Here is a 143,577-nt window from a genome sequence, read left to right as displayed (position 1 = left end):
TTTCAGCAGCATCACCATATTCTTCATGAACAGTATCAGCAACAACCGCAGATGAATTCTGGCTTAACACGGTACCGTTCTGCGCCGAGTTCGTATTTCAGAAGACTGACGGATAGGGAATTCTGCGATCAGTTCTTCAATCGCCCATCCAGTCCCGAAACCGAAAGGATTTTTGCACGGTTTATGACAAGCGGGACCGCTGGAGGCGGAGGCGGCAGCCCAGAAGTTTCGTCTCAGAACCTGGCCGAGTCTCCGAAGAACGCTCAGGCTGGAGAAGTGTTTATAGCCACTGAAGCAAATCAACAAACACCTTATATGCGTAACGAAACAAAAGCTATCCATCAATTGCCAAGCAATGTCAACGGCAATTACCCACCTGCTTCGTCAACACCGAGTTTCTATCAGAGTTCAATGAAACCCCCACTTCCAAATCAGGGTATGATTTCAGGAACAGAAGGATCTGGTTCAATGGGGATTGATCTAAAGCCACGGATTAGAACAGATGGTGGAAGAACCTCGAATCTCATTCGGCAAAGTAGCTCGCCTGCTGGACTATTCGACCACATAAAGATCAATGATGGTGGTATGTAATCTTTCACCTAAGTAAATTTGAAGTTTGCTTCTCTATTCTCAACACGATCTATATTGTTTTTCTATGATCTGTTTATAATACTAGAGTTTAGCTTCCAATATTATCCCCACACGGTGCTGAAAATTCTTAGAAACTGGCAGGCTATGCAGCATTGAGAGGCATGGGAAAATTTGGAACTGGTAATAGTGTTAATGAAGAAGCTTCTTTGCCATCTCCAAGCAGGTTGAAGAGGAGCTTACCATCACACTCATCAGGGTTGATGAGTCCCATGGCTGGAATTGAGAAAAAATGTATCAGAGAAAAAACCAATCAAGACACTAAAGGCTTTGCCGAAAGCAAAACCAACGATTATGGTAGTACAAACTTCCCGGTTGGTTCTTGGGAAGAATCTGCTGTCATGTCTGATAACGATGAGGATGTGAAGTCATACTCAAATTTCAACATTCCGGACACTCAGGTATTAGCTATTTAGAGTCCATTGTGGTTGTTCTACTTGATATCTGATTCTAGTTTGTCTAATCTTTGTTGTTTTGGTGGAAAAATCAGAAGGTGGATCCAGTAAATCGCCCTCCCATGCTTGCTCATCATCTTAGTTTGCCAAATACTTCAGCAGAAATGAATGCTATTGAAAAGATCTTGCAGTTTTCAGATTCTGTCCCTTGTAAACTTCGAGCCAAGCGTGGCTGTGCTACACATCCCAGAAGCATTGCGGAGAGAGTAAGCCAGCATATATTGAACAATTAGTCATATTATCTCTCAAACCATCTACTAGATCTAGATGACCCTGGTTTTTTTCAGTCAAGTTTAGTTAAAAATATTTCATGCATTAAGTTAAAACTTAACATCTTTTAGGAATGTTCATGTTCTTGAGCGTCTCAGAATGAGATATATCCGGAGGATTCTAAACGAAGTCTTTCCCTGTATTGATAACTTTCAGGTCAGACGAACTAAAATCAGTGAACGAATGAGGAAGCTTCAAGAGCTAGTGCCCAACATGGACAAGGTAATTTTCTTTTCACTTTACTCATATAAAAATTGGTAAAGGTTGAGTTATTAAAACACCTTTCTCTTTCCCCCCACAGCAAACCAACACATCAGACATGTTAGATCTGGCAGTTGAGTACATAAAAGGCCTTCAGAAACAGGTTCAGGTAATAATAAATTCAGGACTGATTCACAAATTGGTATGATAAAGTTTCCACCACCATTTTTTTCCTTATCTTCTGTTGATTTTTGGCCAGACGCTTTCAGATAATCGTGCGAAATGTAAGTGCTCACATAGTCAGCTTCAATAATGAAAAAGGACTTGGCGTGGAAATTCTTACGTACAGAGGGATACCAATTTGAAAATTTAGGATAGAACACGAATTTCTCTGAGGATATAACTACTTATTGTGTACTAATTAAGAAGAAATAGTGGGCCAACGTGATTTTCTTTGAAGAAAGTTTGCAGAAGGAGGGACTGCATAGGACAACCAGATAGTGTGGTACAGCGATTGGAAACGGACACAAAGGACTGCTGAAAGCTGGTCGTGCATGTGAGCTTAAAGACCTTCTGGTACTTGCCACCACTGTAAATTAAATAACAATGCATGATTAGCATACATATCTTCTATTGCATGTTGTCACTCAAGAGAGAAAAAGAGAAGGAAAAAGAAAATAAGAGATTGACTTGGCCCTGGATCTGGGTAGTGGGATTAAGAAGGGAAGTGGCCATCAATGGCTGACCCAAGGAGTGGCTTAGGAAGAAGTGGGGAATAAACTGCCTGATTTGTATTAGAAAAGTTACCCATTTGGTGCTACATTCCATTATTGTTGTTGTTGCTGCTATGTGCATTATTTATCTTTGTTTCTTTGTTTTCTCTAATTATGCTCTCACTATACTCTGTTGGTTCAGAAAGGGAATCGGAATTGTGGAATATATCAGTATCAAAATGCTATCGGTTCCACATCCTCTGTTTCCCTTTCAGATGAGTGCTTTATAATAAGATTAGTGGGTTTCAGTCTAGTATTTCTTTTATAGAATATTGCCTGCATTATAAGAGCCAGAATATACTTTTTACTTTATGAAAAGGGGGATATTGTGGCCAACTTAGTGGGTGTGATCAGTGATCACAGCTACAACTTTTTCTTTTTTGGAGGGTCCCAAACGTTTTCCCATTAGACACGTCTGGTAAATATGTCCATTTAAGATTTTGTTTGTAAAGTTAGGTGGATTGGCTAGCTTCCTGGCTGGGGTTTGGTGCATTATTGAGGTTAACTTAAGGGGAAAGTTTGAGAAGAAGAAGAAGAATAGATGGTAAGGAGCTAGAGCAGCTTGGTGGTGCTTTTAGGCCAAGAGAGGAAGACCAAACATGTAATAACTTGAGTACGTAAATGCCTAAGCCCATCACTAACCGATATTGTCTTTTTTTGGGCTTTTCTTTTTGGATTTTTCCTCAAGGTTTTAAAACACATCTGCTAGGGAAAGGTTTCCACACCCTTATAAAAAAATGTTTCGTTTTCCTTCCCAACTGATGTGGGATCTCACAATCCACCTCCCTTCGAGTCCTAGCATCCTCACTAGCACACTATCTGGTGTCCACCTCCCTTCTGGGCTCAGCCTCCTCGCTGACACATCACTCGGTGTTTGACTCTAATACCATTTGTAACAGTCCAAGTCCACCACTAACAGATATTTTCTTCTTTAGACTTTCCCTTTTGAGCATCCCCTCAAGACTTTAAAACGTGTCTATTAAGAAGAGATTTTCACACCTTTATAGAGAATGCTTCGATCTCTTCCCCAACCGATGTGGGATCTCATAAACTAAGTTTTCATGATCCAACATAGAGTGACAACTCGATCAAATTAGAATAACTTAAATATAGTGCAAGTAGTCAGTCATTGATCTTTCTAACAGTGGCCGAATCTTCCCATTATTGAGCTACGGATTCAAATCTATCCATCATATTTGTAGGGAAACAGTGTGAAACATTTTTATTAACTTTTGAAAAGGAAATGTATGCCTTATAGGGAGAGTCGACAATGCCATAGTATTAAATCAGAGCCTTTAGAACAGTCGAGAAAGAGTCTTTTGAGGTTTTATTGATTACATAATTGGGGGGAGAGAGAGAGAGAAGAGAGAGTTGGTGTGAGCCATAAAGGAACTCAACGCTCCCATGGAGCCTTTGCGGTCAATTCTTCATTAAAGATATATATATATATATATATTTGGTATTGTTTCCCTGTTGATTATATCCCTGTTGATTATATCCCTGTTGATTATATCCCTGGATTCATGCTGGATTGGTTGCCAATGCAATTAAGTTTCTAGAGACAGATTGATTGATACCTTTTGATGTGAGTTCTGAAGGCAACTTTGTTTACATAAATATATATTTGGATTTGAAGGGTTTGGAATGTAGTTATGGTTAAAAAGTTTCTGTAAATGTCAGTTTATGACTGTAGAAGTAGAACATTCCTTTAGCAATTCATATTTATGACTTACCCTTTTCAGTTTTCATTGAAGGAAGCACACTTTGAGTTACCTACACTTTCTTTATTAGAAGTGAATTTAATTGCTAAATCTATTTGGTTAAGTTACATTTAAAAGTGATTCTACTAAGCTTGTTGATCACTTTTGGAAAATCAACATTCGAAGTATTCCTTAAAGGATTGAGTTTGTATTATTTTTTGTTACCTAACATTGAATATTACTTAGTTGTAAATCCTAAGTTGTCTTAAGATTTTTAAGAGTGGGCCAAATGCTAGACTTGGAACCCTAGAATTTATATGCAAGATAAGCCTTCGAGAGTGTCAATCAATTGAGCCGTTACGTTTAAAATAATGTGGTTGGATCTAATGGCCGGTGAATTATTGATCAAAGAGCAAGTTTTTGAAAGAGAGTCTTATTGATCTAGTGGTCGATGAATCATTGATCAAAAAGTGTGTAACGACTCTAGTTTTTTATTAACCTAAAGTCTCTACCACATGTATGACGTAATACCTTGTGTGGAAATATTCATTTAAAATGTTTTCATAAAACAATGTCATGGACTTACGTGTCTAAGAAAAATGTCTTAAAATAATACAACGAGAAAAAAAAAGTTAAAATAGGCATAAATAAAAACAAGACAACAAGGTCATATGTTATCCTAAGGTCTACAAAATTATATGCGACTGTCTTATGCATGTGTCATGGTTTTTAAATTTGTGATGTCGTTGCAAGGATGCTTTGCCTTTACCTAGAATGTACAAGTAACATGTGGCTTGAATATTTTAAGAAATAGCAAGTGACCCTACTATATTAGGGTTAGGAAATGCAAGACATGCAACATAAATAGGACCTATCGTTTTAAAGTCGTATTCCTTTAGGTGACTATTCTAACTGGGTCATTGGATGTGTATTTACTATTCTACGCACAGTTCATGTGCGAATATGAACGAACCCACCAGTTGGTCCATACACCTTCTGGACCCCGTTCAAGTCGAGCTAGCATTCTCCGGTGCTGTTGTCGGACACTCGAAATGAGTAATGACCGTCAAAGCATCATGTTAAACATAATGATCGTTTTTCTTTTTCATAATGTATGCGTTCGTACTCATCACAAGGAGGTAATATCCCGATGCATGTGACATACAATAATGTATGAAGTCCCAACATTTTCCCCATTAATTAACCGGTGTAAAACAACCCCTTCCTATTTTCCCTCATATCATATCATTTTATATCATAGCTTTCAAAGTATCATATCGTGTCATATCATAAAACATATCATGTCACATGTATCATATCTCAAAGCATATCATATCATTGACATAGCATATTATAAACACATCCGCATAACAGACATATGACATGTGCAAAGCCATTGGGCACGTGTTATCAAAAGCTTCTAACATATAACATATTCTCAAAAGTTTCTATATCATTGTTGACTTTTTATAAACATTTCAAAACTATATTTGAAACAAAAATGGCACAGAATGATAGATGAAAATTATAAATCAAACGTTCGTCATACTATAACATCCCAAACTCATCACTAGTAGATATTGTACTCTCTAGACTTTAAGAGAACCCAAGACTTTGTAGATAAATGTTTTGTTTTGTTCTCATCTCCTGCAGAAGAGAAGCCCAAGACTTTGTAGATAAATGTTTTGTTTTGTTCTCATCTCCTACAAATGTAGATGCAAGATCTCACACATACGATTTCAGATCGAGTCCCAACTTTTATAAAAAGCTTATAATGAATCAAAAGTTTTGAATCATTTACGAGATCGTTTCAAAATCGAGATCTTTGAGACAACTTCAGGGATTAAATGAGTAATTTAGCATCCCAGCTATTATGAACACTTAACACTCGTGCGGTTTAGCAAAATGCCGAGTGGCGGGAAAATGGCTCACAAAGTCCCAAATCCCAACCGATCACAATTCACAGACCACGCTCGCCGGAAGTGCAAGCCTACTGACGGCCAGAGAGAAGCCATTTTCGGTACCCGTCGTCACTGTTATCGGTCAAAGCAATCTAAATCTGTGAACTCTAAAGAAGGTGGAGAAAAAGTCCGGTGCAAAAGAACAAGATACTTGGCTAACTCAAATTGAAGCTCCATTTCATCAGAGACAATACCTAAGTATCCACGAACATTAGCAAAACCCATGCCATGTAATTTGTTGCATTTGTGGCTCTTCTTTTGTCTAAGTCCTAACGATTAGATGAACACAACTCTCCACAATAAACTCTCATAGCTTTACTTTGAGCAATAAACTCTCATAACTTTACTTTGAGCTTCTCCAATAAACTGCTCCTGCAAACTTCTCCACCTCATGCCAATAGAAATAGTATTCTTTGATCAAAATCCATGATCATTCTCTAGACTAATGGATGTGAGACTTTCATCCAACGATTCATCCTTGATCATGATTTCACAAAAGATCCAATCATGTTAGAAGCCAAGATGGACAAAACAACTTCTCAGCAACTATTTGAAGCCAAATGTGAGCTATCTATTAAGCTTGATGGAGATGTTAAAGTACATCAAATCTTCAAAGCTCAAAAGAAGCCATCACTGTCGAGTAAACAGAAAATGCCTCGAGAACTTGGATGAGTTAGTGATGGTTCATAGATTTGCTTCGTATGCTCTTCCAAAGCCCAATGTATATAGATCTATTTCTTGTTTTAAACACTGAATCCTCATATGTTGTCTAGATTAAGCAGAGAATACTGTGTCAAGTTTAGAGTTAGAATTGTATCTCATAATAGCACCAAATATATGGTCAAAGACCCATTTATCTATCTCTCATATATCACCTCTTTCGATATATGAATGAAAATCGTTCAAAAATGCAAACACACAGGCAATTTAAGCATTCAATCTTTAAGAGAATGAAAAAAAAGTGTTCAGAAAGAGATCAAATCATAGTATAAACCTATGTAGATCTCTATTCAAAAAATAGTATAGACTAATCCTTGTTCCATTTCAACCAGTTATGGAGGATGCATAAACATGGAGATACCAATAATTAGCCAAGAGGATGGAACCTTACATTTAATCCATTTGCAGCTGAATTGCTATAACCAATTATCCATTTCACAGAAGCTTCAGCCAATTCTACAACTACCAGCCATTATGTAGGGATGAAATTGCATGAATTTCAGCTTAGATTCAGCTTTAATTTCCTCTTAAGAATAAGAACCCTAATTCTCTTCTGCTATACGGAACGCAAAGTTCAGTGTTAGTAGACAACAGATCAGAAACAGATATCTGGAACACAAATCCAATTTGCTTGAATTCCGTTCCAAATTTTCACAAATTACATGAATCCTATCAGAGAATCACCAAATCCTAAATTAAGCCCTCTCGCCTCTAATTCTCCTAGCAAGTTGAATATCCTTAGGCATAATAGTAACTCTCTTCGCATGAATAGCGCAAAGATTTGTATCCTCAAACAACCCTACCAGGTACGCCTCGGCGGCTTCCTGAAGAGCCGCAACGGCGCTGCTCTGAAACCGAAGATCGGTTTTGAAATCCTGAGCGATCTCCCTCACTAGCCTCTGAAACGGAAGCTTCCTGATCAGAAGCTCCGTGCTCTTTTGGTACTTCCTGATCTCCCTCAGCGCCACCGTTCCTGGCCTGAATCTGTGCGGCTTCTTCACTCCTCCGGTCGCCGGAGCCGACTTCCTCGCCGCCTTAGTCGCCAACTGCTTCCTAGGCGCCTTTCCTCCCGTCGATTTCCTTGCTGTTTGCTTTGTTCTCGCCATCTTCTTCCAAGGAATTCGATCTTCTTGATAACTTTCCTGATTAACAGAGATTCACGATTGAATTTCTCAATGAACCTTGAGAGATTTCAGTATAGAAGAAGTCTGAATGATGAAAGGCGAGGAGTTTTGGTGTATTTATAGGAGGGGTTTTTGAAGAGGCGGGAAAGTTTTTGGTAAGTGTTTTGGTTTGGAGTCAATCTGGACCGTTGAATTTGACTGCTTATGAACGGCTGTGGTTTTGTGTCACGCGGATCGCGATCTGCGTGATATTTGTGAACCAACGGATTTCAGATGTCACATCATGTTCATAATTAGTAATTTTTTATTATTTTAAATTATAAATTAAAGTTTTTATTTGGAACTTACCATTTAAAATATTTTTTTTCCTTTTCAATTTATACCTTATAAGTCTTTTATTTATTTAAAATATATTGTTTTAGGATTATTAGATATAAATTTTAATTTTATATTTATTAGTTCAATTAATTTTTAGAAATTTTTCGTAAATAGGCGACAAAATTAAAAAATTTTATTGAACATAGATCCATTAAATATAAAGTTTAAGGACCAATTAAACATTTTCAAAATTTACGATCAATCCCCTTTGTTGAATATAGGATTTGGAGAACTTTAAAGTCGCATTTATGGTCGATCCTTTGTTGTAACAGTAGACACATGTACTATCTGAAAAAGAAAAGAGTCGTATGAATAAATATAAAAATATTAGATACGTACCTCAACTTGCAAAGCTGCAATTACTTAGAAATAACGTAAGAATAATATGTTAATTTCTCTTTACAGTCATACCTAATCCACAATAATTGGAGGCTTTGAACGCGAGCTACAACGACTCAGCTCGAGATGCAACAACAACTACCTTGAATACTGATTAACCACAGAGATGAAACTGAGAAGGCAACCGTTTACAGGCACATGGTTCAGACATACGACAGATGAACAAAGAGATGTGACAGAACAACTACGAATAGACAAAGTCAATAGCGATCAAACGATCGATCAACGAGGGAGAGGCCGGGCTTTGAGTTAATCTAGCTAGGACAATGAATTTAAACTCACTTTGTTAGCGTTTTTGGGTCATTGATAGCCATCTGCATCCCAAAAATTATGAACAGTCACAACTAATTGAGGCCAAAACGGTATCAATTGCATCAAGAACAAGGGCTTTCAAAAGCACATTGATCAATACATTATCTACACTGACACTGTTACAAACCTGTCCTAGGTATCAAAGGCACCATCTTATGTGGGTATAATATCATATGATTAGAGGCTAACAATGAAGAACAAAATGGCATTTTAATTTAATATCAGGAAGCACTTGAATTTTCATCACAATTGTTCCACCAAAAGCTAACACTAAAGCTAGTGGTTAAGGATCGACCATAGTGCCACCATTTTGGTGGGATATAAAGCATCTCCCCTTCCTCTAGAATGCAGTCCACAAATTCCAAGTCCACCACCTTTCCAAACTCTTTCTCGTCGATGTTGTCGAGATCGACCTTCAAAGTAAGACTTATACTGTGAGCACGAATCGATCTGTTCGTCGTTGTAAAAGCTAAAAACATAAACGTTTGTCTTATCAGATTGGTTTACCTGGCTGGAATTGCAAAGCATAGTTTCAGTGTTATACGGGTAAAGTTCTTCGGATAACGACGCATCGTATAGCCTAATGTACTTTTTGCCTAAAACCTGTGCATGAAGAGATGGGAGATTAGCTTAGTATCAAAAGTATTCGACTAACCACAGTTTCTTGGTTGAAAAATGGTCTAAAAGTGTAACAGTCTCACCGCTAGCAGATATTGTCCTCTTTGGGCTTTTTCTTTCGGACTACCCTCAAGATTTTAAAACGCGTATGTTAGGGAGAAGTTTCCACACTATTATAAACAATGTTTTGTTCTCTTCTCCAATCGATGTAGGATCTCACAATCCACCTCCTTTGGGGGCCCAGCGTCCTCGCTGACACACCGCCCAGAGTCTGGCTTTGATACCATTTGTAACAACCCAAGCCCACCGCTAGCAAATTTTGTCCTTTTGGACTTTCCCTTTCGGACTCCCCCTCAAAGTTTTAAAATGCGTATGCTAGAGAGAGTTTCCACACCCTTATAAGGATTGTTTCGTTCTCCTCTCCAACTGACATGAGATCTCATAATCCACCTCCCTTGTGGACCCAGCGTCCTCGCTGGCACATAGCCCGGTGTTTTGTATTGATACCATTTGTAACAACCCAAGCCCACCACTAGCCGATATTGTCCTTTTTAGGCTTTCCCTCTCAGACTCCCCCTTCTAGTTTTAAAACGCGTATGCTAGGGAGAGGTTTCCATACTCTTATAAGGAATGTTTCGTTCTCCTCTCCAACCGATGTAGGATCTCACAATTCACCCTCCTTGGGAGCCCAGCGTCCTCGCTGACACATCGCCTGGTGTCTGGTTTTGACACCATTTGTAACAGCGCGAGTCCATAGCTAGCAGATATTGCCATTTTTGGGCTTTCCCTACTGAGCTTCTCCTCAAAATTTTAAAACGCGTCTGCTAGAGAGAGGTTTCCACACTCTTACAAGGAATATTTCATTCTCCTCTCCAACCGACATTCACAATTCACCCCCCTTGGAAGCCCAACGTTCTCGCTGGCACACCGCACAGTGTCTGGCTCTAATACCATTTGTAACAGTCCAAGCTCACTGTTAGCAGATATTATTCTCTTTGGGCTTTCCCATTCAAGCTTCCCCTCAAGGTAAAACGCGTCTGGTAGGGAGAGGTTTCTACACCCTTATAAGAAACGTTTCATTCTTCTCTCCAACCGATATGGAATCTCACAAAAAGTACAAACCTGAGCTACCATGTTGTGATGAGGATCACGGTGTAAAGGCGTAACTATCCCAGCTGGTCCAAACCAAGCATTAAGAGACCTTAGCTCCCCACCACCGACAGAACAATAATCAGGAACACAAATGTCGTCCCGAAGCTCATTTATCTGTCTTTGAAGAAAGGAAAGTACTGAATAACACGCACAAACATGCATGGATACATATACAGAGTATAAAATGGTACATGCCTGGTCAAATAATGGATGGTGAGCAAGGTATGTGATATGATGAGAAGGATCATTGGACTGAATCCTGTCAAGAAATTGGGAAAATGTAATGAACTGTTGTTTCCATTGTGGGCGTAAATAGTTGTTCCCAACCTGAAAAGCATCAAAGCTTTACAAGTCTTCAGTTCAGAGGTGGAAAATCTATTGAGTTCCAATATCAAGTCAGCAGGAGACAGCAGGAGTTAAGCTACAATACAAACAAACAATGACAAACATAGATGAACAACAAGAAAGAACTTCTATATGTGTGATTCTAGTAACAACCAACTTCAGTGGAATTGTCTCAAAAAAACCTTAATCCACAATTTTGGATACAAATCAAATGATAGGCTTCCTCTCAAGGTTTTAAAACGCGTTTGATAGAGAGGTTTCCACACCCTTATGAGATCTCATAATCCACTTTCTTGGGAGCTCAGCATCCTCGCTGGCACACCGCCCGGTGTTTGGATCTGATACCATTTGAAACAGCTCAAGTCCACCGCTAGCAGATATTGTCCTCTTTGGGTTTTTCCTTTCGGGATTCCCCTCGAAGTTTTAAAAAGCGTATGGTAGAGTGAGAGGTTTCCACACCCTTATAAGCAATGTTTCGTTCTCCTCTCCGACTTATGTGGGATCTCACAATCCACCCCCTTGGGGGCCCAGTGTCCTCACTGACACAGCGCGCCTGGTGTTTGGCTCTAATACCATTTGTAACGGCCCAAGTTCACTGCTAGTAGATATTGCCCTATTTGGGCTTTCCCTTGCAGGTTTCTCCTTAAAGTTCTAAAACATGTTTGGTAGGGAGAGGTTTCCACACCCTTATAAGGAATGCATCGTTCTCCTCTCCAACCAATGTGGGATCTCACAATCCACCCCCTTAGGGCTCAACTTCCTCGCTAGCACACCGTCCGATGTCTAGCTCTGATACCATTTGTAACAGCCTAAGCCCACCGCTAGCACATATTGTTTTTTTGGGCTTTCCCCTACGAACTTTCCCTCAAATTTTAAAACGTGTATGGTAGGGAGAGCTTTCCACACCCTTATAAGCAATGCTTCGTTCTCCTCTCCAACCAATGTGGGATCTCATGATCCACCCCTTTGGGAGGCCAGCGTCCACGCTAGCAAACCGCCCAGTGTCTAGCTCTAATACTATTTGTAACAGCCAAGCCCACCGCTAGTAAATATTGTCCTCTTTGGGCTTTCCCTTCCGAGTTTAGGTTTTAAAACACATCCGGTAAGGAGACGTTTCCTCTCCAATCCACGTAGAATCTCACAATCCAATACTATCCAACATACGGATAACGATAATAAACAAACAAACAGATAAAGAAATCACCTCAACAGGAATTGTCCGATCACCAGCAACCCTATGTAAGTAATCCAAGCTCTTCCACTTCGTCCTAGCAGGCCAATGCGCCATACCATCACTAACAATAACAGGGAAACCTGGTTGGAAATATTCACGCAAGAATCCCTCCAGAGATAAACCAGACATCTTCACAACCATCTTATTAGTAAGAGACTTTACAGGCAAATCCCAAGCAACCTATGTGTCAAAGGAACCCATTGTTAGTGTGGGATGAATGATTATGGGTTTATAATCAAATAGTACTCTCTTCATTGATATGAGGCCTTTTGGGAAAGCCGAGCTTATGCAGAAAGTGGACAACATTTAGAACATCTTTTGGAGTTGAATTGGAAACATGGATTATATGATGAAAGAATCTCACCTCTTTATTACACTCATCACAACCCAACGAGCTCTCCATTAGACCATCCTCCGCCGCAACATCCAAAACCCTAACAATCCTGGCCTCAGCAGAGACCTTAGCAATGGCAGAATCCAAATCACTCCTCAAACGCGAACCACCCATGATCAGACCCATATCCAAAACCCTTAGAGCCTCCTTAAACTCTCCGCCAGCAAAATGGAGCCTCGCCAAGTAAAGGCAAGCCATGGAGTAGGCATCACGCCAGATTGGGAGAACAGAGGATGAGGGGCCAGAGTGAAGTTGCTCCCAGGCCATATCGGCGGCGGTTTCGGCAGCGCATGAGTCTCCGGCAGCTGCGAGAGCCGCCATGGTGACGAAGGCGTAGCCACCTTGGTCGGAGATTGAGTGGAGCAAGGAGGGGTGTTGGGCGTCGAGAAGAGGGGTTTCGAAATGGTAGGATGAAGGGGTTTGTTTAGATTCCGATGAAGACATGGTTGATCAACAGAAAAAGGGTCGCTGTTGCAGAATCGAAGAAGAAGAAGAAGAACGGAATTGAACTGAACTGAACTGAACTGAGCTGAGCTGAGCTGAACTCTGTCGGAGAGGCTTTTATGGAAGTGTGATATTTAGCGGTTAAAGATATTTTAGTCGGTGGGGTAACGCAAAACTCACTTTTATTTATTTATTTATTTATTTATTTATTAAGCAACTAGATATCTCCCCAATAAAATAATACGCTTTTTTTTATTATTATTTATTGAACGCCGAGGAGGAAATGAAGAGAGATTTACCTGTTCTTGCAACAAAAACGTGAGATTTTTCAACGTTATCGTTTTTCTTGAACCCATCTCCTTGTCAGCACTATTATTACACATTTTGGAACCATACTAAACTCGTTGAGTTCACCCTCGTCTTCCCAGAACAATGGTCTCTAAGTAATCTAGTATTNGGTTTGTGATGATTTTAAAATCTTTTATACTAGGTAATCTAGTATCCTTATGCATGAAGATAATCAATTCGGTCGTTGTGGTCGGACTCTATTATGGATTTCTGACCACATTCTCCATAGGGCCCTCTTATCTCTTCCTTCTCCGAGCTCGGGTTATGGAAGAAGGAACCGAGAAGAAAGTATCAGCAACAACAGGTTTTATTACGGGACAGCTCATGATGTTCATATCGATCTATTATGCGCCTCTGCATCTAGCATTGGGTAGACCTCATACAATAACTGTCCTAGCTCTACCGTATCTTTTGTTTCATTTCTTCTGGAACAATCACAAACACTTTTTTGATTATGGATCTACTACCAGAAACTCAATGCGTAATCTTAGCATTCAATGTGTATTCCTGAATAGTGTTAATCCTCTGCGTGTTTGCTCACTTTTCGTAAGCTAGATCGAAGGTCTCTGTTTCATTGGCATTTATGTCTGACGAGACAAAATCGTTCATCGTCCATCATTTTCTCTCTGCATTTCGTGTTTTCTTTTGTTACAGGTGAGATGTGAGAGCTTACTGAAGTGTAGGACTTTAGATATTGTCGTGGGTTCGTTGGAGGTGACCATCCAAATTATTTATATATATATATAAAAAGAGTGTTTCCACCCATGAATATGATATTGTTAGATATAACATAAAAACATAAATTAAAATATCCTCCTCTTATTTTTCTTTTCTTATTTATTTATTTATATTAAATATTAAGAATCTGAAAATATCAAGTAAGTGCATCAAAATATTTTGAGGTTTCCACGTGTCAATTAAAGGTGACAATAAATGACACGTATGTAATTGTTGGGTGAGTAAGAGAGGTACACGTAGGTGTAGAAGAGAGAGAAAAGACAAAGACAAAGAAAAATATCATTGAGAAGTCAAAATCTAATGTCTATTTCCACAACTAAAAGTAACCAATCATAATTCACAAAATAAAATCAAAATCCCTTTCATTTGAAGACAAGAAAAAAAAAAGTAATAACCAATCATTGATAGAGGAAAAAAGGTCAAGTTGTCGCCTCCTCATTCGAAAACTCATTGGGTCGGGTTGATAGAAAAAAAAATTCGTTGGGTCGGATTGATATGTTAGACTAAATTTAATTGTTCGAGTTGTAACTTTTTTTTTTTTTATAACTGTAAGGTTGATGAGATCTTATATCAGTTAGAGAGAGGAACGAAACATTTCTTTTATAAGGGTGTGGAAACATCTCCCTAATAGACGTGTTTTAAAACCGTAAGATTGATGACGATATGTAATGGGTCAAAACGGACAATATTTGCTAACAATGATCCTGAGCTATTACAAATGGTATCAGAGTCAAACAATGGGGGTGTACTAGTGAGGAGGTTGACTCCCAAGAAAGGTAGATTGTGAGATCTCACATCAGTTCGAGAGGGGAACTAAACATTCATGGCAAGGGCGTGAAAACTTCTCATTTCCAAACTCGTTTTAAAACCACGAGACTGACGATAATACGTAACATATCAAAATTAAATCGAACAATATTTGATAGCAGGTGGGCTTAGGTTACAATGTATATGTATAAAAGCAAGTCACAAGACACAACAAAGGTAATGACACGTATTCAATATTAGACAACTGAGGGAGCTCCACGTCAGAGGAGACAAAAATATCTAGCAAATTATAAAATATTTTGGAATAGCCACGTGTCAAAATACATGTCTGTGTTGGATGATTGAGAGATGTCCACGTCAGAAAATATCATTTTTAGAAGCTAAAATTTAATGCCTATTATTTAAAAAAACAATTATAGAACTAACCGAGTTTAATTTTATGCCTCCTCAATTTTAATTTAGTTTCATTTGGTTTTAATATTAATTTTTTTTAATTATTTTACAATTAAAATTAATACCATATTGTAATATTATATATAGATGACTATATATATATAGTTTCGGTGAACTCTATTGGGTGGAGTAAATAAATAAAGGGTAAAAATTTCAAATGACCGAACATAAAATTGAGTTAAACTCAACTCAACTCCACACAACCCAACTCATTGACCGAGCACGTCTTAGCAGTCATTTTCTCATGATTTTTACTTTTTGTATTTCAAAAAGCCTCATATTAATAGAGACAATTTCCTTACTAATATACCCACGACTTCACTAACAATCTTCACTAGCAATCACGAGAACAATGATAGTGTTAATATAACACATGCGGAAGCATTTTGGATCTTGGGCACTTTTAGAACATCAATTATTGTAAATAACTAGCATGTTCATAAGTATTAAAACTTAATGGGTTTAAATACTAACCTTTTGTAGTTCAAACTTCTTTTGCCTCACGAACCGGTTTCGAACCACCACTAGTGTCTTCTCCACTATCCTCCGGCCTTAGAACGGGATTGTGGAATCCGGTGAGTGACTAAACTTGGGAGGGATTTTGTATATGTGAAAGAGAGTGTTTGTTTCAAGGTTTTTTCATCAAGATGAAGAATTCCTTCCAAGTATCATGATCACTCTATTTAAAGAGTCAAGTTTGCATGTTCATGCAAACTTGAGATCACCAAATTTTGACACTTAAAATTCCACTCAAATGTTTGGGATTATGTGGCAAGCATGCATGTTTGAGTTAACCAAATTTTGACACTCAAAATTCCACTCAAACTTGTGGGGTTTATTTGGCAAACATGCAAGTTTGGTTAAACCAAATTTTGACACCTCAAAATTCCACTAACATGATTTTTCCATTAGATGAAAGTCAACATTTTGACTTTCTTCATTTTAATTAGATGAAAGTCAACATTTTGACTTTCTTCATTTTAATTCAACAATTAATTTGAATAATGAATTTCAAATTAAAGTAACATTAAATAATTAATTAAACTATTTAATTAATATTTAATATTAATTCAAATGCCAATCCCAGTCAATTCCGACACATAATTGATTAAGATATTTAAATCTTATTTAAATATCTCAGATTCTCTCTTTTCGTTTATTTCGTAAATAAAATAAAATTGCGGTTAAATATATCGTATATATGTAACGCATATTCCCTAATTTGAATTCGAACACTTCGAACTCACTCGTCACACTGTTCTATGGTTTAGTCCGATATGAGCTAGCAGAGGGACCTAATGGACCTATAGATCATGGGCTCCAACGATTCAAGATTAACCGATTAAACTCATTAACCTGGTTAACCAACATTCGTTAACTACTAGGACACTCCACTATAGCCTAGTAGTTGCACTCCCCTCACTATAGATATATTTCTGTCCATCTGATATAACCATGATTAGTAAGTCGATCCTTCACAGGTTGTTCGTAACTAGAGCTGGGTCAATTTACCGTTTTACCCCTGAAGTTACTTCTTGTTCCTTATGTCTCACTGATCCTCTAATAAACAATTGGTTTGTGGTCCAACCAGTAAACCGAATCCCTCTCAGGCCAATGAGAGGGTGGGGCCCCTTGTTCAAGACCTGGAGTCAGTGCTTAAGGGAACTACCTTTCTTCTATCCCTAAAAGTGGGTAGGAGTGAATTCCGTCTTGCACCCCACGTCCCCAGCCATTCACCCAGTCTTACCCCTGAAATGGGAGGCCTGTTGAGTCGGCGAACTAGAGCCACTCTCACCCATGCAAATCTAAGGATAATTCCGAATAAACAGGAGTTCATGGTTAGCTCAGGATTAAAACCGAGTTACCTAGGTTATCGAATGAAAAGAAAATCAGTCTCAACAGTAAACGACTTTATAAAGTGAGAGTGGTTTTCTTCATGGTCCGATCTTATGCAATACTCATTGCATAGGACGCCCCCACTCACATGTCTCCACATGCACAATTTAGTGATCGCATTGTTTATATCATATACAAAAGTGGGCCGCATCCATAGTGTCCCCAGAATAAGGTACTCAGCCTTATCCTTATACTATAGATCATTTTGACTATATACTTGAACTTGATCCACTCTTATGTCTCTACATATAGTTCAAGTAATCATACTATAGCCAGAGTGTTCTTAGTTTATTGGATTTAGATTAATGATCGTAAAGTTCACTTTATTCAATAACAATTTATTACTGAATAAACATCAATAATAACTTTATTGAAAATAGAATATATCTTTGTTTACAAACTATGAGTTTTAGGACATAAAACCCAACAAACAAGTGCATCAAGGTGAAAGAGGAAGCAACCCTCGACTCACCAAATTGGTCCTTCACCTCCTTGCACCTCCAAAACAAGTGCATCGAGGTCTCAGACTTATAGTGACAAAGCGGACACAATAATGATTTCTTGAGATCTTGTACATCCATTCATATTTATCTTTAAACATAAGGGTAATGTTTCTAGATTTTACTAGTCTAGATGTGCAACTAGTTAACCTTTATTTAACAAACTATGGTACATATGTGAGTCCGTTAAACTAAATAACTCACCACGGGAGGTTAGTTGATAGACTCCTCACGTGGAATTAGATTTCTAAGGAGCATATTTAAGTCAGCACCAAGTGAGTGTAGTGGTTGGATAACTTGTATAGTGTATGAATGAATGACGTGTCGAATGAATGACGTGTCATGTTTATGATTATTTGATATGTGTTATGTTATGTTGATGCTACCAACAATTATGAAAAATCGATCTCTAATTAGTATTGGATTAAATTGTCATCAACAAAGAAGTCATCGAAATGTTGCATCCTGAAGGTCTTGAAGAACGCTCGGGGCTCGGGGAATTACTGTTACCATTACCGTTTCCATCTACCTCCCCCTTAGCAAGACATTTCGCTTCATACTTGGCAATGGCAACCAGTCCATTCTTATCAAATTTAACCATTTCTTTCCACTAAGCTCCAAATTCCAAAGCACCGCTAACTGGTTTTCCCTTTTCGGTACATGGATCTCCACCATGGTATGATATTGTCCACTTTGAGCTTAAGCTCTCGTGACCTTGTTTTGGGCTTCCCCAAAAGGCTTCATACCAATGAAGATACTAATTATTGCTTATAAACCCATGATCATTTCCTAAATTAGCCGATGTGGGACTCCATCCCAATAATCCTCAACAAAACTGTCATAGAAATCGCTTAACCAAAGAATGGGAGCTCATAAACCCTTAAATCCTCGAGAGAAGGTGAGAAATAGCCGATGGCTGCAAAATGATTGAAAAGAAGTGGAAAATGAGATGAAAAAGTGGGAAAAGAAGACGAAAAAGGTATAGAATTATAGGAAATCAGATGCAAGCGAGAAATCGTGACTTACCCACTTGTCGTGTTTAGGCGTGAAATCGCAAACAACACATTTTAGACGAGTATGACAAAAATCATTCTCACCCATTTAATTGACTAACGTTCTTATCAACTATGTCTCTTCCAACTAATGTTTGCATAAGTGAACCCTTTGAACTTCACTAGAAGCTTTTGAACGTCACATCGTGGCTAATTACCCACTTGTCGTGTTCTTTTGACAAGGATCTCTTCTACTTCTTTTTTGAAGCAATTATTATCTTGATAATTGAATCCTATAAAATGTTTTTCAAACCTTCTAAATAACTTCGACGAATCCTTTGTATTTTCACAAGTCGATGATCTATATTTCCTAAAATTAAAACGATTTTGATTTCAGTTTGATCGAAACTTTGTCTTTAGCTTGAAACTCTAGTGGTCGGGTTTTCTAATCGACCGATTTCTTCAACAACCTTGATGATTTCTCTAAATAAATACAAAGTACCTTGAAAATTTATCTCCATTCTTTGACGAAGTTGTAGGCTTGGAGATTCTATCGAACATACCTGTGATCGAATATATTAAATATTAATTTAAATACTCCAAATTTAATATATTTTTCATTTTTTCTTATTAATATGTCTAATCAAATATTAATTGGAACATTTTAAATTAAATAAATTTTCTCCGTTACCGCCTTTAATTATACAAAATTAATCAAAATTTTTAATTAATCAATTTTTATTTCTTAACAATAGGTCACACCACCATAAACGTAGAGTTGCACTCTTATGCACAACCATTACAATCAAGTTGATCTTTCGCGAATTGTTTGTAATTACAGTTGGGTCAAAGTTAATTTTACTTTTGTAATTGCATCTTACACCTTAAGTACTACTTATCCTGATAAGGAATCACTCCAAGAGAAAGTAAGATTCAATTACCTTGTTGATCAAAATCTAAAAGCAAGAACATTTGTTTGAGATTTGAATAACTTTACAAACAAGATTGATGCTCGAATGATTCTAAACATACAATCTAAACCGCGTAGAATTGCAAAGAAACTTAGCCATTGGTTAAAAGAAAGCACAAATGCTCTTTTGACACTTGAGTCACCATAGAGCCTCTACTGAGGCCTCCTTCCCTTAAGCCCTGAAACAAAATACACACTCTTTTGTTCGTCACGAGTCATTTTGATTTCACCTTCGAAACTTACAATTTTTTTGTTCAACACTTGAAGATTTTACTGATATGGCTAAGTTAAGTCAAGGGAAGGAACTCCTAATTATTGTGACAGGTGTGTCCTAGATTTTTAGTTAATGAAATAGGATGAAAGTAACTTTGTTGGAAAGCTAGTAGAAAGGGACCAAGTTGAATTGAGTTACCTACAAAAACTTTAAACTCATGATAATTTGGAAACTAACTCGGAGAAGACAAGTTGCAGGTCAACATGTGTCGCGTAGAGAGGGGACTAATGTGTCCGGCACTGTTTAGGACATGTGTCAACATAGGATTGGGGCGTGCATCTGTCGATAAAAGGAGTCATGTGTCCACATTTGGTAATTTGCGAAGAATACACGAGACTAGGAATCAAATATGCGCCGTGTGACTCAATGGACCAATCAAAAGACGCCACGTGTTGCAATAGTAGCATGGTTGACCCTCTCCTCGGTGCGTGTGTAACGTGGGCCGCCTCCTACGCGTGTAGGCTGTGTAAAGTGCGTGAGACTGGTATTTTCACTCGTTTGATTATTTTCTTCCCGATTTTGACCGTCTTATTTTGACTTGAATTAGGGCCTACTAGAGAATTTTTAGTAAATTTTGAGTCCCTAATAAATGGAAAAGCTGGCTCGAAAAGGCACGTGTCTCCATGTAAATAGTCATTTGGACTTTCTTCAAGTAATACTTGTCGGGATTACTAGGACGTGCTAGCATACGAGTATATATTGGCTTAGGTGGTTAGAATATGCATGTTTAGGACTCTGGAAGGACAATTCTGGACGAGAATGAATGGTCTGTTAAGGAAAATTGCTGAAATGCCCATTGGATGTGGTTTTGAGGAGCATGTTGATTTTAACGCTTTCCACTAAGGTAGGAAGGGACTATGCATGATTAGGACTCTAGAAGGATAATTTTGGATGATGAATAGTATGTTATGAAAAATAGCGAAAATGACTCATGGATGAGATTCTCAAATGCATGACGGTTTTAATTCTTTCCGCTAAGTAGGAAGGAGGATGAAATCTTGTGTTATGTTCTCGGGTGATTGAGGGATGTTCTCTCCCTGTTGAGCTTGCATGAATGTTTAGATTATGGTTTGTGCACTTTAGGTGATTGATAGAAATATCTCCGTAATAACTATGCATGAATATACTATGTTAAGAATAGAGCGCTAGAGCTAGGCTGGTTTCATGTGATCTAGGACATTAGTTTTTCAGTAGACCGAGCACCATAGGTTTGTGAGTAGCGATTAGAGGTCTAAACCTTAGTGCTCCCAAGAATTGGATTAGCACCTAGGAGCTAGTCTTGAAATGTGAGATTAAGTTTAAACAACCTAGACACTCCTAAGAATCTAGTAAACCTCTACAACAAGGACGATTAAGAAAACATAACAAACCTAGTAGTAATGCGACGGTGTCATCTGAGTTTTCGCCTCCTATCTCCTCTGGTGCACCCTTAGCGCTAGTAGCACCCTGCCAAGCGATAGAAGTATAGAAGTAGTACCATCGAGCCAGACCCAGACCAAATAATGTAGCACGTCAAGGCGACCAGGTACCTTTATTCGGTGGAAATGATGAGGGGTCTCCTAAACAGGGCCTTTGTGTTGTAAAACAGTCCTAAGAGGGGGCGTGCGATCGTGTAGATAACCTAGTAACTAACAAGTAGACGAGGTTGCTCCCCTAGACTCAGGGTGTTTCTATGGCTTTGTGGAAGGTTCTACCAGTTAAGTTAATCTTCTACAGATGATGCGTACATCAACTAGATGCCATACTGTCATCACAAATTAGATGGGGTTGCGCCTCAACCTAGAAGTAAGCTGCTTATTGAGTATTTTTATACTCATCATTTTCAACATTTCTTTTAAGATATTTGTTGGTTGTCGGTCAAGGTGGAGGAGTACTCGAGAGTTGTGCAGTCATAGCGGGGGTCGTCCCAGACATCAATCTAGCTCGTGTAATTTGAGTCTTTTATATTCTGTTTGAAATTGTACCTCAAACCCCTTACCCGTTTGTAATAAACTTGAATAGCACCTCCTTATTGCGCAAAATTTTACCATATTTTCACACTTTATTATATTTACTTTTGCTTTCGTCTTTTCGAGTAAAGATATACAAGAAAAAAGAAAAACACTAAAATGTCTTATCATTCGACAGATAAATGTTTTGTTTGTCTAACCGACCAAAATGTTTGGTTTAAAAGTTCCAAACAAAGTTGCTATCATAGATGATGATATAGGAAGTAAGGATAAAGTGAATGAATGGCTGCGATTTGAGGAACTTTACAGCCGTTCATTTAAATAAACAGATCATGTGTAATGTGGACACTTGTATAGTAGGAGTCAATGGTTTTTGTCCAAATTATCTCTCGGTTTGTGTCACGTGTCACGTGTCACGTGTCACGACCTGATTTTGAAGCTTCGAAAATCTAACCGTGACTAAAAAAACAAGACAAAAGAAAATAAAAGTAAAGTAAAAGAAAACAAATAAGAACAAAATACATTAAAACTTTGCACAATTTTAATACAAACAACACCACAAGTTAAAAATAAATCGAAATCTAACAAGAAGTTAGTGTTGTGTTCGAGTTTATCCCAAACGGAGAAAGGGTTTGGGATATAAATTCAAACAATTTTATAAAACACCACTAAAATACACACACGGATTGACGCCCTAACGACCCCTTCTTTGACAATACAACATTTGGAAAAGAAATGAAAAATGGGTGAGTATAAAAATGCTCAGTAAGCAACCTACTTGTATGCTCTCACCGCATCGTTATCCTAATAAATTACCGTATACTTTTTTCTAGACTCTAGGAAGTTCGGGCTTAGTTCTACAACCATTTGAGCTGGAAATTCGAACGGATATCTTACATATCACAGGCCCTGTCGGGGTCTGAAAGTTGTTTACTGGGTCCTATCACTACGAGACTACTAGACGGCGAGTCCCATCTCGAGATGAACTAACTTTTCTATTCTCATACTTAGAAAACTTGCATCACCACAGTAGTGAACGATCGGTGACATGGGTTGATGCGTGACCTCATCAAATCTCATAGGACAATATAACATTTTGTCTAAACACATACGTGTAAGGTTAACTGGCAACTCTTTCACGGAAAAAATCATACAATCAAAGACTATTGTAAGTTGTCATGCATATGTATTGTCGTAATTCTCATTTAGTTCATAACCCTTGATGGTTCATATTCTCATTTATTTTGGTTATTAACTCTCATATGACTCATATTCTCATTTATTGGGTTCATGTACGAGAATTAATATTGCTATGCTTATATAAAAGCTTGTCTAGCATTATTTTGAGGTTTGGAGTCATTTCCCATTTTGTATTTGTCTAGCAATTAGGAGGAATTTTGTAAGAGAGACTCTACAGTGTGAGAGTGTGAGAGATACATTTGTAAACACTTTGGTTATAACGATTGGGTACCTCCTGTAGATGCAAGAGAGTTTCTTCTCTCCGAACCACGTAAATCTTTGTGTCTCTTTGTTTAATAGTCTGTTTATGGGTGCGTGAGTGTGATCGACCTTGCATCCGCGGATGCAACTACTACAACAAGCGAATATCATAACATTTTGGACGTAACATTACGACACAAACACTTGGAAGCAAAGGAGGCCATTCATGGGTAATAATTCCAAATTTTATAGATAAAACTTTTGTCTAGATTGTTCGTCCAACTAAATCACAAATGTGGATCACAAATTCATAACACAAACAAAACCAGATGGAGAAAACTACTACACAAAAAATCAAAATAAAAAAAAAGAAAGAAAGAAAATTAAACATACCCTCCCCTCATAACCAAATATTCATTCACTACGTACACACATCTCTTGACCTTGAGCCTTATAAAAAGGAGTAAACGGCAGGCTACAATCCACCACAAAGAACCATAAACCCTTTCATCTCAAACCCTCTCCAAAGATAAGAGCAGCCAAACCCTTCTCTCCATCCTCAATGGATGACGGTAAATGAACTATTTTCATTTCTTTTTCTTCCTCCAAACTCTCTCCAAAGATTTTTTTTTTTTTGTGTTTCTTATGTGCTAAATTACAACGTTGGTTTGATGCTTGACTCGTTATCTTCTTTGATATTTCATAAACGCTTTAAAACTACTATGGTAGTGAAAATACATTAGAAGTTTGGCCTATTATGTATTGAGTTAGCCTCACGGTTTTAAAACGCGTCTTATAGGGAGAAGTTTCCACACCTTTGTAAGAAATGCTTTGTTCCCCTCTCCAACTGATGTGAGATCTCGCAATTCGAACCCATTAGGGACCAACGTTCTCACTAGCACACCGCCCGGTGTTTGGCTTTGATACCATTTCTAACCGCCGAAACCCACCACTAGCAGATATTATCCTCTTTGGGCTTTCCCTTCCGTACTTTCTCTCATGGTTTTTAAAATGTGTCTACTACGAAGAGGGTCTAGCCCTACTCCAACCATTGTCTAGCACTATCCAGTGACTGTCTCTAATACCATTTGTAACAGCCTAAATCTATCACTAGCAGATATTGTCCGCTTTAGCCCGTTACGTTTCGCTATCAGCCTCATGATTTTAAAACGCGTCTACTAGAGGGAGCTTTTCGTACTTTCTCTCAAGGTTTTTAAAATGTGTCTACAACGAAGAGGGTCTAGCCCTACTTCGACCAGTGTCTCGCACTATCCGATGACTCCCTCTAATACAATTTGTAACAGCCTAAACCTAACACTAACAGATAATTGTCCGCTTTAGCCCGTTACGTTTTGCTATCGGCCTCATGATTTTAAAACGCGTCTACTAGAGGGAGCTTTTCGAATGATTCGTTCCTTTCTTCAATAGACGTGGGATCTCACAGAATAGAAACAAAAATTGAATCTCAAACTCAATATTCTAGGTCACCACCATACTCATTCTAGGCACGCCCATTAAAAATTATAAAGGAAACATTCTACTCCATGCCTAAATTTGAAACATTTATGAAATATCTTACAAAAATAAGTTGTGAGCTAAATTATTTACCCTTTTTTATGCTATTTAATATGGAATAAACCTTCAATTACAAAACAAAACAAACATAATACAAAACATTAATTTTCAAAGATGCATATAGTTTTCTTTCCTAAACTTTGTGCTTCCTTTGTTTGCAGTGGTCAATAACAACAGCCAGCGTATGGACATGATCAGGCGAAGCAGCTTTCCCGAGGACTTCGTATTCGGTACAGCATCTTCAGCTTACCAGGTTGAAGAAGAGTTGCATATATTGTTTTAAGGTTTACAAATAATAAATTAAGAACAAAGAATGATTTTGAATTGTTATGTTTTGTTTAGTATGAAGGTGATGCTTTTAAGGATGGTAAAGGGCCAAGTACATGGGATGCCTACACTCACCAACATCCAGGTATGTCTCTCTCTCTCAATGTTGTTTATTTGTTGAATTGGACACAAATTCGTTGAGGATTATTGGGAGAGTCGAAATGATCATGGGTTTATAAGGGGGAATACTATCTCCATTGGTATGAAGTCTTTTGGAGAAACCCAAAGCAAAGCCACGAGAGCTTATGCTCAAAGTGGACAATATCATACTATTGTGGAGAGTCGTGATTCCTAATAGAATTATGTGTCTGAATGTTGTTTTATTTGTTAAAATTTCAGAGAGGATTGCTGATCACAGCAATGGAGATATAGCTGTTGATGAGTATCATCGCTATAAGGAAGATGTTGCCCTGATGAAGAGCATAGGTTTTGGTGTTTATCGATTCTCAATCGCATGGACAAGAATTTTGCCGTGTAAGAACTTAAAAGGAAGAATTAAACTAATCCATATGCTTAATTTTATGAACACTAATGTTGTTAAAATATTGTTGTCAGTGGGAAAGCTTAGTGGGGGAGTGAACAAAGATGGAATAGAGTACTACCATAATCTCATCGATGAGCTGCTTGCAAATGGTGCCTTCTTCTTCTTCTTCTATTCTTTCTTTAATCTCAATCATTATCTTAACCAAGTTCTATTAATCTCAAAATGGGTCATATTTCCATTTGTAGGCATCAAACCCTATGTCACACTTTTTCATTGGGATGTTCCTGAAGCTTTAGAAATTGAATATGGTGGCTTCTTGAATCGCCAAATTGTGTAAGTCAAATTTTTAGAATATAAATGTAAAGAATATGGTGGCTTCTATGAAAGGACAATAAAATGAAATCATTGTCCTGAACGCCAATGTGAGATCCCACATCGGTTGGAGAAGGGAATGAAAGATTCCTTATAAGGGTGTGGAAACCTTTCCAGATGTGTTTTAAAATCGTGAGATTGACGACAATGTGTAACGGGCAAAAGTGGATAATATCTGCTAGTGATTGGCTTGAGCTGTTACGAATGGTATCAGAGCCAAACACTAGGCGGTGTGCAAGCGAGGACACTGGTCCCCAAGAGGGGTGGATTGTGAGATCCCACGTGGGTTAAAAAATGGAACAAAACATTCCTTATAAGGGTATGGAAACCTCTAAATGTACTCATGTCGGTTGGAGAAGGGAACGAAACATTCCTTATAAGGGTGTAGAAACCTCTCCAACATTCCTCATAAGGGTATGGAAACCTCTGAATGTATCCACATCGATTGGAGAAGGGAACGAAACATTCCTTATAAGGGTTCCCTCACAGATGTGTTTTAAAAGGGTATGGAAACCTCACAGGGTGTTTAAAAGGGTATGGAAACCTCTAAATGAAGCATTCCTTATAAGGGTGTGGAAACCTCTTCCTCGTAGACATGTTTTAAAACCATGAGGCTAACGGCGATGTATAACGAGCCAAAATGGATAATATCTGTTAGCAGTAGGCTTGGGCTATTACAATCAGAGCCAGACACTGGGTGATGTGCCAACGAGGACGCTGGGTCAAGTGGGTGGATTGTGAGATCCTACATCGGTTGGAAAGGTGAACGAAGCATTTCTTATAAGAGTGTAGAAACCTCTCACTAGCAGACACGTTTTAAAATCGTGAGGCTGACAGAGATATTTAACCCGCCAAAGTGGAAAATATCTGCTAGCGGGGGATTTAAACTATTATAAAAAAAAAAAAAAAAACTAATGGTCGAAACTATTTGCAGAGAACATTTTCAAGAGTTTGCTGAGCTTTGTTTCAAGGAGTTTGGAAAGAAAGTGAAACATTGGATTACCTTAAATGAACAATTCATCTTCACCTTCAAAAGTTATGTTATTGGAGAATATGCTGAAGGTAGGGGTGCAGAATGGGACAAATCTCATTTTCTTGGTGGTAATTCGGGCACTGAACCATACACTGTTGGTCACAACTTAATTCTTGCACACGCTGCAGCTGTCAATGTTTACCAGACCAAATATCAGGTTCTCCTTGCTCTCTATGATTGTTTTTGTTGAGGGTTTGTGTGAGATCCGGAGAACGAAACATTTTTTATAAGAGTGTGAAAACCTCTTCAAAGCACACGAAATTTTAAAAACTTTGAGGGGAAACTCGAAAGGGAAAACCCAAAGAAGACAATATCGGCTTGTAGTGGGCTTAGACTGTTACAAATGGTTTTAGAGCCAAACATTGGGCGGTGTGCCAGTAAGAATGCTGAGCCTCGTAGGGAGGTGGACACCAGACGGTGTGCTAGCGGGGACGCTGGGCCCTGAAAGGGTGTGGATTGTGAGATCCCACATCCACCGGGCGGTGTGCCAACAAGGACGCTGAGCCCTTAGAGGGGTGGACACCTGGCAGTGTGCAAGTGAGGACGCTGGGCCCCGAAAGGGGGTGAATTGTGAGATCCCACATCGGTTGGAGAGGGGAACAAAATGTGTAAACCTCTCCCTATCAGACTTAGGCTGTTACAAATGGTATCAGAGCCAAACACCAGACGGTGTGCCAGCAAGGACGTTGAGCCCCATAGGGGGTGGACACCGAACGATGTGCCAGCGAGGACGCTGGGCCACGAAAGAGAGTGGACTGTGAGATCCCACATTAGTTGGAGAGGGGAACAAAATGTGGAAACCTCTCCCTAACAGGCTTAGGCTGTTACAAATGGTATCAGAGCCAGACACTAGGCGGTGTGTCAACAAGGACGATGAGCCCGCAAGGGGGTGGACACCGAACGATGTGCCAGCGAAGACGCTGGGCTTCGAAAGGAGTCGATTGTGAGATTTCACATCGGTTGGAGAGGGGAACAAAAAATGAAAACCTCTCCCTAAAAGATACGAACAAAACATTTTTTATAAAAGTGTGATTTACTTATTTTATGTGTATAAACATGTTTGTAACACTTGTTAAATGGGGTCATAGGAAGACCAAAAGGGTGAGATTGGCATCACATTAGAATCAACGTGGTATGTACCATATTCAGACTCTGAGGCTGACAAAAAAGCTAGAGATCGGGCTTTTGATTTTTCACTTGGTTGGTAAGTAAATATTAACCTCCATGAATTCATTACTTCTTTCATTAAGTCCTCTTTAGACTTTCTCTTCCGATCTTTCTTCATAGTTTTAAAATACGTATGCGAGAGAGAGATTTTCACACCCTTATCAAGAATGCTTTGTTCCCCTCTCCAATCGATGTGGGATCTCCCAACTAATTGTGAGATCTCATATCGGTTGGAGAGAGGAACAAGTGTCAGCGAGGGATACTGGACTCGTGATGGATTGTGAGATCTCACATCGATTAGAGAGAAAAACAAGTGTCAACGAGGACACTGGGCCCCGAAGAGAGGTGGAACCTGAGCTCCCACATCAATTAGAGAGAGAAACGAAACATCTTTTATAAATATGTGAAAACCTCTCTCTAGCATACTCGTTTTAAAACCATGATAGAAAATTCGGAAAGGAAATCCCATAGAAGACAATATCGGCTAAAAGTGGACTTCATTTGTTCTATTATATCATTTTTTTACAAAGATATGACCAAATTAAATGCATTTAGGTTCTTAAATCCAATCGTTTATGGAGATTATCCACAAAGCATGAGAGATTTGGTGGGGAGGAGATTGCCCACATTCACAAAGGACGAAACCACTTTCATCATGAACTCCTTTGATTTTCTTGGCATAAACTATTACACAGCTAATTATGCAAAAGACAATCCCAGTGACGTTCATCCAGCCCAAAGCTATTTGAATGATATTCATGCAACTCTTTCAAGTATGCACTCTTTCAAATATACATTTTAATTCATCTATACTATGACATATCTATTCTATAATTTGACTTTTTATATAATATCTTTGCATTGTAGCGGATCGTGATGGGGTCTCGATTGGTCCAAAGGTAATAGCGTTCAAACTTTCTTGAAGAATTATAACAATACTAGTGCACACATTGTTCTTTTGTTATGCTTTTCAAAATTTAAATTAATTTTATGCCAATCTAATAATTTGCTAGTGTTCATAATGGTGTAGGTGAGTTCATCGTCTTGGCTAGCCGTTTATCCACATGGATTAAAAGAATTGTTGATATATATAAAAGAAAAATACAACGATCCCGTTATTTACATTACAGAAAATGGTATTGACAAGAATTTTATAATGTAATTGTATGAAAATAAAAATAAAAAATTATATTTCATTTGTTGATTATTTAAACTTTACTATGACAGGATACCTTGACTATGATAGCCCGAACGTTGACGAATTATTAAGAGACGAGCGCAGGGTCAAATATTTTCATGATCATCTCTATTATCTTTATGAAGCAATCGAGTAAGTAACAAACCAAAGGATTAAACTATTAAAACATTTTCATAACTTCTGTGCCTACTCTTTCAACCATAGTTGATTATAATTATGTTACATTTTGGAAAATATTGTAGAGCTGGGGTGAAGGTTCGTGGATATTTTGCATGGTCATTATTAGACAATTTTGAATGGGCAAATGGATACTCCATGCGCTTTGGTCTCACCTATGTTGATTTCAAGAACGATTTGACGAGAACGCAGAAAGACTCAGCAAAATGGTTCCACAATTTTCTCACGACCTGAAAATGGTACACAAATCTTCTATGTTATATGCTCTATTATCATGTTTGTGTTTTGTTATTGCAACCTTCTAGAGCACTTACTACTCGTAGAAGAAACTAAATAAATTGCAATAACAAATGCATTTATCGTTGATGAAGTAACTTTATGTTTACTACCGATGGTATGAAGTAAAATAAATTTCTCATCTCTTTTCTAGATGGCTGACTATGTAACGACCCAAAATTTTCTACTTAATTTAAGGTCGCTACTGGTACCATAAACATTAAATGCGGGAGACTTCATTAAAATTCCATAAAACATAACCTTTATCTTAAAACACAGCCATGGACTTACGTGTTTCGAAAACATCTTTAAAACGACACAACAAAAGACCCGAAATAAAATAAATAAGCGTTTAAGTTTAAAACATCCTATTCTATCCTAAGTCTAAGAAAATGAATACCACTATCCTATGCATGTGCCATGATCTCGAGTTGCGATGCCGTCGTCAGCCGTACAGGAATGCCTTGCCTTAACCTGAAAAATGTAGTAGCACATGGCTTGAGTATTTAAAGAAATACTCAGTAAGTGACCCCACTATTGGGGTTAAATGCAACAATCACATGCAATAAAATGATGGGACCTATCTTTCGTTTCGTTTCATTTCGTTTCGTTTCTTTTTCGTTTCGTTTCGTTTCATTTTCCCTACGGTGTAATCCTAACAGGTAATCGTGGACGTGTACCATATACTCTACACGCAGCCCATACGTGCGAGTATGGGCTCACCAGCTAGTTCGCACACCGCTGGGCCACTGTCCCTAGCCGGTGGGCATGCTCTGGGGGCCCACCGGGACCCGTTAAAACTAGAACCGTCACGGCAGCGCTATGCAAAGCATAACGATCGTTGTCCTCCCTTTGGATGTACGCGTCCGTACCCTCGTGATGGGATAGGGGTATCCCCCCAAATGCATGAGCACACAATATGCATGAGGTCCCACTAGTCCTACAGTTATCATTAATGAACATAACCCCCTGTCACGTTTTCATGCTTACATGTCATTCTCATTCTCATTTCTTTACATATCATACATATTCCTAACGGGGTTATGTTTCATGCAATTTACCGTATTTCATGTCATACAATTCATGCAGTTACATTCAAATATTCATACAAACAAGCCATAATCGTTCAAGGACCACACATCGTTACATGCATTACACATCACATCAGACTAAAAGCATACATTCACGTTCACATAACTACGTACTTAAGCACAATAATCTAGCATACAATGCATCATATCATAAACAAGTCATAACGTAAACACTTCATAGTCATATCGTTCTCTAACTTATCATAGCCTTAACGTTCTTATACCTATCACAGACATATCATTACGTAACGTACCTTAGTCATATCATCACCAGAACGTATCCTAACGCCATCGTTCTATCAATCTATCACAAACCTATCCCTTTCTACCCATAACCTAACCGTATTCTTTCATCAATCTCTCCTATCCATAGCACTCCGGTATGTAACCTAACCTTAACGTTTCATGAACGTATCTTACTCCTATCGTTACATTTCGTTTTGTACATCCTTCTCGTATTCTATCTCAAACATCTCCTAGAGCACATCGTACCATAATTATTATCATACAATTCACATATTATAACATAACATATAGGAAGCATATCGATCCACACTATGATTCTCTTTAAATTTTCTTTGTGGAGTATCCATTTGTCCGTTCAAAGTTGTCTAATATCATTATATTTTATAATTTGGATATTAGACAACTTCGCCCATTCCTTAGTAAACATATCTATTTTATAATTTGGCTCTGTCTAATATCATTATATTGTAGAATCGTGACGAGGTCTGATATTACGATCCACAAAATTGAAGAAAATAAAATTGATTTATATAACACACCAAATATAAGATAAGAGAATTTAAGCATAGAGATATACACAGAAAAAGAGTTCACGTCAATTATTGGTTCGATGTATAAAGTTAAGATTGTATGACAAACCAACATTATAACGTGATAGAAAAAAAGCATATTTAGGTGCTTAGGAAATTGCGAAACCACTTTGCTGAGTCTTTAGGGATTCTCTTCAAGCCGTTCTTGTAATCAATGTAGACGACACCGAAGCGTATGGTAAATCCACGCGACCATTCAAAAACGTCCAATAATGACCATGCAAAGTATCCCTTTACTCTTACACCAGCGCTACAACATTGTTCAAAATAAGATTTAGCGCCCAACATAATTCTAAAAATGTATTCTTTCATCCCTAGTTACTTACTTGATTGATTCGTGTAGATTCTTGAGATGATCATGAAAGTATTTTACTCGAACAACGTCTTTAATTAGTTCATCAACTTTGAGGCTATAAAAGTCGGGCGATCCTGGAATGCAAAATTTGATTCATGAATAGAGTAATAAGATATGCATTTTTCATTTTTGTGTTCAAAATGATGTAAAATGTGATTTTCATACCATTTTCTGTGATGTAGATAACCGGATTTTTATAAACGTTCTTTATAAAGATCATCAATTTTTTTAATCCTACTGGATAAGCTGCAAGCCAAGACGAGACATTCACCTGTAAAGGCGTGGATTACAAATCATTAAAGTAATCATTGAAAAATCAATATAGTTAAGAATGCATTATTGAAGGGATGTTTGCACATTAAACGATTACCTTTGGACCAATTGAGACTCCATCACGATCACCTACAATACCAACCCATTTTTACACAAAGTCAAATTAAATATAGCATGAGGAAAAAATGGTTTGTTATACTTTTAGGTTATTTTAGAAAGATTTAGACTATTACAAAGTATTTTTTTATTTAATTTAAAAGTACATTAAGTTCGTACGTGTAAGAGTGGCGCGAATATCGTTCACATAGCTCGTGTTTGCACTAGTTGCATTGGGATCGAATTTGGCATAATTAGCTGTATAGTAGTTTATGCCAATAAAATCATAAGAATTTGAGATCAAAATTCTTTGTTCGTTTGTGAATTTAGGCAATCTCTCCTTCACAAGAGTTCTCATGCTGGTTGGATAATCTCCATAGACGAGAGGATGCAAGAACCTACAATATTACTCAATTAATTAATTTTGGAACATGGATATAATTTGTTTTTTTGGAAATTTTAAGGTAGTACTATGTATCAATTTACTTACCAACCAAGAGAAAAATCAAGAGCTCGACTCGTAGCTTCTTTGTCTGCTTTAGCATCGGAATATGGAACAAACCAATTCGAATACAATGTGACGCCAATTTCACCTTTTTGGTGTGCCTACGTGTAAATGTATGTGTTAGCAGATATTAGCTATTTTGGTCAATTACGTATCATCATCAACCTTTTAAAATGTATCTATTAGAAAAAAGTTTTCACACCCTTATAAAGAATATTTCGTTCTCCTATTCAACCGATGTGGGATCTCACCGCTATTATAGTAATTAAGAGATAACCTGAAATTTAGTCTTGTAAACTTTGACCGCGGTAGCATGAGCTAGAATTTGATTGTGACCAACAATGTATGGTTCAGTTGCAGAATCTCCACCAAGACAATTAAATGGTTGCCAAGAAGAGCATCTCCCAGGCGCAAAATGTCCAAACACGTAACCATTTTTGATGAAGATGTATTGTTCGTTGAAGGTGATCCAATGCTTCACTCTATCTCCAAACTCCTCGAAGCAAAGTTCAGCATAATCTCGAAAATCATTTCTGCAATGAATTTCTATAATCAATACTGAGCTATGTTCATATTGGTAAATATTATCGATTGATAATACCATCTTGACATTTTTTATTATTATATAATAGTGGTAGAAATCAAAATTAGTTACTCACATAATTCGATCATCCATGAACCCTTGATATTCATCTTGTAAAGCTTGGGGAAGATCCCAATGAAAAAGTGTGACATAGGGTTTAATGCCTACAAATGTTGTGATGATATGTTCACTAAATTTCATCAAAATGTTTGAAAGAATCAATAAGATTAACCAAATATTGTGATGATACCAACCATGGGCAAGGAGCTCATTGATGAGGTTATTGTAGTATTCAATTCCTTCCTTATTCACCCCACCACTAAGTTTTCCCTCTACATTAATAAAGAACTATTAAGTATTTGTAATTAATAAAATGATGTTTAAATTTCTTACTTGGCAAAATCCTAGGCCAACTGATCGAGAATCGGTAGGCATCAAAACCTATCCGTTTCATAATGGCAACATCTTCCTGTAATGTACATATGAATAACTATTAATCAGTTTCACGTTATAAAAAAGAGCCCACAAACACTAAGGTAAATGATTTTATTGTTAGAACGCCTGAAGAACAAGCTGGATGTTATGAGTCGAGTTGTTGCACTAACCTTGTAATGATGGTACGAATTAGTAGCAATATCTCCGTTACTCCGATCCGCAATTCTCTCTACAATTTTCCAAAAGCAATGCAACTTAATTTTTCTAATATCTTCTCGAGAGAGAGAAGGAAAGAACCTGAATGTTGGTGAGTGTAGGTATCCCAAATACTTGCACCCTTTCCATACTTGAAAGCAGCACCTTCATACTGAACAAAGTTCATAAAGAAACAACATGACATCAATGTTTATGCATTTTGGAGAATCAAAATGAAAAAATGAGTAACTTTTTTGGTTCACCTGATAAGAAGAAGAGGAAGAACCAAAAACAAAGCCTTTAGGAAAGCTGCTTCGCCTTACAGCATCGATGGGATGGCTTGGCTCAACGGCGGCCTTTGAGACCACTACAATGACAAGCATACAAGCAAGAGAGAGGAGGTTTGAGGTATGCTTGGAAGCCATCGTTATCAATGGGTATTGGTTTGATAGTTGAGACTTCCACTACTCTCTAACTAGCTTTATATAGAGACCTTGGGAGAGAGTTTTAGATGGTTACCATCTACTCTTCTTCATCATCTCAAGACAATTTTAAAATAACAAAATTGTATTTCATATTTTAGTATATGTTTTCCATAGTAAATTTGAAAATTAGATTCAAATTGAAGCGGATGTGAGCGTTAGGTTGAATATAACTATTAATAATTAATTTATGTATCGGTTTTACGTTACAAATTTTGTATAAGTATTGTTTTACAATATTATTGTGAGATCTCATATTGGTTGGAAAGTGGAAGATCTCATATAGGTTGGAGAGGAGAATTAACCATTTTTTATAAGTATGTGCAGAACCAAGCATTTTTTTTTTTTAATCTTGAGGGGAAGCCGGAAAGGGAAAATTCAAATAGGACAATATATGTACTAGTGGTGGGCTTGGACTGTTACAAATGGCATCAGAGCCAGCCACCAGGCGATGAGTCTGTGAGGAGACTAAACCTCGAAGGGTGGTGGACACGAGATGGTGTGCCAACAAAGACATTGGACCTCATGTGCCAGTAAGTTCATTGGGTCTCATGTGCCAGCAAGGAGGCAAAGCAACGAAGGGGATGAACATGAGGCAATGTGTCAGTGAGTTGGCAAAGCCCTGAAGTGGGGTGGACATGAGATCCTACATTGGTTGAGGAGGAGAACGAAACATTCTTTATAAGGGTGTGGAAACATTTCCCTAGCATACACGTTTTAAAAACCTTGAGAGAAAGCCCAAAAGGAAAACCCAAAGAGGACAATATCTACTAGCAGTGAGTTTGGACTGTTACAAAAACATTCATTATAAGAGTGTGGAAGCTAGCAGACATGTTTTATTCCTTATAAGGGCGTGGAAGCTAGCAAACCTCTTCCTAGTAGACGCGTTTTATTCTTTAGTTTACTAGTGGTGGACTTGGACTCTTACAAATGGTATTAAAGCCAGATACTGATCGGTGTGCCTGTGAGAACGTTAGGCTCCAAAGGGTAGTGAGAAGATTCTACATCCGTTGGTGAGAAAAACCAAATCAAGGCTAGGCTATTACAATTATATTTTACTAAACTCCAACAAACTATTTTAAGGTAGTTGACTTTCATGAATGCATGCATAGTGTGAGTGTCAGCTTTCAACGTCCATAAGAATATGTAAATATAAAATATTAATTAATATGATATAATTTTTATGTTAAAAATAAAATTAATTTAAACAATAAAATAATTTAATTTTAATTAGAGTTCACAAATTTTAATTTAAACAATAATACTAAGAAAACATCTTATGTAGAGTTCATAAATTTAATTTTTAAAACTAAAAAATAAAATAGTAAATAGTTTTCAAATTTTAATTTAAATTTTGAAAACAGATAAAAGAAATAGACTAAATTAATAAAAATATCTCTTTAATTTTTTTTTTATAGAAATAGTTAATAATTTGTTTTAAAAATATGTTAAAGTTTTCTTGTTTTCTTTTAATATTATATTTAAAAATATCTATGAAAGCATTAACATCTTTTATCATTATAAAAAAATTCAAAAAAATATTTATTATCTATAATTTTTTTTAATGTTACTTATGTATTTTTAATTTTTTAAAAAACATAAAAATATTTTGGAAATTTATAAAAAATTCAAAAATATTAATAAAATTTTGGAAAATAAAAAGTATTTAATNATCCATCGATATATCTAGATAATTATATATATCGATATAATTATATATCCATATAATTAAAGGGTAGATAAAGATAATCAAGAGAGATAAAGAAGGGCTTTTTTCAAGCCTTCATTTTCTATTTTTTATACTATGTATCATAGTAATTATCCTTTTTCAATTTGGGGAGAGATGGCTGAGTGGACTAAAGCGTCGGATTGCTAATCCGTTGTACGAGTTTTTTGTACCGAGGGTTCGAATCCCTCTCTTTCCGTTTCTGTCAATTACTTGGTATTTTTTTATAGTTTAGGAAAGATGTGGAATAGATAAAATTTTTAGAACATTTCAAAATCAAGCAATGAAAAAAATCATTTGTTTTATTCTTCACGTCCCGGATTACGTCCCGGGTCATTAGATAGGAATCCGAAAATGANGAAAACATCTTATGTAGAGTTCATAAATTTAATTTTTAAAACTAAAAAATAAAATAGTAAATAGTTTTCAAATTTTAATTTAAATTTTGAAAACAGATAAAAGAAATAGACTAAATTAATAAAAATATCTCTTTAATTTTTTTTTTATAGAAATAGTTAATAATTTGTTTTAAAAATATGTTAAAGTTTTCTTGTTTTCTTTTAATATTATATTTAAAAATATCTATGAAAGCATTAACATCTTTTATCATTATAAAAAAATTCAAAAAAATATTTATTATCTATAATTTTTTTTAATGTTACTTATGTATTTTTAATTTTTTAAAAAACATAAAAATATTTTGGAAATTTATAAAAAATTCAAAAATATTAATAAAATTTTGGAAAATAAAAAGTATTTAATTTGTAAAAAAACTAAGGGTAAAATGAATGAACGGTTGGGATTTGAGAAACTTCACAGCCATTCATTTAAATCAACAGACCATGTGAATGTGGACCCCACTTGTACAATGTAGAAGTCAACGGCTTTGTTCAGATTGTCAGCTCCGATTCACACATTTGTATCCCAATTTCAGAACACATAGAAACTATCGTCGGATTGCTAATCCATTGTACGAGTTTTTTTGTACCGAGGGTTANGGCTGAGTGGACTAAAGCGTCGGATTGCTAATCCGTTGTACGAGTTTTTTGTACCGAGGGTTCGAATCCCTCTCTTTCCGTTTCTGTCAATTACTTGGTATTTTTTTATAGTTTAGGAAAGATGTGGAATAGATAAAATTTTTAGAACATTTCAAAATCAAGCAATGAAAAAAATCATTTGTTTTATTCTTCACGTCCCGGATTACGTCCCGGGTCATTAGATAGGAATCCGAAAATGAAGAGAGAAACAAAGAATATTACTACTGTATAAACAAATAGTTTTAGAGTAAGCATTACACAATCTCCAAGATCATTTTTTTTTTTTTTTTTAAGAGAATAGATTCTCTATCTTAACCTGTTTTGACACCAAGAAATGCAGTGAAGTTATTTCTAGAAAAGAAATAGGAAAAATTTTTACGAGTTGAGTCGTTCATTACTGAAAATTGTATTTCATACCTACAATTATATATTGTGGGGGACTCTAACAGGGTCGTTCAATGGAAAAAAGTAAGAATAAGAAAATGAGAGTGATCCAGATTTATCACCTTTACCAAGCCGAGTCATAAGTAAGATAAGACAGACGTAACGATATCGACATGAGTTTCAGAGATACACTTGTTGAAGAGTTAGGCCGTAACTTCGAAAGTCGAAGTTTCGAAGAAAATTTGGGCATGCAATTCTAAAGTCAAGTTCGTCTATATGAAATATCAAAGCTCGCCAAATTTGGTGTCAATAGAACACCATATGAACTCTCCACGATACCATATGTCTGATCACCAAAATCATGTCTGTATTCACCCTACAAAAAATGCATCAAAATATACCTGGTGTCAGCTCTCAATTACTCTCGTGCTATTGGCCTAAACAATCAAACCTTATGTCACACTTTTTCATTGAGATGTTCCACAAGCTTTAGAAATCGAATACGGTGGCTTCTTGAATTGAACTCAAAATTTTACCCCAAGATAATTGGATTCGTTTCTCAATTCTATGGTTTCGTTTTTGTTTAACAAAGTTTAAGTTGAGAATTATGGTAAATCTTCTACTTTTATACCAATTGAAATCATCTTTCAAACCAAAAATCAAGCTAACCCGGGTTAAATCAAGCTAACCCTAGTTAAGTAGAATTCTTAGGAAGACCAAAAGGGTGTGATTTATGGTAATGAATCAACATGTAGGTACAATATTCAAAATTTTGAGGCAGACAAAAAAACAAGAGTCGCTCTTTTGGTTGGTAGGTAAACTAAATGTTCATATTGTTGTTCTAAGTTCAGATCTAGATCTAGCCACACGGTTTCACAACTTATGAAGTTTTGTCATTTCTGGCATAAATAAGGCTAGCCACTTTAGTCGAAGAAAAGAAAGATTGGAAAACTAGTACAAATCTCTAGGGATACGCTTCAGTTTCGAGACCCATTAACAATGTCGTGGAACCAAGACTTGAACTTCCTAGAGGCTAGAGTAAGGCTTATGGCTACTTACTAGGTTGAGGATGCGATGAGGGCCCTTTCCCTCAGTGATGTTCGACAAGAGCCTGTTAGTGAGTGCTAGTCCAACAAACCAGGCTAGAGGGTGTGCGAGCCCACCTAGTGAGTCCATAGTTGCATGCGTTGACCATATGTAAAGATGTACTATACATCTGATCTTTCCCAAACTAGAATGCTGCCTAATGTCATGCTATGATAGGTTAAAAGATTGCATGTGTTTGCATTTCTTGATCCCGATAGTGGAGTTACAAATTGAATATTTCTTAAAATAAGTTATGTGCTACTCTTACATTTCAGGTAAAGATAAGACATTTGCATGGATGACGACGGTGTCGCAATGAAGGCTATGAAACCAGTGTTAGAGTAACTGCGTTATGTCTTTTTGTAGCCTTTAGGTTAGAGTAGACCACTGATTTGTTTTTCCATTTGGTTATTATTTTCTGCTTTACTATTTTTTCTTGTGTTTTTTTTTGATGGTTTACTTTAAATGTTTAAGTCCATAACACCATTTGAAATTATTTTTATGGACATTGAGACACGTTTAAAACTTTTGGTATATATGTGATTGAATTATATTTTAGCCGACAGAAGTAGTTGTTCCTAATAAATTATATTGTCATGTGTGAACATTTAGAACTTTTTGGCATACGGGTGGTTGAAGTATTTTTAGCCGGCAAACTAGTTGCTCCTAATAAATTCTTTGTACCCATTAAGTGTGACAACACGAGCTAACCGCTAACCAAATAACTTGTACATAATGGAGGAGTGACCTTATTTTTAAAATAAAAATCGTGAAAAAAGCCATTACAAGAGGTAGATTTTTTTATGGGAGTTGAGACACGTTTAAAACTTTTGGTATATATGTGATTGAATTATATTTTAGCGGACAGAGGTAGTTGTTCCTAATAAATTATATTGTCATGTGTGAACATTTAAAACTTTTTGGCATATAGGTGGTTGAAGTATTTTTTGCGGGCAAAGTAGTTGCTCCTAATAAATTGTTTGTACCCATTAAGTGTGACAAAACCCATACCCTCAACCTCGTTGGTAATTGTTTGAATCATCAAAAGTTAAGGAATTAAATAAGGATCGTTACCAAATTAATAATATTCTTCTTTAATCTAAACGGTTAATAACTAAATTAAATAAAAAAACTTATGACAGTTTACCATGACCCCTTGAACCTTATAATCATGAACGACCTTAATAATCATATATATGAATTACTTTCCAGGTCTAATTTATTAAGAAAGTAATTTATATATGTTCGATGAAAGTCCCACATTGCTAATTTAGGGAATGATCATGTGTTTATAATAAAAAATACTATTTTTATTGGTATGATGCCTCTTGGGAAAGCCCAAAGCAAAATCACGAGAACTTATGCTCAAAGTGGATAATATCAATTGGGGAGGGTCGTGTTCATCTAACATGGTATCAGAGTCATGCTCTAAACTTATGAATGCCAATAGAATCCTCAAATGTCAGACTTATGGTTTCTCGACATTTCTTTATTTTTATTAAATTAGACTTAATAATCATGAACGACCTTGAACCTTATAAAAAGGAGGGAACCGCAGGCTTCAATCCATTAAGAACAAAAAAAGCTTTCTTAACGAGACCCTTGCTCCTCTGAAGTTTCAATGGCTAGCGGTAAATGAATTACTTTCTTTTATTTTTCTTCGTAGTCCATCATTCCATCATATTAGTTCGGTTCTACATCTCAATTTCCATCCAAAATTCTTAACGAAATACTCTCATTTCAAATATTTTGTCATAAATATTTAGAAACATTCTTTACAACGATGTGTTAGGAATCACGGATCTCCACAGTAATATGATATTGTTCACTTTTGAAGGCTTTTCCTTTTGGGCGTTTTCCCAAAAGACCTCAACCAATGGAGATGTATTCCGTACTTGTAAACCCGTGATCATTTCCTAAATTAGCCAATGTAGGACTAGCTTCCAACAATTCTCTTTCTAACATACACATTTTAAAAACTTTGAAGAAAAGCCCAAAAGAGAAAGCCTTCAAAAGTAAAAACTCACCTCAGACAGCAGTGAGCTTAGACCGTTACAATTGCGTTCTTCCCTAAACTTTGTGCTTCACGTGTTTGCAGTTACGGATACCGATAGCAGTCAGCTTATATTAATAAGACGAAGCAACTTTCCTGAAGACTTCGTATTTGGAGCAGCATCTTCAGCTTACCAGGTTGAGTAAAAGTTGCATATAAAAACAATAATAAATTAAGAACAAAGAATGAGTATTGATTTGTTATGGTTTGATCAGTATGAAGGTGCTGTTTATGATTATGCCAATGGAGGTATTGGTATTCATTATGGCAAAGGGCTAAGTATTTGGGATACCTTCACTAAAAACCATCCAGGTATCTCCATTTCTCTCTCAATGTTGCTTATTTTGTTGAATTGGACACACAATTATGGGTCTCAATGTTGTTTATTTGTTAAAATTTCAGAGAGGGTTGTTGATCACAGCAATGGAGACAAAGCTGTTGATGAGTATCATCGCTATAAGGAAGACGTTGCCCTCATGAAGGACATAGGTTTTGATGTTTATAGATTCTCAATTGCTTGGTCAAGAATTTTTCCAAGTAAGGGCTTAGAGGTGAATTTAATTAATATTTTGGAAGCTTAAGTTTATGAACATTAATGTTGTTGTTGAATTTCAGCCGGAAAGCTTTGTGGGGGTGTGAACCAACAGGGAGTTGGGTACTACCATAATCTCATCGATGAAATGCTTGCAAATGGTGGGTTCTTCTTCTATTCTTCATTTAATTACTGATTCATCTCATTCATTATGTTAACCTAAGTTTTATTAATCTCAAAATGAGTCATATAATTTCCATTTACGTAGGCATCAAACCTTATGTCACACTATTTCATTGGGATGTTCCTCAAGATTTAGAAACCGAGTATGGTGGATTCTTGAATCTTCAAATTGTGTAAGTAAATTTCTATACTATTATCGTATTTTCCCTCAATTTAGGAATCACGAATCTCCACAATCATATGATGTTGTCCACTTTCAATATAAGCTCTCGTGACTTTGCTTTCAGCTTTTGCAAAAGGCCTCGTACTAATGGAGATAGTATTCCTTGATTATAAACCCATGATCATTTTCTAAATTAGCGGATGGAACTTTCATCCAACAATAACAATAGCAACGTGGGTTTTGTAGGGACTAAATTATTTATATATAGGCTTTAATTATCCCTTTTGGTTTAAATTATCATGATCATTAATGCTAATTGATTTACATAATCTAATAACACATTCACTACAAAGTATACAAATTAAATTAATATTGTAGAAAATATTTTTTTAGTCTTGTTTATTACCAAAATAAATAAGGTCTTTAGTAACAATGGCTTTATTTTAGATTTACATTTCTAGAACTAAAATCTTCAATCATAAACAAATTTGATTTTGGACTTGTAAGAATTTGGAGAAAATTTCATAATTATTTACGTGAGATCCATCCTCTTTCGACTTTTCCTTTCGAGTTTCCTCTCAAGATTTTAAAAAAGTGTCTACTAGGGAGAGGTTTTCACACGTTTATAAAGAATCTTTAGTTCCCCTTTCCAACGGATGTGGATCTCACAATGTTTGTAACAACTCAAGTCAACCGCTATCAAATATTGTATTTTTTGAACTTTCCCTTCAAGGTTTTAAAACGCATCTACCATAAACATTTCCCCTCTTATAAGAAATGTTTCATTCCTCTCCGACCACCACATTGTAGGAAAGGAGAACGAAACATTCCTTATAAGATGTGAAAACTTTTCCCTAGTAGACGCGTTTTAAAACCGTGAGGTGTTTTAAAACCATGAGGTTGATAGTGATACGTAATGGCCCAAAGTGGACAATATTTACTGGACTTTGGGCTGATACAAATGGTATTATAGTTAGACATCGAGCAGTGTGCCAGCGAGAATGCTGGTCGACAACGGGGGTGGATTGCAAGATCCCACGTTAGTTGGAGAGAGGAACGAAACATTTCTTATAAGGTGTGAAAACCTCTCCTTAGTAGACATATTTTAAAATCCTAAGGCTGATGGTAATAAAAAGATAATATCTATTAGCGGCGAGATTGAATGACAACAGTATTCAATAACTTTGCATTAAGGAAAAGTGAAATGTTTTGAAAGACATAAAAATAATGGTGCAAATTATTTGCAGAGATGATTTTCGAGACTTTGCTGAGTTTTGTTTCAAGGAGTATGGACAAAAAGTGAAACATTGGATAACCTTAAATGAACCAGTCATGTTCGCATCCAAAGGCTATGGAACTGGAGAACTCGCACCCGGTAGGGGTGCAGAGTGGGATCCAAGTCGCTATCTTGGTGGTAATTCTGGCACCGAACCATACACCGTTGGTCACCACCTTATTCTTGCACACGCCGCGGCTGCCAACCTTTACAAGACCAAATATCAGGTTCTCTTTTGTTGTTTAATAAAGTTTAAGTTGGGAGCTCATGTTTATGCATATTTAAATTGAATGGTACTCATAGGCAGACCAAAAGGGCGAGATTGGCATCACATTGGCATCAACATGGTACATACCATATTCAGATTCTGAGGAAGACAACAAAGCTAGAGATCGGGCTTATGATTTTTCACTTGGTTGGTAAGTAAATTAATATCTCTAAGAACTCAACATTTTGTTGCAAATATATGACCAAATAATTAAATGCATTTAGGATGTTGCATCCAATTGTTTATGGAGATTATCCACAAAGCATGAGAGATTTGGTGGGGTGGAGATTGCCCAAATTCACAAAGGACGAAACCACTTTCATCATGAACTCCTTTGATTTTCTTGGCATAAACTATTACACAGCTAATTATGCAAAACACAATCCCAATAGCGTTCACCGAGGGGAAAGCTATTTGAATGATATTCATGCAACTCTTTCAAGTATGCACTCTTTCAAATATACATTTTAATTCATCTATAGTATGACATATCTATTCTATAATTTGACTTTTTATATAATATCTTTGCATTGTAGCTGATCGTGATGGAATCTCAATTGGTCCAAAAGTAATAGCGTTCGAATTAGTTTGAAATTGTTATTTTGAAGTTTAAATTCCTTTTATGCCTATTTAAATCCAATGATTTTCTATTTATGAATGGTGTAGGCCGATCCAAAGTCTTGGATAGCTGTTTATCCCGAAGGAATACAAGACTTGTTGATATATATAAAGGATAATTATCACAATCCAGTTATCTATATTACAGAAAATGGTATTGAAAAGGAGTTTATAATTTAATTATATGTTTAATTAGTTTGCTCATTAGTTAAACTTTACCATGGCAGGATACCTCGACTTTGATAGCCCCAATGCTAAACATTTAATAAGAGACGAAGGCAGAGCCAAATATATTCATGACCATCTCATTTATATTCTTAAAGCATTGAAGTAAGTAACAAAGCAAAAGATTAAGCTATTAATTACTTGTTTTTAATTATGATATTTTAGTGAAACTTCTATTCCTACTATTTGAACATTAGTTGATTGTAATTATGTTATATTTTGGAAATTGTTGTAGGGATGGTGTAAGGGTACGTGGCTATTTTGCATGGTCATTATTGGACAACTTTGAATGGGCACGTGGATACACTATGCGCTTTGGTCTCATCTTTGTTGATTTCAACAAGAATTTGATGAGAATTCCGAAAGATTCATCAAAATGGTTCCACCATTTTCTCAAGACCTAAAAATGATACACAAACCGTCCGTATTGTATGCTATATTATCATTTTGTGTGTTGTTATTGCAACCTTCTAGAGCACTTACTACTAGGAGAAGATACTAAATAAATTGCAATGACAAATGCTTTTATTTTTGACGAAGTAACTTTATGTTTTCTATCGAAGGTATGAAGTAAAATAAAGAACGTTATGTTTTCTATCGGTGGTATTAAGTAAGAGTTGTAGCATTTTGATTTTCTACCTTTAAAAAGTTGGAGCTTGAACTTTAGAGTGTGTTTAATAAGTATCCATTATAAACTCATTTAGTTTAACCTTAGAAAGTTACTCCCTATATTTTTTTTTTCACATAATAGTCTACGGGAAAGTTACTCCATAGATAAATTAGTCTTACTATTTGCTTGGTTGGATGAATTAAATAAAGTATGAACGAGACATGCTCTGATGCCCTCCATATGTAGTAGTCTATGATTATATAGCATGTATTGTGGTATATTGTGCTATGACTAAGTATGCTATGACTTATGTTATAATACGTTATATTGTAAGTTAGATTATTAGATGTTTATGTTATGTTATGGATCTGGTTGTGACTTCCATGTCATATGATGCATAATACCTATATATATATATGATATGTCATGCACACTATGTTAGCATGATTACTTCATGATTGTGAAATATTGTTACGCCACGTGTATTCATGAATAATGAAGGTACAATTTGCATCATATGTTTATGTCATAAATTAAAATCTGAAGGACCTCATGTATTTTATATGTCATGTGCATCGGGATACTTCTCCGTTGTGATGAGTATGAACGCGTACATTACGATATCAATATATGATATGATATTATGTTGGCTCCTTTCTCCTCTATGGCTCTAATAGCATGAGCGTGCACTAGTTGAAGGGTATGCCCAAGAGATACGTATACGCCCACTTGGTGAGTTCATGTGCGCGTACGTGGGCCGTGTGTAGAGAAGTACTATACGTTCAATTTTTTGCCCGGACGAAAAAGCAGAGTTCAAAACCATGAAATGTTTTTTATGAAGGATAGGTTCCCCCATGATTGTTTGTGTATGCATTTTTCGATATCAATAATTGAGTTATTTACTGAGTATTTCTTAAAATACTCGAGTCACGTACTACTCTTATTTTTCAAATGAAGGTAAAACATCTTTGTATCACTAAATCATAGCATTGTCTTAGTAATTATCGATTATCATCATAGTAGCACATGCATCACATTATACTATAACATGTGTTAATCATACAACATTTAACTCATTCAACGAAGCTTCAAGGCGTTCTAACAATACGTTCACTTATTCGAGCTCCAATAAAGTCTAATTTTACTATCAATAAAAGAGCCTTGAACCAATTCAAGACCAAAAGAATTCAATTGATCTGACCCCACAACGATTTTTTATTTGAAGGTTTGCTCTCGATCGTCGCTAGTTTTTGTCAACACTTCAAGCCGCATGCAAAGCCTCCGTACGCAACCTTCTCCTTTGTCTCTCGTTAACTGATTCACAGGACCTTGTCTAGTGATAACCTCTTAATTCTTTCTCAATTTTTCTCATCTCCCTTGAGATATTACTCTCTCATTTTCATTGTCCCATAGTGTATTTGATTGATAGGTCTAATGGGTCAAATTAAGTTGTAGTCGGTTACTCTCTTGTGACACTCGAGAAAAAGAGGGATACATGAATGAACTATAACTACACCAGAATGGAAGTGATTCAGATGATAGAATGATTAATAAAGACATAAAATAATTGAAAGTCACTACATATACCAACAAAGTGTACCTACCTTTTCGATGCCTCAATCATAAAAATTTCATGGTTAAGCGTGCATTACTTGAAGCAATTCTATAGTGGGTGACTTCTGTGAGTGGGGACAAAGCATGTTGGAAGGAATCGTGATGGTATGTGGTGATAGTCTTCACTCTTAAGAAGTGAGGAGTAGGTAACGTGATCATATCGCAGGGGATTTAGGAGAATGCTAATGCCATCAAATGCCGAATCCAAATTTTGAATCCTGATTTCGTCACTACCTATACTAACAAGTTGCACTTTTCTTTTTAATAGTTCAATTATAAGAATTCTATGGTTAAGTGTGCTTTACTTGGGGAGGGTAACCTCTTTAGAATTTTTCTGGGATGCATGTGAATGAGAACAAAACATATTCGAATAACTCGTGTTGATCTGTATGATAGTCTTAATTCTTAAGAAGTGAGAACACCTATATTGAGAAGTATTACACATCTAGTCATACTCGAAAATATAAGTATAATCCAAGATCAATCACAATTTTAGATCCCATAATTCAGGCACGTATTTGCATTTTCTTATGCAACAATGGGCTCACTTACTAAATATTTTAAANTTTTTTTTTTTTTTTTTTTTTTTTTTTTTTTTTTTTTTTTTTTTTTTTTTTTTTTTTTTTTTTGATAAAGACAATAAGATTCTAGACAAGTGACAACGGCTGGCGTGGGGCCATGGGACAGACAGTCGGCTATTGCTTTAGTCAACCATGTTACTTTCTTTGAAGACTCATTTGAATCTAAATTTTAGTTATTTTATTTACCACTAGTGTTTAGTTTTATAGTTTTAAGTTTCCAATGATCTACACTAAAAATTTGACAAGTTCTGTAAGATCTAAACTATTTTTGTTTCAAATTAATTAACGATTTCCTCACGTGTTACAAATAAGGTTGTTATATATAAATATAAGTGATAACTATTGAAAATATTAAATTTAATATCCCTCGTAATTTAAACCTTTGGGTAATTGAGCTGATAGAGATGGTTGCACATGGCTGGTTGCCTTGATTGAGCTGCTCATGTTTGACGTTTTTTCTTGATTCCGATGAACAACTAGAACAACCAACCCACTTGGTTAACTAAAATAATGTGATGAAAACCTGTTGTCGTAAGATATTTAAACATTTTTTTTTTTTGTTTTTTTGTTGAAGTTTGAATGAGATCCAACATAGAAGTATTACCATCTTGGCACATGATTATTGAAATTTACGTACGAAACTTCTTTACGACACATTTAACGATATAAAAACATTGAAATCTTCGTATTTTTTGTATTAAAAATATCTTTAAAACTTTCCGATTTTAGGTAGAAACCATACTTTGTTCTCATGTAGTTCTAACGAAAAAGCTGACTCATATGCTTACAAACTATAGATATTATGTGGACTGTACTCCTCCTAATAAGTTTATTATCGGATAATTTCTATAATTTCCACGTAATACACTAATGACACTTCATAACATGTGTATCTATGACACGATCCTAGAAGACTTAACTCACTAATTTCAATATGGACCTTATCTACTTAGATAGGTTACAGCTGACAATCTTTTAATAGTCTTCAACTTGTATCCAATAATACATCGGGAAGGACCCATTTTTTTTTATATATAATAAATACTCAATTATTATTATTATTATTATTATTATTATAATTTCAATTTTATTCTTTTAAAAGTTCAAATATTACCGTCTTAAATTTTGCGATAGCAAGAGGTAAACAAACGCCTCGTGATGAAGCAACACACCGAGTGTCAAGGGAAAATGAGCCTCATTAAAACAAATATAATAAATATGTATCGTTTTATATAATCTAGATTAATAAATATACCTTTAAAGTTTGCACTTTATCTTAAAAAATACTCTAAAATTTATAAAAACTACTCTTAAATTAAAAATAAAAAATAAAAAAATATTTTTGTTAGGGTAGTTGCATTTGTTCATGTGAGGAAACATAATAATAATAATTATTATTATTATTATTATTTTGTTTATGTCATCATTTTGTCTTTTACCCTCGGTTTTGAAAATAGCAATTGGTTAATTATATAGGTAGCTTATTCGCGTGGTCACTCGCCTCCTCTTAAGGTGGGTTATCAGTGTAGCAAATCTGTTCAAGGAGCCCTCACCATTTCCACACGTGATATAAGCACTCATTATGAGTAAACAATTGATGTAGTCCTTCGTCCTCTCTTAGAACAGGTTTATGTAATTACAGTATAGCCTCTTAACTTCTTTTCTATACACAACAGTAACTCCTGAAGTCATCACGATGCACTATCTTATTTGACCTTAATCAAACTCGATGGTACACATTTCTAGATGCCTATTGCTTGGCAAGTGCATTATTGGATATGAGTTAAGTCATTGAAGTACGGTAGAAAACAAAAGATGAGTTTTGTCCATATGCAAAATCAACTGCGTGGAATCGTGAATGACAAGGACAATTAGAGTTTGACAGTTATCCAAGGAGTTCGTAGCGCCAGGGTGCTGCATGGTGGAACCAAAATGAGCGTCGAAGGGACCAAAGAGAGAAAGAGATAGCGACATTAGATACTAGTCAGTTAGATACATTTTTTAAAAAAATACTGTTTGTTTTTATTATAATAAATATCCATTCATAACGGATCTCTATGTTGTAGCGGAAGCGACACACCTACAAACATATATGAACATAGAGACATAAATATTTATGTCGTTCGAAGAGAAGAAATTTCCTACATCCATAGGTGAGAGTCAATTACTATAACCAAAGTGTTTACAAGTGTACCTCTCACACTACACAGTCTCATTTATAAAATTCTTCCAAATTGCCTCTGGATAAATAGAAAATGACACTAACTTCACATCTCATAACAATGCTAGACAAACCTTTATATAAACATAGCAATACCTATTTTTGATTCATGTATCAATATGGAAGATGAACCAAATAAATCTTAATAGATGCATGAATAGAATCGAGAACGTACCAAAAATTGCACGAATTCATGAACGAACTATTCATGACAATTCAGGACACTTTTAACCGAAAAAAAACATTATTGTCCTTTTAACAAAGAAGAAAATGATTGAATGTTTGGTTACACTTCGGATCCCTTTTCTAATTTTGTCTCTTTTCTCTTCCTCCACCCAAATAAACAAATAAAAGAGAAAAAAAAAAAAAACAATTAGAAGATTAAAAAAAAAATGTTTTTTTTTTGTTTGTTTGTGTCCTAAATTTGGGATCCAAATTTGTGAGTTGGAGCTGACAATCTGACAAGATTAATACATTAAACAAGTGGGGTCCACATTCACGTGAAGAAATAGAGTTAAAAAAAGTAAAAAATTAATAAAAATTTATGCTAAATTAATAAAAATTTAATTTAAAAAAATTAGCTTAGAGTTAAGTTAAAATATTCTTTCTCCTCGAACAAAGTACGTCTCCCCTTAATCGAGACTCGATTTTTTTTTTTTTCTTTTGGAGTCTTCGAACAAGGTATACCCTTTGTCCGATACTTTAGTACTTTTTGACTATGCCTTCAAGGCTCACAATATTTTGTTCGACATCTGAGAATTCTATTAGCATGGCTCTAATACTATGTTAGGAATTACGGATCTCTACAACGGTACGTTCATTTTTTCTAAAAATTCTAATACTCATGGCTTTGCTTTGGGTTTTCTCAAAAGGCCTCATAACGATGGAGATAGTATTCGTTGATTATAAACCCATGATCATTTCTTAAATTAGCCGACGTGGGACTTTCATCTAACATATACGTCAATTTTTTTCTAAAAATTCAATTTTCTTAAGAAATAAATTAAACAAAATTTAGTTAGTTTTGAGAAAATACTTTTCAAATTTGAGCAGCCCACGTTTTTTTTTTGGTATTTCTTGGTGGGTCATAACTTATCCATATCCTCTCCCTCTCCAATTTGTCTTCCTACCTTCCAACTTACCACTTACGTGTACGAAATTATTAATGTTCAACAATAAACCTAAAAATTGAAGTATTAAACATTATAGACGTTGACGCCCAAATCCATGCTATGTATGTAAAAAAGATATTTAGATATCTATACTATGAATAGCTTCCTTAAATTCAACCGCCTTAAAAATGGTTTGGAGTTTTGTATTAATTTCGTATCTAAGAGCTTTGAAATCGTTAGGACGTAGTGACCATACTTTTGTATTGAAATAGAGTTGCTACGATATGCATGACATGATCTTTTTAAGTAGGAACGTTCATTTAAAATAAGTTATAGAACGATGTCGTGGACTTAAACGTTTGTATTAAAAGAAAAATAGTCCAGGTGAAATATAAATAAAACCAAAGAAAAGATTTAAATGATGTACTAATCTAACTTAAGATTTACAAAATATAAAAATGCAACTACCCTTATACAGTGTGAGATATCATATTGATTGGAGAGAGAAAGGAGTGTGAGCACGATGCTGGAAAATGAAGGGAGGTGGATTGTGGGATCCCACATGGGTTGAGAGAAGAATTAAATATTATTTATAAGTGTGTGGAAACTTCTCCCTAGCATACACGTTTTAAAACCTTGAAGGGAATCCCAAAAGGGAAAGCCCAAAGAGGACAATATTTGCAAGCGGTGTCTTGGGGTGTTATAAATGGTATTAGAGTTAGACACTGGGTGGTGTGCCAGCAAGGACACTGAGCTCCGAAAGGGAGTGGACATCAAGCGGTGTGTCAGCGAGGACGTTGGGCCCCTATGAGTGCCTACAAGAACGCTAGGTCACAAAAGTGGTGGATTATAGGTTGAAAAGTTGAACAAACCATTCTTTATAAGAGTGTGAGAACCTGTCCCAAAGGTGTAGAAACTTCTCTCTAACAAATACGTTTTAAAACTTTAAGGGTAAGTTCAAAACGAAAAGCACAAAAAGAACAACATCTGCTAGCAGTGGACTTAGACCGACACACAGATCCTATGGTCTTCAAGAACTATAAAATAGTTACAAGTTTAGTATCAACTTGTTTGAAGTTGACCATATAATAAACCATTTAATGATTGAAAGCTAATTTCAATCCACCTTATTTTTCTTGTCCAAGTAGTTTAACTAGATTTAGATCTCCCATTGAATTAATTATTTATGTTAAATTCAAAACTTATGAAATTTACTATTGAAAACGTTGGTTTTGTTGAATTTAAAATTTTTGTTTTGAGATAATGAAGAAGAGTAGATGGTAACCATCTAAACTCTCTCCCAATGTCTCTATATAAAGCTAGTTAGAGAGTAGTGGAAGTCTCAACTATCAAACCAATACCCATTGGTAACGATGGCTTCCAAGCATACCTCAAACCTCCTCTCTCTTGCCTGTATGCTTGTCACTCTAGTGGTCTCAAAGGCCGCCGTTGAGCCAAGCCATCCCATCGATGCTGTAAGGCGAAGCAGCTTTCCTAAAGGCTTTGTTTTTGGTTCTTCCTCTTCTGCTTATCAGGTGAACCAAAAAAGCTGTTCATTTTTTCATTTTGATTCTCCAAAATGCATAAACATTGATGTCATGTTGTTTCTTTACAAACTTTGTTCAGTATGAAGGTGCTGCTTTCAAGTATGGAAAGGGTCCAAGTATTTGGGATACCTACACTCACCAACATCCAGGTTCGTTCTTTCTCTCTCAAAATATTCTCTCTAAAAGATATTAGAAAAATTAATTTACATTGTTTTTGGAAAATTGTAGAAAGAATCGCGGATCGCAGTAACGGAGATATAGCTGCTGATTCGTACCATCGTTACAAGGTTAGTGCAACAACCCGACTCAATACATCTAGCTTAGTCTTCAGACATTCTAATAGTAAAATCATTTATCTTGGTGTTTCTCCACGAACAAAATTTAATATCTCTTATCTCTTTTTTATAATGTGAAACTAATTAATAGTTCTTCATATGTATTACAGGAAGATGTTGCCATTATGAAACGGATAGGTTTTGATGCCTACAGATTCTCAATAAGTTGGCCGAGACTTTTGCCAAGTAAGAAAATTAAACATCCTTTTACTAATTATTTAAACATACTATCTTCAAATACTATATTGTCGGTTTAGGTACAAATTTAAAAAATATTATTTTGAGATTTCATATCAGTTAGGCAACAGAACGAAACATTCTTTACAAGAGTGTGAAAACTTCTCCTTAGCAAATATGTTTTAAAATCCTGAAGTTGACGACGATCCATAAATAAAACTACCTTATGATTACATTTGTTATTAACATTATAATCCTTCTTTATTAATGTAGAGGGAAAACTTAGTGGTGGGGTGAATACGCAAGGAATTGTGTACTACCACAACCTCATCAATGAGCTCCTTGCCCATGGTTGGTATCATCACAATATTTGGTTAAATCTTATTGATGTTTTCAAACATTTTGGTCAAATTTAGTCAACATATGACGTGGTTGTGATTTCATCGATGTTCTTCGTAGGCATTAAACCCTATGTCACACTTTTTCATTGGGATCTTCCCCAAGCTTTACAAGATGAATATCAAGGGTTCATGGATGATCGAATTATGTGAGTAACTAATTATTTCGATTTTTTCCACTATTATATAATAATAATAAAAAATGGTAAGATGACATTATCGATCAATAATTTTTACCGATATGAACATAGTTCAGTATTGATTGTAGAAATTCATTGCAGAAATGATTTTCGAGATTACGCTGAACTTTGCTTCAAGGAGTTTGGAAATAAAGTGAAGCATTGGATCACCTTCAACGAACAATACATCTTCATTACAAATGGTTATGTGTTTGGACAATTTGCCCCTGGTCGATGTTCTTCTTGGCAACCATTTAATTGCCTTGGTGGAGATTCTGCAACCGAACCATACATTGTTGGTCACAACCAAATTCTAGCTCATGCTGCAGCTGTTAATGTTTACAAGACTAAATATCAGGTTATCTCCTTATTATTACAATAATAGTTGTGAGATCTCAAATTGATAGAGAAACAAAATATTATTTATAAGAGTGTGGAAATCTCTATTTTGTAGAAGTGTTTTAAAATTGTGAGGCTGATGACGATATATAATGGGCTATAGCGGACAATATCTGCTAGCAATAGACTTGGACTATTACAAATAGTATGAGAAAAAAATACCAGGCGGTGCGTCAACGAGTACGCTGGGCTTCCAAGGGAGGTGGATTGTGAGATCCCACATCGGTTGAAGAGGGGAACTAAGCATTCTTTATAAGAGCGTGGAAACCTCTCCTTAATAAACGTATTTTAAAACCATGAGATTGACAGCGATACGTAACGTGTCAAAGCGGACAATATCTACCGGTATATATACATTTGTTTCATATCATAATTTCTTAAATATATTGAATTAACATGTAGGCACACCAAAGAGGTGAAATTGGCGTCACATTGTTTTCGAATTGGTATGTCCCATATTCCGATGCTAAAGAAGACAAAGAAGCTACAAGTCGAGCTTTTGATTTTTCTCTTGGTTGGTAAGTAAATTAATACACANCTACCTTAAAATTTCCAAAAAAACAAATTATATCCATGTTCCCAAATTAATTAATTGAGTAATATTGTAGGTTCTTGCATCCTCTCGTGTATGGAGATTATCCACCAAGCATGAGAACTCTTGTGAAGGAGAGATTGCCCAAATTCACAAACGAACAAAGAATTTTGATCTTAAATTCTTATGATTTTCTTGGCATAAACTACTATACAGCTAATTATGCCAAATTCGATGCCAATGCAACCAGTGGAAACACGAGCTATGTGAACGATATTCGCGCCACTCTTTCAAGTACGAATTTAATTAAGTTAATGTACTTTTAAACTTTCTAATAGTTCACTCTATTTTAAATAAAAATGGACAAACTCTTTCAAAAATAACTATCTTTTGTTTAAATTCATATTTCTTTTCTCATGCAAATAAAATATTTTAACTATATTTCATTTGATTTTGTGTAATGATGGGTTCGGATCGTAGCTGACCGTGATGGAGTCTCAATTGGTCCAAAGGTAATTTAATGTGCAAACTTCCCTTCAATAATGTCTTTTTAACTATATTGATTCGTGATTACTTTAATAATTTGTAATCCATGTCTTTACAGGTGAATGCATCATCTTGGCTGGCCGCTTATCCAATAGGGTTAAAAAATTTGATGATCTATATAAAGGATGTTTATAAAAATCCGGTTATCTACATCACAGAAAATGGTATAAAAATCACTTTTTTACATCATCTTGAAGACAAAAAAGAAAAAACGTATCTACGTACCTTATTAATGAATCAAATTTTGCATTTCAGGATCACTCGATTTTGATAGCCTCAACGTTGACAAACTACTTAGGGACTTCTTTCGAATTAAATACTATCATAACCATCTCAAGAATCTACACGATGCAATCAAGTAAGTAATTAGAGAATACATTTTTAGAACTATGTTTGGTGCTAATTAGAGATGAAATAGTTCGGTGCTAACTCCTTTTTTGAACAATATTGTAGGGCTGGTGTAAGAGTAAAGTCATACTTTGCATGGTCATTATTGGACGTTTTTGAATGGTCGAGTGGATTTACCGTCCGCTTTGGTGTCGTCTACGTTGATTACAAGAATGGCTTGAAAAGAATCTCTAAAGACTCAGCAAAGTGGTTACACAATTTTCTAAGCACTTAAATATGATTCACAAACCCTCCAATGCCATTTGCTTCTTCTATCATGTTAGAATGTTGGTTTGTCATGCAACCTTAGTAGGCATTAGAAGCAATTGAACCTTTTATCTTTTTGTTTTGTGTTTCGTATCAATAAATGGCGCGAAGTCTTTTTCTTTGTCTTTATGTTAAAATTTTCGTATTATACTTTTATTGTACTAAAAGAATTAATTTTGTGTTCTTAAATTTTGAGGAGCATAATATCAGCAGGTGATTTGTAGGTAGGGTGAAAAGTTGAACACAAATCGAGAAGAGATTACAAGACACTCTGTCAAATACTATTACACTTTGCTTTACTTAAGAATGCATGTGATTTTTTGGGTTTTTTGGGATGAAAACTTAGTAGAGTGGAGGGTATTTATAGGAGAGACTAGACAAGTTATACATCAAATACCTAAATCATTTTCCTAAAATATTTAGGTATCTTTATTCCTAAAATACTCGTCTTCTTCTATGACACATAGTACCTTTGAATCTCATTCATCCTCCGTCTCCTTTGTGGAGGTTGCCACATTGCTTTCGACGGAATTTTTTCTGAACCAACAATTGTTGGACATGTGACTCTTCGTCCTGTAATTGTAGTAAATACCTTCAAATCTTTCCCTTGAGAACTCTTGTTGTCATTCTTCTGAGCTCTCCCAGGTTGTGCAGTTCCGTGGTTCTTATTTTGTCACAATTTTGTATCCACGTTTGATAGACTACTTTTTGTTTCTTTGACTTTCACTTGGGTAGAGTGCTTCTTCTTCACCCTTTTGTTTAGGCATGCCTTATGGGCTGACTAACAAATTTTCAAACTCTACAAGTTATGGTTGAGCGAGTCATCCTTGTACAGTAATATGAAATTTTTATATTCTGGTTGCAATTCGTGGATAATGATCCTCTTTATTCGAGCTTCTCCAATGACAGACTTCGAGTCTACCCAACAGATCGACTTGATCTTGTAAAAGTATTGAGTAATCATCATGTCGTATTGTGAGATTGATAAAATCTTGTTCTCCAGAAGTTGTAACCTCGTACCATCTTTCTTTGAGAACAACATCACGAATATGTCTCATGCTACTTTTGGTGTCTTGTAATCTCAAATGTTCTTCTTTAAGAATTGCATCACGAATGTGTCTCATGCTTCTTTTGGTGTATTGTCATCCCAAATGTGCTCTAACACCTCTTCTTCAATTGTGGTTTTCAAGGCAAACATTGCTTTGTCTGATTTGATTCTTCATTTGCGCAAGGTGCCATTAGAATTCTCCAACACCATAATTTTGCTTCTGCCAACGACCTCCCAAAGATCTTGTTCTTGTAAATAGGACATCATGCATGTTGTCCACGTGTTTTAGTTGTTGTTGTTGATTTTCTTAATTCTTTCAAGGATTTAGAAATTACCCATCCGGTTGTCTATACATCAGTAATACCAAACAAGTTTTTTTTGACACAAAACTTGGGAGTCACGGACTACTCACGACACGAAAAAACTCACTCACTAATAATCTCAAGAAATTGTTTATGATGTGGAAGATCAGATAAAGCTGCAACCACGGAGCATACTAAGAATTTAAAGAGATTAGACAACCTATACAAACCTCGATCTGATATCATATTGTTAAACGCGAACTCCTTATGATTTGAATGTTTTTATATCATAAAATGTGTGATGAAATTTTTTTCTTATGTTGGCTTCAATATTCATGAGCTAAGATGGTAAAAAATTTATATTTTTCTCTCTTGTATCCTGTTCAAATTTCAACCAAAATGTGTAAATATCTTATGGCAACAGATATCCATCATACTATTTTAGTTAATCATGTGCGTTGTTCAAGTTGTTTCGGATCAAGAGTAAAAAAAGAAAAAACAACAATAGCTCAACCAAGGCAAGCAGCCATGTGCAACTAACTCTACCAGCTAAGAATTATTTTTGGCAGCTCATTTGCAGGTAAATGTTTAAAATACGATGGATAGTAAATGTGAACTTTTTATTATTATTAACAGCGAAGACCGACAATAATGCACTGTTTCATGGCTTCTACCATAGTCGTTGTCATCTATCTAGAGTCTTCTTGCAAAAAAATTTATTTGAAAATACTTATTAAATAGCTCACGGTTGGACTTAGAAACTACACAAGTACATGTAATGTCTATAATAACTCAATAATGATTGATTGGTGGGACCTAAGAAACTACACTCATGCACGTGGATTTACTAGGTGAGAATCACTATCATACTCCATAATCCATAAACTATATGTTTGCACGTGCTCACATGACCAAAACTTGTAAAAAAAGAAACGAACGTGAATGAAGTATCATAACTGTGCGTGTTTGTATGACTGAATTAATAATTCATGACTAAATGATTACACAAATACATTAAATTTCATAATATAAAATATTAGTCGAGTGATATGTGCTACATAAAACATTTTCATTCCTACCGCAACTTTAATCTCTCATTAGACTTGAAATCATGTCAACTACCTCTTAATCATATCATATATTTGTGTTAAATCTTTAGCACATGCCACACATAAACATACCATAGTACATGCATCATATAATCATACATAGTCATGCACTTAAATAAATTGAGACTTTAATTATTATGGTTTAAGCAATTCTTGCATCAAACAATTCTTCAGATATTCCTACTACATGTTCACTTAATCTTAATTAGTGACAAGGATTTTAAACTTCTTTTAGTTAGTAGATGCATTGGTTTGAAACACTCCATACATGTATAAAACTTATAATCCATTGATCCTACTAGAAAAGTTTACACTAAAGGGTCAATAAATCGGTCANAAAAAAAAAAAAAAAAAAAAAAAAAAAAAAAAAAAAAAAAAAAAAAAAAACTTTCATCCTTAAAAGTACCTCATCTTGGAGATGATCGAGATACTTTGCTATTATTTCATCCTCCATGTCGCCTCCTCTCTAATTGATTGTTGTACTAAAGTACTTTGATAGTGCAATTTTCACCTATGGAGTGTCTTCATTTCCTTAGCTGAATATGTGTCACAATTTTGTATGGCATATATACATGAAACACATCGTGAATTATAGGAAGAGATCATAGCGTTGGGGTACTCAAGAACTTGAAAGTCACAGAGGAAATGTTGATCCGAGGCATCTGTCTAGATTACTTATGTATAGTTGGCATTTATCATACACCATGTATCCGGATCTCCTTTTCCTCATTGTATGAATTTGACACATGTATAGTTACACTCTAAACATACTTTTGGTTTCTTTTTCTTGTAGGTAAAGTTTTAAAATTCCAAGAAAATTTTATATCTAAATATATGTTACCGAATTCTTTTATTTTCATGCATTACATAGTTTTTAGTTTTTTTTTTTTATGCCTCAAAATTTCAGGGTGTAACATGTACCCACCACAATTTCAGCCAAACTCATCATCATTTACGGCCTTGAAAATACTAGAAACAAAATTAACCATTATTATTCAAAAGAAAATTAAGAGCCAAGAAAGGGATAAGGAATTTATTGTACTTCATGCCATCAATAGAAAACATAGATTTACTTCGTCAAAAATAAGTGCATTGGTCATTGCCATTTATTTAGTATCTTCTCCCAGTGCTCTAGAAGGTTGCAATAACAAAACACAACTTTATATATCATTTTCAGGTCTTGAGAAAATTGTGAAACCATTTTGCTGAGTTTTTCGGCTCTCTTGTCAAATTATTCTTGANACTTTAATTATTATGGTTTAAGCAATTCTTGCATCAAACAATTCTTCAGATATTCCTACTACATGTTCACTTAATCTTAATTAGTGACAAGGATTTTAAACTTCTTTTAGTTAGTAGATGCATTGGTTTGAAACACTCCATACATGTATAAAACTTATAATCCATTGATCCTACTAGAAAAGTTTACACTAAAGGGTCAATAAATCGGTCAAGCTTAACCAGGATCTAGTTAAAACAACCCATTAATATTTTTTAAACAGTTNTGCCCATTCAAAATTGTCCAATAATGACCATGCAAAATAGCCACCAACCCTTACACCATCCCTACACCATTTTTCAAAATATAACACAATTAAATTAATGTTCAAAGAGTAGGAATATACGTTTCACTAAAATATCATAATTAAAAACAAGTAATTAATAGTTTAATCTTTTTCTTTGTTACTTACTTCAATGCTTTATGAATATAATAGAGATGGTCATGAATATATTTGACTCTGCCCTCGTCTCTTATTAAATCTTCAACATTCGGGCTATCGTAGTCGAGGTATCCTGTCATGGTAAAGTTTAATTAATAAGCAAGCTAATTAAACATATATAATTAAATTATAAACTTCTTTTCCATACCATTTTCTGTAATATAGATAATTGGATTGTGATAATTTTTCTTTATATATAACAACAAGTCTTCTATTCCTTTGGGATAAACAGCTAACCAAGATGATGGACTCACCTACACCATTCACAAATAGACAATTATTGGATTTAATTAGGCATAAAATGAATTTAAATGTCAAAATAACAATTTGAAACACTATTATTGTTATAATTCTTCAAAGAAAGTTGGAACTCTATTACCTTTGGACCAATCGAGACTCCATCACGATCCGCTACAATGCAAAGATATTATATAAAAATTCAAATCGTAGAATAGATATGTGATATGAGAAAGTATATTTGAAAAAGTGCATACTTGAAAGAGTTGCATGAATATCATTCAAATAGCTTGGTTCAGGGTGAACATCATTGGGATTATCTTTTGCATAATTGGCTGTGTAATAGTTTAATCCAAGAAAATCAAAGGAGTTTGTGATGAGAGTGCGTTCTTCGTCTGTGAATTTGGGCAATCTATTCCCCACAGCCAACATGTTCACCGGATAATCTCCATAAACGAGTGGATGCAACATCCTAAATGCATTTAATTATTTGGTCATATATTTGCAACAAAATGTTGAGTTCTTAGAGATATTAATTTACTTACCAACCAAGTGAAAAATCATAAGCTCGATCTCTAGCTTTGTTGTCTTCCTCAGAATCTGAATATGGTACGTACCATGTTGATGTCAATGTGATGCCAATCTCGCCCTTTTGGTCTTCCTAAGAGTACCATTCAATTTAAATATGGCATAAACATGAGCTCCCAACTTAAACATTATTAAACAACAAAAGAGAACCTTATATTTGTTCTTGTAAAGATTGGCAGCCGCGGCGTGTGCAAGAATTAGGTTGTGACCAACAATGTATGGTTCGGTGCCAGAATTACCAGCAAGATAGCGACTTGGATCCCATTCTGCACCTCTACCGGGTGCGTATTCTCCAATTACATAGCTTTTGAATGTGAACATGACTGGTTCATTTAAGGTTATCCAATGTTTCACTTTTTCTCCAAACTCCTTGAAACAAAACTCAGCAAAGTCTCGAAAATCATCTCTGCAAATAATTTGCACCATTACTTTTCATGTCTTTCAAAACATTTCACTTTTTCTTGATGCAAATTTATTGAACACTGTTGTCCATTCAAAGTTTTGTTTAAATTTCTCCTGTAAGAGCGCAGGCTTACGGCTAGTAGATATTATCTATTTCGGTTCGTTACTTATCGCCATCAGCCTCACGATTTCAAAATATATCTACTAGGGAGAGGTTTCCACACCTTATAAGAAATGTTTCGTTCCCTCTCCAACCAACGTGGGACCTTGCAATCCACCCTCTTGAGAACCAGCATCCTCGCTGGCACACTGCTCGGTGTCTAGCTCTAATACTATCTGTAATAGCCTAAACTCTAGTAGATATTATCAGCCTCACGATTTTAAAACGCGTCTACTAGAGAAATGGTTTAACACCTTATAAGGAATGTTTCATTCCCCTCTTCAACAATGTGGGATGTGAGATCCCACCTCGGTCGAAGATGGGAATGAAACATTCCTTTTAAGGGTGTAGAAACCTCTCCCGAACAGATGCGTTTTAAAACCTAAAGACTTTATTTATTTTGGTAATAAACAAGACTAAAAAAATATTTCCTACAATATTAATTTAATTTGAATATTTTTAGTGAATGTGTTATTAGATTATGTAAATCCATTAGCATTAATGATCATGATAATTTAAACCTCTTAGTCAAACAAACAAACAAAAAAAAATAAAAATAATTAAAGCCTACATATAAATAATTTAGTCCTAAAAGAGCCCATGTTGCTATCACTCTCTTCAAAATATTAAACAAATTTTTATGGATTGAATTGAATATATAAGTTGTTTGGTACTAATAATTGATACTCTTGAATGGAGGGGAATATGATAATGGTATAGAAATTACTTACACAATTTGACTATTCAAGAAGCCACCATATTCGGTTTCTAAATCTTGAGGAACATCCCAATGAAATAGTGTGACATAAGGTTTGATCTCTACCAATGCAAACACAGCCACATGATTAGTTGACTCATTTTGAGATTAATAAAACTTACTTAACATAATCAATGAGATTAATCACTAATAACCCACTATTTGCATGCAGTTCATCGATGAGACTATGGTAGTAATCAATTCCTTGTTGATTCACACCCCCAGAAAGCTTTCCAGCTGAAATTTCATCAAGAACATTAATGTTCATAAAATTAAGCTTCGAAAATATTAATTAAAATAGAATTGTTACACTGATTTGTTCATCTCTAAGTTCTTACTTGGAAAAATTCTAGACCAAGCGATTGAGAATCGATAAACGTTAAAACCTATTTTGTTCATGATGCCTACGTCTTCCTGCATTGTAAACAATTATGGGATTTGATTAAGATTTATATATCTATAGTTTGAAGAATTATGGGATTTGTTTGTTCCCATTTTAGTCACCTTATAGCGATGATACTCATCAACAGCTATATCTCCATTTTTGTGATCAGCAATTCTCTCTGAAATTTAACAAATAAACAACATTGAGATCCATAGTTATGTGTGGAATTCAACAAAATAAGCAACATTGAGAGAGACATACCTGGGTGTTCGTGGGTGTAGGTATCCCAAATACTTGGCCCTTTGCCATACTTAAAGGCAGCCCCTTCATACTGAACAAGCCATAACAAATCAATACTCATTCTTTGATCTTAACAAGCACACTGCTAGTAGATATTGTTATCTTTGAGTTTTCCTTTTCGAGCTTTCCCTCAAGGCTTTAAAACACGTCTACTAGGGTAAGGTTTCCACACCTTTATAAAAGGTGTTTTGTTCTCCTCTCCAACCAATGTGGGACATTACAGTCTATGCAACTTTTACTTAACCTGGTAAGCTGAAGATGCTGCTCCAAATACAAAGTCTTCAGGAAAGCTGCTTCGTCTTATTATGGCGACTGGCTGACTGCTGCTATCGATAACTGCAAACACATGAAGCACAAAATTTAAGGAAGAACACAATTGTAACGGCCTAAGCTCACCGCTACTAGATATTGTCTTTTTTGAAACTTTCTCTTTTGAGGGCTTTCCCTTTCGAGCTTTTCTTCAAAGTTTTTAAAATGTGTTTGCTTGGGAGAGGTTTCCAGATCCTATTGATGATTGTCGGGAGGTAGTCTCACATTGGCTAATTTAAGGAATGATCACGGGTTTATAACTAAGGAATACATCTTCATTGGTTGAGGCCTTTTGGGAAAACGCCAAAAGCAAAATGAGAGCTTATGCTCAAAATGGACGATATCATACCATCGTGGAGATCTGTGATTCTTAACACATTCTTATAAAGAATGTTTTGTTCTCCTCTCAAACTAACGTGAGATCTCAAATATGATGTAACGATGGACTACGAACAAAAATAAAAGAAAGTAATTCACTTACCGCTAGCCATTGAGCTTCAAGAGGAACAAGGGTTTGAGTGCTTAGATCTTGGAGAGTGTTTGAGATAAAAGGTTTTTTTTTGTTCTTAATAGACTCAAGCCTGTCGTTCCCTCCTTTTTATAAGGTTCAAGGTCAACACATTTATGAATTTGTAGTTTTTTTTTTTTTTTTTNTTTTTTTTTTTTATACTTATTTGTTTTTGTTTCTACTCATTTTTCTTATGTTTTATGCATATTCTAACTTGGTCGGCTGATATGAACTCATCTATATTGTTGGAATGTTATTTTAATGTTCACATGGAGCTTATCTCGGTTATTGAGTTCACAACGTTCAAATAATCTATCTATTCCCTTTAAACTATTGCATCCCGTCATTTTAAATTATATACATAGGTGAAGCGTGACCTCGTAATCATAATCGTTTCAATCCTATCAATCGATACAGTTTACTTTTAGAGAGTAGTTAGACAACTTTCTACCAGGTTCCATATAGCACAATAATCATAATCATGAGAGAGTAACTCTCATGTCTACCAACTACTACGACACTATATATGGAGACTTGTCCGTCCTAAGCAAGTTCAATTCTATAGGATAGTTGAAGATCTTTCTTTTAATAGTCCCCACATACTATAAACACATAGGTTTCTATCGTTTTTCTACCTTACCGTGGTTAATCAATATGAATAGCCACCATAATTCTTTTTTCAATTTTATGTCGAAAATAATCTAGATATTACACGGTATATTCTATATCATACTTTTAATATTATTATTAGTTCGTAATTGGTATGCGTTCTTACCTTACATTGGGAGATGAAATCTATAATATTTTACAAAAAGTAATTATTGTTTTTATATAGATGTTTTGATAAAATATTCATATATAGACATAATGTCCACGTGATAATAATATTTATTTTTTTTATAGATCGTGTTCAGACTTTAATAATAATTTTTATTTTTCTTGTGGATCGTGTTCAAACTTTAATAATAATATTTATTTTTCATTTAGATCGTTAAATTTAACCAAAATGGGAACGTACCATGTTCAAACTTCAACCAAATTTGGTTTTATATCATATTATATGACCCCATATTTCCATCACAATGTTTTTAGTCAAACCATGTGGGTTCTTCTTGTCGTTCATGATCAAGAGAGACAAGATTAGAGAAAAAAAAAACAACAAATATGAGAATCTCAATAAAGACAACTATCTTTGCCGGCTAAAAAATATTTCAACCACCTATTTCCCAAAAAATTTAAACGTTCATACCTGACATAATAAGTCAAACGTGTGACTCGGATTTATCTCAACTCCTATAATTTTGTAGCTTATGAACACACTTTCCTAGGCCGTACAATTTATGTTTCATCAGTAAAAGAAAAGTAACCTGACTTAGTATAGTAACTTACTTGTAAGCTCTTAAAATCTTTAGAAATCTTGTGTCATTCGTGTACATTATATAGTTTTTAAATCTTATATTATACGTAATGCTATGTATCTAAATCATAAGTTCTCCTAGACTAGCATTCAAATTCAACTAGTTTATCCAAGCTTAACTTAGAGTTCCATATATAATTTTTTAATAATTTACCTCTTTTAAGGGCTTTTTTATGTAACAATAGTACAATAATAATAATAATAATTAATAATTAAATAATAATAATAATAATAATAATAATAATAATAATAATAACCATAATTTTCTCAAAACTATTCTCCACTAACCCCTCCTCCCTCTCCCAACTGTGTCGTAGTATACTAATATATGATGATGTATGAGTTATGATGATGTATGATGTGCGTAGTATTATATTTTGATGAATGACGTACTTGATATGCTTGATGCACTTTATGGCAATATGATGAGTATGATATGCGTGACGTTTACCTTAACATGATGATGTTTTCCATATTGAGCATGCTATATGATGATGAGTGTCATATTGCATCATGTTGTTAGATCGACATAGGACACAACCCTAAGAGCATGAAAACGATATTAATACAAATATCCACGAGTATGTGTTACCTAGAGTAACAAAGAGATGAGACTAGAGGGTTGTGTCAAAAGAGACATTATGATGGATTTAGAGGTTTCTCATACATATTGTATGTTCATAAGCATAGGGCTACTTCCCCTAGAGATGATGAGTGAGAACGCGCATAATATGATAATTACGCACAGATGAGGGTGTTCATGAGACGCATGACACTAATGAGGTTTCGCTGACCTCCAGACGTCGCTACAGATTAGCTTGACCAGAAGGTCTAGGGGGTGTGCGAGCGCCTTGGAGATTCACACTCACACGTGTGAATCGTGTGTAGGGAAGTACTACACATCCAATTTGTCCGAGACTAGAGGCCACTCTTATGATGATTAGAGATAGGTCTCTAAATCATGATTGCATGTGTTTGCATCACTTTTTTCAGGTAAAGGCAAGACGCACTTGTACGGAGGGCGGTGGCATCGCGAGCAGAGATTGTGGCACGTGCATAGGGTAGACTCATATTTAAATTCCTAGTACTAGGTTAGAATAGGTTGTTTTGCATTTCATTGTTTTAAATTATTTTGTGTTTGTTTTTATTTTCTCTAAATTTGAGTATTTTCGTATTTAAACACGTAAGACCATGGTTGTGTTTTTCCAAAGAAGAAGTTGTTTTAAGCGCTTCTCGAAGTTTACGTTATAAATGGGGTTAATGTAAGAGTTATATTTTCGCATTATAGATGAGATGAGACGTTAGTAGCGACTCTGAGTAGGTGGAAATTTAGGGTCATTACAAACAACCTTATTTTTCTATTAAAAATAAGGTCCTCACTACATGCATGATATGATTGTTAAGTGCGGAAAGGTTCCTTTAAAATAATTTCAAACCATGTCATTGGACATAAACATTCAAAATAAAACCATTAAAAAAAAACAAAAAACAAAAAAACACAAAATAATAAGGTAGCATTTGAAAGGAAATGGAAAAACAAATCAGTGGCCTACTCTAATCTAAGGGCTACAAAAAAACATAACACAATTACTCCAACACTTGTTTCATAGCCTTCATTGCAACATTGCCGTCTTCTGTACAAAAGTGCCTTACCTTTACTTGAAATGTAAGGTAGCACATGACTTGAGTATTTTAAGAAATATTCAGTAAGTAACTCCACTGTTGGGTCAGGAAATGCAAACACATGTAATATGGTAGAATATATTCTTTTAACATATCATAGCATGACCTTGGGCAGCTTTCTAGTCCGAACAAGGTTGGATATATAGTATTTCTCTACATATGGTCAATGCGTGCAAGCATGCACCCACTAGGTGGGCTCGCACACCCCCTAGGCCTGGTTCGTTGGACTAGCACTTGCTAATGGGCTCTTGTCGAACACCACTGAGGTAAATGACCCACATAACATCATGACGAACATAAATTTCATAAATCATCAATCGTAATGTACGTGTTCGTACTCATCATAATGGGGAAGTATTTTGATGCACGTGACACCCAAATATGTATGAGATCCCCATAAATTATTATCCGGACATAATTTATGATGCAAGACAAACCTCCATTCTTTTTTAACATAATAAGTCTGTAAATTACACATACATAATTCATTTACATTCTTTTATATAACTTTTCGTGGCATGATCTTTGGAGGTTCATGCATCACAAAATATCAATCTCATAACAATTCTATGCAACATGACATGGTAACATCATAACATAGCATTTAAACATGATATAACTTATCATAGTATAACATAGCATGCCATGACAATACATAGGATGACATGACATAAAAACATAATTATGACGTGTGCAGGGTTACGGAGCACACATCATCGTACATAATACAATTATTCGAACCAAGTCAATAGTAGAGCCACTTAATTGGTTGACCTATGCCAAAATTACTACTCCTTTGAAGCTAGCTTAATGTTACTCCTTAAAATTTAATTCTACATAAGGAGTCCCACCATCGTAACTTAGAATTCTACTATTTAAATTGACTCACCTAATTTTGCATAAAAGAATTTAAACTTGAGTCCAAATGATTTAAATGAAACTAGTAAGGAAGGTTCTGAGCGTATTAGACCCAATTTGGATTAGCTGAGAAACTGACTTAGAGCCGTCAGAAAATGTATTCTCTGACTGGCTTCGAACTACTCAAGTGGGATGAAATGGAGCAATTTGTACTTATTATTCTGTGACTGACATCCATCGAACACAACTTGTGCTAAATCCAAGCTTGTTCAACCACACACGTTGCCTCTATGTGCATGTTCAATCTTCTACGACCCAAATGAGTTGCCTCTACTCAAAGCCAAAGTCTCTAAATACAACGTCATATCTCATCTTAATTTCCAATTGACAATCCCACCATGTCTTGATGTCACTCTAAGTCCCGGGATGTCATTGGCCATCATAGATCGTCTGGTCATGTCATTGAGAATAGACCCATGTGTCATTCATATAATGGGGATATCCCAAACACCGATTTGTCCAAGTTATATCAAGGCATTGGACCCTTCCATGTCCATACTAGTTGATTTCCGAAATTCGTTTCAGATAGTAAGTACATAACCAACCTTCGATAGATGGGCGGGGGCGTAACGTTGCCACACCCGTACAGTCCGACACTATCCTTGAAAGACCCATTTCAAAGGAAGTCACAAAGATACTTATTTCGCAACGCTCACCCCTCACTATGACACACGTATGTAACATAGGGTAACTCGCTTAGACCACATGGTCCAGGAGTGGTGGAAAGCTGACACCATGTCTCTTCCAAGATATATTTCAATGCATTTTTTGGTATGATAGGTAAAGACGTGATTTTGACGAACGAACATACGATATCATGGAACGTTCATTCGATGTTCGATTGACACTAAATTTAGCAAGCATTCATATTTCATATAGATAAACTTGACATTATAACCACATAACTCCAACTTTCGAAGTTAAGGCCTAGAGCCGTACCCGAATCTTCAACAAGCCTATTTTTGACATCCTATCGATATCGTTATCTCTATGTTGGTTGGTGACGAAAGAAGACATAGCAAGGACTTAAATAGGAAAGAGGAGGCACTTGGGATCCCTTTTCTAATTGTCTCTTTTTTGTTCCTCCACACCAATTTTATCTCTCCATCTGTGGAAGGTTTTGTTTGTTTGTGTTGTGAATTTGGGCTGACAATCTAGACAAGACCATTGACTGCTACGTTGTACAACTGGGTCCACATTCACGTGATCTGTTAATTTAAACCAACGGCTCTAAACTTTCTCAAATCCCAACCGTCCATTCACTTTACCCTTAGTTTTTTTACGTCATCATCTTTAATCGCAGCCATTCAGCATTTCAACTATCCACAACCATAAAACAGGATTTATCCTATGCCATTTCNTCCCTCTCCGGAATCGAACCCTAATTCTCCGTCACCCGTCACCACTAAATTAATAAAAATATTTTTTCAATTATAAAATAATTACTTTATTTCAAAAATATTTTTTAAATTTTTATTAATACCCAACTTTTTTAGAAATTTTAAAAAATATCTTTATTTTTATATAAAAAAAATAGCCTACTATCGTATTAAAAAAATATATATAATTAAAAAATTTGGATATAATTTATGACTGCATTATTTTCATCCATAAATATTTTTTTAAATATTTTTTATAATAATAAAAGATATTAATGCTACTTTTAATATTTATAGATATTTTTTTAAATATAATTTTTTAAGATTTAAATGTATTTTTTAAACAAATTTAGGAATATTTTTATTAATTCAGTCTAAATTTTTATCTATTTTTTTATAAATGTTTTTAAAATTTAAATTAAATTTTGAAAAGTATTTATTATTATTATTATTATTATTATTTACTTTTTAGTTTTAAAAATGTATTTTATGACCTCTACTTTTTCACATATTTTCTTGCTTTATAACCAAATTATTTACGAATATTTCTCAAATTCAAGCCAAAATTTAAAAAATGAAAGAAAAAGGGTTTTTTTTTATTTTTTATTTTTATATATAATTTAATTTAATTTAATTTTTAAAATTTAGCTTAAAATTGAAAAGGTGTAAAACTTAATTAAAAAAAAAAAAAAAAAAAAAAAGCTTTGAGGGTTTATTTTTATTTTTGTAATTTTCTTTAAAATTCAATTTTATTTAGAAATATAAAATAATAATAATAATAATAATACCCACGTTTATTGTATTTTCTCTGTGAGTCATAGCTTATCCATATCCTCTCCCTTTCCCATCTTCATAAAAATTATTTTATTAATTCTAAATAAAATTATTTTATTCTATTTTCTTGTTTAAACTAATTTTATTTTTAATATAAAACTTACACCATATTAATAAATAGTTTATGTCGTTCATGTTTTATATTTATATATTCTTATAAACGTCGACGTTCTGTATGTATTCATTAAACTCAATTGCCTTAAATTCAACTGCTTGAAATAGTTTTAATATTAATTTGTCTAATTTAATTATTGAAATCTTTCTTTATGAATAATTTAACTGGGTTTTAATATTAATTTGTCAAATTCAACTGCTTGAAATAAAATACTTCGAATTATATATATATATATAGAAATTTGTTCTTTTCAAATTTATATATAATTCTTACCCAAAAAAAAAAAAAAAAATTCTCATCCAAATAGTAGAAATTCAGATAATAATATTTTTATGTGTTCATTATATCCAAAATTAAAATAATAGAATTATATTTAAATAACAAGCCAAGCGAACAATATTAATTAGCACTTGTTAGATGAACACGACTCTCCACAAGTATGATATTATCCACTTTGAGCATAAACTCTCGTGTCTTTGCTTTGGGTTTTCCCAAAAATTCTCGTACTAATGGAGAGAGTATTCTTTGATCATAAATCCAGGGTCATTCCCTAAATTAGCCGATGTGGGACTTTTATCATCCAACACCTCCCTTCGAACAAAGTACGCCTCCCCTTAATCGAGGCTCGACTTCTTTTTCTTTTGGAGTCTTAGACATTTTTTACTATGCATTCGAGGAGGCTCGACTCCTTCTCTTTTGGAGTCCTTTGTTCGACCTTTGAGGATTTACCCATCTATTGGCACGACTAAGTTTAGGGCATGACTCTGGTACCATGTTAGATGAACACGGCTCTCCACAATGGTATGATATTGTCCACTTTGAGCATAACCTCTCATGGGCTTCCCCAAAAGGCCTCGTACCAATGAAGAGAGTATTCTTTGATCATAAACCGATGATCATTTCCCAAATTAGTTAATGTGGGACTTTCATCATCCAACAACGCTGAGCTTGATAAATTACAAATGATATCAAAGTCAGACACCGGACTATATTTCAACAAAGATGATATACCCTCTTGGGTGTAGAAACGTTTCTTTAACAGACGTGTAGATAGGTTTAAATGTGTTGGATGGAAACTCTCTCCCAAGGTCTCTATATAAAGCTAGTTAGGGAGTAGTGGAAGTCTCAGCTATCAAACCAATACCCATCGATAATCATGGCTTCCAAACATACCTCAAATCTCCTCTCTCTTGTTTGTATGCTTGTCATTGTAGTGGTATCAAAGGCCGACGTTGAGCCAAGCCATCCCATCGATGCTGTAAGGCGAAGCAGCTTTCCTGAAGGCTTTGTTTTTGGTTCATCGTCCGCTGCTTACCAGGTGAGCCAGTTGCATTTTGGATACTCCAAATGCATGAACATTGATGACATGTTTCTTTATAATCTTTGTTCAGTATGAAGGTGCTGCTTTTAAGTATGGAAAAGGTCCAAGTATTTGGGATACCTACACTCACCAACATCCAGGTTCGTTCTCTCTCTCTCAAAATATTCTCTCTAAAAGATATTAGAAAAATGAAGTTGCATTGTTTTTGAGAAACTATAGAGAGAATCGCCGATCGTAGTAACGGAGATATAGCTACTGATTCGTACCATCGTTACAAGGTTAGTACAACAACCCAACTCAATAAATCTAGCTTGATCTTCAAATCGTGTTTCTCCACGAACAAAATATAACATCTCTTAGCTTCTTTTTTTTTTTTTATGATGTATTACAGGAAGATGTTGCCATTATGAAACAGATAGGTTTTAATGTCTATCGATTCTCAATCTCTTGGCCTAGAATTTTGCCAAGTAAGAAATTTTATCATCATTTTACTAATTATTTAAACACACTATTTAGGCTTTGTTTTTGTACAAATTCAAAAAATATTATCGTGAGATCTCATATCGGTTGGAGAAGTGAACGAAACATTCTTATAAGAGTGTGGAAACATCTCTCTAGCATATGTGTTTTAAAACCATGAAACTGAAGAAGATAATAACATGTCAAAGTGGAAAATATCTGTTAGTGGTGGGTTTGAACGGATACAATTACACCAATCAATTATTTTTATGAGTCATATTTTAATAAGTTACATGTTTTAGATGAGTGACTTAATTACATTTGTTATTAAAATAATAATCCTTATTTATTGATGTAGAGGGAAAACTTAGTGGTGGGGTGAATAAGGAAGGAATTGAGTACTACAACAATCTCATCAATGAGCTCCTTGCCCATGGTTGGTATCATCACAACATTTGGTTAAATCTTATTGATTGTTTCAAACATTTTGATGCAATTTAGTGAACATATTTCATTTGTAGGCATTAAACCCTATGTCACACTTTTCCATTGGGATCTTCCCCAAGCTTTACAAGATGAATATCAAGGGTTCTTGAATCATCGAGTTATGTGAGTAACTTATTTTGAATTCTCCTGAAAAAATGTCAAGATGATATTATTAATCAATAATTTTCACGAATATGATCATAGCTCAGGATTGATTGTAAAAATTTATTGCAGAAATGATTTTCGAGATTATGTTGACATTTGCTTCAAGGAGTTTGGAGATAGAGTGAAGCATTGGATCACCTTAAATGAACAATACATCTTCATTACAAGTGGTTATGTGTTTGGAAATTTTGCGCCTGGGAGATGCTCTTCTTGGCAACCATTTAATTGCCTTGGTGGAGATTCTGCAACTGAACCATACATTGTTGGTCACAACCAAATTCTATCTCATGCTACGGCGGTTAAAGTTTACAAGACTAAATATCAGGTTATCTCTTAATTACTATAATAGTTTTGAGATCCTACTTCGGTCGGAGAGGAAAACAAAACATTCTTTATAAGAGTGTAGAAACTTCTCTCTAGTAGAAACATTTTAAAATCGTGAGACTAATGACAATATGTAACGAGTCAAAGCGGACAAGGACAATATCTACTAGCGATGGGTTTGGAGTGTTACAAATGGTATCAGAACCAAACATCGAGCGGTGTGTTAGTGAAGACGCTGGGCTCCCAAAGGGGTGGATTATGAAATCACACATCAGTTGGAGAGGGGAACGAAACATTCCTTATAAAGGTGTGGAAACCTCTTCATAATAGACGCATTTTAAAGTCGTGAGACAGATGACCATAGGTAACGGACCAAAATAGACAATATCTGTTAGTACATATCCATTTTTTTTAAGTTGAGCAAAAGTTAAATAACTTTAAACATATTAACATGTAGGCACACCAAAAAGGTGAAATTGGCGTTACATTGTTTTCGAATTGGTTCGTCCCATATTCCGATGCTAAAGCAGACAAAGAAGCTACGAGTCGAGCTCTTGATTTTTCTCTTGGTTGGTAAGTAAATTGATACATAGTACTACCTTAAAATTTCCAAAAAAACAAATTATATCCATGTTCCAAAATTAATTAATTGAGTAATATTGTAGGTTCTTGCATCCTCTCGTGTATGGAGATTATCCACCAAGCATGAGAACTCTTGTAAAGGAGAGATTGCCCAAATTCACAAACGACGAAAGAATTTTGATCACAAATTCTTATGATTTTATTGGCATAAACTACTATACAGCTGATTATGCCAAAGACGATTCGAATGCAACTAGTTCGAACTCGAGCTATTGGACCGATTTTCGCGCCACTCTTTCAAGTATGAGCTTAATTAAGTTATTGTAGTTTTAAACTTTCTAATAGTTCACTCTATTTCAAATAAAAATGACGAACTCTTTCTAAAATAACCTAAAAAGTATAATAAACCATTTTCCCTCATGACTTTGTGTAATAATGGGTTGGTATTGTAGGTGACCGTAATGGAGTCTCAATTGGTCCAAAGGTAATCATTTAATGTGCAAACTTCCCTTCAATAATGCATTTTTAACTATATTGATTTCTCAATGATTACTCTAATGATTTGTTATCTACACCTTTACAGGTGAATGCATCGTCTTGGCTTGCTGCTTATCCAACGGGATTAAAAAATTTGATGATCTATATAAAGAACGTTTACAAAAATTCGGTTATCTACATCACAGAAAATGGTATAAAAATCACATTTTACATTATCTTGAAGACAAAAAGGAAAAAAACGTATCTACTTACTCTATTCATGAATCAAATTATGCATTTCAGGATCTCTCGACTTTAATAGCGTCAAAGTTGACGAACTAATTAAAGACGTCGTTCGAGTAAAATACTTTCATGACCATCTCAAGAATCTACACGAAGCAATCAAGTAAGTAAATAGAGATGAAATAATACATTTTTAGAATTATGTTTGGCTCTAACTCCTATTTTGAACAATGTTGTAGGGCTGGTGTAAGAGTAAAGGGATACTTTGCATGGTCACTATTGGACGTTTTTGAATGGTCGAGTGGATTTACCATACGCTTTGGTGTTGTCTACGTTGATTACAAGAACGGCTTGAAGAGAATCCCTAAAGACTCAGCAAAGTGGTTTCGCAATTTCCTAAGCACCTAAATATGCTTTCTTCTATCATGTTATGATGTTGATTTGTGATGTAATCTTAATTATGCATCGAACTTCTTATCTTTCTGTTGTGTTCGGTATCAATAATTGATGTGAACTCTTTTTATATGTCTCTATGATCAAATTCTCTTATCTTATATTTGCTGTGTTACATAAATCAATTTTGCTTTCTTAAATTTTGTGGATCGTAATATCAGACCTCGTCAAGATATGTGGTCAAGATATGTCATATGAGAAAGAAATGCTAATGAAAAATAAATGAATTGAAAAGTATATTTGAGATAGCTTTTGAGAATTGTACTCCAAGTTAAACAATTTTTATTAAAAAGTAGAAATATGTTAGAATATTAGACCACAATATATTGGAGATTCAGATTAGAAATTGAGACTCTATTGAAGACGGGATGTGCTGTATTAGCTCAAAAATAAATAAAGAGCTAAACAAATAAAAATAATTATAAAAAAGTAGTTAAAATAATAATAATAAATAAATAAATAAACAAAAAAAAACAACATTTCCCCATTCTCTCCACCTCTCATCCCTTCCCACAATTGTCTCTCTCCAACTCATCCTTTCCCCCCTTCTCTCCACCTCTCATCCTTTCCCACAATTGTCTCTCCCCAACTCATCCTTATGCCCCCGCCCCCGTAAGCGTAAGTAACAGTTATGCAAAAAGAAACAGAAAAACAATAATAGTCAGATTTACTTGAGGAGAAAAAAAAATGAGAATGACCTTTACCTAGGTGAGATTCACGAGATTTACGTGTGTAGATAGATCTGATCAATAAGGTATATATTAAATTTTCATTTTCTTTTATCCTATTCTTTAGAAATCACTACAAATTATAGTTAGATCTTCGTCTAATTATTAGAATGGTTTAGCTTTGAGTTAGAAACTAAATGTCAATCATTTATACGATGGAAATCTGTCAATCATTCATCACTTCATATTAGTAATATTAGATTAAATTTTTATCAGTAGCCAAATGAATAGATTAAAGATAGAATGGCCAAGAAAACTTTTGAATAGGAAACACTGAGATAAGGAAATAGGAAACACTGAGATAAGGAAAGATTTGGAAACAGAGATCCACTTTAAATTTGGAATATATGAGAACAGAATTAAAAGGCAACCAATAAAAAAAATTAGGAAATTAAAAACCACAAACTAAATATGGAGGGTTTGTGATATGTGCTTGGAGTTATTGATGGATGCTGTAATACAAAAATAAATAAACCAATAAAAATAATTATAAAAAAAAAATAATAATAATAATAAATAAATAAACAAAAAAGAAACAATTTTCTCCACTTCTCTCCACTAACCTCTCATCCCTTTCCACAATTATCTCTCATCGACTCATCCTGACGGCCTGAAAGTAACATTTACCGAACAGAAACAGAAAAACAATAATTATCAGATTTATTAAGAAAAAAAAAATGAGAAAGGTCTCTACCCAGTTGAGATTAGCCATCTCATCAATAAGGTATATATTAAATCTTCATTTTCTTTTTATCCTATTTTTTTAGAAATCACAACCAATTATAGTTAGATATTCATTGAATTATTACAATAGTTTTAACTTTGAGTTAGAAACTAAATGTCAATCGTTTATACGAATTCAAGAAAATCACGTTAGATTAATAATATTAGATTAAATTTATATAAGTACACAAATGAATAGATTAAAAATAGAATGGCCAAGAAAATTTATTAACAGTAAACACGGAGATAAGGAAAGATTTGGAAACAAGATCCACTAGAAATTTGGAATGGATGAGAACAGCATTAAAAAGCAACAGATAAAAAAAGAAATTAAGGAATTAAAAACCACTAACTAAATATGGAGGGGAGGGTAAATACAGAGGGTAAAATATAGAGAGTAGTAAAGCACAAAATAACTTAAATAGCTTTATCTACTTTGTATAACCCTAACCATGAAAAATAAGATTTTTAATAAAAATATAATTATAGATATATAACATTTCAAGACTTCTAATAATGGACCAATGTAAATTAGAGAAATAATGTTGTAGAGTTCAAACCCGAAACTAATGTCATGGGCTCATTTAGGTTGACCCGAATTTCAAAGGACGGAATCGAACTTTCATTAAAGATATATTTGTGACAACGATTTAAGCTAGCCAGGTAAGTGACCTTACTATCGGCATGGTTATATTTGTTGTTGACACGTGCCCCGTGGTTCTGCATGTGTCATATATATTGATATTGGTGAATTGTCTGTGGATCGATATGCTTCTTATTTGTTATGTATATGTAACGACCCTAAATTTCCACATACTCAGAGTCGCTACTAACGTCTCATGCTCATCTATAATGCGGAAATATAACTCTTACATGAACATAGTTGATAACGTAAACTTCAAAAAAACGTTTAAAACAACTTCTTCTCTGGAAAACACAGCCATGGTCTTACGTGTTTAAATATGAAATACTGAAATTTAGAGAAAACAAAAACAAATACAAAATAATTTAAAACAATGAAATGCAAAACAACCTATTCTAACTTAAGACTAGAAATTTAAATATGAATCTACCCTATGCACGTGCCACAGTCTCTGCTCGCGATGCCGCCGTCCTCCGTACAAGTGCGCCTTGCCTTTACCTGAAAAATGATGTGGCACACGGCCTGAGTATTTCAAAGAATACTCAGTAAGTGGCCCCACTATAGGGGCCATGCAAATGCAAACACATGCAATCATGATTTAGGGACCTATCTCTAATCATCTTAGGGGTGGCCTCCAGTCTCGGACAAATTGGATGTGTAGTACTTCCCTACACACGACTCACACGTGCGAGTGTGAGTCCCCAGGGCGCTCGCACACCCCCTGGACCCTCTGGTCAAGCTAATCTGTAGCGACGTCCGGAGGTCAGCGGAACCCCATAGTGTCATGCGCCTCATGAACACCCTCATCTGTGTGCTTTCGCACCTGTGCGCATTCGCGCTCATCATAAGGTGCGCGTCCGCACTCATCATCTCTAGGGGAAGTAGCCCTATGCTTATGAACATACAAAATGCATGAGGTCCCTCTAAATCCATCGTAATGTCTCTTCTGACACAACCCTCTAGTCTCATCTCTTTGTTACTCTAGGTAACGCATATCGTGGATATTTATATTAATATCATTTTCATGCTCTTAGGGTTGTGTCCTACGTCGATCTAACGACATGATGCAATATGGCACTCATCATCATCTAGCATGCTCAATATGGAAAACATCATCATATTAAGGTAAAAATCATGCAATCATCATGCTCATCATAATGCCACAACGTGCGTCAAACATATCAAGCGTCACTCAACAAAATATGTATATACTGGCACATATCATCAAGCATCATACAATTTATTTAGCCTATCCTATAGTAAGGCCACTTACTTGGTTGGCCTCGGCCGAAGTACTCCCTAAATAGCTAAACGTAAGCTCCCGTTCCGTGAGAGCTGCTTCCTACTTCGCTGGGGTTTGTTTCCTATCACACCGTTCACCACTTTCCGTTAGTATTTCACAATTAATTTACCTAATTTAATAAATGTGAAATACGGCTCTAAAACGGCCTCGGATACCTTAATCGGGGCCGAAAACAGATCCGGGAGGGTCGAAACAGTGGAAACCGGGCTGAAAACAGGTGAGCCGAGCCGAACAGCCGCTGGAGCCGCCGGAGGAGCCGCCGGAGCGTCACCGGAGGGAGCCCGAGCCGTTTGCGCCGAGCCGAGCCGAGGACTGCCGCGCCGCTGTGTGACACGTGGCAGCAGCAGAGAAAGCCACGTCGGGCGGTAGTGTCGGGTCGAAGCGCGGGTCGCAGTCCGGTTCGGGTCGTGGTTCGGGTCGCGGGCTGTGGAAGGCTACTGGGCCAAGGCTAAACGTTGGGCCTCGGCTTACTGGGCTGGGCCGCAAGTGTTTGGTTTGCAGGCCGGCTCAATTGGACCGTGGGTCTAGTCTGGGTTGGTTCAACTGAACCGTAGCTTCTGGGCCGGTTTGAGGTTTGGGCCGCTGTAGTTGGGCTGGGCCGAAGGCAGAGGCCAAGGGGGGAACGGGGCTGGCTCTCCCGGGTTCTGGGTTCGGGTTGACCCGGATCCGTGGATCTCGTCTTCCTTACCCGACTTTGGCCGATTTTCCGGCGAGTTTTCTCTCTCCTTCCCGCGGCGTTTTCGTTGCCGATTTCGGTCCTCTTCCTTCTCTTTTCCTCTTTGTTCGTCGTCCTTCTTTCCTTTTTGGGAGTTTTGCGGCCTAAAAGCTCCTAAAAGCCATAGATCTAAGAATCGATTAAGAAACCTAACTTTCCGACCTCGGTTACCGACGACGACGCTTACGAAATAACACCAAATGCCCCTGAGTTATTGTGCTTTCGTTAGGGATCTCTCTTACGGTAGTAACAGGTTGTTTGGTGTCGGTTTAAGGGTGGTTTGAGGGCTCGTCGGAGAAACTGGACACTCGCCGACGTTTGTCCGAAATCTCTCTCTCTCTCTCTCTCGAAATTTTCTATCTTTTCTCCCTTTGCAGGTGTTCTGAAGATGCTGAGTGTCGTGGGCTGAGGGCTGGACGTGCTGTGGCCGTCATTTCGCGTGGGTTCCGCGAAACTCAGCGGTTGCCGGAAAACTCGCGGGTTTTCCGGCGACTGAGTTTTTTTTTTGTTTTTTTGTTTTCTTGTTTTCTCGTTTTCTCCTTTTCTCCTTTTCCTCTTTTATTTATTTATTTATTATATATATTATTATTTTTTCTTTCTTTTCCGGGTCGTTACAGTATATGTAATAATATGTGAATTGTTTGATAATAATTATGGTACGATGAGTTCAATGATATGTTTGAGATATGATACGAGAAGGATGCACAAAACGAAATGTAACGATAGAAGTAAAATACGTTCATGAAACGTTAAGGTTAGGTTACATACCAGAGTGATATGGATAAGAGAGATTGATGGAAGAATACAGTTAGACTACGGGTAGAAAGGGATAGGTTTGTGATAGATTGAGAACGATAGCGTTAGGTTAAGTTCTTGTGATGAGATGACTAAGGTACGTTCACGTAATGATATGCTATTGACACATGCCCCGTAAGTGACCTTACTATCGGCATGGTTATATTTGCTGTTGACACGTGCCCCGTGGTTCTGCACGTGTCATATATATTGATATGTGTGAATTGTTTGTGGATCGATATGCTTCTTATTTGTTATGTATATGTAATAATATGTGAATTGTTTGATAATAATTATGGTACGATGAGTTCAATGATATGTTTGAGATAGGATATGAGAAGGATGCACAAAACGAAATGTAACGATAGAAGTAAAATACGTTCATGAAACGTTAAGGTTAGGTTACATACCAGAGTGATATGGATAAGAGAGATTGATCGAAGAATACGGTTAGACTACGGGTAGAAAGGGATAGGTTTGTGATAGATTGAGAACGATAGCGTTAGGTTAAGTCCTTGTGATGAGATGAGTAAGGTACGTTCACGTAATGATATGTCTGTGATAGGTATAAGAACGTTAAGGCTATGATAAGTTAGAGAACGATATGACTATGAAGTGTTTACGTTATGACTCGGTTATGATATGATACATTGTGATGCAATATGTCATGGTATGATGTGTATATGATGAAATGTTATGTTAAAAGCATAGAATGTTATGTTAGGTCTCTTAAATTGTGTGTATACAGCATGAATTGTATGACATGAAATACAGTAAACTGCCTGGAATCATAACCATGATAGGAATATGTATGAAACGTAAATTGAAAATGAGAATGACATGAAGCATGGAACGTGACAGCGGGATTAGGTTCATTAATGATAAATGTAGAAGTAGCGGGACCTCATGCATTATGTGTGTGTTCATGCATCTGGGGGGATACCCCTATCCCATCACGAGGGTACGGACGTATACATCCAATGGTAGAACAACAATCGTTATGCTTTGCATAGCGCTACCGTGACGGTTACTAGTTTTGACGGGTCCCGACATAAGGGGCTCCCAGAGTATGCCCACCGGATAAGGAAAGTGGCCCAACGGTGTGCGAACTAGCTGGTGAGCTCATACTCGCACGTATGGGCTGTGTGTAGAGTATATGGTATACGTCCATGATTACCCACTAGGGTAGCACCATAGGGAAAACGAAACGAAACAAAAGATAGGTCCCATCATTTCATTGCATGTGATTGTTGCATTTAACCCAATAGTGGGGTCACTTACCGAGTATTTGTTTAAATACTCAAGTCATGTGCTACTACATTTTTCAGGTTAAGGCAAGGCATTCCTGTACGGCTGACGACGGCATCGCAACTCGAGACCATGACACATGCATAGGGTAGTGGTATTTATTTTCTTAGTCTTAGGCTAGAATAAGATGTTTTTAATTAAACTCTTATTCATTTTATTTAGTCTTTTGTTGTGTCATCCTAAAGATGTTTTCGAAACACGTAAGTCCATGACTGTGTTTTAAGATAAAGGTTATGTTTTATGGAATTTTAATGAAGTCTTCCGCATTCAATGTTTATGGTACGTATATAGTAGCGACCTTAAATTAAATGGAAAGTTTTGGATTGTTACATGTGCTTTCGTCCTTTGTGATGTGGGCAATCTCTTATCCACCTAAGTTCTCAGCTTTAGTAGATAATCTCCAGAAACGATTGGATGTAAGAGCCATAATGCATCTAATTCGATCATATTTGTAAGAAAAGTTTAGAAAGAATTAGATTGTCTTGGTTTGTGGATTGTTGATATCGTTTATGAATTCTTCGATCTTTTCAACTATGTGTAATGGTCATGTGAATATATTTTGGATTTACAACGTTATCTAATTATCTTTGTATTATTGATTCTTCACATAGTTATTCAACTAATAATGTATCACATGTGTGACTAAAGACGAGGCCATTATCTATACATATTGGTACAAATGCTATACTCTTTATTAAAAAAAGAGTAAAGTATTGGTATATAACGTTAAGATGGTTGGTTATTTATACGAAATTAAAGATGATAGAAGACGTATACTATAAAGTCTGGAGGTGATAGCGCCCCTAGACATTCAACATCATTATAAATAGTGGATAATAACTTATTTTATATCGTTTGAATGACTTTAATTATATCATTATAGATTATAAAATTTTAGTTATGAATGGAAGTCATAATGTTTTCTAGTATTTCAAGTGTGTTTATACAATTAAAAAATGAGGATTTGAATTAAATTTTATTAAAATATAATTATTAAAAGACATTTAAATATTAAAATAAGTTTATACCACGAAAAAGAAATGTTATCGGAAGTTATTAGGATAATTATAATGATTATAAACGAATAAACAACTTTATATAGCATAAAGCTATAAATACTATATTATCGCATTAAAAATATTATTATAAGTTAAAAGATAATACAATATTTTAATTATATTATAGTTTTAATAAAACATAAACAAAATGTTTTCATAGCAATGTATATAATCTAAATTTCGTCTTCTATTATAGCATCTATTATTTGTATAAAAAAAATACTACAAAAAGTTCCAAACTTTTAATAATGTGGACTGACACGATGTATGAAAAATGTTATAAAACATCTACATTATTTATGGTGTATGTTGCACACTACTCGAAGTATCAAGCTTAGCTCTAGTAGCACCAAGTTGTCACCACAACAATCGCTCCCTAATTTGAACCCTTCTTCCTGCTTCGTCTCTCCCTCTTGCTGACACACTTCCCTTATTTAAGAGAAAACATGCATCACGATGCTTCTTTAACGTTCACCGCGTGCAGCACCAACTCGGATCATTTTTGTTATACTACCGTTCATGACTTTTGACCCCTGTTCGAATACGCTTGAACCGATTAGCGATTGTAAGCCTATTATTGAGGATTATTGGAAGGAGTAGTCCTACATTAGTTAATTATGGGGAAGATCATGAATTTAGAAGTAAGGAATACCATTTCAATTGATAGGAGGCTGTATGGGAAACAAAAAAAAAGACAAAACCATGCGAGCTTATGCTCAAAGTGGACAATATCATATAATTGTGAAGACATTGGAGCCATGCTTTAACCTTAATCATATCAATAAAATCTTCAAGTGTTGAACAAAGAAGTTGTGAGCCTCGAAGGTGTAGCTAAAAGTGACTCAAGTGTCAAACAAAGGGTGTACTTTATTTAAGGGCTCCAGAAAACAATAAAAAAAAAAAAAAAGAGAGAGAGTCCGTCTCAATTAAGAGGAGACTATTTGAGGGCTCTAGAGGTCTTCGGGGAGGCTTTATAGTGTAATTGGTTCGATGAGAGGATTGTTTAGGTTTATTGGAAGGAGTAGTCCCACCTTGGCTAAATAAAAGGAAGATTATAGATTTATAAATATAGAATATTATCTTTAGTATGACATCTTTTGGAGAAACCAAAAGCAAAATCACGAGATTATGCACACAGTAGACAATATCATACAATGGTCGAGGGTCATGATTTTTAACACCTATCTCGATTTCTCTCTCATCTTTTATCGATTTCGTCTGTGTTTCAACTTTAACGACCGAGTGTTAATTTTCATCGGTTGGAGACAAAATATGTATATAGTAACGGTTCTTGTGAGTATGTAGGACAATTACAATTTTCCTCTCTAATCAACGCCTTCCACTACTGACCCATTGGAGCATTGTGGACCATTTGTGAGTCACTGTGGGCAAAGCCCTGATCACCCATTCACGGGTTGCTCCTTTGAATTCACGGGATCTCTTGAGCTGTACCATTTCCAGACTGCATCCGCAGTTTCAGCGCTGTGGCTCCTTTGAATTCACGGGATGTCTTGCCCTGTATCACTTCCAGGTCTCTTTTGACACATCTTTGATCCTATCATTGGACATAACGGCGATTCTAAAGGCATTTCCATATTTGCTTTAAAGTGAATCGTTCTCCATCCTCATCGAATCCGAATGTGTGGAAGTAATCCGTTCTCTAATCGGAGGATGGGAATTTGCTGCCAATCAATTGTTAACGACGAACGTGCTTTTCTTAGCTCGCTTCGAGGGTGTGTGTGGTTTTCGATACATATGTAGGTTACAAAATTGTGTTGTTGATGGCGTTGCAAGTATGGTAATTCTCGAGTCATCTTCTCTAAGATTTGTGGATAATTTTTAGATTGGCTTTAGGCCTTTGTTGTTGGGAATTGTTTTGATATTAGACTACTAGTCTAATTCTTAACACTATCTTTATTAGTATGGCGTATTTTGAGCCAATTGTTTAACCTTTTTGTTTTGGGTTAAAGTGCTACCGGACCGTATCTCATATTTCATAGGACATATGACTTCTCATCTTACCATGTAAGCTTAATTTGCTAAACAATGTGAACAAATACATTTGTGATCTTGTGATACCTAAGTAAAGAAGGGGCACATTAATAAATTAAGACTACACCAATCTTAAAGATAGGGTGACTAAGAAAGATTTAAAAAAAGTCATTACGTATGCCAACAAGGTTGTCACAACCAAAATTTTGAAACTTTGAAACCTGAATTGAGATAAAAAAAAGACGAAAGCGAAGGAAATAAAAATAAAAGTAAAATAAAATAAAATAAAAGATGAAATTTCGATAAAATTTAAATTGGAATAAAGTTAACCTCATTGAAATTAAATACAAAATAAAGTCCAATTATAAAATGGTGCAGTTTAAATTTATTACAAGCAAAGAAAATGAGTTTGTGATACAATTACCGAACAGAATACAAAAGACTAAAACACAAAGACGGACTAATGCTCTAGAACGACCCCCTCTGTGACCGCACCACTCTTAAATGCTTCTCCACCTCGATAGACAGCCTATGAATACCTGAAAAGAAAGGGGAAAAGAGGTGAGTTTAAAATTATACTAAGCTACTTGTAGGCTGTTATTGCATCATTAACCTAATAGGTTTCCACATACTTTTCTTTGAGCTCTAGGAAGTTTAGACCTAATATCTAGTGCGATCTGAGCCTCTGGAGTGCATCGAAGTTCCAAAAAGATTCATGGTCTAAGTCTTACTCTATTGGGTTCTATAAAGGTCTGACCTTGGCAGCTTGCAATACTTAATGAATGACCGATGACTTGAGTTGAGGCAATAAATCATAACATTATGATGAGATAATATGGTAGTTTCTAGTTTGAAAATCATCCAAGGAAGGTTAGCTAGTGCATCCCTCGGAATCATGGAGTCACCCGAATCTAGAGGATGCGACCCTCTATGTCCTTGCCATGTACTAGGCTAAATGATGTGGTCTCATGCTTCCCTTTCAGGAATGGATTTAAGTAAAATGGCCTTGTTCAAGAGACCACTAGCCATTTCCACGAAACTAAAGCTCGCACTACCCTAACCAACCTGTGCCTATCTCAATAGTACCATTATCGGAGTGGAAAGAGTAGTTAAGGGTCTAAAGACATTGTGCACACTACTTATAGCCTAGAGAGCTACCTTGGTCATTCTTGGTGCCATGGAGGTCTACTAGGTTCTTATCGGTGTCTAGACGATTTAGATCTCGTTTATCGTTTCTAGAATGCTTAGGGTTAACTCCTCGAGACTAATCCAATCTTTGGGTACACACAGGTCTAGATCTCTAATTGTCGTTCATGATCCTGGGGTGCTCAGTCCACTAAAAACGTATTAACCTAGGTCAACATATAAATAACACTAGTCCCCAATCATATCTAAGTTCTCTAGTGCATGCTTGTTAGGGAGATAAACCTATTGATCACCTAAAGCATGAGATAACAAAATCTAAACATCATCTTAGTCTTTGTTGGAAGTTGGAGAGGTCTTTTGCAATACCTAAGGCAGATAGTTGGCTCAACTCAGACTCTTGCAGCAATCGTTCGATCCTTGACTACCTAAGGATATATAGCGATTTTATTTATGGCATCTTGCAGATTGGGTAGGCATTGTGAGATTCCATATCGGTTGAGGAGGAGAACGAAACATCCTTTATAAAGGTGTGGAAATCTCTCACTAGCAGTCGCATTTTAAAAACCTTGAGTCGAAGTCAGAAAGGGAAAGCCTAAAGACGACAATATTTGCTAGCCCTAGACTTACGACGTTACAACTCTTTAAAAAATTTCTAAGAATTATGTAAGGATAAAATATACCAAAAAGACTCATATTAATTTGTAGGAATACTTTTCACTCTTAAAATCATTTAGAAACAAGTTGGTAACATAGTCATATTGCACGGAATGAGACGTTGAATATGTTTTCTAAATTTTCATCCTCACGATTATTGAAAAACATCCATCAACCTAATAAATACACCTCATTTTAAGATATATAACAGGTAACTTTTTCATTCAAAGTATTTGGTAGGGTAAATGTTTATTTAAATGAGTTAGCCATAAAGACCTATTACACACCATTGAAAGTTCAAGTTCACAACTTCTTAAAGCTATAAGATTTTATTGATACAACCTTTAAACCTAATTGACAATCTATCACAAACTACTTATTATACAAGCTATATGAAAACAATTATGAAATTTCACGCAAACTCATCAACGTTAATATCTTTAAAATACTTTAACGATCATGTGTAAAGGAAAATTAAGAAAGAATGAAAGTGATCTAGCAAAGAAAGAGATGAAAAGTTTATTGTACTTCATAACATTAACTCAAAGATAAAGTGCATTTGTTATGGCAATTTATTTAGTATCTTCTCCTAGCAGTAAGTGCTCTAGAAGGTTGCAATAACAAAACACAATATAATAATAATGCATATAACGTAGAAGATTTTTGTATCATTTTCAGGTCGTGAGAAAATTGTGGAACCATTTTGCTGAGTCTTTCTGAATTCTCTCCAAATCGTTCTTGAAATCGACATAGATGAGACCGAAGCGCATAGAGTATCCATTTGCCCATTCAAAATTGTCCAATAATGACCATGCAAAATATCCACGAACCCTTACACCAGCTCTACAATATTTTCCACAAATATAACGTAATTACAATCAACTATCTTTTAAAGATTAGGTATAGAAGTTATGTAAAATTATAAAAGAATATATAATTGAGAAAAAAAAAGAATAGCTTAATCCTTTGTTTTGTTACTTACTCAATTGCTTCACGAAGATAGTAGAGATGATCATTAAAATATTTGATTCTGCCCTCGTCTCTTAATAATTCATCAACGTTGGGACTATCATAGTCAAAATATCCTGCCATGGTAAAGTTTAAATAATCAACGAACTAATCAAATATACTTTTTTTTTATTATACATTTACATTACAAAATTCTTGCCAATACCATTTTCTGTAATGTAAATAACGGGATCCTTGTACGTTTTCTTTATATATAATAACAATTTTTTTAATCCTTGTGGATAAGCTGCTAGCCAAGATGATGGTCTCACCTACACCATTATTAACACATAAATAGCAAATTATTAGATTAAAAGGTGAAAATGAGATAAAACTAATTTAAACTTTGAAAAGCATAACAAAAGAACCCATTTGCATACTATTATTGTTATAATTGTTGAAGGAATTTTAAACAATATTACCTTTGGACCAATTGGGACCCCATCACGATCCGCTACAATATAAAGATATTATACAAAATCAAATTAGACATATGAAAAAAAAATGGTAATTCAATAAGATGAACTTGGGATAGCTATTTGAGACTTATTGGACGATAATTAGAACCTAAAACGATATGTTGGTGATCCATAATAGAAATTGGTACTCGATCCAAATTAAATTAAAGGTTTTGGTTTAAGTAGGAGTGCATACTTGAAAGGGTTGCATTAACATCATTCAAATAGCTTCCTTCTGGGTAACTGGAACTGGAATTGTGTTTTGCATAATTAGCTGTGTAATAGTTTATTCCAAGAAAATCGAAGGAGTTTGTGATCAAAGTGCTTTCTTCGTTTGTGAATTTGGGCAATCTCTCCCCCACCAAAGCTTTCATGGTTATTGGATAATATCCATGAACGATTGGATGTAAGAACCTACATGCATTTAATTTGGTCATACATTTGTAAGAAAATGGTAATGATTTAATAGAAGGAAGTTATGATCTTATAGAGGTTAATATTTACTTACCAATTAAGTGAAAATTCAAAAGCTCGATAGGCAGCATATGGGTCAGAGTCTGAATATGGTACATACCAAGTTGCTTCTAATGTGATGCCAATCTCACCCTTTTGTTCTTCCTATCAATATCAATCCCATTTAACTTAGTGTTACAAGCATGTTTATACACATAAAATAATGAAATTTACGATATCAGATATTGTCCTCTTCAGATTTTGTGTTCTGGGTTTTCTCTCAAAATTTTTAAATCGCGTCTATTAAAGAGAAATTTTCACATAATCGACGTGGAATCTCTTAATAACCCTAGACTTGGTTAAAAAAAAACTAAATAGAGAGAAGAGAACCTGATATTTGGTCTTGTAAACCTTGACGGCGGCAGCGTGGGCAAGAATTGAGTTGTGACCAACAATGTATGGTTCGGTGGCCGAATTACCACCAAGATAACGGGATTTGTCCCATTCTGCACCCCTACCTTGAGCATATTCTCCCACGACATAACTTTTGAAGGTATAGATGAATTGTTCATTAAAGGTAATCCAATGTTTCACTTTATTTCCAAACTCCTTGAAACAAAGCTCGGCAAACTCTTGAAAATGTTCGCTGCAAATAGTTTCGCCAATTATTTCTTATCTACGATGGTCTATATCCACTGTTAGTAGATATTGTCAGCTTTGACTCATTACGTATCTTTGTCAGCCTCGTAATTTTAAAACACGTATGCTAGAGAGAGGTTTCCAACACCTTACAAGGGATGCTTCGTTCCCCTCTCTAACCGATGTTGAATCTTACAATCCACCCCCCTTGGGGGCCAACGTTCTCGTTGACACACCCCTCCATGTCTAGCTCTAATATCATTTGTAACAGCCCAAACCCACTGTCAGCAAATATTATCCACTTTGGCCCGTTACGTATCGCATTCAATCTCACGGTTATAAACAGTGTCTGTTAGGGAGAGATTTCTACACTTTTGTCTCACGGTTATAAACCGTGTATGTTAGGGAGATATTTCTACACTTTAATAAGAAATGTTCATTCTCCTCTCCAACCGACGTGGGGACCTCACAATTCACCCCCTTGGGGGCCTAGCGTTTTCGTACTATTTGTAACAGCCCAAGCCCACCACTAACCGATATTGTCCACTTTGGCCCGTTACGTATCATCGTCAGCCGCACGATTTTAAAACGCGTATGTTAGGGAGAGGTTTCCACACCCTTATAAGGAATATTTCATTCTCCTCTCTAACCAACGTGGGATCTCACATTATCGCTCATTTTGGGACAATGATTTCATTTTACCATTGTTCTTTCCTAGAAGCCACCATATTGTTTACATTTATATTTTAAAATTTTTGACTTACACAATTTGACGATTCAAGAAGCCACCATATTCAATTTCTAAAGCTTCAGGAACATCCCAATGAAAAAGTGTGACAAAGGGTTTGATGCCTACAAATGGAAATATGACCCATTTTGAGATTAATAGAACTTGGTTAAGATAATGATTGAGATTAAAGAAAGAATAGAAGAAGAAGAAGAAGGCACCATTTGCAAGCAGCTCATCGATGAGATTATGGTAGTACTCTATTCCATCTTTGTTCACTCCCCCACTAAGCTTTCCCACTGACAACAATATTTTAACAACATTAGTGTTCATAAAATTAAGCATATGGATTAGTTTAATTCTTCCTTTTAAGTTCTTACACGGCAAAATTCTTGTCCATGCGATTGAGAATCGATAAACACCAAAACCTATGTTCTTCATCAGGGCAACATCTTCCTTATAGCGATGATACTCATCAACAGCTTTGTCTCCATTGCTATGATCAACAATCCTCTCTGAAATTTTAACAAATAAACAACATTGAGACACATAATTCTGTGTCCAATTCAACAAATAAACAACATTGAGAGAGAGAGAGACATACCTGGATGTTTGTGAGTGTAGGAATCCCATGTACTTGGCCCTTTACCATCCTTAAAAGCATCACCTTCATACTAAACAAAACATAACAATTCAAAATCATTCTTTATTCTTAATTTATTATTTGTAAACCTTAAAGCAATGTATGCAACTCTTCTTCAACCTGGTAAGCTGAAGATGCTGTACCAAATACGAAGTCCTCGGGAAAGCTGCTTCGCCTGATCGTGTCAATATGCTGGCCGTTGTTATTGACCTCTGCAAACACAGGAAGCACAAAGTTTAGGGAAGAACACAATATACCAATCTTTCAAACCCATCACTGTGTTTGGTTTGGTTTGGTTTGGTTTGATTTGCTCACTCGTATCGAATGGATATCGAACGTTCAATACCCTTATATTAGAACAAGAACGAATATGACTATGATCGATGATCTAAACTAGTTCATTTACCGTTAGCCATTGAGCCTCAAGAGAAGGGTTTGGCTCCTTTGATCTTTGGAGAGAGTTTCAAGAAAGGGTTTTTTGTTCTTTGTGGTGGACTATAGGCTGTCATTCCCTCCCTTTTATAAGGTTTCAGCTCAGAATGTATTAACTTCAAGCCATTTTTTATTTATTTGATTTGTTTGTTTTCTTTTTTTTCTAATGTTTTATATATATTTTATTTGGTTAGGACATGTGAACTCATTTATATCGTAGGTATCATTTCATGTTCACACGATCCAACTTATTTTAAGTTAGCTCAATTATATTGACTTCATACGAATTCAAATAATCTAGAGAATGTTTATTGCTAGAGAGTAATTGGCGACTCTCTAACTATTCTCTTATAGCATAGTAATCGAGATAGTTTACTAATAAAGTTTAACTAACCATAAAGTGAGTGATCTTATTCCTCACCCATAATCATAAAGGGAGTGCAGTAGCCTAAGTCTACTTCTATTAGATATTGTTTGCTTTAGCTCATTACATATCGTCGTCGTCAGCCCAAGTCTACTGCACTTCATGATTTCTAAAATACGTCTGCTCTTACACGCTTATAAGATATGCTTCGTTCCCCTCTCCAACCGATGTGGGATCTCACAATCTACCCCCTTGAGGCCCAACATCCACGCTGGCACACTATATAGTGACTAAGCCTGATACCACTGTAACAACCTAAGTCCTTAGAAGATATTGTCCACTTTACCTATTATTTATCGCTATCAGCCTCATGGTTTTTAAAACGCGTTTACTAGGGAGAGGTTTCCACGCACTTATAATATATGTTTCGTTCCCCTCTCCAACCGACGTAGAATCTCACAATAATAGCATCAAGAAAAAAACCTAACCTTACTCAAATAATTGAACCAAATTAACAGCACTACTTGATAACTTATGAAGTAAGACCTCAAAATAATTGAACCAAATTTCCTCCAACTTTTTACGAGTCGAAGACCCAAAATTTTGGACGATTGCATTTAGACTCGAAATTTTTTAATACATCAAAATCTCATTATTAGGTAAATCTCTACCTAAACGACTGTAAAATATATGTTTTTCCATCCTTTTCCNAAAAAAAAAAAAAAAAAAAAAAAAAAAAAAAAAAAAAAAAAAAAAAAAAAATTGCCACCAAAATTCTTTTTCTAATTTTATTTTGAAAAAAATCAGATATTACATCACCATAGTTTAAACTAAAATATTATATTATTATTATTTGAGTAACTTTACTATAATTCACCTGTATTCTTTTTAAATTCAAATTCTTATGCTTCATTCAAAAAAAATTTATAACAAATTTATTTATTTCATGATTTCCATGCTTTTATATCTCTCAATGTTTCTCGATAAAATATTCTTATGTAAACTTAAATGTTCACGTTCTAAGATAATAATAATATTTATTTCTCATTTGGATCGTGTTCAAACTTCAATAATAATCTTTATTTCTCACTTGGATTGTGTTCATACTTCAATCAAAATGATAAATATCATAGGATACCTGATTTCCATCCCATTATTTTAGTCAACCATGTGGTATTATTGTCATTCATGATCAAGAGGAAAAAAAACTGACCAACACGAACAACTCGACCAAGTGAACTAACCATGTGCAACCACCACCAAGTTAAAATATATTTTTCCCACCTCATTTGTAATAGCCAAAATAATAATAATAATAATAATAATAATAATAAATAAACAAATAAAAATAATTATAAAAAATAAAATAAAATTTACCCACCTCTCTCCACTAACCTCTCATAGGAACCCCATCCTCTTTCCTCAACGGGACAGTATCACAGCTCATCCAAAAATAAAAATAAAAATATCAGATTTGAGAAAAAGTAAAATGGCTTATGAACTGGAGGAGATATGATGTAAAATGGCTTATGAACAGGAGGAGATATGATGCAGATTTACTTGGAGAGATTTTGATCTTTCACGCTAAAATCCTATCTCAGACTTCCTTTTTCCCTTATAGTTATGGTTATAAGAAATTAATTTAGAATCAAATCTTCTTTCGTTTTTTTACCAGATCTTGTAATAATCAGACCCCATATCCAATTAATTAGATTTTTGTTAGCTTATAGGAAATAAGGTTAGAATCAATAAAATTTTAGTTGGGAGATCTATACATATCTGTAAGATAGTAGCCAAACAATCTATTAAAATTGGCCAGTAATATCTGTTTACAGAATTGAAAAATGTTTACATAATTTAAAATCTATTTACAAAATAAAAATAATTACCGAGGAGGAAAGATTGAGGCAAAATTTGTTGAACATAATTTAAAATTTTTGTCTATTTGAAAATATCATTATGTATATAAATAACACTTCAGACTTTAACAATGACCAATGTAAATGAGAAAAATAATTTATAAAGTTCAAACTTGCAACTGATGTCATGGGCTCACATAGGTTGACTCGGATTTCAAAGGACGGAATCAAACTTTCATTAAAGATATATTTGTGACAACGACTTAAGCTAGCTAGGTAAGTGGTCTTACTATCGGCATGGTTATAATTGATGTTGACACGTGCCTGTGGTTCTGCACGTGTCATATATACTGATATGTGTGAATTATCCATGAATCGGTATGCTTATATTATGTATATGTTATGTTATAATATGTGAATTGTATGATAATAATTATGGTACGATGTGTTCAAGGATATGTTTGAGATGAGATATGAGAAGGATGCAAAAAATGAAATGTAACGATAGGAGTAAGATACGTTCATGAAACGTTAAAGTTAGGTTACATACCGGAGTGCTATGGATAGGAGAGATTAATGAAAGAATATGGATGGGTAGAAAGGGATAGGTTTGTGATAGATTGACAAAACGATAGCGTTAGGATACGTTCCTGTGATGATATGATTAAGGTACGTTGACATAACGATATGATTGTGATAGGTATAAGAACGTTAAGGCTATGATAAGTTAGGGAACGATATGACCACGAAGTGTTTACGATATGACATGTTTATGATATGATATATTGTGATGTGATATGTTATTTTTAGATTGTTTTGTGTGATCATTGAGGTAATTGTTGTATGAATTGCACGTTATGAAATGACATGTTAAAAGCATGGAGCGTTATGTTATGTTTTCTAAATTGTATGTATACAACATGTTATGAATGACATGATATCACGATAAATGAAATGAAATGTAACCCCGTTAAGATTATGTATGATACGTAGACTGAAATATGAGAAATGACATGTTAAGCATGAAAGATGATAGCGGGGTTATATTCATTAATGATAAAAGTAGAAATGTTGGAGACCTCATGCATTATGTGTGCTCATGCATTTGGGGGATTCCCTTATTCCATCACGAGGGTACGGACGCGTACATCCAATGGCAGGACAACGATCGTTATGTTTTGCATAACGCTGCCATGACGGTTACTAATTCTAACGGGTGTCCGGCCTGGGGAGCATCCCAGTGTATGCTCGCCCAACAAGTAAGGTGGCCCAGCGGTGTGCGAACTGACTGGTGAGCCCATACCCGCACGTATGAGTTGTGTGTAGAGTATATGGTACACGTCCAAATTACCCGTTAGGACAGTACCGTAGAAAAATAGATTGAAAGGATAGGTCCCGTCGTTGCATTCACATGTTCTTGCATTTAACCCCAATAGTGGGGTCACTCACGAAGTATTTCTTTAAACACTCAAGTCATGTGCTACTACATTTTTCAGGTTCAGGCAAGACATTCCTGTATGGCTGACGACGACATCGCAACTCGAGACCATGGCACATGCATAGAATAGTGGTATTTATTTTCTTAGACTAAGGCTAGAATAGGATGCTTTTAAAAACGCTTATTTATTTTATTTAGTCTTTTGTTGTGTCGTTTTAAAGATGTTTTTGAAACAAGTAAGTCCATGACTGTGTTTTGAGATTATGTTTTATGGAATTTAAATGAAGTCTTCCGCCTTCAATGTTTATGATACGTATACAGTAGCGACTTTAAACTAAGTAGAAAATTTTGGTTCGTTACATAATTTGCCAAAATTTTAAATTACTAGGAATTGTATGTAATGATCCATTTTTTTAAGAATTAAAAGCCACAGATCTAGAATTAAATCGAGTCTTCAATTTTGAATTATTTAAGAGCATACATGTGTTTCAATACATTTCAATAAATTTTCAGTTACTGAATAGCAATTTCTCGACTCCTCNAAAAAAAAAAAAAAAAAAAAAAAAAAAAAAAAAAAAAGTATAAATGAGTATAAAAATCTTACTAGTGGGCTTGGACATTTGTAGGAATTGTACTCTCGAGTGCTATGACTTTATTATTATCTAAAAAAAAAATATTAATACTCAGTAAGGCACTGTAACGACCTGCTTTTTGAGAGACTCGGACCATAGACCTGCTTTTCAATAAAATTATTTCGTTACATATGACGTTAAAATTGATAACGTGCCTTTTCTTTTCTTTTTGAGCAGAAAAAGTATTCTTCAATGATAATTTTTATGAAAAAAAATGTTGTACAAGTTGGCAGGCTTCAAATTAGAAACTTGCCATTAATCATCATTTTTTAAGGAAAATTGACCTCGGTTCTTTGTATATATCGGTTTTATGATCCTAACCTTCCCATTTTCAAGTATAATACATATTTTCTTTTCGGTCATAAATTGTTTCCCTTTCTAGTTTAAACCAATAAAATATTCTTCAATAATGAAATGGTTCTTGAGAAATGTGATATCCAAAAATAAGAGAGTATAGATGATTAAGAAAGATTTAAAAAGAATTGTAAATTACTACTTATATGAACAAGAAGCACCTTCCTTTTTTCAAGGCTCAATCGTACTCTGAGATTAAGTGTGTTTTGCTTGAAGTAATTTTATGTTGACCTTTTGAGAATTTTTGTTGCAAACATGTGAGTGAGGGCAAAACATGTTGAAAGAACTCATGTTGGTTTGTGTGGATAGTTTTCATTCTTAGGAATGAGGAGTAAGTAACCTGACCATGTTATCAAAGGGAATGCTAGAGTTATTCAGTGCCATTCAGATTTCAAATCTTGGGTATGAATTGTTACAAGTAGAAACTCGAAATCCAACCAAATTATAACATCAAAAGAACTCTAAAATCCGAAAAGATTCCTCCCACTTTTATTGAATACAAATTACAACATATTAGGTCTATAAGAAACTCAACAACTCTATGTTGAATTATTACATAGGTAAGCCATCAAACATATAAGAAAAAAAAGTTTTGTGGGAGCAACGTGAGTGATAGAGATTTTATTTCATTTTTTCCAAGGGTGTATCAATTCAAACTTATTCGAAGGAATATTTTTTAAATAAAATCCATCATCAAAAGCTGCCCAAATACAGTTTTTAAAGTCACATCGTTCAGAAAGCCAATTTGAATTTTCTGGCCAAAAAACCTCAAATGAAGCATACCCATTCAAACTATTAAAATTGCACCAAAACAAAGTCGTACGCCAAAAGTTCATTTTGAAGCTCCAGTTGAATTGGGCTTGCTTCTCCAAAATGCGTTTGCTCAAATCGTCGTCATTTGACTTGCAATGAGCATTTAAAACTGAGTTTGTTTGATAATTGTAAATAGTCACTTGCCATTTGCTCCCTGGTACTTGTCCATGGCTCTCTATAGCTTGTTTGTTGGATCCTGCAAAACATGTGTTAATAACCATGCTCGATTCCAAAGCAAACAATAAGATAAACCAGAAGCTGGTTAGAGGTTTCATCTTTCTTTAGATACTCGAGGCTCTTTTATTAATGCTCAGCCATTCAGATTTTGGTTCATTATATATCCATGAAACTTGTGTATATCCGCTCTTAATAATGTTTGGGATGGTGATTTAAGTTTAATATCTAGGCAACACATTAATTGCTATTAATGTTTTGAGGTTGGATATCCATACTTGTTACATAGTTATAAATATCAATTTTTTTTATTTGCTATTTTTTTTAATGGAGATCCAAAAACAAAGCTGTATTATTTTTAATTAAACAATAAAGGAAAACACAAAATAGACTGTTGCATTTTCTATATTTTCTCCTTAATTAACATCAATTATCTCGAATAAAAAAATTCTAACGTTTTTGTGTTTTATATTATAATCTAATTTGAGTTTGATTTGAGTTCATATAGTTTTTGGGCAAAATTTCTAACTTTTTCTATGTTCAAAGTACCATTATTTTTAGGTTTTAATTTGGTTTTGGTGTATTTCCTATTTTACTTTTTTTTTTCTTTTGGTGATATTTTTCTATAAAATCAAGAATTTTGATATTTTGAATTTTTTTCTTAAGAAAATTTGTAGATCAGAACGAACTCGTTTTAAATCGAGAAATGATGATTTGGATGAGTACGTTGCAGATTGGAAAGGCCAATTCAACTGGTGGTTCAAAGTGAACTTTGGGCAAACAATGTTGTATTGGTGTAACTTCATAGTTTGAACGGACATGTTTTATATGAATCTTTTTTTTTTCTTTTGTCAGATAAAAGAAGATTTGTTCTCTACACGATTGTACCTACGACAGTTACATTTGGACGGATTTTAATGATGGGTTTTTATAATAAAATGAGATTTTCTCTCTAAACTATTGTACCTACGATAAAAGGGTTTTCATAATAAAATATTTTAAATAATTTTTTCGGTGTATTATAGATATGATATCTTATGCATGTAGTGACGACCTTGATTTCAATAAAAAAAATTTGGAGTAGCTACATTTGTGCTTAACTCAACTAGCTAAGATGAGATATACATCAACCAAGAATTTAAAGGTTCGAACTTTCCATTTCAAAATTAAATTAACTCGAGACTATAGGAACATGCCATATACATTAAAGAATTCTTGACTAACAACTAAAAGTGTTCGAACTTCTAATTAAAACATTCAAACGATAATTTTTCTACAATCAAACTTAAACCCTTCACATATATTTTTTTTTTTTCCAAAACTTGAGATAGAATTTGAACATGATCTAGATTTTTTTTTAAAACAACTTCAATTACAATATTTTTCGATTTTCTTACCTCCTAAATGTGCTACACATATTAAATCTCTTAAGCTTGCTCCATAAGTTATTATCTCCTAAATTTACTTCACAAGTTAGATTTTTTAAAAAGTAAATCAAGTACTTATTGACTCGCAATCAAGAAATCATACTAACTCTAGTGCTTTATTATTAACTTGGTTCATTTGTGCATTCTCATAGAGGGATATAAATCCTTTTCACCTGAATCATGTTATTAAACTCATATCCGAGCTCTTGGCGTAGTGTAATTCTTCTGTAGAGTGAAAGTTCTAAGTTTTCTTTTGAGGAACATTTTAGTCATTCACACATAACACATATATTATACTCATGAATCAGTTCATTTAAATTTTCTAATCATGCATTCTCTAGCTATATAAGGCAATTCATGCTTGCATGCTAGAATAGTCTAGCGATCTCTACAAGTCTTATTCGAAATAAATTCATGTGGTTATTTACTTGTTCGTATGTGCCTAACTGATCCATTCCTACACATTCGATGCCCCGAGTTTCTTGAATTTCGTCAAATTGGGGCTAATTGAAGTCATATTAGGGTTAATATCAAAATCGGATAAAATCGAATTGAATAAGAGCAAAAGAAGATTAAAAAAAGAACCAAAGTGAGGGAGCAAGAAATGAGACGAGAAAAATATTTTATTTCATACCATCAATAGAAAACATAAAGTTAAATAAATGCATTTGTTATTACAATTTATTTTGCTCTAGAAGGGTGCAATAACAAAATACAAAATGATAATAGTGCATACAATATAGTATGGAAGGTTAGTATATCATTTAAAAGACGTTAGAAAGTTGTGGAACCATCTTGCCGAGTCTTTTGGCATTCTCATCAAATTGTGCTTGAAATCAATATAGGTGATACCAAAGCGTATAGTGTATCCACTTGCCCATTCAAAGTTGTCCAATAATGACCATGCAAAGTAGCCACGTACCCTTACACCATCTCTACAACATTTTCCAAAATGATAAATAAGCTAAAAAAGTGATTTATTAGTAGTTTAATTTTTGACTTAGTACTTACTTCATTGCTTCGTTAAGATAATAGAGATGGTCATTAAAATATTTGATTCTACCCTTGTCTCGTATTAAATCATGAGCACGGTGGGTATCAAAGTCGAGATATCCTGCAATTGTAAAATTTAATTAATCAAATCACTATATTCATCTTCATATCTTCATATGATTAAATTATAAAGTTGTTTTCCTACCATTTTCTGTGATGTAAATAATTGGATTCTTATAATTATTCTTTACATATGTCAGCACTCCTTTCAATCCTTTTGGATAAACAGCTAGCCAAGATGATGGGTCTACCTACACCATTATTAACACAAAAGTATTAGATTAATTTTAGACTTGAAAGAGCACATCCAAAGAATAATTTGCACACTATTATTGTTATAGTTCATTATCGAAGGACGTTTGAACACAAATTACCTTTGGACCAATTGGAACCCCGTCACGATCAGCTATCATACAAAGATATTATACAAGTTAAGTTATAGAATAGATATGTCATATGAGAAAGAAACGCTAATTAAGTATAGATGAACTTAAAAGTATATTTGGGATACTTTTGAAAATTGTATTCCTAGATAAACACTTTATCATATTATAGATGAGGGTAAATATCAACTTATATCATAAACTTTGTATAAGATTTAATGTTACCTTTAATTATGGAAGACTATCATTAAAGTAGAAATTTATTAGAATATTATACAAGAACTGAGATTTAAAACGACAGGTTAGTGATCAGAAATAGAAATTGAGACTCGGTAAAAAATTGCCACACCATTGCACGTCACCTTCAAACACCTCAAATATCATCCTAAATTTCAAAAAAAAATTTACTCTAGAGATAGTTTTAAAACATACGAAAGATTAGAGTAATACTGCAACTTTTAAAATAAAACCCGAGTGTGACGAAATTATAAGTTTTGTTTGTAGCTAAGTTTTAAAAATGTAAGGTTTTGGTTTGAGTACATACTTGAAAGAGTTGCATGAATATCATTCAAGTAGCTTTGGCCTGGATAAACGTTGCTGGGATTGTCTTTTGCATAATTAGCTGTGTAATAATTTATGCCAAGGAAATCAAAGGAGTTTATGATGGACATGCTTGCTTCCTTTGGGAATATGGGCAACCTCCTCCCCACCAAAGTTCTCATGCTCTGTGGATAATCGCCATAAACGAGTGGATGCAAGAACCTAAATCATTGAATTTGTTCATAAGGATTGAATAGAAAGAGTTATGATCTTAGTAATGGATTCCTAAAGGTATTAGTGTACTCACCAACCAAGTGAAAAATCAAAAGCCCGATCTCTAGCTCTTCTATCCGCCTCAGAATCTGAATATGGCACATACCATGTTGATTCCAATGTGATGCCAATCAAACCCTTTTGGTCTGCCTAAGAGTACCATTTAATTTGAGAAGGGGTTCAAAGAGATATAAACATTACCTCCAAACTTAAACTTTATTGACCAACAAAAGAATAGAGCAAAGAGAACCTGATATTTGGTCTTGTAAACATTGACAGCCGCAGCGTGTGCAAGAATTAGGTTGTGACCAACAATGTATGGCTCGGTGCCGGAATTACCAGCAAGATAGCGACATGGATCCCATTCTGCGCCTCTACCGGGTGCGTATTCTGCCATTACATAACTTTTGAAGGTGAAGATGTACTGTTCATTCAAGGTTATCCAATGCTTCACTTTTCCACCAAACAATTTGAAACAAAGATCAGCGAAGTCCCGAAAATGATCTCTGCAAATAATTTCCTTAGGGTAAATTTATAGTGCACTTAGACAAAAATGTTGGCCACATTCTTACCATTTTAAAATCGACTTTTAAAATTTTGTTTTTGTAACGGTCCAAGCTTACCACGGGAAGATATTATCCTTTTCGGAATTCCCCTCATATATTGTCTTTTTCGGACTTTCCCTCAAAGTTTTTAAAACGCGTATGCTAGATAGAGGTTTCGTATTGTTCTCCTCCCCAACCGATGTGGGATCTCACAATTCACCCCTTTCGAACTGATATGGTGTCTCACACCTTTCAGGGGCCTAGGGTCCTCACTGAGACTCGTTTGTTTCTTCAATTGATATGGGACCCCCCAATCTACCCCTTCGGGGCCCAGTATTCTTTCTGGCACACTGCCTCGTGTCCATCCCCTCTTCAGACCTCAACCTCCTCCATGGTCACTCCGCCTCGTGTCCACTCCCTTTCGGGGCTCAGCTTCTTCGCTGGCACACTGCCTTGTGTCCACCCCCTCCCCTCGAGGCTCAACCTCCTCGTCCGGTGTATGGCTCTAATACCATTTGTAACCCTCCAAGTCCACCGCTAACAGATATCGTGCTCTTCGGGTTTTCTCTTTCGGGCTTCCCTTCAAAAATTTTAAAATGTATCGGAGAGATTTTCACACTCTCATAAATAATGTTTCGTTCTGGTTCCAAATCGATGTGAAATCACTCAGTTATGGTCGATATTTTAGAAAAATAACCCTTTTTCAAATTCACTCATCAAAATTCTTTAACCTTTATATTTTATATGATAATCTCATAAAAATTTACTTACACAATTTGACGATCCAAGAAGCCACCATACTCGGTTTCTAAAGCTTGAGGAACATCCCAATGAAAAAGTGTGACATAAGGTTGGATGCCTACAAATCGAAATTATATGACCCATTTTGAGATTAATAAAACTTGCTTATAATAATCATTGAGATTAAATAAATAATAGAAGAACCCACCATATTTAAGCATTTCATCGATGAGATTATGGTAGTACTGTATTCCATCTTTGTTCATACCCCCACTAATCTTTCCCGCTGAGAAGAAGATTAATGTTTATAAAGTTAAGCTTCCAAAATGTATATTAAAGTAGAGTTTTGAGATTGGGTTTGTTCATCTTTTAATTCCTTACTAGGCAAAATTCTGGACCAAGAGATCGACAATCTATGAACATCAAAACCTATACTCCTCATGAGGGCAACGTCTTCCTGCATTGTCAACAATTATTAGCTAATTATACCTAATATATTTGCATAACAATCAGTTTATAGCATTAGTCTTGATGGCCAATTAGTAAAGTAAAGTGCTTTTAAAAGAAGCTATCTGTAACTACCTCAACTCGACCGCTATCAAATATTATCCACTTTTGCCCGTTACGTATCGTCGTCTGCTTCACGGTTTTAAAACTCGTCTACTAAGGAGAGGTTCTCACACCCTTATGAGGAATGTTTTGTTACTCTCCAACTGATGTGAGATCTCGCAATTCACCCCCTTGGGGCTAGTGTCCTCACTAGCACTCCACCCAGTGTCTAGCTCTGATACCATTTGTAACTGCTCAAGTCCACCGTTAGCAGATATTATCCACTTTGACCCGTTACGTATTTCCGTCAGCTTCACGATTCTAAAACGCGTCTACTAGGGAGAAGTTTCTACACATTTATAAGAAATGTTTCGTTCTCCTTTCCAATCGCTGTGGGATCTCACAATCCACTTCATCTTGGAGGCCAACGTCCTCACTGACACTCGTTCCTCTCTAGTGGGATCTCACAAAAAGTTACCAAATCGAGTTTAAGATTGGCTTAGTTCCGAGTTGGGATCTATATTTAAGAATCGTTAAACGAGTACCCAGATGAGCTTTCCCAACCCATTCCTATGACACTATTTATTTCTTCCCATTTTACTCACCTTATAGCGATGATACTGATCAACAGTTACATCTCCATTGCTACGATCCGCAATTCTCTCTGAAATCAAACAAATAAACAACGTTGAGAGCCATAATTCAGTGTGCAATTCAAAAAAAAATAAGCAATTTTGTGAGAGAAAGACCTGGATATTTGTGAGTGTAGGTATCCCATGTACTTGGCCCTTTGCCATACCTAAAGGCAGCACCTTCATACTGAAAAAACCATAACAAATCAATACTCATTCTTTGTTCTTAATTTATTATTATTTGTATATCCAACTTTTACTCAACCTGGTAAGCTGAAGATGCTGTGCCAAATACGAAGTCTATAGGAAAGTTGCCTCGCCTGATCATGTTGATAGGCTGGATTTGGTTATTGACAACTGCAAACACAAGAAGCACAAAGTTTAGGGAAGAACACAATATAACAATCTTTCAAACCCATCACTGAGTTTGGTTTGGTTTGCTATCGAGACTTTTTGTCACCAATTCACTCGTATCGATATCGAACGTTCAATACCCTTATATTAGAACGTTTTCTTTTGAACTTTGGATGAAAATTGGGATCTAGAACGAATATGACGATGATCTAAACGTTCTAAAAATTTTGAGGTTGGAGGAAGAAAAAGAAATGAAGCAAGTTCATTTACCTTTAGCCATTGAGCCTCAAGAGAAGGGTTTGGAGAGGGTTTCAGATGAAAGGGTTCTTGGTTGCTTGTGGTGGAACTATACCATGCCGTTCCCTCCTTTTTATAAGGTTTCAGGTCAAGAGGTGTATTTAATTCTAGCCATATGTGTTTGTATATGTTTTTTTATTTGTTTTTTTGTTTCTATTTTTTTTTTTTATTTTTTTTTTTTTCTAATACTTTATAGATTCGATTCTTTTGTCTTTTTGTAAACGGGTTTTCTTTTCTTTTAATTTGATTTACTAGCTGATGTAATGTCTTGAGTTTTATGAAAGATTAATTTACTTTTTTTTTTTTTTCAATTTGAAATTTTGAGCTTTTAATTTTCATTTGATTGGATGTGGTTGTGGTCGATGAGTATTTAGATTCGGCTTCCTCTAGACCTGAGAGTAATCTTGAGAGTTAGAAACTTAAATTTTGATAGTAATCTTCAGAGTTAAAAACTTAAATTTGGATATGTTACCTTAGGTGTGATTCCAACAGATTCCATGAACAAATTTGGCAAGGATTCAATACTCTAGTTTGTGATTGTCCAAAAAAATTATAAGAAAAATACATTTGTAAAGATGGGCAAAAAGCTCAACAACTTTTGGTGAAGGAATCAATTCGATTCGAGCTTTGTGCAAGAAGATACCAAAATATAAAGAAAATAGTTTGAATCGAATTTCTTCATTGGAATTTGGGTCTCACGCAAGTTGAGGCAACCAAAGAGACCCTCATCGCAAGATCGGGTGGATAACGCATCTGGAAGCGCTAAGGACACGTGTAAGTAGAGAAGCGCATTTGGCTTCTGGTGTAAGTAAGTTTAAGCCTAGTCTCTAGTGCTATCTTAGCATATAAGGTTCAAGTTCCAATTGGTACTTTGGTGGCTTACAGGTCCACTCTCGGTATAGAGGAGGTGGTTCACTCCTTTCTTGCGTTACAGGTAGGTCTTCTAGGTGAAAAATTTCTATCTCTAGAGTGAACTACTTTTCTATTCTTAGATTTAGGTAGCCTGCTTTGCATACTCAGTGTGAAACCGGTGTCTTGGGTTGAGGCGCTACCTCGTGTAACTCTCTCTAGTGTGGATATTAGGGTGTGTGATAGCTTACTCTTATCATTCATGGAAGGTTCGCGGACAAACCCGACCTACATAACCATAAAGTCACCCAAGGTTGGGGGGATCGACCCCCTTGTGCTTGCCAGCTACTAAGACTACCAACGTAATCACACGTCCCCTCTTAAGACGTATATGATGTGCAAGATAGTCCAATTAAACTGTCGGTCACACAAATCTAACCAACTTAGACCTGGCTCGACAGTACTAGTACCGAAGTAGAAATGACAGTAGAAGCTCTATTGACATTGTACCAACTATTAACGGCCTAGAGGCTACTTTGTCATTCTTTGATGCCGTGGAGGACTACTAGGTTCTTAGGGACATCTAGGTAATTTAAAACTTGTCTCTTGTTTCCAAGACATTTAAAACCAACTCTTCAAGCTAATCCAATCTCTAGGTGCACACAGGTCTATTTCTCTGATCGCCGCTCACGATCCTAGAGTGTAGTGTCTATTAAAGATGTAATGTCCTAGATCGTCGCTCACGAAATTACCTAGAGCATAGTATGCATATTCTAAAAGGCATCTTGGTCATATTTAGGAGTTGAGAAGGTCCATTGGATTCCTAGGGCGATTACGTGGCTTAACGCGAACTTTTGTCTCTTCGGTACTTCGGTCCAATTCTTTGAGGCTTTCTTAGTCTGAGAGCACTAGGGTCTAGATCTAATTACGGTGCTACAAATAGAGTGATTTACATGTTGACCCAAGTCAGTATGTTTCCAATAGATACTACACCCAAGGATCGTGAGCGGTGATCTGAAGGAAAGACCTATGAGCACCTAGAGAGTGGATTAGCATGAGGAGTTGATTCTAGACGTTTTGAAAACAAGAGACAAGTTTTAAACAGCCTAGATATCCCTAACAAACTAGTAGTCCTCCACGGCATTCAAGAATGACAAAGGTGGCCTCTAGGTCGTTAACAATTGATATAGTGTCAACAGAGCTTCCACTTCCCTTTCTACTCTGGTACAAATATCGTTGAGCCAGGCTTAGGCCGGTTAGGGTTGTGTAACCGACAGTTCAATTAGATTATCCTACACAGCAAATTCGTCCTATGTGGGGACGTGAGATTATGCAGGTAGTCTTAGTAGTTGGTAAGCATAGGGGGGTCGCTCCTCCAACCTTAGCTGACTAGATGGTCATGTGAGTAGGTTAGCACACACCATAATGTCCCAACTAGAGAGAGAATTTTACAAGGTAGTGCCTCAACCTAGGACACCCTTTTCACATTGCTTAGGAAAAGCAAGCTACCTTAAATCTAAGAATAAAAAAGTAGTTCAGCCAGAAGACCTGCGACACATGAAATGGGTGAACCACCTCCTCCATACCAAGAGTGGGTTCGTAAGCAGCTAACGTACAACTCAAAACTTCGAGACATCCCAGATTCTTAGATAGTTGTAGAGACTAGGCTCAATCTTAGATAGTTGTAGAGACTAGGCTCAAACTTCTCAGAGCTCGAAGTAAAGCTCGTGGATACCTTTAGCATAATGATCTGATGAGATCCTATAAGTAGGTTGTTTTTTATTATTTTTATACTCGCTCCTTTCTCTTTTCTTTTTTTTATCAGGTATTTGCAGGTTGCTAGTTGAGGTGAAGTAGTGTTTGCGAGCTATCGATCACAGAGGGAGTCGTTCTGAAGCATTAGTCCATCCTTTTATTTGTGTTTTTTTGTACTTTATTTTGTAATTATCTCCCAAACTCATCTTCCTCCCTTGTAATACATTTGAAGAGCATTTGTGTTTTTTTGTACTTTATTTTGTAATTATCTCCCAAACTCATCTTCCTCCCTTGTAATACATTTGAAGAATACATTTGAAGAGCATTATCCTATAACTAAAATTGATTTTGTATTTAATTTTGGTGTTATTGTCTTTATTTCAATTTAAAATTTATCAATTTTCACCTTTTATTTTATTATATTTTTTAATTTAGTTTCTTTTCATTTTATCATTAGGTCCCAACATGAAATTCGAAATCTTGAAAATCAGGTCAGTCAAATAAGTATATAGTAACAATTCTAGTGTATCTAAGTCTAGAAAAGTAAGATTATTACTCGGGTATCGAATAACTATTTTCCTCTCGACCGTCAAATCCATCACATTCTCTAATCAACATCTTTCACTATCCAATCTCTCTTTCTTCATATACGGACACATTGGAGCATTGGGGAACATTTGTGAATCACCATGGACAAACGCCTGATCCCCCTCATTGATACCCAATACCTCTCCCCTATCTATCTATTTTAATCTTATGGCAACAACCCACACCCTTATTCTCTATCCTTTTGATCAACTTTACTACAAATAAATGTTGAAGATGCAAGCATAGTCTAAATATAACAAAGTTTGAATATATAAATGAAAAATTAACAAAAATACACTCACTATATACTTCGTCACTAAACAATCAAGTCAACGAACGTCACAAATAATTCATTAATGGCAAGTCAAAAGGAACAAAAACATGGATCAACCCTGTCTCAAAATTGAAGCATGAATCAAGCTTTATAGAGCATTCTTTTGAAGGATCTTCACCGTATTTAGAGGATAAGATTGTTGCATATGATCCTCTTTCCTTTTATTATAATCTTTTGCGATTCTTATCTTCAATAATTTCTTTTTTGATTCTTTATGCGTTATCTCCATAAGAAAATTCTGTTCTTTGTTTTCTTATGATAAATAAATCTACATGGTTCCCTAAGAAATAATAAAATAAAACAACCATTTAATAAACCAGCTTAGTAGCAAATCAAAGAATCAAATAATTAATAAGATAAAGCATGAACCAATACTATATGATAAAATTCAGGCATGAATCAAGCTTGATGGTCATATATGTTTCTTTATGGGTTACATATATAAGGGAATTAAATTATTTTTATTTATTTTAATCTTACCATGACGGTGTAAGAGCCCAGACCCACCGCTAACAGATATTGTCCGCTTTGACCCATTACGTATCACCATCAGCCTAACGATTTTAAAATGCGTCTACTAAAGAGAGGTTTAGACTCGTGGTTTTAAAACGCGTCTATAGGGAAAGTTTCCACACCCTTATAAAAAATGTTTCATTCCCCCTTTCCAACCGACGTGGGATCTCACAATCCACTCCTTTGGAGGCCCAGCATCCTCGCTGGCACAACGTCCGGTGACTGACTTTGATACCATTTGTAATAGCTCAAGTCCACTGATAGTAGATATTGTCCGCTTTGGCCCATTACGTCTCACCGTCAATCTCACAGTTTTGTTCCCCTCTTCAACCAATGTGGGATCTCACAATTTGCCCATCTTGGAGGCGCAACATCCTCACTAGCACATCATCCGGTAACCGACTCTAATATCATTTGTAACAGTCCAAACCCACTCTTAAGCAGATATAGTCCATTTTGGCCCGTTACGTATCGTCGTCAATCTCATGATTTTGAAACGCATACGCTAGAAAGAAGTTTCCACACCCTTGTAAGTAATGTTTCATCCCCTATCATTTATTATTATATTATCAACCTTTCTTTGGCAATTTATTCTCCATGATCTCATCATGTCCAAATAAAATAAATAAAAACAATTCCTTTGAATTGATGGGCTCTCGAGTCGTGTGATCGAGGAGGGCTTGGAGGAGGGTTGCACCTTTTGGTTCTATAGGTTGACATGACGGCGATTCTTAAGGCATTGTCATCTTTTCTTTGAAATGAATACACTGCATCGTTATCGAATCTGATTGTGTGGAGGCAATCCGCTCTTTAAATCGGGAGGATGAGAATTTGACACCGATCAAATTGTTGGCGAAGAAGGTGCTGTGCGTGGTTTTTGCCACATATGTAGGCTGTAAAATTGTGTTGTTGATGGCATTGCAAATATTGCAGTCCTTGAGTCGTCTTCTCAGGTTTGGCGGGCAACTTCATCATAAACATTGACATGTACTTTCGTGTCAAAAACCTTTAAAAACAATATAAGAAAATGCTAAATAAAAATATAAAACATTCCAGAGTAAAAACACTCTATACTAACCAAAAGTCTATCAAATGAAATATCACTATTTTATGCATGGGCAATGGTCTTTACTTGTGATGTGGTCGTGAGTGTGCAGAGTGTCTTGCTTTTACCTAAAATAGCACACAACTGGAGTATTTTAAGAAATATTCAGTAAATGCCTCCACTATTCGGTCAGGGAATGCAAACACATGCAACTCATGGTGAGGGACCTATTGTTAAAATCATCGTAGAGGTGGCCTCCATTCCGAACAAAATTGGATGTGTAGTACTTTCCTACACACGACCCACACGTGTGAATGTAAACCCTCAAGCGGTCCGCACCCCCTGGACCCATCGTAGTCGGGCTAGTTGTCCGTAGCCGGACGTCTAGATGTCAGCAAACCCCTGAGTATGATGTAAGGCATGATAGTGTTAATTGTTCATTATCATCATCATCATAGTGTACGTGTTCATACTCATCATCATAAATGGGGAAGTAACTTGATGTATATGACACACAATATGCATGATGTCCCTATAATTTTCATCTTTAAATCATTCTTGTGCCACAAACCTATACATCATTCACACATTAGTAACATGCATGCATTAACCTTCGTACATTCATCATCATTAACATTAATTAGGGTTGTGTCTTAGGAAAATCATCGTCATAATGCATCACATCATTTTAATATGAAATATCATCATATTAAGTCATCTCATCATTATACATCTTACATCATCATGTTATCATGGATCATCATCATCATGTCATCATCATGCACATCATCACATCATCATATGACATAAAACATAAATGACACGTGCAAGGGCCACTAGAAACGTGTCATCATACATAAGGTAAGTCTTCCAACCACTAAGACCACTTACTTGGCTGGCCTAGGCCGAAGCTACTATGACCCCTTGATACTAGCTTAACGCTGCTCTCTGAAATTTAATTCTACCTCATGGGTTCCACACTTACAAATTAGCATTCTACTCTCGTAATTGACTCACCTAATTTGACATAAAATAATTTAAAATTACTCATAATAATTTAAACTAATTAAACCTAATTTTATAATTTAAACTAGACTCCAAAAGAATTAAATACCTAAAAGGTAGTCGTATAACCTTAAACGCTCCCAAAGAGTTGAAAGTAGTAGGAAATGGTATGAACGTATCAGACCCAAGTCGGATCAACCAATATGTTGGCCTGGAGCCATCAGAAAATATATTCTCCGACTAGTTTCGAACCGTTCAAGTGGGATGATAAAATGAAGTTGGATCAACCAATATGCTGGCCTGGAGCCATCAGAAAATGTTCTCCGACTAATTTCGAACGGTTCAAGTGGGATGATAAAATGAAGTAAAGGGCTTCCTAAGTCCAAACTTCTCAAATTACCCAAGGGACAATTTTCCTTTCCTCTTTTCTTTTCTCATTTTTGGGTTATTACAATTGTACCCTAATGCCACAAACAAAATGTTAATTGTTGTAGCGGAAGCGAAAGCAAGATCGATCGTATTCACACACCCACAAATATAAATTAAATAAAGAGACACAAAGATTTATGTGGTTCAGAGAGAAGAAATTTTCCTACATCCACGAGTGGAATTGATATGTTCGACGACATGATAATTTTTATGATATGACATATGTGCAACATGAATGATATGTGATATGACTGACATGCAAATGACAAATTGGCATAATGTACAACCCTGATATACTCATAGAAAGTTATGGTAGAAATGTTATGATATGAAGGAAGACGCTAGAGGGGTTGTTATACATGATAATGAAAAAGGAAAAATGTTGGGAACTCATTTATTATCGTGTGTTCATGCATCAGGAGATACTTCTTCTCCTTTTATGATAGTACGGACATGTATGCTACAAGGCAGGGAGCGATCATTATGTTTGTCATAATGCTACCATGACGACTGCTATTCCTAATGGGTGGCTGGCATCAACCACTACCAGAGAATGCTCACTCGATCAGAAAGGGTCCCAGGAGGTGTGCGAACCGACTGGTGGGTTCATACTCGCACTTGTGAACCGTGTGTAGAAAATTAAGAACACATCAAATTACTCGCTTAGGAAAATAGACTGATGGGGGGTCGCTTACTAAGTATTTCTTAAAATACTCAAGTTATGTGCTACTTTTATTTTTCAGGCAAAGGCAAGGCTCCTCTGTACGGCTGACAGTGGCATTGCAACCTAGGAGACAGTGGCACATGCATGGGGTAGCTGTACTTATTTTTTTGGACTTAGGTTAGAAAATGGTGTTTTCAATTTTAATGCTGATAAGCGCCTACAATGCTGGAATTTGCAAAGCTAGAGGTCCTTCTAGAATCCTTGCAAAACGCTCACAGAGAAAGCTAACTTAACGGATTGATTCCAACCAAGAGCTGGTTAGAAGATGAATGACTCTTAGATCGAACTTGGAATCTATGATGGTCACTCTTAGATACCAAGACAATTCACTCCAGAATTAGCTTGATCAAAACTAATTCAATGAATTGGTTTAAACATCAAACCTAAAGTAAGGTTTGAAAAAGAATAACACTAAAAGGTTATCAATAAAACACAAAGGTTTTTTCTGTATTCAACCATAATCCTAACATGAATATTACATGCCTTCAAATAGGCCCAAAAGATAACCCTAACAAAATAAAGTTCAGCACCAACCACTAATAAATGGTAATAAATGCTATTAAATACAAATGGAAGAAAATCATTTATACAAACTATTAATAAACGCCTTTAAATATAAATTGAAGCAAAGACATTAATAAATTTTCTTAATCGGTAATTCAACCACTAAAGGCAAGTCTTCTAATTACTTTCCATAAATTTCCTTAATTGGTAATTCAACTGCCAAAGGCAAGTCTTCTACTTACTTTCCAATATCAGCGACTCCATTATCTTCTTGATTTGATATGCTAATGCTATAAAGATTTTTGGGCTCAAAAGTCCTTGTTTAAACCGGTACACTAGCTAGCTTTTGAAGATGCAATGTATAGGCCTCTTGAATCTTCTTAACCTTGCTTCTTGTAATCGGTCCTTCGGGTACATGCAAAGGGTCCGTTGTTGGATTCATATCAAATGCTTATTTATTTCATTTGGTATTTTTCATGTGTAGTTTTAAAGATGTTTTCAAACACTCAAGTCCATGACAGTGTTTTAAGACGAACATATGTTTTATGATAAAGTTCAAACGCTTATTTCCATACAAAATGATTACATTATGATGACGATAGCAACTCTAGGTAAGTATAAATTTAGGGTCATTACAGCTTCTTTAAAAGCTTCAATGACTGTCGTATACTCTGCTTCGATGGTAGACAATGCAATAGTAAACTGCAATGTTGAATGCCAACAAACCGTTCCACCAACCATAGTGGACAGATAACAAGCATTGAATCGTTGCTTATCCATCTCCACTTATCTCTTGGGAGCAATTGACAAATCATCAACATACAAGATGAAATAGATAAACAAGCCATCATCAAGGAACCAAAAATACATACAATGGTCAAATTGACTATGAGTGTACTTACTTTCCATCATGAATATACCATTGATGAGAAGATTGTTTTAGCCCATACAACAAGATGTCTTCAATCCACAAATGCCACAACCAAATTCTCTTATACCCATTATTGTAGTGGAAGCGGAAACAAGATCGATTTTACTCACAAACCCACAAATATATATTAAACAAAGAGACACAAAAATTTACGTGGTTTGGAGAGAAGAAATTCCCCTACATCTACACGTGGTAAGCCAATCACTTTAACCAAAGTGTTTACAGGTGCATCTCTCACACTCCTACACTACAAAGTCTCTCTTACAAAATTTCTCCCAATTGCCTCTAGGCAAACACAAAATGACAATAGCTCCACATCTCAAAACAATACTAGAGAAACATTATATAGACATAGCAATACTAATTATCATACATGAATCGGAACAATATTAATGTTCATACATAAATCAAGATGATTCAAGTATCAATATAAGAGAATGTACCAATATGTGAGATAGAACCAAATGAATCTAATAGACTCCTGAATCGGGAAATGTACCTAAAGTATTCATGAATCAAAGAGATTCATAAACCAGATTTTCCCGACAATTCTCAATATACAACCCTTCAAACCCAATTAACAATCTATCACAAACTTCTTAATGGACACACACTATAGAGGTAATTGTGAAATTTCACGCAAACTCCTCAACATTAAGTTCTTAAAAACACTCAAAGAAAACAACGATCATAGGTAAAATATGTTGGAAAAAGGGATAGTGAAAGAGATAAGAATAGATAAAATAGATGAATGCTGACGTCCAGTATTTATAGCTTATACACTGGACCAGAAATAGTAAATCATCGAAATCTAGAAAAATTCAAATCTACTGAAAATCTCCTAAAATCTCCTAAAATCTTGGTAGTTTGAATATTTGAATCATATCTCAACTACTATGAATCATATCTTCATTTTGAATACTTTGAATCATATCTCAACACTCCCCCTTGATTCAAAGTTGCAAATACCAAGTAATCGTGNAGAGACACAAAAATTTACGTGGTTTGGAGAGAAGAAATTCCCCTACATCTACACGTGGTAAGCCAATCACTTTAACCAAAGTGTTTACAGGTGCATCTCTCACACTCCTACACTACAAAGTCTCTCTTACAAAATTTCTCCCAATTGCCTCTAGGCAAACACAAAATGACAATAGCTCCACATCTCAAAACAATACTAGAGAAACATTATATAGACATAGCAATACTAATTATCATACATGAATCGGAACAATATTAATGTTCATACATAAATCAAGATGATTCAAGTATCAATATAAGAGAATGTACCAATATGTGAGATAGAACCAAATGAATCTAATAGACTCCTGAATCGGGAAATGTACCTAAAGTATTCATGAATCAAAGAGATTCATAAACCAGATTTTCCCGACAATTCTCAATATACAACCCTTCAAACCCAATTAACAATCTATCACAAACTTCTTAATGGACACACACTATAGAGGTAATTGTGAAATTTCACGCAAACTCCTCAACATTAAGTTCTTAAAAACACTCAAAGAAAACAACGATCATAGGTAAAATATGTTGGAAAAAGGGATAGTGAAAGAGATAAGAATAGATAAAATAGATGAATGCTGACGTCCAGTATTTATAGCTTATACACTGGACCAGAAATAGTAAATCATCGAAATCTAGAAAAATTCAAATCTACTGAAAATCTCCTAAAATCTCCTAAAATCTTGGTAGTTTGAATATTTGAATCATATCTCAACTACTATGAATCATATCTTCATTTTGAATACTTTGAATCATATCTCAACACTCCCCCTTGATTCAAAGTTGCAAATACCAAGTAATCGTGTGAAGTAGCAAAACTTTTCTTTTGACAAAGCCTTGGTAAGTAGTATGTCTGCTAGCTGTTCATCGGTGTTACAATATTCCAAGACAATTTCTTCGTCTACAACAAGATCACGAATATAGTGATGTCGAAGTTCAATATGTTTTGTTCTACTGTGAAACGCTGGGTTTTTTGTCATAGAAATAGTTGCTTTATTATCACAAAATATCTTTGTTGCCCCTTTTTGCTCTTGTTGAAGATCAGCTAACATTCTTCTTAGCCAAATGGCTTGACTCGTTGCTGAAGTTGCTGCAACATATTCTGCTTCTGACGTTGACAACGCCACTATTGCTTGCTTCTTTGAGCTCCAAGTGATCACTCCTGACCCTAAAGTGAAAACATTGGCTGAAATGCTTCGTCTATCATCTAATGATCCTGCCCAATCACTATCGGTGAATCCATATAGTTTGAAATTAGAGGATTTAGAATACCAAATTCCATACTCCATAGTTCCGGCAATGTAACGTAAGACTCTTTTTGCTGCTCCATAATGAACCTTTGAAGGATGTTGCATAAACTTAGAAATAATACCAACAGGAAATGTAATGTCGGGTCGTGCGTGAGTTAAGTAAATTAGTCCGCCAACCAAGCTCTTGAACCTTCTAACATCTGTCATTTCTGCTCCATCATCTNTCACAAACTTCTTAATGGACACACACTATAGAGGTAATTGTGAAATTTCACGCAAACTCCTCAACATTAAGTTCTTAAAAACACTCAAAGAAAACAACGATCATAGGTAAAATANTACTGCCATTTTTGTTTTGTGAAAGAAAATAATCACTCGCCCTCGTGTCGAACGAACTTGGCTCTAATACCAAAATTGTTGGAAAAAGGGATAGTGAAAGAGATAAGAATAGATAAAATAGATGAATGCTGACGNCTTTATGAATCCTTCTGGTTGTGCTACATAAACCTCTTCTTGTAAATCTCCGTTAAGAAATGCTGACTTAACATCAAACTGATAAACCGACCACCGCAATTCTGCTGCTAATGCTAGAATAGTTCTTACAGTTTCAAAACGAGCTACTAGAGAAAAAGTTTCTTCAAAATCTATACCTTGTTGTGCATTACCCTTTTGCTACAAGACGGGCCTTATGCTTTTGTATGCTTCCATCTGGTGCAAATTTTGTCTTGAACACCCATTTCAAATTGATTGCATTTTTTTCGTTTGGTAAGTCAACCATCTCCCATGTTCCATTTTTCTCAATGGCCTGCATCTCTTCTACCATGGCTTTCTTCCAATCTTCTTTTTCAGGTGCTTCTTCATAATTCATAGGATCTGAAACAGTAAGAGCAAATTGACATGATGCATATATGTCAGTTAAAGATTTATACTTCTTTGGAGGTGTCTCATCTGAAAGTTTTTCAAGAGAAGAATCGTTGTTTAGTGATGCTGAAGATGATGAATTTGACACATTTTGTGTTGCAGTGGAGGCACTAGGAGATGCACTGGAGTTGACCCTTGTCTCTTCATTTGGGGAAACTTCAACTGTAATCTTTTGCTGGTCCTGTTCTTTACTCCAATCCCAACTCACGTTTTCATTAAATATTACATCCCTCCTAACTAAAATCTTTTCAATGACGGGGTTGTATAATTTATATGCCTTTGATTGAGTACAATAGCCAATGAAAATGCATTTTTCAGATTTTTCATCAAGCTTTTGATGAATTTGAGGATGTTTCAAAGCATAAGCAACACAACCAAAGATTCGTAAATGACTTACAGATGGTTTCCTTCCATGTCATGCTTCATAAGGAGTTCGATTCATAACCGCCTTTGTTGGTGAGATGTTTAATAGACAAACAGATGTTGCTACGGCTTCTACCCAAAATTGGTTTGGAAGANGATGCTCTATTGATTCTTGCCTCATGAGCCTGAAGCGAGCCCATCAATTCATCAACGGAGAGTATGGATAGATCCTTAGCTTCTTCTATGGCAGCCACCACATGGTCAAACTTTGGAGTCAAGCTTCTCAACACCTTTGCGACAANGCCACTTTGGTTCTCTACCATAGCTTTAAAAATCTGGAACTTCTAAAAAGTTTCTGACTTATCNTTCTCTCCATAGGTACGCATCTGACTGACTATTGCCATTGCTCTTGACAAAAAATCAGCAATTGATTCGCCATTCGTCATGAGTAGAGTTTCAAAGTCACGTCTTAGAGATTGCAATTTCACTGTCATGACTNTCATGCGACTATAATCATCAATGAATAGTAAAAAATATATACTTCCACCCAAGGACTTCGTTTGCACCAACNTTCACTGTCATGACTTTTGAATCTCCTAGAAACTCCTTCTGTAGAATTGACCATGCCTGCTTTGATGTGGTTGCTGCTGCAATTCGTGAAAAGATAGTCTCATGAACTGGTTGCTGAATAATGAATAANCCTAGTCTGCTTGCCATAAATGCATCCTTCACATAAATTAGTTAAGTCAATTCTTGGTAATCCGAAAACCATACCTTCNGATGTGGTTGCTGCTGCAATTCGTGAAAAGATAGTCTCATGAACTGGTTGCTGAATAATGAATAAAGCCTTGACATCGTTTTTCTTGGTTTCTCTTAGTCTCTTCTTTTCTTCTATTGTGGGTTCTAACACATCAACANATATCTGAGATGCCATAATGTTGAGTCATCTTTCGTGCTAGCACCAAGAGCAAATCCTCCACANTGGTAACAACGGTGCAGAGGAAGAAAAACCAGCTACTGCCATTTTTGTTTTGTGAAAGAAAGTAATCACTCGCCGTTTTGTGAAAGAAAGTAATCACTCGCCCTCGTGTTGAACGAACTTGGCTCTAGACCAAAGTTGTTGAAAAAGGGAGAGTGAAAGAGATAAGAATAGATAAAATAGATGAATGTGCTTTATTATTGTCTACTGACTCAATGCTTAGAGGGTTACACAATTCCAATATTTATAGCTTATACACCGGACTNTTTGAAGTCATGGCAATTTGAACTTTATGGCCTAATTTCTTATGTGTCATTACACATGTGTTGTCATCAAATAGAACTGAATGTCCTCTAANATGTGCTTTATTATTGTCTACTGACTCAATGCTTAGAGGGTTACACAATTCCAATATTTATAGCTTATACACCGGACTAGAAATAGTAAATCATCGAAATCTAGAAAAATTCAAATCTACTACCAATCTCCTAAAATCTACCCACAATCTCCTAAAATCTACTAAAATCTTAGTAGTTTGAATATTTGAATCATATCTCAACTACTATGAATCATATCTCCAACAAAATATACTTAAAGAAGGATCAAAATGATCAAACAAGAAAAGAGATGGAGAAATTTATTTTACTTCATACCATCGATACCATCGATAGAAAACATAAAAGATACATCATGAAAGATAAAGTGTATTTGTTATTGCAATTTATTTTGTATATTCTCCTAGTAGTAAGTGTTCTAGAAGGTTGCAATAACAAAACACAATATGATAATAACATATATAACATATATAACATAGAAGATTCTAGTATCATTTTCAGGTCGTGAGAAAATTGTGGAACCATTTTGCTGAGTCTTTTGGCATTCTCATCAAATTGTGTTTGAAATCAATGTAGGTGAGACCAAAGCGTACAGTGTATCCACTTGCCCATTCAAAGTTGTCCAATAATGACCATGCAAAATATCCTCGAACCCTTACACCAGCTCTACAACATTTTCCAAAACATAACATAATTACAATCAACTATGGGTGAAAGAGTAGAATAGAAGTTATGTACAAATAAATAAGCTAAAAAAGTGATTAGTAGTTTAATCTTTTAACTTAGTTACTTACTTCATTGCTTCGTGTAGATAATAGAGATGATCATGAAAATATTTGACTCTGCCCTTATCTCTAATCAAATGATGAACATGGCGGCTGTCAAGGTCGAGGTATCCTGCAATTGTGAGTCTAATTAATCAACAAACTAATCAAAGATAGACATTATTTTTTCTTGATACAATTAAATTATAAAGTTATTTTCCGTACCGTTTTCTGTGATGTAAATAATTGGATTCTTATAGTTTTTCTTTATATGTATCAACAACTCCTTTAAACCTACTGGATAAACTGCTAGCCACGATGATGGGTCCACCTACACCATTATGAACACATAAATAGCAAACGGTTAGATTAAAAGGTGACAATGGCATAAAATTAATTTAAACTTCATAGCATAACAAAAGAATGCACACTATTATTGTGTTAATTCATCATTGAAGAAACTTTGAACACTCGTTTACCTTTGGACCAATTGGAACTCCGTCACGATCAGCTATCGTACGAACATATCATACAAAGTTAGATCATAGAATAGATATGATATATGTGAAATAAACACCAAGTATATTTGGGATAGTTTTTTAGAATTGTACTCCAAGTCAAACACTTTCTAACAAAAAAGTATGAGTGAAAGTATGAGCACATACTTGAAAGAGTTGCATGAATATCATTCAAATAGCTTGGGCCCGGGTGAACGTTATTGGGATTGTCTTTTGCATAATTAGCTGTATAATAGTTTATGCCAAGAAAATCAAAGGAGTTCATGATGAAAGTGCTTTCGTCCTTTGTGAATTTGGGCAATCTCCTCCCAACCAAATCTCTCATGCTTTGTGGATAATCTCCATGAACGATTGGATTTAAGAACCTAAATGCATTTAATTTGGTCATATATTTGTAAGAAAATGCTAATGATATAATAGAACAAATCAAGTGGATCAAGTCCACTGTTAGCCGATATTATCCTCTTTGGGATTTCCTTTCCGAATTTTCTATCATGGTTTTAAAACGCGGATGTTAGAGAGAGGTTTTCATACATTTATAAAAAAATGTTTCGTTTCCCTCTTTAACCGATGTGGGAGCTCACGTTCCACCACTCTTCGGAGCCCAGCGTCCTCGTTGGCACTCGTTTTCCTCTCTAATCGATGTGAGATCTCACAATCCATCATCTTCGGAGTCCAGCGTCCCTTGCTGGCACTCGTTCCTCTCTCCAACCGATATGAGATCTCACAATTAGTTGTGAGATCCCACGTCGATCGGAGAGGGGAACAAAGCATTTTTCATAAGGGTGTAAAAACCTCTCTCTCGCATACGCATTTTAAAACTATGAAGGAAAGATCGGAAGAGAGTCTAAAGAGGACCATCTGCTAAGTATAATGAAGTAATGAAGTAACGGAGGTTAATATTTACTTACCAACCAAGTGAAAAATCAAAGGCTCGATCTCTAGCTTTTCCATCTGCCTCAGAGTTTGAATATGGTTCATACCATCTTGACACCAATGTGACGCCAATCTCACCCTTTTGTTCTGCCTAAGAATTCCATTTAACATCACTACCTTAATGTTTAGGTTAAGAGCAACTTATAACTTTTTTTAAAGAAAAATAAAAGAGTAGAGAAAAGAGAACCTGATATTTGGCCTTGTAAAGATTGGCAGCCGCAGCGTGTGCAAGAATTAGGTTGTGACCAACAATGTATGGTTCAATGCCAGAATTCCCACCAAGATAACGACATGGATCCCATTCTGCACCCCTACCGGGTGCATATTCTCCCATTACATAACTTTTGAAGGTGAAGATGAACTGTTCATTTAAGGTTATCCAATGCTTCACTTTTCTTCCAAACTCTCTAAAGCAAAGCTCTGCAAAGTCTCGGAAATGGCATCTGCAAACAAAGCTCTCCCTCAAAACTACGGACTTCTTTATAGATTCATTAACCTCTCATTTTGTTATGTTAGAATAAGTGAGTTTAACAATCGAACCCGACTGCTAACAGATATTGTCCGTTTTGGTCCATTAGGTATCGTCGTTAGCCTCTAAGATTTAAAACGGTAACAGATACTGTTACAAATGGTATTCAAGCCAGACATTGAGCGGTGTGCCAGACGCTAGCTCCCCTCATTGTTTAGGGAGGGGAACGAAAAATTTCTTGTAAGGGTTTGGAAACCTTTCTCTAACAGATACATTTTACATTTATAAGACTGACAGCTACACATAACGAACCAAAACAGATAATATTTGCTAGTAGTGAGCTTGAACGGTTAAAGTCGTGATTGAAGATGATGGAAGATAAATAGAAAGGTTCCAAGCTTGATTATATTCTATGGTTGAATTTAAAGAAATTGAAAGTGTAAAGGTAAAAATTTTATACCTTTTATTTGATTTTTTTCAAAAGAAATGTTATTGAAATGAAAATTTATGATCTTTTGTTACTAATAACTGATAATCTTATTTTATAACAATAACCCTTTTCAAAATCACTCATTTATATTTTATATGATAATCTCATAAAAGATTACTTACACAAATTGACGATTCAAGCAGCCACCATATTCGGTTTCCAAAGCTTGAGGAACATCCCAATGAAATAGTGTGACATAAGGTTTGATGCCTACAGATTTGTCGACCCATTTTGAGATTAATAAAACTTAATTAAGATAATCAATGAGATTAATCACTAATTAAATGAATAATACAAGAAGAACCCACCATGTTTAAGCAGTTCATCGATGAGTTTATGGTAGTAGCCTATTCCTTCTAAGTTCACACCCCCACAAAGCTTTCCCGCTGAAAAGTATATTTTAAACAATTAAGTATGAACATTAATGTTCATAAAATTAAGCTTTGAAAATCAAGAACATATATATTAATTATTTAGATTATTTGTTTAATTCATCTTTTTAAGTCCTTACTTGGCAAAATTCTCGACCAAGCGATTGAGAATCGATAAACATCAAAACCTATACTCTTCATGATGGCAACGTCTTCCTGCATTTTGAACAATTATGAGCTAATTATACACCCTAATCCGTAACTTTTATGGCATTTTCTTTATGGTCAAGAGGGTTTGTAATGATCCTAACCTCATCGCTATCAGATATTGTCTTCTTTGGGTCTTTTTAAAACTCGTTTGCTAGTGAAAGGTTTTCACACCATTATAAAGAATGTTTTATTGTCCTCTTCAACCGATGTGGGATCTCACAATCCACCCTCCTTCGAGGCCAGCGTCCTCGCTGGCATACCGCTCGGTGCCAACCCCCTTCAAGGCCCAGCATCCTCGAGCACACTGCCCAGTATCTGGCTTGATACCATTAGTAATGGCTCAAGCCCACCGCTAGCAGATATAGTCCTCTTTGGACTTCCCCTCAAAGTTTTAAAAAATGAGTCCGCTAGTGAGAGGTTTTCACACTTTAATAAAGAATGTTTAGATGTCCTCTCCAATTGATGTGGGATCTCACGGGGTTTCTTGAACCAGACGAGTTACTCAACTCCGCTCTTATGACACTACTTTCAATTTTACTCACCTTATAGCGATGATACTCATCAACAGCTACGTCTCCATTTTTGTGATCAGCAATCCTCTCTGAATTTAACAAATAGACAACATTGAGAGAGATAATTATATGTGAAATTCAAAATAAACACCATCGAGAGAGAAAGAGAGAGACCTGGATGTTTGTGAGTGTAGGTATCCCATGTACTTGGCCCTTTGCCATACTTAAAGGCAGCACCTTCATACTGAACAAACATAACAAATCAATACTCATTCTTTGTTCTTAATTTATTTTTTTGTAGACTTTTAAAACATTTTTTCAACCTGGTAAGCTGAAGAGGCTGCACCAAATACGAAGTCTTTAGGAAAGCTGCTTCGCCTGACCACATCGATAGGCTGGCAGTTGTTATTGAAAACTGCGAACATAGGAAGCACAAATTTTTGGGAAGAACACAATATAACAATCTTTAAAAGCCATAACTGAGTTTGGTTTGGTTTGCTGGTGAGATTTTTTTGGCACCAAATTCATATAGAAAAGATATGTAGCAATAGAGAGAAAGCTTTAAACAATATAAATATTGTGAAAGATAACACTCGATGAAGTTAGGAAAAAAAACCATAAATGTAACGCTCGTGTCCAAGATTTAGATCAGAATTCAGAATTCGGATTTGACACCTAATGACCCCGACATTCCTCTACATCCCATGCGATATTGTCACGTTACCTACTTTTTGCTTATTAAGAGTGAAGACTATCATCACTGACCACCACGATACCTACTCATTTATTAAGAGTGAAAATTATCCTCACAGACCAACACGAGTTGTTTCAGCATGCTTTGTCCTCAACACGTGCATCTTAGGAAAATTTTCAAGAGGTCACCAACATAGAATTGCTCCAAGCAATACACGCTTAACTATCCTATGATTGAGATATTGAAAAGAAAGGTAGACCTTGTTGGTAAAGATAGTAACTTTCATTTCTTTTGAGCTTTACTTAGTCACCCTTTCATTTATTTACCCATTCTTTACTCAAGTGTCATATGCCCACTAGCTTCCGCCCTGGTTCGTCCCCGAACCACATCTTATTGGGAGAGGAACCACTCTGATACCATTTGTAACACCTCATGCCCAGGATTTAGATAAGAATTCGGAATCCGAATTCGACACCTAATGGTCCCGACATTCCTCTGCATCCCCTGCGATATGGTCAGGTTACCTACTCCTCACTTCTTAAGAGTGAAGACTATTTCCACAGACCAATACGAGTTCTTCCAACATACTTTGTCTTCATTCACATGCATTTTAGAGAAATTTTCAAGAAGTCACTCAACATAGAACTGCTCCAAGCAAAACATGTTTAACTATCGAGTTCTTATGATTGAACTACCGAATAGGAAGGTGCACCTTGTTGATATAGGTAGTAACTTTCATTTCCTCTAAGTCTTTCTTAGTCATTCTATACTCAGGGTAGCTTTCATTTGGATGTAGTCTCAACTCGTTCATGAACCCTTCTTACCCTTCTTTTACTCAGGTGTCATAACAAAACGACAAAAGTATAAGACGAACTATATGTTCGATGTTTCATATTGTCGAAGGATATGTAATGATGGATTGGAGCTAAAGAGTAAAAAATAAAGATTGTTAAGAAATTTTGAGCTCGGAGGAAGAAAAAGAAATGAAGTTAGTTCATTTACCGTTAGCCATTCTGCTTCAAGAGAAGTAAGGGTTTTGCTGCTTTGATCCTTGGAGAGAGTTTCAGATCAAAGATGGCTTGGTTGCTCTTTGTGGTGCACTGCAGGCTGTCGCTCCCTCCTTTTTATAAGGTTCCAAGTCGTGAGATGTATTTACTTGTAGTCTTTTTATTTGTTTGTTTTGTTTCTACTTTTTTCAATGATGCTTTTATACATATTCGATTTTTTTTGTCTTCTTGTAAACGATTTTTATTTTCAAACTAATTTAATTTGATTTCCTAACTTCATGTAAGATTGATTTATATTATTCTTTGAGATTATGTTATCACAATCACACTCTTACGATAGCAGAACAATAATTGTACGACACTTGTTCTAACCTAGCAAACAAGTCAGCCGTGAGAAACACGGATTTCGCGGACAACGTCGGCGTATGTTTGAGCCTCAGGTCATGTTTGAGAGAAATGATTTAGCAAATGTGGGCGAGGAAATACGTTGAAAGCAATTTTAAAGAAAACAATGTTATACGCTAAAAGCGTGTAGGCAACGACAATTACTTTGATAGCATATAACTTGGATATGAAGAATTGACACAACAATAGTAGCAAAAACTTATCTAATATGAAAGAAAATAAAAGGAGTTTGAAACTAGCATGTGGCCTGACGGAGGAATTTGACATGTGACCGCATGCAACACGCCTTTGACAAGCACGATCGTGACATAGGGTATAAGTGCATACATAAGTGTCCCCAGAGCAACATGCGGTGAAATCGCATTGGCTGGGGCGCGGAGCGAGTCGGGTCAGCTGGAGCAGATTGCCTCAAGTCGGACACAGGTGGTGAGTGGATTGGCACGTCTTCAAAAATTATGCAGCACATATTAATTCAGCCAAACCCAAATTCAATTCACAATTTTGATTTCCTTCCTATTTTCATCTCATTTTCATAACTTTCTCTAAATAACTCACTTGGTTCCTTATCCATCAATACATATATTTTTTTTTTCTTAATTCTTCATCAGCCACAACAAGAAATAATAAAGTTGGTCTAGAATTTAAAACTTACCATTTCTTAACGTTCGCCGGAACATAGCCTCCTATCCGAATTAACTCTTGCTTCCTACATGAATCTTGCATGAAACTCTTCCGATATCAACATACTAAGAAGTTAGAACTTAATTTTAAGAAAGGCTCTAGACTTTGAAAGAAAACCAAAATCAAGAACACGAAAGGCTTATCTTTGATTCTTCCTTAATTCTTGACAGATTTGATCAAATGAAAAGTTCATAATCGTTCTCCAATGCCTCAAGCATTTTTTCCTTTTTTTTTTTCTTTCTCTCTTCATCATACTAATTTGATTGGGGCTAACGAAACCTCTAATTAGGAATAAGTGGTCAAAAGCTCATAACGGTTCTCCAAGGCTGTCTTCCTACCCGAATCAACTTTGGCTTCTTTCATAAAAGTTCTCCAATATCAACATACTAAGAATGCATAACTTAATTCTAAGAAAGACTTTCAAATTTGAAGATTATCNTTTTTTTTTTTTTTTTTTTTTTTTTTTTTTTTTTTTTTTTTTTTTTTTTTTTTTTTTTTTGAAGGAAGTTTGAACAAAGTTCCAACTTCAAACCACCTTTTCAAGTTGATTTCCACGTTCTCTCTCTAAAAGACTAAAGCCCCCTTTTTTTTTTTCTCTATTTCTCCTTTGATTTCTTTTTTCTTTTCCTTCATCATACAAATCTAACTAGGTCTCATGGAGACCCCAAGTTAGGAATAGATTATCAAAGGACCAATTTACCTTCGAGTTTGACTTCTACCGATTTTCTTAGTTTTTTACTATTTTCTTTATATTTTCTTGCATTTATAGGATTTTTCTAAACATTTTTCTCTTCTACCTCATCTTAAAAATCCGCCTATACAATTCTCAATAAAATCTCAAAAGTTTAACTTCAAAAGAAAAAAATCAAGTATCTAATTTCTTGTTGGAACTCGGGTATTGCATCCTAGAACCAGATTAACCGTTCAAGATATAAACCGTCAAGATCAAGTCATAGGATGTACATCACTCGTGAAAAGATCAAGTCGTTGGTTGTGCCATGTGGTCTATCGCCATAGGAAATTATTTTCGAACTTGTTTACTTTATTGTATGCCTACAAGTTCTTAAAGAGATCTTTCACTATCCCCTCTGTCTTTGTTCATATACGAACACATTGGAGCATTTGGGAAAGGTGGTGAGTCACCGTGGACAAACCCCATGATCCCCCTCACTTATACCAAATACCTCTCTCTATCTATCATTTTTAATCTTAATGGCAAGAATCCACACCTGATTCTCTATCCTTTTATCTTTTTGTAAGGCACAACATGATTGATTTACTTGATTCCAAATATATGTCCAAGATGCAAGCTTACTCATAAGAAGAACAAAGTTGATATATACTGAGATATACTTGGTCACTAAACAACAAAGTCAAGAATGTTCCTGAGTGTTATAAAATATCTATCACTAGTTCAATAGGGTCAAACCTAATATATATTTATTTTAGGAATAAATATACCTAATTTTTTTAGGAATAGATTTAGAAATTTTAGGGAAAAAAAAAGTTGAGAACGGTAGGAATAAATTGTCTACGTCTACTTTAAGTACTCCACCTTATTTAAGTTTTCATCCAAAAATACAAACCAATTTAGATTTTCATTACAAGAAATACAAACCACCGGGACCCGGTGCAATATTCTTCTTGTAGTGTCTTGTAATCTCTTTTCGATTGGTCTTAATAAAGAATATTTACAAACCAATTTAGGTTTTCATTACAAGAAATACAAACCACCGGACCGGGTGCAATATTCTTCTTGTAGTGTCTTGTAATCTATCTCTTCTCGATTGGTCTTAATAAAGAATATTATTCTTGTAGTGTCTTGTAATCTATCTCTTCTCGATTGGTCTTAATAAAGAGTGCGAGTGTGTGTAACGACCCAAATCCACCGCTAGCAGATATTGTTCTTTTTGGGCTTTCCCTTTCGGGCTTCCCCTCAAGGCTTTAAAACGCGTCTGCTAGGGGAAGGTTTCCACACCCTTATAAAGGGTGATTTGTTCTCCTCCCCAACCAATGTGGGACATCACAATCCACCCCCCTTCGGGGCCCAGCGTCCTCGCTGGCACTCGTTCCTTTATCCAATCGATGTGGGACCGCCCCCAAATCCACCCCCCTTTGGGGCCCAGCGTCCTTACTGGCACACCGCCTCGTGTCTACCCCCCTTCGGGGAACAGCGAGAAGGCCGGCACATCGTCCGGTGACTGGCTCTGATACCATTTGTAACGACCCAGATCCACCGCTAGCAGATATTGTCCTCTTTGGGCTTTCCCTTTCGGGCTTCCCCTCAAGGCTTTAAAACGCGTCTGCTAGGGGAAGGTTTCCACACCCTTATAAAGGGTGATTTGTTCTCCTCCCCAACCAATGTGGGACATCACAATCCACCCTCCTTCGGGGCCCAGCGTCCTTGCTGGCACTCGTTCCTTTATCCAATCGATGTGGGACCGCCCCCAAATCCACCCCCCTTTGGGGCCCAGCGTCCTTACTGGCACACCGCCTCGTGTCTACCCCTCTTCGGGGAACAGCGAGAAGGCCGACACATCGTCCGGTGACTGGCTCTGATACCATTTGCAACCTTCCCTAGAGGGGGTGAATTGTGATGTCCCACATTGGTTGGGGAGGAGAACAAATCACCCTTTTACAAGGGTGTGGAAACCTTCCCCTAGCAGACGCGTTTTAAAGCCTTGAGGGGAAGCCCGAAAGGGAAAGCCCAAAGAGAACAATATCTGCTAGCGGTAGATCTGGGGCGTTACAGTGTGTCTTGTAATCTCTTCTCGACTATTAGTCTTAATAAAGAGTCGGAGTATTTACTACAGAGAATTGTGTTCATTTTCGATTAGTTTTAATAAAAAGTTTGAGTGTTTACTCGTAAAGTTGTTAAAAACTGAGTAGTTTGTTAATGGGAAGTCAAAGGATCAAAAGCATGGATCAATCCTTTTTCAAAATTGAAGCATGAATCAAGCTTTATACACTATCGTTTTCTTCTCAAGGATCTCATCCTCTTTCCTTTTTGTTAAATAAAATCCTTTGTTTCGATTCTCATCTTCAATAATTTCTTTTTTGATTCCTTACGTGTTATCTCGCCCACAAAATTCTGTTCTTTGTTTCTTTGTTTTCTTATGATAAATAAATCTACACATTTCCCCTAAAAATAATAAAATAAGACAACCAATTAATAAAAAAAAAAAAAATAGAACTAATAAATGAAGCTCAATCTTATAGTAAATAAGTTGGTTTTGACCTTTGATCCAAAATAAATAATCTAAGCAAAAGTATCAACTTGGGAGAGAGTTTCTTTGCACCAAAAACTTTAAGCATTATGTTTCTTTTTGTTCTTTTTTGTTTGTTGTGAATGAAACATACATGGTTTGAGTATTTACACCAAGGGTACTTACAAATTTACTAAATTTGCTCTAAAAGTCAATGTGAGATGCACATCTAGAGAGAAATGAAGTATTCTTTGTAAGAGGGTAGAAATCTCTCCATAACAGACACGTTTTAAAATCGTGAGACTAACGACGATACGTAACGGACCAAAGCGAACAATATCTACTAGCAGTGTACTTATACTGTTATAAATGATATTAGAGCCAGACACCGAATGAATTGTGAGATCCCACATCAGTCACAGAGTGAAAATGTGAGACGACAAGCGAAAGATACTGGGCCCTCAACCATATAATGTTGTGACCCACTTGCCTATGTCTAGGCTCGCTTTCTTGCCCTTAGCCATTCAATGGCTGCTGGATGTATAACATTTAGTCATAATTTAACTAACTTGTTGCTCCACTAAACGATTAGAAGTTTAAATTTAGTCATAACATTGACCCTTCTCTTTTTTTAGTGTGTTTCAATATCCAATTAGGGCTCATGTTCGCCATCACATGTAAGAATTATCGTTGTTACGAAGTATAAGAGGAGGCAAGTCATACCTAATGGCGGTGGATGGTGCTCAGTGTTGTGTGCTCAGAGCGGAACAAATGTACTCACAACACCAATGAACGGAATTACACAAAGAAACACCAAGATATTACTATGATTCGGAGAGAAGAAGTTCCCCTACCTCCACGGGTAGCAACCAATCACGAATAAACAAAGTATTACAAGTGAATACCTCATTATCACACTACAAACACTCTCACCAATATGTCACTCAAGAAATATTATATGACACACAAAACTCCCCCAAATCTCGATACCACTAGTTAAGAAAGGAGAATGGAGGGAGAAATCTCTCATTCTATTAAGAATAAAATTAGCTATTAGAATTACAGAATCAAATCTCTCCTGACTAAATATGTTATAACTAAATCTAATCCAAATAACCAAATCAAATCTAATCCAAATAACCAAATCAAATCAAAACTTACGACAATTCTATTAAGACTGACAAATTTATTATATATAACGAGAGAGAGAAAAAAAACACTTAAAAGAAGACAAGCTTCGTTTCATAATAATCAACGCCAAAATCGTAAAGATCAAAACACAAGACAAGGTTTTGCTATTGCAACTTTATTTAGCTACTTCTTTCTATGAGTAGACTTTAAGAAACTTGCAATAACATATAACATATCAAAATTCACCAAATATCAAAAACATGGTAACTGAAACATCTCTAGTTCTTGAGAAAATTGGCGAACCATTTCAGTGAGAGCTTCGGTATTCTTTTCAAGTCGTTCAAGAAATCAATATAGATGAGGCCAAAGCGTTGGGTATATCCCGATTGCCATTCAAAATCGTCCAATAATGTCCATGCAAAGAATCCTTTTACCTTTACTCCATCCCTATAATATTTGATTCAAATCATTTATGGCCAAAATGAGAAAAGAAAAAAAGAAATAACTTACTCCATTGCTTTGTGAAGATAATAAAGATGATCGTTATAGAATTCCGCTCTCTTCTTATCATCAATCAATTCCTTAACATTAGGACCATCATAGTCAAAATATCCTGCACGATGTATAACTTTTATGAATAAATAAAATAAAATAAATAATTAGGAGGATCGAACGAAATTTTTGTTCTATTACCATTTTCTGTGATGTAGATAACTGGATCATTATATTTTCTTTTAATGTCCATCAACGCATCCTTTAACCCTCGTGGATAAACCGCGAGCCAAGATGATGCATTCACCTTAAAGACGAACAAGCATAAGATGTTTATATCGTTTTTCAAATTTCATCCTAATAGAAAGCTTAGACAATTTACCTTTGGACCAAGTGAAGGTTCATCTGTAACGATCATACGAAGTGTAATTAGAGAGATTTAAACGAAGAAACCCTAAAATATAAGCAAATATCATTTTATTTATGAGTAAGAAGTATAGAAGTAGGAAGAATTACGTACTTAAAGAAATGGCACCAGAATCAGTGAGGTAGGATGGACGTTCAGCTGGTTTGTCATCATTTTTTGCATAATTGGATGTGTAGTAGTTGACTCCAAGAAAATCATAGCTTCCTTTTATCAAAATTCTTTGTTCTTCTGTGAAATGGGGCAATCTTTCTTTTACTCGGGATATCATGGTCTCTGGATAATTTCCATGCACGACTGGATTGAAGAACCTATATTTTCCATTTAAGTTATTTGGTCAAATAATGAATACAAATGTAATGACCCATGTGCAAGTGCCATGATGGTTCCGACATTCCCTTTTATTCCTTGCCGTATGGTCACGTTATTTAAAACTATTTCTACAAACCAATATGAGATCCCACATCGGCTGGAGAGGAACGAAACATTTTTTTTTTATAAAGGTGTGAAAACCTCCTCTTAAGAGACATTTTTAAAACTTTCCAAACTAAAAAAAGACAATATCTGCTCGCAGTTGGCTTGGGCGTTACAGTTTTGTTCACACTCACATGCTTTCTAATAAAATTTCTTCGAGATTACTTAACATAGAATTATTTCAAATAAAGCATACTTAACTTTAGAGTTCTTATGATTGAGCCGCTGAAAAAGAAAGTGTACCATATTGGTATAGATAGTAATTTTCAATTCTTTTAAACTTTTATTAACCATCTTATGTTCTATTTAGATATGATCCCGGTTCATTCATATATTTATGTTTTTGTGAGATCCTCATCGGTTGGGAAGGAGAATGAAATATTCTTTATAAGTTTATGGAAACCTCTCCGTAGTAGACGCGTTTTAAAAACTTTAAGGGCAAGCACGAGAGGGAAAATTCAAAAAGGTTCTTACAGATTTGTTCTCGCTCACATGCTTCCTAAGAAAATAAAATTTCTTAGAAATTACCCAAAATAAAATTGTTCCAAATAAAACATATTTAACTTTGAAGTTCTTATAATTGAGCTACGAAACCAATGTGTATCATGTTGGTATAAATAGTAATTTTCAATTCTTTTAAATTTTTCTTAACCATCCTATTCTCTTATTCAGATATGATCTCGATTCATTCATATACTTCTCTTTTACTTGGGTATCTCAAGAAAATGTGTACCGAAATAATTTTAATAGTAAGCTTTGAAAATTTGAAAGAAGAAAAAATCAATAATTCAAGAGGTTTGAGTTGTATCAATAAATTTACTTACCAACCAGAAAAGAAATCAACAGCTCTATTTGCAGCTTCTATGTCGGCGGGAGTATCTGTTAACGGGACATACCAATCAGCCAGCACTGTGATGCCGATCACACCCTTTTGTGTTTTCTGCAAATCAAAGCCATAGAGAGTGGTTGAAATATTATTGAATTAAGTAAAAAGTTGGTATATTTGTTAGAACCTGATATTTGTCTCGATAAACTTTGACAGCATGAGCATGAGCAAGAATTAGGTTATGACCAACGATGTATGGTTCTGTGGCTGCATTCCCACCAAGACAATTGTGAATTTGCCACTCTGAACATCTACCAGGTGGATATTGTCCCAATGCATAACCCATCATGGTGTAAGTATTTGGTTCGTTCACCGTGATCCAATGCTTAACTCTATCTCCAAATTCTCGGAAGCAAACGTCGACAAAGTCCGTAAAATCTTTCCTGTAATTGAATTTTAAGGTTATTAATGTAACAGCTTAGCAACTCACCCGCAGCAGATATTGTACTCTTTGAGCTTTAAAACGCCTATGCTAGAGAGACGTTTTCATACCCTTATAAAAAATGTTTCGTTGTCGTCCCCAGCAGCAGATGTAGGATCTCACCATCCATTATAGGCTTTCCCTTTTGGGCTTCCCCTCAAGGTTTTTAAAATGCGTCTTTTCACACCCTTGTAAAGAATGTTTCATTGTCCTCCCCAACAAATGTGGGATTTCACAGTCGATTATAGGCCTTACCAAAGGAGGGATTTCACAATCAATTATATTAAAACGCGCTAGAGAGAAGTTTTCACACCCTTGTAAAAAATGTTCCCTATCTGCTAGGGAGAGGTTTTCACATTCTTATAAAGAATGTTTCATTATCTTCTCCAACCAATGTGGGATGTCACAATCGATTATAGGTTTGCCCGAGTTATCCTCTCCAACCGATGTGGGATCTCACAATCGATTATAGGTTTTCCCTTTCGGACTTCCCCCCACAAGGTTTTTAAAACGCGTCTGCTAGGGAGAGGTTTTCACACCCTTATAAACCACATCGATTATAGGTTTTCCCTTTCGGACTTCCCCTTCAAGGTTTTTAAAACGCGTCTGACAGGGAGAGGTTTTCACACCCTTATAAACAATGTTTCGTTGTCCTCTCCAACCGATGTGGAAACTCACAATCGATTATAGGCTTTCCCTTTCATGTTTCCCCTCTCAAGATTTTTAAAACGCGTCTGCTAGGGAGAGGTTTTCACACTCTTATAAAGAATGTTTCGTTGTTTTCTCAAATCAATGTGAAATCTTACAATCAATTAATGTTTTTGCAAACACTTTCTAACAACAACGAAGATGAAAATTTGGCAACCTCAATATAAATTTACTTACACGATTCGAGAACTCAAGAAGCCTCCATATTCATCGACAAAAGCTTGTGGAATTTCCCAATGAAAAAGTGTAACCATAGGTGTGATGCCTACAAATCATAATATTTAGTGGTAAGAAAAGGAGAAAAGAGTAGTGTTCATACAAAATATTCAACAAAATTTGGTAGTTTTCTTCTCTAATTTCAAAGTTATCACTTATCTAATCGATTTAATAAGTTAACAATCAAATGTTTTCGAAAAAGTTATGAAAAACTACGATAATACCAACCCTTCGAGATCATGTCGTCAATGAGATTATTGTAGTACTCGATTCCCTCCTTATCCAGACCTCCTTCCAAAGTTCCATCTACATTAATAAAATATGAAAAACGCTGATATTACAATCAATTAATGAGAATAGTACTCATATTACTGTAATATAAGAAAATTTCTCGAAATTATGAGTCAATAATTCCTTAATTACCTCGCAATATTCTAGTCCAAGAAATCGAGAATCTATAAGCATGAAAGCCAGTTTCTTGCATGAAGGAAAGATCTTCCTGCATTTATAATTATAAAAAATATGGATCATTCTTCCAAAATTATTTTATAAAACAAAATAACTAAGCTAATAATAATAAGATCCAAACAAGAGTTAGGAGCTCTCTACTCAATACATTCCATTATATTTATCCAAATCATTTAGTAAGTAATGAAGAGAATGTGATAAATTTGATAATAGAAAAAAATTAGTTAGAGTTTTTCTCGACTAAATTAATAAAAATACTGCTAAATTCTGTACTATGTCTCAAAATACCTCTAACTTTTAAAAGTTTAGATAATATCAGTGAACTTTAAAAAAATTCTAAGAAATACTCTTACCTTAGTTTTTTAAGGAAACGGTTAGTATTTTATTTAAAAAATACCTTTAAATTTTAGTCGTGATTGAAAAAAATTACTTTTTTAAAAAATTTCATTAACTTTGTAGTTAAATTTATTTTTATCCTCAATATATGGACGCTGTCTTTTACATCTTATAGGTTATCTCCAAACTTTTTAACGTTAGTTTTACAAGTTCATGAATATTATTAATACGTGGTAAGGGTATTTTGAATTTTTTTTTTTAAGTTTAAAGTATTAATAAAACAATTGAAAACTTAAGGGAAATGAAACAATTGAAAACTTAAGGGAAATACTTTTCAAAGTTATAAGGTAATTTTTAAATGGTTTTGAAACTTCAAGGATATTTTAAAATGAAGTATTAATTGTTTCCATCTAAAATATGGTAAGAATTTCGAACTTTTTTTTTTTAGTTTTAAAGTGATTTTGAGATTTTTTTAAAAGTTTATTAAAACTTTTCAAATTTTAGAAGAATTTGTGAGATAAAGTATAAAAACAAATAGGTTCTAGTTGATGTGTTACGAGCATTATAGATTAAAACTAAATCCTAGTTTTGGTTGCCATCCTACAAACCTTGTAGCGATGGATCTGATCAACGGCTACATCTCCATTGCTACGATCCACAATTCTCTCTGCAATTCACAAATACTTAGTTACTTTTCGTTTCTAATCCTCCTCCAAAGATTATTAGAAAAATAATCAAATACCACAAGAATTTTCACTTTTCTCAACGTCGGAAAGGGTCGAGAGAAGTCTGTGCATTTCATTGCCAAAAATACGACAAAAATCTCGTGTCAACAAAAACGTTGCCATATGGTTATCGGGAACAATATATCTCAATGAAATTTAGCTTATAAACACTATTTTAAAACAAAAAATTGAAAATGAAAGTAGTTGTTAAAAAGCTTTTGACTTAATTGTTTGGAGAATTTGTCCAAAAATGGAAAGATGATATAAAAAAAGTAAAGAACTTATGCTAAGAGAATTAAAAAAGCACAATGATGAAGACCTTTGTATTTATGAGTGTAGATATCCCAATTATTTATTCCTCTTGTTGAGATACCACCTTCATACTGCCAAGAACATCAACCAAAAAGAAACTGTGAAACCCACCTTCCTTCATTGAATTTGGTACTTACAAAATGAAACTTAATACTCATTTCTTCACCTGGTAAGCTGAAGATGCTGCACCAAAAATAAAGCCTTCAGGAAAATCACTTCGTTTGATTACGTGAATACTATCGTCGTCCTGCACTTCCGCTACAAGAACACGAAGAAATACAGAGTTAGGAGGAAGAAGACGATAACGGAGCCATCTTTGATACCCATCATCGCATGTTTTTGTTATGTTTCTTTGGTATTGAGTGATTATTAGGAGAAGTGCAAATGTTAACATTCAAATCCATTAATCATTATAAGACAACTAAGAGACTATAATGCCTATTAAAGCATTAAAGTAAAGCGAGATATCATTAATTCTTGAGAAATCTCGGTTATTATTGCAACGAACCATCAAGATTTAGAATTTAGATTCGGCATCTAATAGTTCTGCCATTTTTGCAATATGATCACTTTACTTACCTCAAGACCAACACGGATCCTTTTTAGCATATTTTTCTCCTCATATGTTTCTTAGAAAAATTAGTAGAATGTCACTTAATATAGAATTATTCCAACCAAAGCACACTGAAACTTTGAAGTTCATATGATTATCCACTCAATAAGAAGATAAACTTTGTTGGTATATATATATATATATATATATATATATAAACTTTCTATTCTTTTAAGTTTTTCTTAATTATCCCATCCTCAAGATCATGCTCATTCGGATGAGTGTCAGTTCATTCACGTACCCTTCATTTACTCGGGTACCACAATTATTAACCTCTATGTTTGAGTTCTACTTTTCATAAGATCATATATTACTTTCTTAATAATAAAACTATAGTTTTTATTAGTTCAACAATGGTGGGATAAAATTATTGACTTGCAAGATGGTATTTAGTATCGTACTACTAAGACAAATAGTAGAGCTAGATAAAAATTTATAACAATTATAAACTTTGATTTATGAAACTATTGAAAAAAAAAATTGTTTATATGTAACTGCTGTCATCTTTGAACTTCTTTCAATATTTTAAAACGTTTTTTTAGGGATGAGTTTCCACACCTTTATAAAAAAAAATGTTTCATTTTCCTCTCCAACCAATTTGGGATCTCATAATCTACCTTTTTGGAGGCCTAGCGTCCTTACTAGAACACCGCTTGAAACCTGGCTCTTTTTGAAGTGTGACTAGTAATCTAAAACGGTCCTAACAAATGTGAAAATTTTACGAAAAGGATTTTGAGGCATCAAAACTCTTTTACAAAAAAAGAAAACTAAAAACGAAACCGATATCAAACGAGCCTAAACTAAGAAGCATCAAAATCATGATAGAGCAAAGAAAAATAATGTTAAGGTAGACACTTAGAAAAGTAGAACAAGAAAGACCTGGGTGTATGGGATTGTAGATATCCCAGTTCTTCATTCCCCCAGCTGAAACACCATCTTCATACTAATAAAACAACATTATAGAGTGAAACCCACATTCATTTGAATTTTGGCACTAAAACCTTAAAGTTCAACACATTTATCACCTTGTATGGAAAATCTCTTCGGCTGATTCTGTGCGCATGATCCTCATCCCGTTGTGCTCCAACAAGAAGAAATACAAAGTTAAGTAAGAAGAACCCAATAATATAGCCATCTTTGGTAGCCATCTTCACTTGTTTTTGCCAAGTGTTTGGATGGTGTGTGATTTTCATTTCCCCACCTTGCTTCCTTTATATAGAGAGATAGCTCATACACAAAATATTGGCTTCCACCTCTTCTCTCCCCCATATTCCCTCCGTACACACATTTTATTCTCTCTTGCTCTTTTGTTTCAAGATTCGAACATGTTTCATTGTGGAAGTACAATTTGTGTTAGCTAGTAAACTATATCTTTAGGTCATTCATATTATACTTTATTAAAACATGTCAAAATCTATTGAGACATTATGTAACACCTAATATCAAGGTGTTGGATTAGTATCCGATACTTTTGTGCCCGATATTCTTCTGCATCCCCTGCGATATGGTCGTGTTACTTACTTCCTACTTCTATAAGTGAAGACTATTTTCATAGACTAACACATGTTCTTTCAGTATGTTTTGTCCTCACTCATATGCATCCAAGAAAAATTCTCAAGAGATTACACATCATAGAATTGCTTCAAGTAATACACGTTTAACTTTGGAGTTCCTACAATTGGGCTTTAAAAAATGAAGCTATACCTTTGTTGGTATATTTAGTACCTTTTAATTCTTTTAAGCTTTTTTTAGTTATTCTATGCCGAGGATTGTGGAGGGAGTCGCTAATTAAATGGATGATCATGAGTTTATAAGTAAAGAATAAGTCCCCATTGGTATGAGCTTTTTGGAGAAACCAAAAGCAAAACCACGAGAGCTTATGCTCAAAGGGGATAATATCATACCATTGTAAATGTTCCGTGGTTTCTAATATAATATTAGAGTCATACCCTTAACTTAGTCATGTCAATAAAATCTTCAAATGTTGAACAAAGAAGTTTTGAGTCTGGAAGGTGTAATCAAAAGTGACTCAAGTATTGAACAAGGGACGTACTTTGTTCGAGGCTTTGGAGAAAAAAATTGAGCTTCGATTAAGGGGAGACTATTCGAGGGCTACATAGGCCTCATGGGAGGATTGTTGAGGTATAAGGAATGTCTCCGTTGGTACGAGGTCTTTTGGAGAAACCAAAAGTAAAAGCATGAGAATTTATACTCAAAGTAGACAATATCATACCATTATGGAGAGTCGTGGTTCCTATCATTCTATCTTCAAGAATGTCCTCATTCAAATATAGTCTCAGTTTATTCATATACTCCTTTTTTATTAGTCCGGTGTAACCAATCTGATCCCAAAACAAAACATTGTCCTCTTTTCAAGGACTCCCTTATTTAGAATGTAACTTTTGAAATTGATCCCTTTTTTTCTTCGTTAAAACTCTATATATTTTCCACATCTTTCTATTAGTATATTAATTAGGTTTAGAATCTCAATAATTCTTCAATGGATTCTATCACTAAATGCCTGAAACCTTGGCTCATAGTTTTATTCTTTCATCCTTTCTATACTTTCAAAGGATCCTCCATGTTCTTCTATTATTCCTCTTCTTTAGTTTCATTCATTCTTTCTTTCCTTAATTTCAAATGATTCCCCATATTCTTCTATTATTCCTCTTCTTTACTTTCATTCTTTCTTCCTTTCCTTAATNTAGACAATATCATACCATTATGGAGAGTCGTGGTTCCTATCATTCTATCTTCAAGAATGTCCTCATTCAAATATAGTCTCAGTTTATTCATATACTCCTTTTTTATTAGTCCGGTGTAACCAATCTGATCCCAAAACAAAACATTGTCCTCTTTTCAAGGACTCCCTTATTTAGAATGTAACTTTTGAAATTGATCCCTTTTTTTCTTCGTTAAAACTCTATATATTTTCCACATCTTTCTATTAGTATATTAATTAGGTTTAGAATCTCAATAATTCTTCAATGGATTCTATCACTAAATGCCTGAAACCTTGGCTCATAGTTTTATTCTTTCATCCTTTCTATACTTTCAAAGGATCCTCCATGTTCTTCTATTATTCCTCTTCTTTAGTTTCATTCATTCTTTCTTTCCTTAATTTCAAATGATTCCCCATATTCTTCTATTATTCCTCTTCTTTACTTTCATTCTTTCTTCCTTTCCTTAATTTCAAATGATTCCTCATTCATCTTCTTCTATTATTCCTCTTCCTTGTGTTTTTTCTTCTATCATCTCCACTTTGCAGAGGGCTTTCTCACAGTCATTATATTACTATCCTCCTTTTTCTCTTCAATCTTCTTCTACACTAAAACCTTTCCTAATACCTGTTTTGGATTTTTTTTTTAATTTGTAGTATTTTATTGAAGATATTAAAAGCTGAATTTTAAGTAGTAATAGAAGTATTTAGAAACTCAAGAAAAAAAAAATAATAAAATGGTATAAATAAAGAAAAAGTGATATGAACCAAGATATAAATGATGTAATATAAAATTTAAGGAAGATGTGAAGAAAATGTTGTCAAAATTATCAAAAAGATGTTTCAATTTATGCCGAAGAAGAATCAAGTATCATTGTTATAAATTTTGGGTGGATCATGATTTAGAGCTACAGTGTTTCTTCAATGTATTTTAAGGCTTATTTACAGGGTGGTTAATTATGGTCATAAAATATACATAGTTGCTAATTATGGTCATAAAATAACTCAGGGAAGGTTAAAATTTTTATTTTGAGGCAAAGTCATGTATGTTATTTTTGTAAAGAGACTAGGAAAATGTAGTAAAAGAAGCATTTGTGTTCTTCTTTAGTCAATGACTAAATTTCTTTGCAATTCTATGTACACGTAGAACCATTGAAGCTTGACATGATCAATCTTGCTTGTGGAGTGATTTGAATCTCATACAAATGTTCTTGCCTTGAGATAAAGCACTCATACGAACCATTTTCTCATTATTTGCTCCATTTATTTTAATTAGTAAGCATGAAATAGTTCAATGTGATTCAACATGAAAAGATTATCAACTTACATGAATTGACCATAATTATACATTTAATCGAGTTATTTGACAAAATTTCAAAACATTTATGCTGAACCATGATGCTATAGCAAATCTAGAAACAACACGGTTGGCAAATCTGGAACAAATTGTTGACCCTAATGCTCAAGCAATTCGGAAAACAAACTTTAGGGAATGATATGATAATTTTAATCTACATAAGCAATTCATGTGCGACATTGACTGCCCAATGATATGATAATTTGGGACATTGACTACCCAATTAGGAACATAGGGGACTAGTTACTCCTTTTCGGCCCTAAATGGGGAGCAAGGCACAATATAAAAAGAAAAAGGATCCACAAAAGAGGGGGAGCCACATTTCGAAAGCAAAAATCAGAATAGACTTGGCCTTAGCGGAAGTTCTTTTTCTTTCTATATGTCACCTTTCTTTTTCTTGCAAGTGAGCTCATGACGAGTACATACTAAGGATTGAACCTACGTACAGAGGGTTGTTTTAGAAACTAGTCCACCATTTTGAGTATAAGCTCTCGTTACTTTGATTTTGGTTTTCCTAAAAGGTCTCATATCATCAGAGTAGTGTCCCTTAATTATATATCTATGATCTTTCTCTTAATTGGTCAACGTGAAGCTCCAGCAATCCTCAACAACAATCCTCAACAACGAGAACACAAAAATAAAAATGACAAGACAACGCAATTTATTTAATACTTATTTCCACTAGCAGTCTTTAAGAAAGTTGCAAGAACATATTGTAACGACACACAACAAACGACAGGAACTGGTTCGCGAAACATGTTCATCCCTTGAGGAAAGAAGAGAACCATTTTAGTGAATCCTTTGGTGTTCTAGTCAGGTTGTTATTGCGATCGATGTAGACGAGGCCGAAGCGCTTTGTATATCCATCTGACCATTCGAAAGTGTCTAGCAATGTCCATGCAAAGTATCCATTTACCCTACGCCATCCCTATAATTTTTCCAAAGTTTAGTAAGAACATTATTTATGACAAAGAAACACAACAACAAAAACTATATTTAAACCAACAAAAATGAGGTCGTTTGTTTAATGTTGTTTGTCACAATATCTCTAATGTCTCATGTCCTGGTTCTGACATTTCCTCACCTTCCTTATGACATGATTACGTTATTTCTTCTGGCTTTTAAGGGCAAAAAACTATTCTAACTGACCAACACCAGTCATTCTAATATGTTTTATCCTCACTCACATGTTTTCTAAGAAAAGTTTCAAGATGTCACTCAACCTCCGATTGGTCAAACTAAATCACTACTTAACTTTTGAGTTCCTGTGATTAAGCCTAAAAAAGAACCCTATAATATAGGTACTAACTTTCATTTTTTTTTTCTTTTGAGTCTTTTTTAGCCCTCATATTTTAAGGATTTCTCTCCTTCAATTCAGATATGGTCTCCATTCGTTTATGTACCCTATTGTAGTGTCAAATTTACTTATTTATTTTGTCTATTTTTATTTCAAAATATCTCATATATTATTGCTTTAAATGCATCCAATATGGTTTTTTTTTTTTTAATTTTATTAAAACCCTTCAAGTATTAAATATTTGTAACAGCCCAAATCAACTATTAGTGGATATTGTCCTTTCGGACTTTCCCTTCTAAGCTTTCCCTCGAGGTTTTAAATAGCGTTTACTAGTGAGAGGTTTCCACACGTAAGGAATGCTTGGTTCCCCTCTCCAACTAACGTGGGATCTCAATCCACCCTCCTTGGGGGCCAGCATCCTCGCTAGCACACCGCTCGGTGACTGGCTCTGATACCATTTGTAACTGCCCAAACCCACCGCAAGCAAATATTATTCTTTTAGGCTTTCCCTTCTTGACTTTCCCTCAAAATTTTAATACACGTATGCTGGTGAAAGGTTTCCATACCCTTCTAATGAATGTTTAGTTTTCCTCTCCAACTAACGTGCAATCTCACAATATCAAACATTAAACTTCCAAATACGAATATGGATGAAAATGGGTGAGTAGATGTAAATGAAGAAGAGAACCTCTCATTCAGTTACTTACCTCATTGATTGGTGAAGATAAAAGAGATGTTCCATATGGTAACTAATTCTCTTATTGTCAGAAAGTAGATTATGAACATTAGGATCATCATAATCAAAGAATCCTGCACATGTATCACTTGATTAATAAATAAGGTTATGAATAATAGTTTCTCTTTTTTCTTCCCTTGAAAAAAAAAAAGAAAGATTTTTTTCGATACCATTTTCTGTGATGTAGATAGTCGGATTGTTATAATCATTTTTCATGATTATCAACAATTTTTGCAATCCCTCCGGATAAACTGAAAGCCAAGACGACGCATTCACCTACAATTAAAAGAGACAATTAGCAAGTGTGATTAGTTAAGTTCATAATTGACGAAAATTTGCATAAATTACCTTTGGTCCAAGTGAAACTTCACGAAACGACCAGCAGCAAATCCGAAGCACATCATACAAAATTTAATCAGAGATTTTAAAAAGTTATGAAACATAGAAAAATAATTTTACAAAATAGTTTTAGAAAAAGGATAGGATTTTGAATGATATAATATGAAGGCCATACTTGAAGTATTTACACCAGAATCGGTACGCCAGGAAGGATATACAACGTGAGCGCTGGAATCATCGATGGCATAGGCAGCTGTGTAGTAGTTGAGCCCAAGAAAGTCATAGCTGCCTTTGATCAAAGTGGTTTCGCCTTGTGTGAATGTGGGCAGTCTATCTTTTAGACGCAGCCTCATACTTTGTGGGTAATCACCCTTCACAATTGGATTGAAAAACCTATATCATTCATTTAATTTGGTTAACTATTGAGTTGATGATTTAGGTTAAGTGAGGAATGACATTTTCTCGTGATAAATAAAAATGATCAAAATATCTTCACACTATCTTTACTTTTCGATGACTACCATTAGCAATTGGCACTAGTGACCTATGATTCAGAACTTGAATTTGCTACTTGATAGACTCGACATTCCCGTACGATATAACCACGTTACTTATTTTTTGTTTCTATGAGCAAAGACTTGTTACGAACCACAAATATCCTGGTATGATATTTGTCCACTTCGAGCATACGCTCTCGTGACTTTGCTTTTAGTTTCTCCAAAAAGTCTCGTACCAATGGAGACAGAGATAAGACAGTATTCCTTACTTATAAACCATGATCAACTCCTTAATTAGGAGATGTGGGTCTCCTCTCTCAACAATCCTCCACAATACTATCCCCACACATCAACACGGATATTTTTAGCATGGTTTTTCCTTACTCATATGTTTCTAGAAAAATTCGGAAAAGGTCACCCAACATAAGATTGTTTCAAACAAAACACACATGATTTTAAAGTTCCTACGACTGAGCCATCGTGTTTGTACATGTAATAGCTTTCAATTCTTTTTAACTCTTTCTTAGTCATTCAATCCTCACGATCGCTCTTATTCAGATGTGATCTTTTTTTCATTTATATATCTAATGTAAAAAAATTCTACCTACCTCACCAACACCCACCGCCACCCACCATTGACAACAACCATCTCTATAGTTAACCCGTCATTTTAAGTACAAATTCAAAGTTATTAGTATAACCTAAACTAAACTAACTCGTGTCTTAAAGTAATTCTAATGGAATACTTCTTAGCAATTTATTTTAATATTGAAAGCATTGAAAGCTTTAATTCATGTGTCAAAATGATTGATTTTTAAAATTTGAGATAGTAGGAATATACTTACCAACCCGAAAAGAACTCAATAGCTCGTTGTGCGGCTTCTTTGTCAGCATTAGTGTCTGAATATGGTTCGTACCAATTTCCAATCACACTTATTCCGATCACACCCTTTTGTGTTCTCTGTAAACTCAATGTGATAATACTTCAAAATATATGAAAGAATTCTTCATATAAATGCATATTGCTATAGTTTTGGAAATCGCAAACCTGATATTTTGTTCGGTAAACTTCGACAGCATCAGCATGAGCAAGAATTTGGTGATGACCGACTATACATGGTTCGATTGAAGAATTTCCATAACGACAATTATTGTGTATCCATTTCGAACATCTTCCTGGTGCAAATGTTCCTTCCAAGTATGCGCTTATAGAGAACATATTTGGTTCGTTCAAAGTGATCCACGTGCTTAACTCTATCACCAAAGTGCTTGAAGCAAACATCGACATAGTTCTCAAAATCATCCCTGCCGTTCATTTTGAGTTTTGAGTTTAATTTTTATTTGGATCCTAATTTTCAAAATGTTACCGTTTTTTACTTACAAAATTTGACGATCCAAGAAACCTCGATATTTATCTTCTAAAGCTTGTGGAACATCCCAAAGGAAAAGTGTAGCGTATGGTTCGAGGCCTATAAATAAATCAAAATGAAATGGTAAATTTTTTTTTTTTACCAACTAATATATTCAATAAAATTTAGGACCAACCATTTTTAAGGGTTTCATCGATGAGATTGTTGTAGTAATTAATGCCTTCTTGATTTACCCCTCCCTTCAATGTTCCATCTGCAGTAATTAAGAAACCCCAAAAAGTTACCATTATATTTTCAAGTTTATGATTTTCTAATATTTTTTTGTTTCTTAAAATAAAAAAAAGTTTTTAATATTTTACTTGGCAATATTCTGCTCCAAGCAATTGAGAATCTATAAACGTTAAAGCCTGTGTCGTTCATAAGGGAGAGATATTCCTGCATTTATAAGGAAACATATCAATCAAATTTAAGGATATTTTAAATTAACAAATAAGAAATTGGCCTTTTATATATATATCTATCTATATATATATATATATATATATATATATATATATATATATATATGACGTGGGAGGTAGAGACGGAGAATTTAATCTCCGGAGAATTTAATCTTTGTCTCTCTGACTCCATGGGTTAGATGAACATCTGTAGTAGTAAATATTGAATAAATGCTCATAAACAAGAAATTCTATCGCTAGAGATACAAATGTTCGTTTAAGCTGTTGAGACTGGGACATGCCTTGCACGAAGTGGGAAAGTCTCATTTAAACAGGAGAATGAAGAGGGAGCGAGAAAATATTTCTTCCCGTTCACTAAACGAGATAGGGACTGGGAACATAAATTATATTTCTCGTCCCGCTTTTTATATATAAATATAAATATATGTATCTATATATATCAAAACTAAGGCATAAAACTATATATTTATTTACTTACTTAATAAATAAATAACTTTTTGAAAATATTGAAAACTATTTAAAAATTATGTTTGTCTTCTATTATATTTTACTTTTCAAATATTATTGAATTTATTAGAATTTTTATATGTTTTTGTGGTGAGATCACACTATTGGAGAGGGGAAACAAAACATTGGTTGCAAGGTTGTGGAAACCTCTCCCTAGCAGACGCGTTTTAAAACTGTGAGGTTGATGACAATATATAATGGGCCAAAGCGGACAATATTTACTAGCGGTGGATTTGGGCTGTTACAAATGGTACCAGAGCCAGACACTGAGCGGTGTGCTAGCGAGGACATGAGCCCCGAAGGGAATGGACACCAGGTGATGTGTCAGCGAGGACGCTAGGCCTCGAAGGAGGTGGATTGTGAGATCTCACATTGGTTGGAGAAGGGAACGAAACATTATTTATAAGGGTGTTAAAACCTTTGCCGAGGAGACGTGTTTTAAAAACTCTGAGGGGGAAGCCTGAAATGGAAAGCACAAATAGGACAATATTTGTTAGCGGTGGACTTTAGAGGTTACAAATGGTATCAGAGCCAAATACTCGACGAGTGTACATGGGTGGATTGTGAGATCTCACGTTAGTTGGAGAGGAGGAAAAAATCTTATAAAGGTCTAAAAACCTTTCCCTAGCAGAATTGTTTTAAAATGAGTATGTTTTTTTTTATAATTAAAAAATTTTAATCCACCAAAAACTCAATCCCCATGAATTCTCCATGGTAATTTCACATTGATCCTAGAAAATAAATGAAAAATTTTACCGAAATGCAAATTGAAATAAAAGATGGGGACGAAAATGGGGAAGGTTTTTTTATCCTGCCTCCTCTCATGAACGTAACTGTGCATTTAAACCCTAAGCTATCTAAACTCGATCTAATTACGATTATTGTTGGCATCTCACGCACCTTGTATCTATGGTATGTATCTAAGGCTACATCTCCATTGCGATCGACAATTTTGTCTGCAATATTCTAAAACACTTACAATCACAATGATCATAACATTAGAAGGATTATAATTTTTGTGTTATTTCTAAATTAAAGCTTACCTGGGTATTCGTGAGTGAAGGTATCCCAAATACTTTTTCCTTTCGATGAAACACCACTTTCATACTGAACAAAACACAAAATACTGAACAAAACACAAAACCAATTAACAAGGGAAGTGAAACCCACGTGGGTTCTTGAATCTCTTAAAAGTTATACAAATTTCTTAACCTGGTAAGTTGAAGATGATGCACCAAAACCGAACCCATTCGGAAAATCGCTTCGTTTGATAGTTTGAAGATCAATGTCGTCTTTTGCTTCTAGAAGAAGACATACAAAGTTGAGGAAGAAGACAACGACATAGCTATTTCTAATACCCATTGTAACTC

At 35.1% G+C, this 143,577-nt stretch overlaps 12 protein-coding genes, 1 long non-coding RNA gene, 1 other non-coding gene and 2 pseudogenes across 17 annotated transcripts in view; 6 read left to right on the top strand and 10 right to left on the bottom strand.

Moving 5' to 3' along the window:
- The window catches only part of LOC111779858 (transcription factor bHLH122), a 3,278-nt gene extending 819 nt beyond the window's left edge, over positions 1–2,459 (top strand). The window contains exons 2-7 of the mRNA XM_023660035.1: positions 1–583; positions 733–1,049; positions 1,139–1,309; positions 1,530–1,595; positions 1,675–1,743; positions 1,834–2,459. The exon at positions 1–583 is cut by the window's left edge and continues 253 nt beyond it. Of these exons, the coding sequence (XP_023515803.1) occupies positions 1–583; positions 733–1,049; positions 1,139–1,309; positions 1,530–1,595; positions 1,675–1,743; positions 1,834–1,887 (1,260 nt within the window). The 3' untranslated portion in view covers positions 1,888–2,459. The remainder of the gene's footprint in view (positions 584–732; positions 1,050–1,138; positions 1,310–1,529; positions 1,596–1,674; positions 1,744–1,833) is intronic.
- A 4,572-nt stretch (positions 2,460–7,031) lies between these two features.
- Positions 7,032–7,936, bottom strand: LOC111779857 (histone H3.2). The gene has a single exon (XM_023660034.1). The coding sequence runs from the start codon at positions 7,832–7,834 to the stop codon at positions 7,424–7,426; it is 411 nt and encodes a 136-aa protein (XP_023515802.1). The 5' UTR covers positions 7,835–7,936; the 3' UTR covers positions 7,032–7,423.
- A 1,041-nt stretch (positions 7,937–8,977) lies between these two features.
- On the bottom strand, positions 8,978–13,238 carry LOC111779856 (lysine-specific demethylase JMJ30-like). Of its 2 annotated transcripts, XM_023660032.1 has the most exons (6): positions 12,655–13,238; positions 12,261–12,470; positions 10,907–11,038; positions 10,682–10,825; positions 9,449–9,544; positions 8,978–9,354 (listed from the first exon to the last, which is right to left on the bottom strand). In XM_023660032.1, exons 1-6 carry the CDS (start codon positions 13,126–13,128, stop codon positions 9,163–9,165), a joined length of 1,248 nt encoding a protein of 415 aa, XP_023515800.1. In that variant the 5' UTR covers positions 13,129–13,238; the 3' UTR covers positions 8,978–9,162. The 2 variants fall into 2 exon arrangements, with proteins under 2 accessions (XP_023515800.1, XP_023515801.1); XM_023660033.1 differs by lacking the exon at positions 10,682–10,825.
- Positions 13,239–23,976: 10,738 nt separating this feature from the next.
- LOC111780479 (beta-glucosidase 24-like) lies at positions 23,977–30,028 on the top strand. Its single transcript, XM_023660901.1, has 13 exons — positions 23,977–24,028; positions 25,193–25,284; positions 25,374–25,443; positions 25,698–25,832; positions 25,914–25,991; positions 26,088–26,175; positions 27,149–27,404; positions 28,336–28,451; positions 28,970–29,187; positions 29,282–29,313; positions 29,445–29,550; positions 29,642–29,744; positions 29,855–30,028. The coding sequence occupies exons 1-13, from the start codon at positions 24,019–24,021 to the stop codon at positions 30,021–30,023; spliced, it is 1,473 nt and encodes a 490-aa protein (XP_023516669.1). The 5' UTR covers positions 23,977–24,018; the 3' UTR covers positions 30,024–30,028.
- A 1,948-nt stretch (positions 30,029–31,976) lies between these two features.
- Positions 31,977–34,928, bottom strand: LOC111780501 (beta-glucosidase 12-like). Of its 3 annotated transcripts, none has more exons than XM_023660926.1 (13): positions 34,698–34,928; positions 34,537–34,606; positions 34,410–34,468; positions 34,246–34,273; positions 34,059–34,136; positions 33,881–33,968; positions 33,499–33,754; positions 33,207–33,322; positions 32,897–33,114; positions 32,718–32,749; positions 32,513–32,618; positions 32,319–32,421; positions 31,977–32,242 (listed from the first exon to the last, which is right to left on the bottom strand). In XM_023660926.1, the coding sequence occupies exons 1-13, from the start codon at positions 34,857–34,859 to the stop codon at positions 32,074–32,076; spliced, it is 1,485 nt and encodes a 494-aa protein (XP_023516694.1). In that variant the 5' UTR covers positions 34,860–34,928; the 3' UTR covers positions 31,977–32,073. The 3 variants fall into 3 exon arrangements, with proteins under 3 accessions (XP_023516694.1, XP_023516693.1, XP_023516695.1); XM_023660925.1 differs by having other exon boundaries at positions 34,198–34,273; positions 34,698–34,927; XM_023660927.1 differs by lacking the exons at positions 34,246–34,273; positions 34,410–34,468 and having other exon boundaries at positions 34,698–34,926.
- A 1,825-nt stretch (positions 34,929–36,753) lies between these two features.
- TRNAS-GCU lies at positions 36,754–36,841 on the top strand. Its single transcript has one exon. It is a non-coding gene; the product is annotated as a tRNA-Ser (tRNA).
- A 1,084-nt stretch (positions 36,842–37,925) lies between these two features.
- LOC111780509 lies at positions 37,926–56,929 on the bottom strand. Its single transcript, XR_002812853.1, has 4 exons — positions 56,918–56,929; positions 46,926–46,930; positions 43,987–43,988; positions 37,926–38,185 (listed from the first exon to the last, which is right to left on the bottom strand). It is a non-coding gene; the product is annotated as an uncharacterized LOC111780509 (long non-coding RNA).
- LOC111780504 (beta-glucosidase 12-like) lies at positions 40,721–45,076 on the top strand. Its single transcript, XM_023660930.1, has 13 exons — positions 40,721–40,780; positions 41,248–41,339; positions 41,418–41,514; positions 41,605–41,739; positions 41,818–41,895; positions 42,003–42,090; positions 43,328–43,583; positions 43,660–43,775; positions 43,849–44,066; positions 44,161–44,192; positions 44,291–44,396; positions 44,470–44,572; positions 44,703–45,076. The coding sequence occupies exons 1-13, from the start codon at positions 40,771–40,773 to the stop codon at positions 44,869–44,871; spliced, it is 1,500 nt and encodes a 499-aa protein (XP_023516698.1). The 5' UTR covers positions 40,721–40,770; the 3' UTR covers positions 44,872–45,076.
- LOC111780502 (beta-glucosidase 12-like) lies at positions 51,933–55,504 on the top strand. Its single transcript, XM_023660928.1, has 13 exons — positions 51,933–52,140; positions 52,232–52,301; positions 52,381–52,439; positions 52,598–52,673; positions 52,938–53,015; positions 53,124–53,211; positions 53,344–53,599; positions 54,043–54,158; positions 54,249–54,466; positions 54,653–54,684; positions 54,777–54,882; positions 54,974–55,076; positions 55,172–55,504. The coding sequence occupies exons 1-13, from the start codon at positions 51,979–51,981 to the stop codon at positions 55,338–55,340; spliced, it is 1,533 nt and encodes a 510-aa protein (XP_023516696.1). The 5' UTR covers positions 51,933–51,978; the 3' UTR covers positions 55,341–55,504.
- Positions 56,930–59,343: 2,414 nt separating the features above from the next.
- LOC111780498 (furcatin hydrolase-like) lies at positions 59,344–89,023 on the bottom strand. The gene is made up of 10 exons (XM_023660921.1): positions 89,009–89,023; positions 62,201–62,259; positions 62,035–62,110; positions 61,856–61,933; positions 61,671–61,758; positions 60,528–60,783; positions 60,335–60,450; positions 60,047–60,261; positions 59,932–59,963; positions 59,344–59,397 (listed from the first exon to the last, which is right to left on the bottom strand). The coding sequence occupies exons 3-10, from the start codon at positions 62,093–62,095 to the stop codon at positions 59,344–59,346; spliced, it is 900 nt and encodes a 299-aa protein (XP_023516689.1). The 5' UTR covers positions 62,096–62,110; positions 62,201–62,259; positions 89,009–89,023.
- LOC111780500 (beta-glucosidase 12-like) lies at positions 70,633–74,153 on the top strand. Its single transcript, XM_023660923.1, has 13 exons — positions 70,633–70,862; positions 70,936–71,005; positions 71,085–71,143; positions 71,257–71,332; positions 71,683–71,760; positions 71,846–71,933; positions 72,045–72,300; positions 72,757–72,872; positions 72,965–73,182; positions 73,334–73,365; positions 73,465–73,570; positions 73,662–73,764; positions 73,841–74,153. Exons 1-13 carry the CDS (start codon positions 70,701–70,703, stop codon positions 74,007–74,009), a joined length of 1,533 nt encoding a protein of 510 aa, XP_023516691.1. The 5' UTR covers positions 70,633–70,700; the 3' UTR covers positions 74,010–74,153.
- Positions 85,788–89,230, bottom strand: LOC111780507 (annotated as a pseudogene).
- Positions 89,231–97,148: 7,918 nt separating this feature from the next.
- LOC111780505 (beta-glucosidase 12-like) lies at positions 97,149–101,969 on the bottom strand. Its single transcript, XM_023660931.1, has 14 exons — positions 101,881–101,969; positions 101,522–101,613; positions 101,374–101,443; positions 101,230–101,288; positions 100,457–100,532; positions 100,284–100,361; positions 100,106–100,193; positions 99,040–99,295; positions 98,824–98,939; positions 98,521–98,738; positions 97,968–97,999; positions 97,739–97,844; positions 97,552–97,654; positions 97,149–97,475 (listed from the first exon to the last, which is right to left on the bottom strand). Exons 1-14 carry the CDS (start codon positions 101,888–101,890, stop codon positions 97,301–97,303), a joined length of 1,479 nt encoding a protein of 492 aa, XP_023516699.1. The 5' UTR covers positions 101,891–101,969; the 3' UTR covers positions 97,149–97,300.
- Positions 101,970–115,748: 13,779 nt separating this feature from the next.
- Positions 115,749–121,526, bottom strand: LOC111780506 (beta-glucosidase 12-like). Its single transcript, XM_023660933.1, has 14 exons — positions 121,422–121,526; positions 120,049–120,140; positions 119,900–119,969; positions 119,756–119,814; positions 119,144–119,219; positions 118,941–119,018; positions 118,755–118,842; positions 117,861–118,116; positions 117,649–117,764; positions 116,885–117,102; positions 116,699–116,730; positions 116,445–116,550; positions 116,250–116,352; positions 115,749–116,121 (listed from the first exon to the last, which is right to left on the bottom strand). The coding sequence occupies exons 1-14, from the start codon at positions 121,429–121,431 to the stop codon at positions 115,953–115,955; spliced, it is 1,473 nt and encodes a 490-aa protein (XP_023516701.1). The 5' UTR covers positions 121,432–121,526; the 3' UTR covers positions 115,749–115,952.
- Positions 121,527–126,933: 5,407 nt separating this feature from the next.
- On the bottom strand, positions 126,934–134,106 carry LOC111780499 (beta-glucosidase 24-like). Its single transcript, XM_023660922.1, has 15 exons — positions 133,950–134,106; positions 133,804–133,867; positions 132,478–132,569; positions 132,319–132,382; positions 131,883–131,941; positions 130,894–130,969; positions 130,699–130,776; positions 130,432–130,519; positions 129,253–129,508; positions 129,064–129,179; positions 127,862–128,076; positions 127,724–127,746; positions 127,543–127,648; positions 127,360–127,462; positions 126,934–127,296 (listed from the first exon to the last, which is right to left on the bottom strand). The coding sequence occupies exons 1-15, from the start codon at positions 134,070–134,072 to the stop codon at positions 127,128–127,130; spliced, it is 1,632 nt and encodes a 543-aa protein (XP_023516690.1). The 5' UTR covers positions 134,073–134,106; the 3' UTR covers positions 126,934–127,127.
- A 3,649-nt stretch (positions 134,107–137,755) lies between these two features.
- LOC111780508 lies at positions 137,756–141,674 on the bottom strand (annotated as a pseudogene).
- Between the last annotated feature and the right edge of the window lie 1,903 nt (positions 141,675–143,577).

Source organism: Cucurbita pepo, chromosome LG18 (assembly GCF_002806865.2).
Source record: "Cucurbita pepo subsp. pepo cultivar mu-cu-16 chromosome LG18, ASM280686v2, whole genome shotgun sequence".
Classification (NCBI taxonomy): Eukaryota; Viridiplantae; Streptophyta; class Magnoliopsida; order Cucurbitales; family Cucurbitaceae; genus Cucurbita; species Cucurbita pepo.
Note: the sequence above shows the minus strand (reverse complement) of the source record. Positions and strands in the feature narration are given on the sequence as shown.

Excerpts from the sequence above, each read along its gene's own strand:
- LOC111780501 (XM_023660925.1), bottom strand. The coding sequence starts at position 34,859 with ATGGCTTCCAAGCATACCTCAAACCTCCTCTCTCTTGCTTGTATGCTT. Across the intron at positions 33,115-33,206 it reads CTTGATTTTTCTCTTGGTTG|GTTCTTGCATCCTCTCGTCT; the intron begins GTAAGTAAATTG and ends GTAATATTGTAG. Across the intron at positions 32,619-32,717 it reads GAGTCTCAATTGGTCCAAAG|GTGAATGTCTCGTCTTGGCT; the intron begins GTAATCGTTTAA and ends ACGCCTTTACAG.
- LOC111779857 (XM_023660034.1), bottom strand. The coding sequence starts at position 7,834 with ATGGCGAGAACAAAGCAAACAGCAAGGAAATCGACGGGAGGAAAGGCG.
- LOC111780504 (XM_023660930.1), top strand. Across the intron at positions 41,515-41,604 it reads CTTCACTAAAAACCATCCAG|AGAGGGTTGTTGATCACAGC; the intron begins GTATCTCCATTT and ends TTAAAATTTCAG. Across the intron at positions 44,067-44,160 it reads TATTCATGCAACTCTTTCAA|CTGATCGTGATGGAATCTCA; the intron begins GTATGCACTCTT and ends TTTGCATTGTAG.
- LOC111780502 (XM_023660928.1), top strand. The coding sequence starts at position 51,979 with ATGGCTTCCAAGCATACCTCAAACCTCCTCTCTCTTGCCTGTATGCTT. Across the intron at positions 52,302-52,380 it reads CTACACTCACCAACATCCAG|AAAGAATCGCGGATCGCAGT; the intron begins GTTCGTTCTTTC and ends GGAAAATTGTAG. Across the intron at positions 53,212-53,343 it reads TTCATGGATGATCGAATTAT|AAATGATTTTCGAGATTACG; the intron begins GTGAGTAACTAA and ends AATTCATTGCAG.
- LOC111780506 (XM_023660933.1), bottom strand. Across the intron at positions 119,220-119,755 it reads ATGAGTATCATCGCTATAAG|GAAGACGTTGCCATCATGAA; the intron begins GTGAGTAAAATT and ends TTCAAAATGCAG. Across the intron at positions 117,103-117,648 it reads TTTGATTTTTCACTTGGTTG|GTTCTTAAATCCAATCGTTC; the intron begins GTAAGTAAATAT and ends AAATGCATTTAG.
- LOC111780498 (XM_023660921.1), bottom strand. The coding sequence starts at position 62,095 with ATGAACAAAATAGGTTTTAACGTTTATCGATTCTCAATCGCTTGGTCT. Across the intron at positions 61,934-62,034 it reads TTGGTCTAGAATTTTTCCAA|CTGGAAAGCTTTCTGGGGGT; the intron begins GTAAGAACTTAG and ends ATGAAATTTCAG. Across the intron at positions 59,964-60,046 it reads TATTCATGCAACTCTTTCAA|CGGATCGTGATGGAGTCTCG; the intron begins GTATGCACTTTT and ends TTTGCATTGTAG.
- LOC111780479 (XM_023660901.1), top strand. Across the intron at positions 25,444-25,697 it reads CTACACTCACCAACATCCAG|AGAGGATTGCTGATCACAGC; the intron begins GTATGTCTCTCT and ends TTAAAATTTCAG. Across the intron at positions 26,176-27,148 it reads TTCTTGAATCGCCAAATTGT|AGAACATTTTCAAGAGTTTG; the intron begins GTAAGTCAAATT and ends AACTATTTGCAG.
- LOC111780500 (XM_023660923.1), top strand. The coding sequence starts at position 70,701 with ATGGCTTCCAAACATACCTCAAATCTCCTCTCTCTTGTTTGTATGCTT. Across the intron at positions 71,934-72,044 it reads TTCTTGAATCATCGAGTTAT|AAATGATTTTCGAGATTATG; the intron begins GTGAGTAACTTA and ends AATTTATTGCAG. Across the intron at positions 73,183-73,333 it reads TTTTCGCGCCACTCTTTCAA|GTGACCGTAATGGAGTCTCA; the intron begins GTATGAGCTTAA and ends TTGGTATTGTAG.
- LOC111780505 (XM_023660931.1), bottom strand. Across the intron at positions 99,296-100,105 it reads TTCTTGGATCGTCAAATTGT|AGATCATTTTCGGGACTTCG; the intron begins GTAAGTAAATTT and ends AATTATTTGCAG. Across the intron at positions 98,739-98,823 it reads TTTGATTTTTCACTTGGTTG|GTTCTTGCATCCACTCGTTT; the intron begins GTGAGTACACTA and ends TCAATGATTTAG.
- LOC111779856 (XM_023660032.1), bottom strand. The coding sequence starts at position 13,128 with ATGTCTTCATCGGAATCTAAACAAACCCCTTCATCCTACCATTTCGAA. Across the intron at positions 9,545-10,681 it reads ATCACAACATGGTAGCTCAG|GTTTTAGGCAAAAAGTACAT; the intron begins GTTTGTACTTTT and ends CTTCATGCACAG. Across the intron at positions 9,355-9,448 it reads TGCTTTGCAATTCCAGCCAG|GTCGATCTCGACAACATCGA; the intron begins GTAAACCAATCT and ends CTTACTTTGAAG.
- LOC111780499 (XM_023660922.1), bottom strand. The coding sequence starts at position 134,072 with ATGGCTACCAAAGATGGCTATATTATTGGGTTCTTCTTACTTAACTTT. Across the intron at positions 130,520-130,698 it reads TGACGACATGATCTCGAAGG|GCATCACACCTATGGTTACA; the intron begins GTTGGTATTATC and ends TATGATTTGTAG. Across the intron at positions 129,509-130,431 it reads TTCTTGAGTTCTCGAATCGT|GAAAGATTTTACGGACTTTG; the intron begins GTAAGTAAATTT and ends ATTCAATTACAG.